The 144,179-nt window shown below is 42.8% G+C and overlaps 1 protein-coding gene and 1 pseudogene across 1 annotated transcript; one reads left to right on the top strand and one right to left on the bottom strand.

Moving 5' to 3' along the window:
* The first annotated feature begins 64,670 nt into the window (after positions 1–64,670).
* Positions 64,671–123,485, top strand: LOC126474619 (solute carrier family 22 member 7-like). The gene is made up of 3 exons (XM_050102096.1): positions 64,671–64,867; positions 87,491–87,648; positions 123,313–123,485. The coding sequence occupies exons 1-3, from the start codon at positions 64,671–64,673 to the stop codon at positions 123,483–123,485; spliced, it is 528 nt and encodes a 175-aa protein (XP_049958053.1).
* On the bottom strand, positions 92,534–92,651 carry LOC126476223 (5S ribosomal RNA; annotated as a pseudogene).
* Positions 123,486–144,179: the final 20,694 nt, after the last annotated feature.

Genomic DNA, 144,179 nt, shown 5'->3' with positions numbered 1-144,179 from the left:
AGGAGACGAGGTACTGGCAGAAGTAAAGCTGTGAGGAGCGGGCGTGAGTCCTGCTTGTGTAGCTCAGTTGGTAGAGCACTTGCCCGCGGAAGGCAAAGGTCCGAGTTCGAATCGCGGTGCAGCACATAGTTTTAATCTGCCAGGAAGTTTCATATCAGTGCACACTCCGCTGCAGAGTGAAAATCTCATACTGGAAACATTCTAAAGATGTTTGTAGTCTGGTGCGTTTCGGTATATCGAAAAAGTATTTACAAATTTCAATAGTTTTATAAGTAATGATTCCGAAGCATATGTAAATAACTCCACATTGAGGATTTCTTCCCCCAGGGGATTTTCTGTTTTAGATGTTTTTGGCACAACGTCTAGTTTTTCCATTGATGTAAGATCAACATACGCATCTCTAACTGCAATTTTCACATTTTGCTCATCATCTGTACATAGATTTTGGTGATATTCCAACCATTTTACTTCTGAAACAAGGTTAATTTGAACCATAATTTGAAAAATATAGACTTTATTATTTTCAGTATCCTATAAGCTTTTGCTTGTTTCCCAGATATATCTTGCTCCATTTCACTCAGAAAATGTTCCCAGTTTATTTGGTTTATTTTTCTTCTCACCCTTTTGACCATTACTGTGTGCTCTCTTATACTCTGCATAGTCTTCTTGTTACTTTGATTGGAGATATTTCAGTTAGGTATGTTTCTTACATTTTATGGTGTCTGCTACTTGTTGGTTCCAGATAGGGAGTTTCCTTTGGTATTTATACTTCATTCTTTTCCCTAAAATTTCACCAGCAGTTGTGTGTATTATTGTATTTCTTTCACTCTACATTAATGCTCGGTTTACCTTGCAAGTTTCATAGTGGTACGCACTACAGACGTATGGTTCTCTGGGAGTGGGAATACCGGTCAGAGTAAAGACTGAACAGTATTCATGTCAAGATTTTTACTACCACTCCTCAGGGAAACTAATTTTAGCAGTTAGGTCAACATTTCCTTGATATAGTGAGACAAAATTATACAATTACGTAAAATTATTTAAGAACAATTATTGATAATCGAGCAACAATGTAATTAAATATTTCAGTGATATCAAATACCAAAGGTTATAGTGCTAATTCAAATACTTGCTCTCAACTCTCCAAACGTTATTATTGGAATACGAGTATTAAGTATGAAAGTTTACTTTTACAACAAATGTTATTCTCTTACCAAAAATACACACATTTAGTGCGTCGGTAGTTACTATTGCTGAAACATTAACAGCAAATTTCAATAAGAAGAGCAAGATAATATTTCACACGAATTGAATTTAATTAAAAATCTCTTCAAAGGTTCTAAGAAAACAGTCTTCAAAACAGGCAGGTCACAGACATCTTTAGAATGTGTTTGAGTAAATACAACAAATAATTCAGGTTTATCTAAAACGGAGTTCATTAAAAGGAAACCAAAACAATTAACGCTGCTTCGTAAGAAACCACCACGCGTCGTCTGGCAATGTGGTCCAGACTGTCGGCTCCGAAATTACTTAGGGCCAGCCCGACACTTTGCTCACCGCACTCTTCCTATTCTAAGCTGCCCGTAGGGACACCACCAAAGGCACAAACAAACAATGATAGCCCGATTAACAGAGAGTAATTTGCAAGTAAAATGAGTAAAAACTTAAGTCATCAGGTTACACGCTGGAAGCGTAGACAAAACAGTTGGGAAAAGTCGCTAAAGATATTACGGTAATTGACCAAGGCAACCACTCCCACTCACACTTGACAGTAAAGAATTTCACTGGCCACACAACATTCAGTATCACGCCAAGAGGCGGAAACAGTAAATACTTAACTGTCGCGCGATACAGAAAACATACATGCATGGTGGTGGTTAGTGGAAGGATGACGCAAACGGTTGGCTCGTGAACCTCACCTACGCAAACGCAGGCTTGGCTTGGAAACATCACCCACCAATATACATGCAACAAGATTTCATCCGGTAAGGATTTGATCCGGTAAGATGCATACGCATGCGAGCTCCAGATAACTAAAGGAAGCGATTTGGCAGTTTAGCGCACAACGTACCAGGCAAAAAATCAGCGGAGGTCTTGACTAACGACACATTGAATATAAAAGAAATTTGCAAAACCCCGATGATTTAAAAAACACACAATTAAAACGAAACACTATGACAATCCTCAAATGGAAGCTACAAAGTTTTGATAAGAGCGACACGCTCCTCAGATTGCCTGACCAGACGTAGGAACATGGAACAACAACAATAGGAGGCTGGATCGAGTCCGCTATAGAAGCAGCAGTGCACAGAGAGAGGCAGACTGCGAACCAGTCACAATTACCACGCTCACAGCGGGAGAGAGATCTGTCTTTACTAATGCCGCGTGGTCTCGGCACCGAAGCCACGAACTAGAAGTATCTCACCGAGCATGCAAAGCCGCTGTGGTATGACAAACAGTGGAGAGACTTTGAGCCCCCAGGAGGCGTGTAGATGACGACGACACACCGCCCGCCTCCAGACCTGGGTGGCCAAAGGAACGATGTGACCAGCCCCGTTTGTGGTGCACGTCCCTCGTGTTCGGAAGATGCTCAGCCAGATCAGCTTGAAAGCCACACGGGCGACAGAACAAACAGCCGGCTACCGCCTGGCAGACCTGTGCTGTCTGTGCGGTTTCACTCCCTGTCTCTCCCGGAAAACGGCCTCGATTGCCAAAGATTGTGTTCCAGTAGACGTAGTGCGAGCTGTCGATCGCGTATCGGTTCACTTAGTACTTCATCTAAGCGTTTTCTGTACAACCATATAATGCTTGGATCTTGCAGCAAATATATCGTGTAGACTTCTTCTCGTCTCTTTTTTTTAATTGTGCTTTTATTGCTACAAAGTGCGATTCTTAGCTTTGATATCACTAGAAAATAATCAGTTCTAACATCATATCCTCCGTAGCCTCTGGTTCTTCTATTAATGGGATTGTTTTCTGACTTTCAATAACAAAATCTATTATATAGCTAGCACCCTTAGCACACCATGTAAACTTAAGGATTTTTTATGGGGTTATCCTTAAATGGTTGAAAGCAGAAAACTCTCTTAATTGATCTTCATTATAGTTTTTAGTATGTTCTCGATGTAACCTCACAGTTTCTTTAATGTTAGATTTACCTAACACTGCATTGAAATCTCCAGCAATTATCAAATATTCTGCTCTAGGTATTTCATTAATCGTCATCTGCATGCATTCGTAGCTTGCATGCGTTTCTTCACTCTTTCCCTCCTCATCAATTGTAATCGCCAGGTTCCCCAATCTTTTATACAATTGCATCCATTTTATATGGATACTTTGGATCATAACTGGAACGCCACGTCTTGCCCGTTCATTTCTACTTGCTTTACCGTATATCGTAATATAACCATTAATTTCTTTAGAGGCCTGTAGTTTCTTCTTTGTTTCTGATATTAGAGCTGTATAAATTTTTGGAGGTTCAGTTGTTCTTCTTTTTTGCTCGTTCCTCTAACATTCCTTGTGGCTATTTTCTACATTTTCCCACTACTTTCATTCTTAACCTTTTACCTCTCTTTGCTCATCATCAAAAGATCAGTCTGTTGTTCTACTTGACTTTTGCGAGTAATGTTGTATTCCTGTTGTTACGAGATATCGACCTGTGTGTAGCTAGATGGTGGGGAGTTTTTCTTTAGTGGTTACCTCCCTTTAGATGATTGCTTTCACTATGGCTATGGGTTCATCTCTACAAGCTCTGTAGGGTTTTTAATCAAGTTTATCTCCAGTTAGACAGTTAGTTAGATTAGATTAGATTAATTATTCATTCCATAGACCCATAAAAGATGGAATCCTCCTGGGAGTGGAACATGTCAGATAAACACATTACAAAAATGTAATTAGAAAAACTTGAGTTTCATTAATTTTAATGATCCTCAGTCAATAAACAGTAAAATTATGTACATGAATTAAATTTAAACTTCTAATATTTACAGGTATAATACTTACATCTCCTTTAATTAAATCCATCATTCAGACATTTGCTAGTTTCTTGGCTATTACAACCAAATATTGTCAAAAATTAAAGTAAATTATTCATTTCAGTGATCCTCAGTTAAGAACAGTCACATTATGTACAAGATTTGAAATTAAACTTCCACTATTTACAGACTTAAGACTTACATCTGATTTCCATACATCCATCATTCACACAGTAGATAGTTACTTGGCTGTTACAACCAAGTATTGTCAAAAATTAAAGTATAATAAATTTTCATTAAAATGGTCTACTGCATGTGTTGAGAAACTCGTGGATGGAATAGAAGGAGTTGGCCACCAAAAATTCTTTTAAATTATGTTTAAATTGTGCCTTGTCTGAAACTAAACTCAATGGTTGCTGGTAACTTATTGAAAATATGCATTGCTGAATACTGGACTCCTTTCTGGGCAAGGGTAAGTGATTTTAAATCTTTATGTATATAGTTCTTATTCCTAGTACTGATACTGTGTACTAAGCAGTTAGTTGGAAAAAGAGGTGTTTTATTTACAACAAACTTCATTAAGGAATAAATATACTGAGAAGCTGTGGTTAATATGCCCAATTCTTTGAATAGGTTTCGACATGATGTTCTTGGATTTACGCTACTCATTACTCTTATTATACACTTCTGTACTCTAAAAAGTTTTTCTCTATTTGTGGAGTTACCCCAAAATATGATACCATATGACATAATGGAGTGAAAATAAGCAAAATGTGCCAGTTTTTTTATATTTGTATCTCCTATGTTTGACATCATTCGCATTGCAAACACCGACTTGTTTAGGCCCTTTAACAGTTCGTTCGAATGTTGCTCCCAAATGAATTTATTATCAAGTTGTAATCCCAAGAATTTTACACTCTCAACTGCTCCTATTTCCATGTCATCATATTTTATACACACACCAGAAGGAAATCTCTTGGAAGTTCTGAACTGCATATAGTGGGTCTTTCTGAAGTTTAATGACAGTGAATTGGCTATGTACCACTTATTAATGCCAGTAAAAATTTGATTAGCTACCCTTTATAAATTTATATTTTTATACTATTTATTGCAATGTTTGTATCATCTGCAAATAAGACAAACTTGGTAATGTAACAGATGACAGGTCATTAATATACACAAGAAACAGTAGTGGACCTAGTATGCATCCCTGAGGAACACCACATGTAATTTCTTCCCAGTCAGATGATGTCTGATTGCCTACTGTTGAAGAGTTACGTAATGACACCCTTTGTTTTCTGTTAGTGAGATATGACTGAAACCACTTTGCAGCACTACCAGCAACGCCATAATATTTTAATTTACTGAAAAGAATGCTGTGATTCACACAGTCAAACGCCTTTGACAATTGCCTCTGTTTGTTGTCCAATGAATGAAGGACATTTTCGCTGTAAGTGTGAATAGCTTTCTCAATATCAGAACCCTCAAGAAACCCAAACTGTGACTTTGACAGTATGTTATTTTCACTAAGGTGCTTAAGTACACACTTGAACATAACCTTTTCAAAGATTTTTGAAAAAGCTGGCAAAAGTGAGATTGGTCAGCAATTTGACGGCATTTCTTTGTCCCCTTTCTTGTGGAGAGGTATAAATTCTGCCTATTTAAGCCAGTCTGGGAATGTTCCTGTGACAAGTGCTTGATTACACAAATAACTTAAGATATGACTAAGCTCACATGAACACTCTTTTATTATCTTTGTTGATATGTTATCATAACCACTAGAATGCTTTGATTTCAAGGACTTTATGATGGATTCTATTTCTTTGGGTGAACTAAGTGTCAATTCCATTTTACTGAGATTGCTTGTGTGCACTGGTCTCAGATATACTATGCATTATTTACTCAACCCGACAACCCCATGCAATCAGTAACAGAGACAAAATACTTGTTTAAACGGTTTGCAACACAACAAGCGTTTGTTCCCAGGGTTTCATTTATTTTTAGAGCTATTTGTTCCTCCTCATTTCTGGTCCTACCTGTCTCTAACTTAACTATATCCCATATTGTCTTTATTTTATTGCTGGATGTATTTATCTTCTTCTCATAAAGCAGGTGTTTAGATTTCTGGATAACTTCCTTCAATATTTTGCAGTAATTTTTGTAATGAGCTGTAATGCTAGTATCAAAGGTGTCCTTAGTATCGGATAGAGTTTCCTTTTTGGCTCACATGATACGTTTATCCCTTGTGTGATCCATGGGTTTTTATTAGACCTCTGCTCCACCCTTCCCCTAGGTTATGGACTGCTCTTCGTCTGACTCCTGCCCAAAAGACCTGTGTGGCCACGGTGGCCATCAAAGGAGCTTGCGCTGCCTCAAGCATTGCTCTCTGGGTCATAGCTGAGTGCATGTACCTCCTCGCCGCAGTAAGGCGGCATTCATTGAAGAGGTGGTTAAGCGACGCGAAACGATATTCGTTTATGATACCTGTGCTGGAAGACAAAATGAAATTCTTGATCGAAAACATGCCAAGGAACTGACGTGCCGCCATTAATGAGATCCTAAGGAATTTCTCACAAAATATTGGCGTATTTTAGGTACCGAATTTTTCGAGATCAGCAAAAGATGAAACCAAAACAGGCAGCTATACATGGCTTCAGATCCAGGAATAATAGTATTTCTGCCGAAACACCCAACTGGGAGCACAATATCCAAATGCCGTCCAGTTACATTACTTTGCGCAAACTACACGATAACAACAAAAATGCTTGCGATGAGAATTACTGGATCACGCCACACATGTGGCGTGCGTGGCACAAACACCCCCAAAGGAATCAATACCCTGCGGGACACCGTTTTACACGCCCACAGAAAACAACAACAATGTTTTGGCTCCCTCAGTATTGACTTCGACCGTGCACTGGACAAAGTGACCCATGAATTCTTGAGAGCAGTGGTGGTTCACGTTCGTTTTCCGGAATCAATAATTCACACAATCTTACCAGTACCCGCAAAAACATGATTTCGAGGGTACAAGTGAACCGGACACACAATGGAAGGACTTCCAGTGCACAGATGTGCAGACAAGGGTGCACGTTGTCCAAGGTTTTATTTGTAATATCCTTAGAGCCAATAATACGTTCACTACACAGCAATACATTAGAGTAAAGAGGTTGGAAATAGCAGCTTTACAGTCAATACCTATGCAGATGACTTCACGATAATAGTGAAATTTAACACTGAAGTAGTATTCATTAACCGTATTTTGAGCTCTTGAGATGTCATACGGAGCAGCTGTTAACGTCCTCTGATTAACGTAGCACATACAGCTTGGCACTCATCCATTTTAGAAATGTGAAGAAATAAAAATACTGGGCATTCGTTATAGGAAAAGAGTAGATGAGTTCCTTAAAGAGAACGCAAAAGAAAGTGTACAGAAAATAGGGAGAGCCTTGATACGATTTCATCAAAACCAACTGAAAATAAAATTACGTGTTCTCCAAGTCAAACGACATACTGAAACGCGGCAGGTAAAATTAAATGACTTTCCCATTAATTTTTCTGCGGGGCGACCGGAGAAATGGGCATGACTTCGTGGAACTGGGGCTGCCACGGCGTGCTAGGGGCACTAAACACTGTCCACTTTACAACTTCGGGCAGCCGAGTGGGTCAGCAGGGGGCAGAATGGGCGTCACGAGCTGCTGGCGACGGCTGCTTTCTCAGTGGTTTTCCAGACCAGCTTTACAGATACACATATCAGCTTTCGTAAATACGAGGTGCACAAAAAATGGGGCATGTCTCGCGAGCAGTATTCCCTAATTCTAGGGGCCCTCTGATACAGGCTAACTCCATGGCTTCGAAGACGCGAGATTGGAACGGTGAGCCGTCCTCACACGCTGATGGTACATCCGACATCACGAGAGACAGCGCTGTTGGCACACGGGACGAGTTAATTAATGTTATTTTCTCTCTCAGCACTCTCCAGTGACTGTAGTCGGCTTTCTTTGGCTCATAAACCACACATTTTTTCAGAACTCAGTTGGTAGAGCACTTGTCCGAAAGGCCAAGGTCCCGAGTTCGAGTCTCGGTCCGATACACAGCTTTAATCTGCCAGGAAGTTCATAACAGCGCACACTCAGCTGCAGAGTGGAAATTTCGTTCTGGAAACTTCCCCCAGGCTGTGGCTAAGCCATGTCTCCGCAATATTCTTTCTTTCAGGAGTGCTAGTCATGCAAGGTTCGCAGGAGAGCTTCTGTGAAGTTTGGAAAGTAGGAGACGAGGCACTGGCACTGTGGGGAGGGGTCGTGAGTCGTGCTTGTGTTGCTCAGATGGTAGAGCACTTGCCCGCGATGGGCAAAGGTTCGGGTTCGGGTCTCGGTCCAGCGCAACACTTTCAATCAGCCAGGAACCTTTTTTTTTCCAACATGGAAGCTCGTAATATGGCTGCTTTAACTCTGTTAGCGAATTGGCGAGGAAGAGCCGAGAAAATTGAAGAAGACGTTTCTGGACTCCTCGATAGATTGGACAGCGAACTGCTAGTAAGGAAACACTATACAATGCCGTACAATGATACATAATAGCAGAAGTTATTCATCAACATAACTGAACTTTTATCCTATTTTCTGTTATAAATTGAGTAAAGTTAAGGTACAGTGTCTAATGTCAAAAATGGTTCAAATTGCTCTTATCACTATGGGACTTAACATCTGAGGTCATCAGTCCCCTAGACTTAGAACTACTTACACCTAACTATCCTAAGGACATCACACACATCCATGCCCGAAGCCGGATTCGAACCTTGGACCGTAGCAGCAGAGCAGTTCCGGACTGAAGTGCCTAGAACCGCTCGGCCACGGCAGCCGGCGTCTAATGTCAGTTTGTGCATGCATATCATTGAAAAAGATATTTATTGGCCAGATACAAACATGAGCCAGTCCATAAACCCTGAGCCATGTACGTGTATTTTACACAAAGTTTTACGCTGACAAAAACTTCTCGTGTGTAACTTTTGTTTGCTTGCAGGTGTATACTAGGAGTGACATTAAGATTTCTGGGCACTCGGTAAACATTCCAGTCGAGTCGTTGGCTTTTGAAACAAGAATTGCAGAAATTGCGTTGTTTATAATAAATAATATCAACCCCAGATATCATTCTTCTATTAAATAAATAAGAAAGACCCAGAATCTTTTAGAAAACGAAAGGTGTAAAGCACATGGAAGAGTAGGGACTGAATCTGCTACCCTTCCCTTCATACGTGAATAGCTCACAACACTGTCAACTGCGCTATAGCTTCGACATACAAGCTTTTGATGACTCATCATTGTGCGGTACCATTGAAACCATATACTTTCGTAGAACACAAGTAATAGCACTAGAAACATCAACTACAGGAAGCCTTTACTTTCCGATATGAACTTTCTGTTTTCGAGAGATCCTCAATTTACTGATGATTTGAAGCAGCTTATGTTCATACCATGGGCTCTATGCGAAAGAAAAACCACCAGATACTATGTTTAACACATTTTCGAGAGATCATCAACTTGCTGATAATTTGAAACAGCTTAGAAAGGCCACCACATACTATGTTTAACGCCATTGAGTATCGCAGCTCCTCTGTTCTGCTTATGACTTCAAAAATGATGTCCCATCTCATTGGCCACTTTCCTCTCAACGAGGCAAAAACCTGACATGCCAGGTTCTTTATCTCACGCTCCGCAGTGTAAAGTAATTCCACGCTGTGTGACGTCACCAGCTCCTCATCCACGAGCGTTTTCATGTCGCATGACATTACGACTTCAGAGTGTGACGTCACGAGCACAGAGCTGGTGCGGACGTTTTTCGGCATGAGGGGAGACTTTTGCGATATCATTAGCATCTGAAGCTAACGTGCTGTTTTAGCGGGACACTCTATGTTGAACCTCACTACTGCGTCGCAGTGTTTTCTAATTTTGAGATTTGCAATGGAAGCGGTTCGGCGGAAACGAAGAGTGCAGAGCGTAAAGAAAAACCAAAATTTTAATTCACGGTTGGGGATTGGCTCCCTGACTTTGGTCGATGGCGATCTGTAGAGTTTCACTGGCGACATAAGGTCGTCGACGAGATTTTCTGGAGGATTTCGAAATGAAGAGGAGCGCTTCTTAGCAGGTAACCGGGGAACGACGGTCTTGCAGATATCGTGACGCGTGTTCATCTTCTCTGGAAACTCCCTTCAAGCCAACGGCAGTTATCTCGGAGTACGAGAATTTCACGGTTAGCATTAAAGGTGGCACCGCCCAGAGGGGTCCCCGTCCGGCTGACAGCGGGGACGCAGCGGGGGCGTGTGTCTCCCCCCCTCCCCAACCCCTCCTCCAATATTGCTTGAGTAGCGACTTCAATTTTTTGAGTCTTAGTTGGCAAAAAATGACGCTGTTAAACCAATATACCCAAGCTTAAGTAATTACACGTATTAAAAGCTCTTGCGCAGTAAAAATTAATAGTTTGCAGGATTTACTGAGATGCCAGTAAATCAAACACACTTATATTATTCATTAAAAAGATGATATTTCAGGTTTTAATGAACTGTGTTGGTGCGGCTACGAGTGATGAAGGAGCGGGATAGATAACCACGAATCTGCTTTAAGCTTGTAGGAGAGGTTGTCAGGAGGCTGACGACTAACAATCGAACTCAATGAAATAATCACTTACATACAGTGCTGGTAAATAATTAATTTTTAGTCTGCGCGTGAACCAAAAGGAACTGCTATGAAGATAGTTCAAGGCAATTCATCAGTGTTTTCTTTTTTTAAAAGGCAAAGGAATGAGGTTAAGTAAATACTTATTACAAAAAGAATTCCAGTTTTGACATTTAGGGTAAATGTATTTGGATCACTAGAACAGGAACTTGATAATATTATTTTATCTTATGCTCTTTACAACGAGTTTAACTATCGTTTCTGACTTACTTTGATCGTAATAGCGTGGGGACGTAACATGCTGCACAAGCGAGGAATAACCACAAAGTATTAAATGTCTAGAACCCTTTGACAGCCCTGGGTATGTTGTTCTAATCCCGTGAATGTTTCATATTAGAGACAGGAAAGGGGATGTGAAATTGCAAACAATACAGAGTGCATTTAATCCCAGTTACGAAGATCTATTTTTATTTAAAGGCTGTTCATCAATTAGACAGAAGTAGACTGAGACACCTGTGTTATGTAGTATTTGAATACTTTAAGAGACTTCGCAGATAACCTTCATTAGCAAATAACGAGTTTAACATTCTAGTCTCGTGATGCAGGACCGCCGGCCGGACCTCTACTGTCGCAGGTTCGAATCCTGCCTCGGGTATGGATGTCTGTGGTGTCCTTAGGCTAGCTAGGTTTAAGTAGTTCTAAGTTCTAGGGGACTGATGACCTCAGCAGTTGAGTCCCATAGTGCTCAGAGACATTTGAACCTTTTGATCCTTATCACAGGATAACACTTGTCTAATACGTAATACTAAATCTAACGAATGGCAATACGAGAAGGAGAGCATATCGCAGTGATAAAAAATTTCGACAGGTATAGGTATGAGGGAGGAATAAAGGTATCAGCAGTGAGAAGCATTAGAGAGTAGGTTTGAGCAGCCTAATGTTTTTCCTACCTGAGCCTCATTTTACTCAGATGAGGACCACATTCAGACAGTGTTGGCACTTCCCGAACGTTTGAAAACACGCTGCCATCGACCGTGCAGTTCTTCATCTGTGAGGATTAGTCAGTTATTTCGCTATTGTTCCAGGGGGTCCAGTTTCACCGAGAAATACGCTTAACGCCTTGCATGAAGTGTACTGTACTTGAATCTTTTGTCCTTGTGTGACTCATTTCTGCAGACCGGAAACAGGAACGTCTTTTTTGACATTGCGGAAATGTGTGTGATCAGCCCTCTCATATCTTTCTCGGGCTATAGTGAGAAAAGTCGTTACGATTCTCTCTGTCTTTGCGTGTCGGTTGACTGTGAGATATATGCCATTCTACAAATTTACCGTCTCTATTTGGTTAACAGAACATCGATAATGATGTTTTGATTGCATCGGAATAGTGAAATACCAGTTGAAGAGACATTTGCTGGTTCTGCACACATGAGATAAACATATGATTATGAGTGTTATAACCTAAGTTCCTTTGCGAACTATAAGGATGATCTGGAATCTGTTACATCATTGAGATCGGTATTCGTTAAAAACTACCACTGGAACTAAATTTCTCTTCTGTTTTAGAGATTTCATGTGAAAATTTTCACGGACGAGATATGTTTCTACTTACTTAGTGGTTTGCAGCAGTTCCTTTCAATGACCTCATTAAAAAATTGGCTCTTCAAATTCGTAATTTCCACTCTTTATCTTCAGAATTATACTGTGCAGGCGATCGGTAGAATACTCTTATGAGAGAACAGTCTCGTAAACGGTATCATATTCCGGCAAACCGCGTGAAAATAATTGAAATTCTGTAAATTTTCGCCGCGTGGGATTAGCCGAGCCGTCTAGGGCGCTGCAATCATGGACAGTGCGGCTGATCCCGGCGCAGGTTCGAGTCCTCCCTCGGGCATGGGTGTGTGTTTGTCCTTAGGGTAATTTAGGTTAAGTAGTGTGTAAGCTTAGTGTCTGATAACCTTAGTAGTTAAGTCCCATAAGATTTCACACACACTTGAACATTTTTTTTTTTTTTTTTTTTTTTTGTAAATTTTCATGTGCTGCTCGATGCTTGAGGGGATAAAAATGTCACAAATTTCCTCTTCTTATGTCATGTAGAATTGGATATTGCAGTTGACATCGCTTTCTGTAAATTAATGCACGATTGACGAAGTATTTCTAATCCACAGAGCTCAGAAAAGTAAGTATTCATGTAATTTCTGAGTGTGGAGATGGTCGCAGCTCGTTGGAGTAATCATAGCAGCAAACACGCTCAGCCGGAAAGTATAGCGTTAGCAGACATCTTTGTGCCAGAGGAACCAGTCCAGCTTTTGTACACCAGTTCGGAGAATGACCGCTGTCCGCGCAGAAATCACACATCAGACCTGTGCATGTGGCGAGCAGTTGCTTCGTGACCGTTGGCCACTATGGATGACCAACCGACCTCACCGGAGTATCTAGTACAGCGACTGTATATGCTGCATGTGCTTCTGTTTTTCGGATCTGCGTGTATTCGCAGTATACACACAGTATACGTAGGTGTGTCTGGCGGTCGACAGCTAAATACAGGATGTGAGGGTGATGATTTTGTATGGTGCAGGATATGAATTGTGCTCAGTACAGACACGTAGCGCTATGGCATGGTGGTACAATCGTTTATGGTGATATAGCCAGCTTGGAGATCGGTTTCATGGCATAAAATTCAGTCTGACCTCGACAATAGTAGAATAATGTAACTGACTAAGTGTATTTGGCAATAGTTCCCATATTTCACAATATATAGACCACTTTTGCATGGTTTTACTGTCAGTGCAATATAACTTGTGTGTGTGTGTGTGTGTGTGTGTGTGTGTGTGTGTGTGTGTGTGTGTGCACGCGCGTGTGTGTGTGATTTTGCGCTCGCGCGCGCGCGCGTGTGTGTGTGTGTGTGTGTGTGTGTGTGTGTGTGTTGTTCTTTATTCGATCTGCACAACAATAGTTCTCCGCTGACATTCTCGCGACTTTAATTTTCTCATCTGTAAAAAGTGGTGGACAGTGGTCTCACACCAGCATCAGCCTTATGGAGGGCAAATTGAGTAACAACCAATCAGGATGCTTAAGAACGAATCACGATGCTCTCTTCACAGGAAATTCTATGACGTCAGAGTGCCTCAGAACATCCTTTGTGGTTTCAAAATATCTCATGAAAATATAAACATCCCATTCAGTGTTTCATAAAGGTAATGAACACCACAATAGCTGTAGGTGTCTAAAAGTTTTTTTCGCTCTGACGGTGTCTCCGAACAAGCAGCTAATACTAGAAAATTGGGAGTCAAGGCATTTATGATAATTTTTATTTGTGTTTTAGATCACTGAAGAGTGTGATCCTCTCTGTGTACAAATTGATATCTGTTTGAGATGGGAACATGTTCTGAATGTCGGGAACGGTGGTTAGTCTGTATAAGATTTCGGAAAATGTTGCACCCAAAAAAATAAATTTTTATTTAGTTAAACGTTTAAACTGTAAATGTTTCAATGAAATACTGTCGTTCATTCTTGGTGACCTTTACGGTTGAACCCCATATTTCTAAGTTGGTCGTTGCCCTTGGAATTACTTGATAAAATAAAATTGTGAAGGACTGTACATGTTTATTTATGGATATGTGTGCTTGCTACATTCCACTACTGCACTTAGTGCATTCTCTTGAGATAATATTAATTGTTCTCTGTCATTCCATATCGACCACAAAAAACGTCACGTGAATCCACTGTAAGGCAATAAAGATGCTAACAACAGAAATAAACATAAACTAAAAAAAGAGCAGCCGTAATGAGCAAGCTTCTTGTTTTCTTAAGCACCTGGACATAAAAGTTTTTAAATATATTTGTCTCTGGTTGCTATGACATTAGTAGCTTTCCATTTTTGCAATCAATGATAGACAATTGCCTTAGCAAGTAGTAATTTGGTACAGAGTCTAACGATTTGAACATTCTTCCATTTCAATCAATTTTCCAATACGAATACTTTTATTTAATAAAATTATTTTATACCCAAAAAATGCCTATATTGTGGATTCAGAGGTTTCTGGAACTGTTTTTGATTTTAATGTAAACAAAGCAGTGGAACTGGTTCCTTTGAAAATGGTTTCTTCTGTGTCGGGAAACAGTTTTACCTCTTTTGATGTTTAGTTACCGTACCTGCGTGGAAGTTTTGATGCCAGCGATAGTTCGCGTGGCTCATTTGATACGTTAAATAATTTACATACTGTACTCCATGACAGGTTTTATTTTCCACGTTGATAAACCGTTCTGGCTCAAAGTGTGGAAAACACAACTATTGTGCACATGTACATCTTTCTTCAAAGGTATTTTCTCCTGCTATTTAGCAACTACGTCTTGCTCCAAACAGAAATATTAATCTTCCTTTAATGTGCTACGTAGCCTTGTAGTGCGATGTTTAAATTCCCTGAGGGTTCTTAGGAAAGACAAGTGTGTTGTCTCCTTTTTGTCATTGCTGTAATTGACTGTGCTTCATAATCTCCCTTATGTAGAAACTATTATACAAATCAATAAAAGCGATAGTTTCGTATTAATCAGATATCAAATTCAGTAGTGTTGCGTAGTGGGCAGTAGGCGCTCTACTGTCACTGTGCATAACTAAAAATTTGCAGGGCTGTATCCATCAGACTTTGGTACAACCCACACGGAAGATCGTGAAGCAGATGTTTTGGCAGCTTAAATAACAATTCTTTGCAAAAACAGAACGCAGTCCACGGGAAACCGTCTCGGGTAGATCTAGAATACCTGTATCTGAAGAAGACTGCGCGACCATTACGTTGTCACCACCATGTCTCCCGCGTAGGAATCGTCAGAATAAGGTAAGAGGGATTAGGTCACATTCACAACCATACAGACTCATTTTTCCGTCGCTGGATACGCAAATAAACTAGGGCAGAACGTCTATGGTAGCCCTAGGATGTATCCTTCACCCCGCCATGTAAAGTGGCTTGATGTGCACGCACGTGGATGTACGTTCTAAATATGTCTGTGACCTGCCTGTTTTGAAGACTGTTTTCTTAGAACCTTTGAAGAGATTTTTAATTAAATTCAATTCGTGTGAAATATTATCTTGCTCTTCTTATTGAAATTTGCTGTTAATGTTTCAGCAATAGTAACTAGCGACGCACTAAATGTGTGTATTTTTGGTAAGAGAATAACATTTGTTGTAAAAGTAAACTTTCATACTTAATACTCGTATTCCAATAATAACGTATGGAGAGCTGAGAGCAAGTATTTGAATTAGCACTATAACCTTTGGTATTTGATATCACTGAAATATTTGATTACATTGTTGCTCGATTATCAATAATTGTTCGTAAATAATTTTACGTAATTGTATAGTTTTGTCTCACTATATCAAGGAAATGTTGACCTAACTGCTAAAATTAGTTTCCCTGAGGAGTGGTAATAAAAATCTTGACATGAATACTGTTCAGTCCTTACTCTGACCGGTCTTCCCACTCCCAGAGAACCATACGTCTGTAGTGCGTACCACTATGAAACTTGCAAGGTAAACCGAGCATTAATGTAGAGTGAAAGAAATACAATAATACACACAACTGCTGGTGAAATTTTAGGGAAAAGAATGAAGTATAAAAACCAAAGGAAACTCCCTATCTGGAACCAACAAGTAGCAGACACCATAAAATGTAAGAAACATACCTAACTGAAATATCTCCAATCAAAGTAACAAGAAGACTATACCGAGTATAAGAGAGCACACAGTAATGGTCAAAAGGGTGAGAAGAAAAATAAACCAAATAAACATTTTATGAGTGAAATGGAGCAAGATATATCTGGGAAACAAGCAAAAGCTTATAGAATACTGAAAACAATAAAGTCTATATTTTTCAAATTATGGTTCAAATTAACCTCGTTTCAGAAGTAAAATTGTTGGAATATCTCCAAAATCTATGTACAGATGATGAGGAAAATGTGAAAATCATTAATGGAAAAACTAGACGTTGTGCCAAAAACATCTAAAACAGAAAATCCCCTGGGGGAAGACATCCTCAATGTGGAGTTATTTACATATGCTTCGGAATCATTACTTATAAAACTATTGAAATTTGTAAATACTTTTTCAAAATACAGAAACGCACCAGACTACAAACATCTTTAGAATGTTTCCAGTATGAGATTTTCACTCTGCAGCGGAGTGTGCACTGATATGAAACTTCCTGGCAGATTAAAACTGTGTGCTGGACCGCGACTCGGACCTTTGCCTTTCTCGGGGTTGTGCTCTACCAACTGAGCTACCCAAGCAGGACTCACGCCCGCTCCTCACAGCTTTACTTCTGCCAGTACCTCGTCTCCTACCTTCCAAACTTTACAGAAGCTCTCCTGCGAACCTTGCAGAACTAGCACTCCTGAAGGAAAGGATATTGCGGAGACATGGCTTAGCCACAGCCTAGGGGATGTTTCCAGAATGAGTTTCATATCAGCGCAAACTCCGCTCTAGAGTGAAAATCTCATTCTGGAAACATCCCCTAGGCTGTGGCTAAGCCATGTCTCCGCAATATCCTTTCTTTCAGGAGTGTTAGGAGAGCTTCTGTAAAGTTTGGAAGGTAGGAGACAAGGTACTGGCAGAAGTAAAGCTGTGAGGATGGGGCGTGAGTCGTGCTTGGGTAGCTCAGTGGGCAGAGCACTTGCTCGCGAAAGGCAAAGGTCCCGAGTTAGAGTCTCGCCCCGGCTCACAGTTTTAATCTGCTACGAACTTTCATCTTTAGGATGTGTTTCACTACATACCACAAATAATTAAGGTCTACCTAAAACGGAGTTCATTAAAAGGAGACCAAAACAATTATTGCTGTATCGTAGGGAACTACCACGCGTCGGGCAGTGTGGCCCGAATGATCGGCTCCGAAATTACAGCAGTTGTTGGCCCATTACTGAAAAAAAGGATATCGCGGAAAATGTTTCAGTTCATCTGAACTCTGGATACTAGACATAAGCAAAACTAGTAACAAGTGTACTAAAGGTCTTTTCGGGAACGTTTCTGACTGAAGAACAGAATGAGTTTCGGATCGGAAGATCTTGTTTGGATAGTGTTTTTCAGTTCGTCAAATTATTGAAAAACACAGAGAATAGAATCATCTCACTTACATAGCCTTTATCTACTATGAGAAAGCCTTTGATGAAGTTAACAGAGTTATTGCAGGGGAAATTTTAGAAAAGAATGGTATACTCCAACACCTAGTAAGTGTAATTCAAAAATATGTAAATATACTGGGTGATCAAAAAGTCAGTATAAATTTGAAACCTGAATAAATCACGGAATAATGTAAATAGAGAGATACAAATTGACACACATGCTTGGAATGACACGAGGTTTTATTAGAACCAAAAAATACAAACGTTCAAAAAATGTCCGACAGATGGCGCTTCATCTGATCAGAATAGCAATAATTAGCATAACAAAGTAAGACAAAGCAAAGATGATGTTCTTTAAAGAAAATACTCAATATGTCCAGCATCATTCCTCAATAATGGCTGTAGTCGAGGAATAATATTGTGAACAGCACTGTAAAGCATGTCCGGAGTTATGGTGAGGCATTGGCGTAGGATGTTGTCTTTCAGCATCCATAGAGACATCGGCCAATCACGATACACTTGCCACTTCAGGTAACCCCAAAGCCAATAATCGCACGGACTGAGGTCTGGGGACCTGGGAGGCCAAGCATGACGAAAGTGGCGGCTGAGCACACGATCATCACCAAACGACGCGCGCAAGAGATCTTTCACTCGTATCGCGATATGGGGTGGTTCTAAGAAAACCTCGTGTCATTCCAAGCATATGTGTCAATTTTTACCTCTCTATCTACATTATTCCGTGGTTTATTAAGTTTTCAAATTTATACTGACTTTTTGATCACCCGGTACAATAAAATCAAAGTACAAAAACGAAGTCCGTTTGGGAGAAACAATTGTCATGGAGTGAGAGAAGAGTGTCCTTTACCACCCACATGATTTAATATATACACAGACGTCGTCATAAAGAGATTTCAGCATAATAAGGTTAATACTGAAGTAATAAATACACTCCTCTTTGCAGATGATCAAATAAGCTTACCGAACTCAGAAGATAAAATACAGAGAGCCCTTTGGTCCTTGCACAAAGTAGTAAATGATTGTAATATGACAATTTCAATACGTAAAACTAAGATAATAGTATTCCATATTAGGGACCATTATGAGCAAAAATATTAATTGATGTTGAACCACTAGCACAATTTTAAATACCTGAGATGTGGTGTCTCATACTCACACACAATGATCAATAATATAAATTGTATAGATTCCACCAGTTGCTAGGTACTGTAAATCGCTCTCTCATCAAAAAAGCTAAAAATGAGATGGAATTGAAATTTTATAATGTGACGACAGTACCACATGCAGTACATGGGTCAGAACCCGGGGCTCTAAATGCTAGTCGAAGGAAGAGGACTGAGGCAGCTGAGATGAGACTCCTAAGAGCTGCAGCTGGTTCATACTCATTGATCGGATAAAAAAATAATGAAATAAGAAGTGAACTGGTGGTCAAAAGTGTCCTTCATAAAAGGATTACAGAAAGAAATGGCAAGACACATTCAAAGGATGTCAGAAGAACGAATACCAAACTTACACTACTGGTCATTAAAATTGCTGCACCACGAAGATGACATGCTACAGACGCGAAATTTAACCGACAGGAAGAAGATGCTGTGATATGCAAATCATTGGCTTTTCAGAGCATTCACACAAGGCTGGCGCCGGTGGCGACACCTACAACGCGCTGACATGAGGAAAGTTTCCAACCGATTTCTCATATACAAACACCAGCTGACCGGCGTTGCCTGGTGAAGCGTTGTTCTGATGCCTCGTGTAAGGAGGAGAATTTCGTGCCATCACGTTTCCGACTTGATAAAGGTAGGATTGTAGCCTATCGCGATTGCGATATGTCGTATCGCGACATTGCTGCTCGCGTTGGTCGAGATCCAATGACTGTTAGCGGAATATGGAATCGGTGGGTTCAGGAGGGTAATACGGAACGCCGTGCTGGATCCCAACGGCCTCGTATCACTAGCAGTCGAGATGACAGACATCTTATCCGCATGGTTGTAATGGATCGTGCAGCCGCGTCTCGATCCCTGAGTCAACAGATGGGGACGTTAGCAAGACAAAAACAATCTGCACGAACAGTTCGACGACGTTTCCAGCAGCATGGACTATCAGCTCGGAGACAATGGCAGCGGTTACCCTTGACGCTGCATCATGGACAGGAGCGCCTGCGATGGTGTACTCAACGATGTATCTGGGTGCACGAATGGCAAAACGTTATTTTTTCGGATGAATCCAGGTTCTGTTTACAGCATCATGATGGTCGCATTCCTGTTTGGCGACATCGCTGTGAACGCACATTGGAAGCGTGTATTCGTCATCGCCATACTGGCGTTTCACCCGGCGGGATGGTATGGGGTGCCACTGGTTACACGGGTCGGTCAGGTTTTGTTCGCATTGACGACACTTTCAACAGTGGACGTTACATTTCAGATGTGTTACGACCCGTACTCTACCCTTCATTCGATCCCTGCGAAACCCTACATTTCAGCAGGATAATGCACGACCGCATGTTGCAGCTCCTGTAGGGCCTTTCGATTGCTGCCCTGGCCAGCACATTCTCCAGATCTCTCACCAATTGAAAACGTCTGGTCAATGGCGGCCGAGCAACTGGCTCGTCATAATACGCCAGTCACTACTCCTGATGAATTGTGGTATCGTGTCGAAGCTGCATGGGCAGCTGTACCTGTACACGCCATCCAAGCTCTGTTTGAATTAATGCCCAGGCGTATAAAGGCCGTTATTACGGCAAGAGGTTGTTGTTCTGGGTACTGATTTCTCAGGATCTATGCACCCAAATTGGGTGAAAATGTAATCACATGTCAGTTCTAGTATAATATATTTGTCCAATGAATACCCGTTTATCATCTGCATTTCTTCTTGGTGTAGCAATTTTAATGGCCAGTAGTGTAATATACGAATATACACCTCAAAGGAAAAGGAATGTTGGTTGTTCCAAGTAGAGATGGGAAGATCAGCGGCATTCTGATTGAAATTGCAACCGGAAAGAACGCCTAATTCAAGATTGGATATGATGATGTCTCTTCAATAATGTTCACAACTGTTTAAGAATGTGGCGATTTTCGTATGGTATGTTTGGTAGTAACTGCAGGGGTGTTGAAATCTTTTCTTATTGCCAGAAGGTGTGGCGACTTGCGTGTCGTTGGTAGCCCTCTGTCTTTCATGTTTTCTATAATTCTACCCCTTATCTTCCTTAGTTATCTTCCTAAATGGCAGAGACTCCACTTTTCATCTGAGTGACATGCTGGTCTTTGGCTCAAACAATATACCCTTTCACTCTTTTGCCTGTAATTCGAATATTCTGTTTGAGCGACCTCAGTTCCCTATTTTATCATCGCCATCATTTACTTTTTTTACGTATGTTACTGTAATGAAATTCTATGGTACCTGGCCTTTCCCTTTATATTTGATATGAATCACTTTAAAAGAATCTGATAATACTTGGCTTAACTATCGTCTCCTCCCTTTCGCTGTGATTTCCATAAAACCATTTCTTTCTTTTCCAACTCGAGAATTCAACGCTGAAGTTTTCTTCAACACGGTTGTCATCAAGGACGCTAATGTTTAGTTTCCAGTGGCTGCTGGTATACGAGAGTCGTCTCGGGAATCCCTTTCCTTAAATTATAACTGTGTGCTGATCACTCATGGTCATATCCGTCTACGTCGATAATTTCCGAAACACAAACCGTGTCCATTCGGGACGCTATGTTTGAGCTTATATTGCACTGACAGCAGTTTTTGCATCACGTAGGGACTCACAGACTAGAGTGTTACTCCTGATATCCACGTATCGTAGTACAAAAAAGTCACCCCCAAGTCTATTATGGGAACTTCTTAAATTATAAGTGAGAGTTTCCCGAAAAAAATTCCATCGAACCTCCTTCTTGTTTGATACGCACGAAGCACACACTTTTGCAAGTTTAATATCAGCAATTTTACAACACGGCCCTCTGGATGAAATTCGCATTGACTCATTTCTAGACGCATCATTGTTAAGAGTGCTGGGCCACGTTCGTTTTCTTTCATATTCCGTATCCGTGCACGCCTCCCGGACCGGCTCAAACCTCTATACACAGTCACAGTGTTCACGTCCCATGCTCGCAAAACTTCCTGTCATTCCCGCAGCCAGAGAGACATTGTTGTTCTCTTCGTTTTCCCCTGCTGTGGTATGACATACAGGTTGGCAATCTCTGTATTGTTCAGTTTTTGTTTAGTCTAAAGCAGTGTTATTGAAGAATGCATTCATATCCGAAGGAACTGACACTGCTGGAGATTTATTGCAGTATTAAATTAAGGAAATGTATTCGCATTTGAGAAGACGATTGCACACCGGCTGTACTAATGGTTAGTGTCAAATGAAAATTTGTGCCGGACCGGGGCTCGAACACAGATTTCCCGCGTAATACGGAGCCTCAACCACCTTGGCCTCATTTCAGTCGTGAGGTCACTATTTTCTCGTGTGTTCCCAAATTTCTCCAGATACTAAATGATCTTCTCCAAAGTTATCTTCTACCAGTTTTCCACACTTCTGTAAATACTTCGTGTCAGTATTTTACAACGATGACCTATTAAATTGATTGTTCTGTAATATTATTAAATTCTTCTTGAAGTTTGTGGGTATTTAGCCAAACTACACTACATCTGCATCTACACACATATTGCGCAAGCCACCGTACGGGGCGTGGCGGAGGGTACCTTGTACCACTCCTAGTTACTTCCTTCCCTGCTCCACTCGGAAAAAGAGCTAATGAAAAACGACTATCTATATGCCTCCGTACGAACGCTGTTTCTCATATATTATGTTTTTGTTTCTTAAGTTAAATGTTCGTTGGCGGCAGCAGAATCATTCTGGTTCTCTAAATTTTCTCTACAGTGTTCCTTCTATAGATTCCCATTTGAGTTCCCAAAGCATCTCCGTAACACTAGCCTGTTGGTCGAACCTTCCGTAAGAAATTTACCAGTCTGCCTCTGACCTGCTTCGATGTCTTCTATTAAGTAGACCTGGTGGGAATCACAGACACTCGAGCAGTACTCACGAGTGGGTCGCACTAGTGTTCTATACGCAGTCTCATTTGCAAATGACCATTCCTAAAATTCTCCCAATAAACCGCAGTGGACCATTCGCCTTCCATGCTTACATGTCCATGCTATTTCACATCGCTTTGTAGTGTCCGCCTAGATATTTGATGGCTGTAGACGTGTCAACCAGTCATACACCAGCAATACATTAGTGTTCAGACAGGTACATAAAGGAGGTATATTGTGACATAAATTTTGGACGCGGAGCGTTCCATATTCTGTTGTTCATTTCCCGGATTCCTCAGTTGCCTTTCATGCATTCAATCACGATGTTGCGTCACCTCCTCTGCACTCGAAACACGACGTCGATAACTGCTGCAACTATGGGGTTGGTACTGTTGCTATAATGGTTTCAAACGGTTTGTAGGGCGGATCAAAGACGATATTTAATCTGATGTGGTCGTCGGTGCGAATAGCAGGGATTTCAAAATGGCAATCAGCTGGGCTGTCATAATGTGGAAATGGGTCCAGCTTGTATTGGGCTTGTTGTTTGCTTTGCGTATCCAATGACTAATACTAGAGTCTCCACTACACACATCTGTATAGGTCACGCACACATCATGGCAGTCAGCCAGGAATTCCAGTTCCATTACGTTAGTTGGGTATTGGTTTTGATACGTTAAACTTGACCTGGCATCAGTCTACACCGTCGACGTTTCGTATGGCCTGCTCTAGTGCTGCAGTTTTCCACGCCTGGTGCGGTAATGCCTGCATCTCCATATATTCAGCCGCGACGGCTGGAAGTTGCTTATTTATACAGTATCATCCGCGCACACATAACGATGTTGATTACCGGATTTTTTCGTCAAGGGGTTCATATTTGTCGAAATAGAGTCGCAGGAGAAATTTCTTGCAGAGAAATATTCGCCGCAACTTCAATGGTGGTTTATTCGCTTCAGCCAATAATGTGTAGGTTGGGATTGACATGAACGCCTCAGTAACTGAATACAAGGCTTTGTAATGCACAATGCCGAGTCTTTGGAGCGTGATGTCTGTGCGTATTCAACATCTCATTACCCGACGTGAGAAAGTCTGAAGTTCCATTAGAGCTAAGACTGGAATATGGTGAGACTCTGATCTTCCAGCGAAAACGTTTTTGCAATGGCGATGTTGTCCTGTTCCTATTCCGCCCCATCTTCCTTGCTCATTACGTCAGGTGCGGCTGTAGACAAGAACGATTCTAAGAGTTCGTGCAATGGTGGATGTGTCTGCACGTCCATTGCCACACGGTTTTTTTTATGTTCCTTATCATATTCCATACCCCAATTATTTGTGTGTATCTGGAATCTGTGAAGCAGAAATTGTGTCGCGATTTTCTGTATTTGTACATTAATAATTTTTTTTCTTTAGTTTATAATTTCTTTAGAGCAAGGAAGTTCTAATTATTATAGACATTTTTGTGTTTTCTCAGTGACTCGTTCGTGGTATTCTGAATCCCACCAACAGGTTGACGACCTATGAGCAGTCCGATCAGGTATTTAGACAACTTTTGCTTCACTCATGAGTGATACCGAGACCCCAATGTCTCCTTCTGGACCCATAGTTTCGATAATCGGTTTAAGTTTCTCTTCCACTAGTCTTTCATGTAAGTTCCATTTGGCTTTATTTGTTTTCTTTTTATTTCTGGCTAACTGTGTCTTCGAGAGTCTTCCTAGGTTGTGTGTTCATTATGACTTGGAGTGGCAAGTGATCCGAACCTAGAGTATCCGGTATCACTTCCCTTGTTGTTCCCGTAGACAGTGCAGGGGATGCTATGCTCAAGTCCGCTGCCGCCGGAACTTCATTTGGTTGGCTAATTCGTGTGGGTGAGCCGTCACTTAGTATTATGAGATTTTGCGATCTAATATTGCCTGCAAGTAGGCTGTTTAGGTTTTCATGTTGGTAACGCCAAGCAGCCCTCTGTATTAAAAATCACTGACTGCGCTGTGTACAGTCTGTGGCTGGTTGGACTGATTGTTGGAAGTTTTTCGTTGTGTAGGGTTGGGTAGTTGGATGTGAACAGTCTGTAGCGTTGGACAGTTGGAGGTGAGTCGCCAGCAGTGGTGGGTGTGGGAAGAGAGATGCCAGAGTTTTGAGATATTAATATGAGCGGACGATCTGGATGTGTGTCCGTCAGATAAAGAAATTTTTTAAACTGGATGTCACTTAGTATTATGAGGTTTTGCGATCTAATACAGCCTCTAAGTAGGCTGAACACTATTAAGGAAAATACATTGTTCTCTATCAAAATTTTCATTTGCTAACTATATGCCTATCAGTAGATAGTGCCTTCAGTAGTTAGTATCTTTTATTTAGCTTTCAGTATTGGCGCTCGCTGTATTGCAATAGTTCGAGTAACGACGATTTTTGTAAGGTAAGTGATTCATGAAGGGTATAGGTTATTGTTAGTCAGGGCTATTCTTTTGTAGGGATTTTTGAATGTCAGATTGCATTGATCTAAAATATCGTGTGTCTGTTTAGAAATATTGAGAATAAGTAAAGAGAAAACCGTCTCAGTACGTTCAGTTTCAGTCTGGAGTTTGAAAATCAAGTAACGTATTAGCTTTACCAGCACAGTCACTCTTTACATTCAAAGGCGAAGTTTCATATGTCAACCCTTAGCCGAGGATACCTCACAGGAATCTTCTGATTTTTTTCTGGTAGTTTGAATACTTCGTGTAGTAAATTTTTATGGCTAGCCCGTAATTGTAGAGAGAATTTCCTTTGTAGTTGTAGTTTTTCATTGTTGTACAGTAAAACAGTTGTGGCATAGATGTAGATTTGCACCAAATATTTCGCAAACATGCTTGCAATTAGATATTATTTTCGGTGGTATTTTAATGTGTTTTCTTATTTTTTCTTTTCAAATTGTGCTTTTCTGTGTTATCGTGTGAAGTACGTTAAATTATGGCGTATGAAAAACGTAACACTAGGCTCCAAAGTAAATTGAGAAATGATAGTGACGATGAGCGTAGGAACACCGTGTAATGAATTAACAGATATTCAAAGCAGTAAGTTGGTAACTGTGCATAGGGAAATGGACCAGGCAAGAAATAATGGTGTAGACAGTAAAATAATTAGTGAACAGGGAAGTACTGTCGATCGATGGGTAGGAAATAGCTCGCCTCAGGAATCCGAAATGACAGGACAAGATCTTGCAGATACTGTACATTCAGGTTTTGAGTCATTAACCTTTTCTCAATCAAGTCAAGATACATTTTCTGCTTCTCAAAATGCGGATGCTGTCAGTGCAAATGCACTGCCGAAAAGCACAAAGGAACTAGTTCCAGACACACACATTGTTATTGCAAATAATGCAACAGCTTCAAAAGTTAGACACAATGGAACAAAATAAGAGAAAAACACAGGAAAAGCTTCAAAACTTAGACATAATGGATCAAAATCAGAGACAAACACGGCAAAAGCTTCAAAAGTTAGGCTCAGTGGAACAAACGCTTGAACAAACACGTGAAGATTTAACTACTACGTTACATAACATCGAATCTAAATATCAGTAAGTCTGTAACGACGTAAAAATACAAATTTTTGAGCATTTTCTACCTATTTTTTCGCCTCATCAAAATGCATTACAGAATCACGAAGCAGCAATAAAAGAACTGCAAGTTACTGTTCAGGAAAATCACGACACCTTGCAGGCTAAAATTGACTCAGTTGCGTCTAACGATACGGTTACGCAACTTGTACAACCTCAGGAAAACTTAATGACACAGTAGATACTCTAAGACTTGGTTAAAAAAAAAAAAAACACGGAGGAAATCAGTTCATTATCGGAGAAAGCAGCCGAACTTTCGGATCAGATCATTAACTTATCTACAAAGGTATGATGATCTGAATGACACAAGACCGGTAAATTTCACTGACACAGAAGAGTATGAACAAATTAAGAAATTTGAACAAAATCAGAATCAAATTAATACACAGTACAAAAGAGAAATTCGGAAGGGACAAGATCAGTTGACACACGTAATGCAAGAATTACATATTTCAGAGGAGACTCGCGCTCCGACACGGGAAGAGGGACTCAGAAATACGGAAAAGTCACAGAGTAATAACACAGGGCATTTCGGAAATTTTGAAAGAAATTGGCAAGGTGTGCCGAATTTTGAGATGGAACCGCCGACACGACATAACAATGATCAACTTGCGACCCGCCGACACGTGGACTTTGACTATAAGCTCTTCATTACTACACATAAATTAAAAACATTTAAGAATTCTGGCAACGACATTCATCCACAAACGTGGCTTCATCAACTGTCTCACCGTTTTCCTCCCAACTAGTCATTAGAGCACAGATTAGAATTTATGTGTGGCTACTTAGAGAATGAACCAGTTGTAGGAATGCGATCGGTCATTCGCGAATGTCACAGTGAAGGAGAATTTTATCATTCCTTCTTCTCAGCATATTGGTCTAAAGCTACTCAAGATCGAGTAAAACATAGCATCATAATAATGAAACACTTTGAACAATCTGAATTTTCCAGTCTTGTCAAATATTTTGAAGACATGTTGCGTAAGAATCAGTATCTGTCAAAACCACAAAGCCCCTTAGAACTTACACGCATTTGTTTAATTAAGTTGGCGGAACATTTAACACATTTTATTTGGGCAGAACGTTGCAAAGACGACATCGGAGCTATTCAGGGACTGTTGCAAGAATTGGAAATAGACACTGACAGTCGCAGAGTGCGAAAACTGGAACACAACAAAAAAATGGTTCAAATGGCTCTGAGCACTATGGGACTCAACTGCTGAGGTCATTAGTCCCCTAGAACTTAGAACTAGTTAAACCTAACTAACCTAAGGACATCACAAACATCCATGCCCGAGGCAGGATTCGTACCTGCGACCGTAGCGATCTTGCGGTTCCAGACTGCAGCGCCTTTAACCGCACGGCCACTTCGGCCGGCTGGAACACAACAATTACAGGTCATATCCATCACAATTTCATGACAACAGAAATAATAACTGGACACGACGAGACTACTTTCATAACGCAAATCGTGATCAAAACAGACACCAGTCGTATGACAACCGTTGGCAGAATAATAATAATTACAGGTAAAGATCACCTCTCTGTGGTAATGACTACGACAGAGACAATCAGAGAAACAGACAATATGGGAACCAAACTAATTATTATCAAGGGAGACAGAGTAACTTCAGACGCAACGGTCCACTGCACAAATACGCTTCCGGGACAGATTCTCCACCAAGTGACCGACAAGAAAGAAACTATGGAAAGTATCGACAAGACGACATACCATATAATCTTAACAACAGAGCAGAATTTAACCAAAATTGGCGTGATTCAAATAGGGCAGGGCCCTATCGACAAGTTGAAATTGTAGAGCTTAGATCTCCAAATCCTAATAACGACGAGCGACAACAAAGAGACAGTAGACAATGACTCACACTGCTGCCAGCCACAAAACGTACTAATGAAGCTCACAAGATAGCTGCCGTGGCTATTAATTGCGTCAAAATGGAAGACATTAGGGACATCTTACTCCAGGAACACGACGTAAAACAGAACAACATTGCATATCCTGTAATTCATATTACAGTAAATGTAAAATTTACGGCAATACTTGACTCTGGCAGTCCCATTTCAGTAACTAGTGAAACAGCTTTTAGCAAATGCAACAAATCGAACGATTGCCCCACACTTCCCTTACGTATGATGACATTACAAGTTGCAATTTTTGGAAAAGGAGTAGATGTTCATCAACAAACTAACTTAGAATTCTTTTGTCAAAGCCACAGATACACTATGAACTCTGTTATTGTTCAGTTATTGTCGACGGGAATTGTATTGGATGTAGACTTTTTGAATGCATATAAAGCAGTTTTAAATTTTCACGACGTTGTAAATAAGTTTAGAGAAATAAGGTAAGTCAATAGCTTTGAAATTTAAAGATTGGCTCTCAAACCATGACGAGGAAATTAATCGGCTTCACCTCTTGTTAGACAACAGTTCGGAACTTTCTACGGAACTTGACACTAATGATCACTTTGCAAGTATTGACAGGGATGATTACGACGACGTATTTGATACTAATGACCTAATTCAGAACAAACTTCAAACTATTGAGAACTGTAATGATACTGATAGATAGGACCTTTTTGACAATTTACAAGCACATTCCACAGTTTTTACTCACAAAACAGGAACAATCAAAGGATTTCAATACCAGTTTCGTGTTCGTGAGCATACTAAATTTTGTGTCAGACCATATGTAATTCCGTCGCATTATAGGGACCGTGTCAGAACAGAAATACGATCTATGCTTGACGAGGGCATTATTGAACATACTGTAAGCTCATACAACAATCCTTTACATGCTGTTGAGAAGAAAAATGGATTGATCAGACTTGTGTTAGATTCGAGACAAACAAATACTATCGTCAGAGAGGCCGCCAACGCTGGAAGAACTTCTTCAAAATTTTAATGGTGTAAAAGTATTGTCTTCGGTTGATCTGAGATCCAGCTCTCATCACATCGAATTTCATCCAGAATGTAGGCCGGCCGCGGTGGTCTAGCGGTTCAGGCGCTCAGTCCGGAACCGCGCGACTACTACGGTCGCAGGTTCGAATCCTGCCTCGGGCGTGGATGTGTGTGAAGTCCTTAGGTTAGTTAGGTTTAAGTAGTTCTAAGTTCTAGGGGACTGATGACCACAGATGTTAAGTCCCGTAGTGCTCAGAGCCATTTGAACCATTTTTTGAACCAGAATGTAGAAAATACACAGCTTTTCTTTGTTTCGGCGTTTGGTCTCAATTTCGGAAACTTCCTTTTGGTTTGAACATTTCTTCGGCAGCATTCATTTGTGGGCTAAATTACATATTACCTGAGGTCTTAAAACATCATATCACCTTATATATGGACGATATGCTATCAGCAGAAGCCTCATGGAACAACATAATCGCATCCTCAACAGTGTGTTACGTATTTTTGCAGAATCTGGAGTCACAGTTAACTTGGAAAAGTCTGAATTCGGCAGGACAAAGGTGAAGTTTTTGGGACACATTATTTCTTCTGAAGGCCTTCAGCCGGATCCTGAAAAGTTAGAAGCAATCAGAGTCATTCGAGTTCCATCCTCAAAAAAAAAAAAAAAAAAAAAAATCCGCTGTTTTCTAGGTCTCGTGAACTTTTACCATCGTTTTCTGAATATGCAAATTCTAGTAACACCAAAACTTCGTTCTCTTACTGGAAACAATACAATTTGGAACTGGGACGAACAGGCACAGTTGGAATTCAATTCTTTGAAAGAAGCGTTATTTAACGCGCCAATTTTAGTTCACCCAGATCTGTCGCAAGATTTCTACCTCAGCACGCATTCTTATAAAGTCGGTCTTGGTGCCCATTTATTTCAAGAAGCGTTAGAAAATGACACTACTGTTCAGAAAACCATGGCCTTTGCTAGCCCCGTGCTAACAAATTCCGAAAAAAATTATTCCGTTACTCAATTAGAAGCTTTAGCTGTCGTTTGGACATTTAACAAATTCCGTTTCTTTCTTTCTGATACACACGTAAAAGTATACAGTGATCATCGTGCATTACAATTTCTGATGTCTAAAAAATTAAATCATGACAGGTGAAAACGTTGGGCATGGTTTCTGCAAGAATTCCACTTCACAATAGTCTACATTCCCGGCAAGGAAAACATTATTGAGGTTGCACTGTCACTTGCACCGGCTGGGCTTGAGAAAAGTAACACAGAAGCTAACCTCGAGAAAAATCTCAGTATTCTTTACATTCAGAAAGTCGCCTTTGAAAACTTCATCACCACATCTTTAAAAGACATTGCTCATGAACAAGATAAAGATCCGATTTGGAAAGACATCAAAAGTAAATGGCATGAAAAGACACATACGCAGATTCGGCATTATTATCTGGTTAGAAACAACATACTCTTCAAACGTTGCACTGTTGGTGACAAGCTATGGGCACTTTGCATTCCTGTTCATTTTGTTAATAAGCTTATCTGGTACATTCATTTCAGCTACGCACACTTAGGTCCACGAAAATGTTATCATATTCTTCGAACGACTTGTTACTTTAACAATATGGAAAAGAGAATTCGGAGAGTCTTGTCTGTTTGTAAACTTTGTCAAAAAGCAAAACCATCTACCATTTCACATCGTGCTCTGTTGTTTCTTATAATTCCTACTAAATTAAAAGAATTTGCTGCTGTTGATCTCTTGGGACCCCTTGTCAGAACATCGAATGGATTTTCATACGTTCTAGTCACTGTTCAACTTACGTCAAAATTTCTTTCACACCGTTACGTAAAGCCACTGGATGGTCTGTACCCAACGCCGTCGTTAAAAATTTCTTATCTGAAGTTGGACACGTTGCGTTCAGATAACAGACCACATTTCAGATCTGTTGTTTGGATACGCATGCTTCTGAATCGTAAAATCAAACCTGTTTTTGTTTCATTGTACTCACTACATTGTAACCCGCCTGAATGGATTTTGAAAGAAATCAATAAGCTTTGCAGGCTTTATTGTCACAGAATGCATCAGTATTGGGACAGATATTTACACTTATTTCAAAACGTGCTGAATGAAATGCCTCATGACTCCACTGCTTTACCACCTATTCTTGTACTGAAGAATGAAGAACCACCGAACAGAATCAGATAGCTTGTACCTTTTCCGAATACACGTAAACTTCGACACGAAGACATAATTGATTTGGCTGTTAAAAATATTAATTCTGCTGCAGACAAAAGGAGAAAACTAGACGGTAAAGCAAATGCAAAGAAACTATATATTCGTCAGAAAGTTCTCATTAAAGCTCATTCATTGTCACATAAGAAGAAACACTTGAGTCACAAATTCTTTCTGATTTACAATGGACCTTACAGGATCTGACGTATACCACGTGATAATTGCGTTGAAGTTGAAACTGCGTACTAGGAAAAGTAAAGGTCAACACCACATTTGACATGTAAAACCATTTATTGAGAGATAATTTGCTTTATGACTTAGCCATTGCTATACGATTTCTACTTTATGTTATTAGTACACTTTGTCACTCTTAGAAACTGTTAAAAAGTAACAATACTTTGAAGTTAACTATCCAGTCTAGAACTTAGGGAACTTATTTAGGCAGTAATTACGACTGCATTGTTATAGTGAGCAGACAACACAGTGTTATTGGGTGTACAGCTTGCTTGTTCGTTGCACGATTACGAAACGACTATAAGGCTTACATATTGTTACAAATGGTTCACTGTATCAATGTAATTCAAGAATCTTTCTAAAAATGTTCCAAGAACAAAATTTAGTCACTCAAATGCGTCCTGTAGTCCTGTGATACTAAACTGTGCGTTTTGCTGTAAGATAATTTCTGTCATTACTTAACGACAAAAATGTGCCCAATGTCGTAGTTATCGTCGTCCATAAGCAAAGTTCTGTAGAAGTGAATGTATTTACCTTATCATTTACGAAAGTAAAGTGCTACGCAGATAGATGTTGTAGTTATTACGGTCATTACCGTAACCAAGAAAATACTGTACTGTAATGTATTGTTGTGTTACGGAAAAGGCTATCTCATAGTAACTATACCACAAAAGTTACCGCTAAAACAAGTTTTAATTTTCAGAAGAACGCAGAAACCTGTGCAGACATAAACAGATACAGCGCAAAAGCAATAATGATGAGTGTGCCACTCATTAGTAGCGTCGTAATATAATCGTGTAGCTGTCAAATAAACCAAATACTATGTCCTCTGTAATCTCTCAGAAAGTACTTTAAATACAAAATGTATATTTAAGTAAACCAAGATGTTGCATTAAAATCTCATAGCAATATATGTTCCAAGTATGTAAGCATTATAGTCGTTACATAATCGTGCAACCAACAAACAAAATGTATACACACTGAGACAGTGTCGACTGTTCCTTATAAAAATGTATGTACTATTCTACATACAAGTAATTTTTTTCATCTGATTTTACGATAAACTTGTGTAATTGATGTTCTGATTTCATTTCCTTTTGTTTCATGCCATTATGTTAAGAAAACTGTAAATAAGTTTCAATGTGAATATTAATGTTTATGTCAAATGTCAAGTAATATTGTAATAGAATTTTAATGTAACAAATGTTGAATCTGTTGTAAGATGTTTAAAATTATAACTGTGTGTCTGGTCCATACGTAGGCAATGTGTTAGGATACGTAGAATGCAAAACCTCGGGTGAATACCCAGTCTGCCAGGGAGCAGTAAAAGGTGGATGGCAGGCAAGCACGGGAAAATGCGCGCGGGCACTGCACGGCACAACGGGCACAGTAGTAGTTGGAGTTTGGCACTGGTTTCAGCAACACCTTCTGGAGAGAGGAGGCTCTCCTGGAAGACATAGCTTCACTGAGCCTCGGGTATGCCGTTCCAACACCCACACAGCATGGCAAAATTCCATAGGCACTAAATGGAAAAGTATTGCGACGCTAAGAAGAATTAAAGTGCCGATACGTCGAGAGCCATAGCTGTGGTTGTATGTGCGCTCTGTGCCTCGCCACCTTGCCGCCCGCCAAACGCCGCATCGATACTAGCAGGTTGAAACTTTTAGTACTGTATTCGTATAGATCAGAGAGTGAACTGTGTTTGTTTGGTGAAATAATAATCTAAAATTTACCAGGACTTTTCCATCATTTAATTATCCTCACAACTAACCTAGACAGGGTCCTTTCCAAACGTTGTGCAATCCGAGTGTCCCAAAATGAAAATTGAAAATTGTCTTAATAATAATTATTTGCAGAACTAGCTATATTAGAATGGTGTTTAAAGAAATCTTCTGTTAATGAACCAGTAAATGAATAGCGAAAGTCTAACAAACTTAAAAGATAACTTTAGTATTGATATAGTAATGAAGTTTATTATATAGAGACAGATTTAAAGGCATTTAAATAAGCAGTAAATAAGATGAAAAGAGTAGTAAGTTATATACTGGAAATCTTGAATGAATAATAAATTCAGAAATCATTTTTTTTGAAATAAAGCAATCATAAAAGTTTCAGTGTCCCTCCTTCATTCATTTCAATTCTGAAGTGTTCTAAATTGGTTTGACCAGCAAAAGTTAAAGTCAAGATAAAAGTCAAAATTTATCAGTATTTTATCTTTATCAAAATTGGAATTTTGTGTATGGCATGAAAGTAAAATTTCTAGGGTAACCTATGACCGATTTTAATCAGACTAATAGACAGTATAAAGTTTTTTAGTAAACATTATAGTGTAGTGGTATGTATTCATGATTTTCCATATCAGTACAGAATGTGAAACTATCAGTTCAATAGATTTTCTGATTCTAAAATTCTACTATATTATGCAGTGTTACAACTTGTTTTGTATGAATAAATATCAACTTGTACAGTGAAGAAACTCAGTTAACGCCTAATTAGGCTGCCGACTGTATTATTGTCACATTAGTAGTATCTTCTGGTTTGCTTTTGGTCCATCCTGACGTGTGATTGCATTTCGAAATTTCTTGACGGATCATTGTTATTACAGAGTGGATGTAAGTCTTATTTGCCACCATTCAGGTACACGTGGTCGATATCTATGTGAAAATCCTTTCTCATAAGGTGAATCCCGCTCACTTACCATGGTACAGGCTTTAACGAGTGCTGTCTCAGGGATTACAGATTCTAGTGACATTTTTCACCATCTGAGGGCATAATTGCATTAACCCTCAGGGGAGTATACTTACTTTGTGTACTAAGCGTGTGGCAAGTGCTAGGAGCCCTAGCTAATATGGTATTGGCCTATCCAATTTTACACATCCATACCATATTTCGATAACACAGAATTACACAGTTATCTGATCATTTAACTGATAGAGACAAACATTTTTTTTACTATATCAGTCACACACGTTTACATAATTACACAGTTGGATAACTTCACACTTATTAAATCGTAGTTTTGTCTGCATTTTGTGAATTGTTCATATTTACTTGAGAAACCACTGTGATACTATGAGAGCATTTTTTCGGAGACTTTGAAATTATTGGAAAAAGCTATAACGTGTTTGAGATTTGACTAAGGTGTTATGATGTTATTATTGTAATGACGACGTGTTTTGTGACATCGAGATGTGGTTGTGATCATTATGAAAGGTGAATGTGTGTGTGAATGTGATTACCACAATGCCGCTGGAAAATTTTTTTGGACGCTGTTAGTTATGAGATTTTGTTTCTATACATTTCTAACATAAATTTTCAACCTGTGAATTTTTTTTTATTTATATGAGACTGTCACCGTAGAGTTGACTGCTCTCGTAAATGTTTCAGTAAGGAAAGTAGGTGACCTTGACTTGTTGCACTCTGAGCGCCCAGCTGCACGACAGCTGCGCGGAAAAAAAAGCATTAGTGTGTGCCTTTCAGAGGCACAGGTGTAGAAAAAAGAGGCCATTAACCTCGCTATTGATATTTCTTTGTAGAAAGCATCGCAAACATGACACACTCATACTTGAAAACATATGATTACACTTTGGAGCTCATACTTTCTACTATTTACTGAAATGCATATGAAATGTTGAGAAATATTTTACGTGTACACACCTGATTATGACTACCGTCTTACTAGTTGAGATATTTTTTGCTGCCTTATGAAATGCCATATGGCTAGTGAATGAGGTTTCATGCCTCGCTTTGTATATATATTTGCCTATTTTGTATGATATCTAATCTCTATCTGTGCTGCAGCATTGGTTAAAATAAAATTTAATAGATGTACTAATGTAAATATTTTCTGTCTACAGATCCATTAAATAATAATTTTATGATCTACTTTCTTTAAAAAAAGGAGTTCTAGGAAACAAAAGAAGTACAGGAAGGAGAACTGATATAGACATTAGGATGTAAATAGACATTTCCCTTCACAGGAATTGCAAACATAATTTTTTTCAATGACTTGGTAACTTGTTTGGTAGAGTAAGTTACTGTGATGCATTACTCTAGTGTTAAGATGTGACATAGGTATTAAGGTGTAAATAGACATTTCCATTATCTGTATTGCTGTCTTTACTCTAATATTTTTTCTGCTTGATCTTTATTATGTTTAGGTATAGTTTATTGCTTTTGCTGCTGCTGTTTGTCAGGTATTGGCCTATTGAATTTCACTTTGTATTACTCTGCTAAGCCAGTTTTACAACTGATTTATTTTTCTTGTTGTTGCACATTGGCTCATATTAGTTGTAATGTTGTATTTGCTTTGCTAATTTATATTGTCGCAGATGAAGCCGAGTAGTGCAGTCATAATAGTGTTGTGGTTAGGATACTAGATTGTTGCATAGTGGGTTGTGAGTTCAAAACTCATCTGAACTGAAAAATTTTAATTTCTATATTCGGTTTGAGTACATTATAGAAGCATCCACAAATGGCAAGGGTCATGTACTGGAATGTTCTGTAGGTATATATATAACGTATGTGTTCTGTCTGGAGGTGCTGTTGTATGTGCAAGTGCTGAATAAACCTTCGTTAAGTGAAGATAGTTTTCATCATTCATCTACTTACACCTTCCTCTACATGACAATATTTATTGCTACTTGCTTTGACAATTTGGATTTTTTTCTCATTCTTGTTTGTGCTGCAGCATTGCCTCATCTCTTAGTTTCTGTATCTGAGCTCAGTAGATTTAAGTTAGCTTAAGAGGGGAGAGGCTATATAAGAAACTAACTATAAGGAATATGGAAAAAAATGCATTGAGAAGTTATATGATTTGAGTCAATATGAGTATTGTACAATGAGGAATAATTATTTTGAAAGAGGAAATAAACAGATAAGTAGGGTTTAGGGACAACAGGGTTAGGTAGGATTTTCTTGAAAACAAATAAGGAGGTAAAGAATATGTGAAAATAGTAATACAGAAAGCATGCATACATATGACTTCTTCAGAATAATGATGAACTAACGGAGATCTACGAGAAGTAAGGAAAGTTTTGTTGTACTGCAGTACCAAATGTTATGCTGAAAACAAACCCTGTCCTTACTTTTTCTGTGATTCTGCTATGTGTTTATGTGTACCCTTGTGTGTCAATGTTCTTCCTGTCTTTATGTGTTTATCTGATAAGAGTTATGTTGTAGAATTTTTCTAATACTTAGCCGTATTTAATATGATGAGGAGTGCTGTTATAGTCAAATAAAATCTGTTATTTACTTTGGAAAAATGTTTAGATATTACTTATTCTGCTATGTTTCCTTTTTTGTGCTCATGTATCAATTTGATGTTCTAATTAATATTCTCAGTTTTTTCAACTCCTATAATACTCATGTATATGCTTATATATATATATATATATATATATATATATATATATATATATATATATAAACATTTGAACACTATTAAGGTAAATACAATGTTTGTTCTCTATCAAAATCTTTCATTTGTTAACTATATACCTATCAGTAGTTAGAATCTTTTATTTAACTGGCAGTATTGGCGCTCGATGTATTGCAGTAGTGGTTCAAAATGGTTCAAATGGCTCTGAGCACTATGGGACTTAACTTCTGAGGTCATCAGTCTCCTAGAACTTAGAACTACTTAAACCTAACTAACCGAAGGACATCACACACATCCATGCCCGAGGCAGGATTCGAACCTGCGACCGTAGCGATCGCGCGGATCCAGACTGTAGCGCCTAGAACCGCTCGGTCACCCATGCCGGCTATTGCAGTAGTTCGAGTAACGAAGGTTTTTGCGAGGTAAGTGATTCATGAAGGGTATGGGTTATTGTGTGTTAGGGCTATTCTTTTGTAGGGATTATTGAAAGTCAGATTGCGTTGCGCTAAAATATTGTGTGTCAGTTTAGAAATGTTGAAAATAAGTAAAGAGAAAATAGTCTCTGTACGTTCAGTCTCACTCTGGAGTTTGAAAATCTGGTAACGTAGAAATTTTTACCAGCACAGTCATTCTTTACGTTCAAAGGGGAAGTTTCAAGCCACCAGCATTTTCCTCATTGCGCTGGCACTTCTGCAGACCCACAGTGAAGGTTGCCTTTAACGTCATCTAGTAGCAGAAGGGGTTCCCGCTTGGAACCAATGATTGTTGATAACTGTCTTTCAGAAAATCTGTCATTAGGTGCTTTGTATGCCGAGAAGAAATTCAGATGGAGATCCTTGGTCCTCAAGTGGATACCTACCATTTTTAATGTATGATGCTGAGTACCAGTATTGAGAACGAAATGGAGGGTATCTTGTTTTATCAACAATGATGCACCGACGTAGCCATCACCTCTTTTCGGTGACGACAGAAATGTCTACATTTGCTTCGAGCACAAAATGTCTAAGCTGTCTTTGTTTGCCTTGAGCGATCGTACGTTCCATTGGATGATTTTATAGGTCATTTTGGGGTGTAATTTGTGGACTAAAAATATTTTGGGTTGACATTCGTATCGAATCTGTTTGTAAAAAACCACTCAAAACCGAAGGTCGCATAAAAAATTTCTTTATTCAAGACGACCTGTTTCAACAATCATTGGTGTCATCTTCAGATCTTTAACATCTTTTTGTTGTAAAACATGTTAATTTTGCGCTGAACCTTATACACAACGTAAAATGGACATGTTTTCCAACAGACAGATGTTAAAGACCTGAAGATGACAGCTATGATTAATGAAACTGGTCGTCTTAAGTAAAGAAATATTTTATGCGACCTTGGCTTTTGAATGGTTTTTAACAGTTAAAACAGATCGTCCATCAGTATTCTGAAAATGAGAAAATTCAGTCGAATCTTTTTGTAATACTGGAATGGGTCCATTAGTAGCCTGCTGGTATGATATAGGCTTATCTTTTATCATAGCCGTAATTATGCTTAAAATGTTGTTAACGTGATAGATGATAGCGTCACTCTATAGGATGAATCTGTGAAATTGTGGTGGGTACGGGTTGGGACCCAATGGAGCGAGAGGGATGCTGAGTTCTGCTTGGTACAATTGGTCTTGGGGAATAATGTTTTGATGAGGTCCTCTGTGATCCATAGAAGTTATTTGTTGCGGATGGTGTAGTTAGGCATGGCTGTACCCTGACTCGTAATGTTTGGTAGTGTGGTAGCTGCACTCGCATAAAGCTTGTATTCAAACAAAGCTGCTGCTTCACAGGAGGCAATATTATTGGCAGACATAATTTTATTAATTTCCTTGTGGCTGGTTCCTGATAGGACACTGTGCCCACCGTTACAGTGAATACAGGTGGTTGATCGGCCGTCCCACAGGCATCCCTGCTGTGTGGGCCTGTGCACGACTCACGTATTGTGTTACTTCTACACTCTTTGCTGCACTGTCCAAATCGCAAACAATTATAGCATTGTAAGACGGAGGGCTGCAGGTCTCTCTCTGCAGTTGCTTCGACAAGTGCAACACGTCGGTGCGCATCTTCCTGGTGCAACAACGTGATTGCGTAGCAAATCACTTCACTACTGCATGTATGAAGCACATTAGTATCCATTGTAACACTGTGCCGCAGTTTTTGCAAAGTTTGTGTTGCAGGTGGCTTGTCACTGCCATTATCCATGGTGGCGATCGCAGCGCAACAAATGTTTTAACGATTCCGCGGTATTTATCGAATACCGGAACGAATTATCACTGTTTACACTTCACACTACCAGAGCGTATCGATGTCAACACTTCTTTGTACCGAAGCGAAATGAGGTAGCACGTTACTAATACTGTACTCGAACATTGAGTGGTAGATTTTCCTACTCATCTGCATTTACTTACACTTTTCTACATTTGGAGCTGGCTGCCATTCATTACATCTACTAGAAATTTTGCCTATGATGTATTGTATACTTTTACAGTCACTGAACGACGACACATTCGCGTACAACACAGCATTATCAGCAAACCGCTTCCTAACCTGTCGGTCAGGTCATTGAACCATATAGGGAATAAAAGCGGTCCAGTCACACTTACCTGGGGCATTTCTGAAGATGTTCTTGTTGCTTGAGAAGTCTTCGAGCGACTCGCGAATCTGGAAATCTACTCCGTATACCTCGACCATCGTCAACAGTTCACAGTGCGATACCTTATCAAAAGGTTTTCAGAAATCTAGGAATATGGTATCTACCTTCTGCCGTTCATCAATAGTTCACAGAATGCAATGAAAAAAGGGCATGCTCATTCGAGCACGAGTGACGCTTTCTAAATCCATGCTGATTGTGGACAAAAGCTTTTCTGTCTGAAGGAAATTTGTTATATTACCACTGGAAACATGTTCAAGATCTCTGCAGCAAACTGACGTTAAGAAACTTGGTCTGCCATATTGTAGGTCCGTTCTTTTACCCTTATATTCACTCATGCTTAAAAATTAAGGACAATGCTGATACATGGCGAAACAACGCTCTGGTGGGCGGTTTGCGGGTTTAAATCACCTCGGGGTATGACGATGCGTTGCATTTGACCTGCGGTCGTCGCACAGTGGCGCTGGCAGCAGTCCACATACGCAGAGGTGTGTTGGTGCATGTCAGAGTATGGTGAAGCGAGTAAGTGTGCAGATGTTTTCAGACGTTCTAATTGTACCTTTGTGTTTAAAATGGCTCAAAGAACACATATTGATGACGTTGTGAGGGGTAGAATACTAGGGCAACTGGAGGCTGGTCAAATACGGCTTGTGGTAGCACGGCCCTTCCGTGTGCCACAAAGTGTGATCTCAAGATTATGGCAACGATTCCAGCAGACAGGAAACGTGTCCAGGCGCTACAGTACCGGACGTCCACAGTGTAAAACACCACCCGAAATCCGATATATCACCATCAGTGCCCGCAGGCGGCCACGTAGTACTGCAGGCAGCCTTGCTCGGGACCTTACCGCAGCCACTGGAACAGTTGTCTCCAGACACACAGCCTACAGACGACTGAGCAGACATGGTTTATTGGCCTGGAGACCTGCAAGGTGCATTTCACTGACCCCTGGTCACAGAAGAGTCCGTAAACCCTGATGTCAAGAACACAGTACATAGTCACTGGAACAGTGGTCCCAGGTTATGTTCAAGCACGAGTCCAGGTGTAGTCTGAACAGTTATTCTCGCCGGATTTTGATCTGGCGTGAACCAAGAGCCAGATACCAACCCCTTAATGTCTCTGAAAGGGACCTGTATGGAGGTCATGGTTTGATGGTGTGGGGTGGGATTATGATTGGTGCACGTATACACCTACATGTCATTGACAGAGGAACTCTAACAGGTCAGGTGTGTAGGGACGTCATTCTTCACCAGTATGCCCGGCTTTTCAAAGGTGCAGTGGGTCCCACCTTCCTCCTGATGGATGATAACGCATGGCCCCACCGAGCTGCCATCGTGGAGGAGTACCTTGATACAGAAGATATCAGCCGAATGGAGTGGCCTGCCTGTTCTCCAGACATAAACCCCATCGAGCACGTCTGGGATGCTCTTGGTCGACGTATCGTTGCACGTCTTCAACCCCTATGACACTTCAGGAGCTCCGACAGGCACTGGTGGAAGAATGGGAGGCTGTACCCCAGCAGCTGCTCGACCACCTGATCCAGAGTAGCACATGTGTTTCGGGACGGTTTTCTCAACTTTTCACCAATACCGTGGACTTACAGATCTGTGTCGTGTGTGTTCCCTATGTGTCTATGCTATTAGCGCCAGTTTTGTGTAGTGCCACGTTGTGTGGCACCACATTCTGCAACTATCCTTAATTTATGAGCATGAGTGTACATGAGTCACCTCAACTTGTTTGCATTCGTTTGGGACTATTCTCTGGACGACAGATTCGCGATAAATACAAGCTACGTAAGGGTTCAAATGGTTCGAATGGCTCTGAGCAGTATGGGACTAAACTTCTGAGTTCATCAGCCCCTAGAACCTAGAACTACTTAAACATAACTAACCTAAGGACATCACATACATCCATGCCCGAGGCAGGATTCGAACCTGCGACCGTGGCGGTCACGTGGTTCCAGACCTAAGTAAGGTACCTGTGCAGTAAACTACTCTTTGTAAATCCGAATTGGGATTCCATACGGATATAGCGACTTACTTGTTGTCAACTGTTTCAGCTGCGTCTCTATGCCAGGGGCATCTATTACTATGAGTATGTCTTCTGTTTGGGAGTCTGTGTGATGTTCAAACGACCGTTTGTTTGTACGATCCCCCAGCGTGAATGGTTTCTTAAACATGAAATTTAGTACTTCAACTTTCCTTTTGCTATCTTCTGTTGTCACGCGTCACTGATAAGAGAGTCGCACTTGCTAAAGTCATTGCGGGAAGTGGAAACAAAACAATTGTTCAGGTTTGTGTGTAGAATGTATGAGACTGGCGATGTACCACCAGACTTTAGGAGAAACATCATCCATACAATTCCGAAGACTGCAAGAGCTGAGAAGTGCGAGAATCATCGCAACAGTCGGAGTAACAGCTCATGCGTCCAAGATTAGGATCAGTTTGACGTTAGGAACGGCAAAGGCACCAAAGAGGCAGTTCCTTGATGGAAACAAAACTGACGAAAAATCAAGACACGTGCACAGGATTCGTCGACCTGGAAAAAGCATTCGACAATGGAAGATGGTACAAGATGTTCAAAATCCTGACAAAAATAGGGGTAAGCTATAGGGAAAGACGGATGATACAGAATACGTAGAATAACCAATAGGAAAAAATAAGAGTGGAAGAACAAAAAGAAATTCTCGGATTAAAAAGATTGTAAGACAGGGACGTAGTCTTTTGCTCCTCCTGTTCAGTCTATACAACAAAGAAGCAATGACGAAAACAAAAGAAAGGTTCAAGAGTGGGATTAAAGTGCAAGGTGAACAGATACCAAAGTTAAGATTCGCTGATGAATTTGATATCCTGAGTGAAAGTGAAAAAGAATTACAGGATGAGTTGAATGGAATAGTCTAATGGGTTGAGAATAAATCGGAAAAGGACAAACGTCACGAGACGAAGCAAAAATGAGAATAGCGAGAAACTAGACATTAAAACTGGTGATCACGAAATGAACAAAGTCAGGGAATTCTGTTACCTTTCAGTCAAAATAACCCATGATGGACGAAGCAAGGAGAACATATAAAACAGGCTAGCACAGCTAAATAGAGCTTTCGTGACGAAGGGGAGTCTACTGGTGGGAAACATAGCTGCAAATTTCTAGAAGAAATTTCTGTGATGCAAGGTGTAACTGCAGTCGTCACTATCTTTATCTTAAGGAAAACGCATATCTAACTCGTCGATGTACGTTTTTGCGTAATTATGCTGCGCTCTTTTCAGTGCACGCGGCGCAATTGCTAAGCACGCTGAGCAGTTAACAGCGATCAGCAAGGTGTACAAACCGTAGGGCCGTGCGGAAGTCATACAGTCGTCCTGTGTACAAGACGCTGGGGGCAAAACACCACAAAAAATAACGCGCTATGGCAGACTGCAAGGTAATCAGGCATTGTGGTTCCGTGTTGTGATGATCTAACTGTCGTCAGTGCCGGCATCCGATACAGACTATAACGTTCTTCATATTATAAACAGAGGTGTAAGATAGAGAAGGGGAACTCAGTTTACTGTCATTACCTGTACTGCTACTATGTTTCCTTTGGTTTTTTCCTCTGCGAAAACAACTGTGAGTTACATCTTGAAGGTAGTTTTTCAGATAATGCTCCGCTCTTGTTATATAAATATCAAAATCTGTTATACTAAGACGAACTGATTCAAACAAATGTTTGTCTTAGCCAGAGTTGTATTTCTAAGCGACTCTTTCCTGCGAAGATCTGGAACAGGTACCTCATGCAAAATTTACAAGTACCAACGTCAATCCAATTCTCCTAACAATTTTTAAATCAATATTACAACGGAGCGAGAAACAGCAGTACTAAAATTCTATGCTTCTGAATATGTTTAGTTTCAGGATGGAGTTAAACACAACTTGATTAACCAAAATATTAAATTTGAAGATATAATAGAAGAACTTGGAAGTTTTGGAAAGTTCCAAATACGAATGAACATCATCTTCAATGGCATCGCAGTAATATTTTCAACAATGTCTTCATACGCCAGGATAATTGCTCTGACGGTACCTGAACACTGGTGCCATGTCCCAGGAAGGGAAGGTACAAATTTAACTGCGGAAATGTGGAAGAATGTTACAATACCAAGGCAAGTAAATAACCTGTTATATTTAGCTAAACGTTTGTATCTAGTATATAGCAAAACGACGGCTGAATAGTACAATATTTTACGATGTTTTATAATTTTTGGGGGTAAATGAAGTATTCAGGGACACAATAACACATTAAAATAGCAGAGCAGTAGGCAAAGGTTTGTTGAGTGGGATGAGAAAAAGAGGGTCTCGAATTTACAAGCACATAAGCGTCACTGAACACAGTAAAATGAACAATGAGATTCATAGTCAGCGAAAGTTGTGCCAAGACCGACAAATCCAAGCATGCAAAGGAAAAGAAACGCTGTATTCATTTTTGTTTGAAATACCTTATAAAGTGTATATGTTGTTGAACAAGATTTCGTTCATGCCATGGATTCAGTAAACATCCAGCGAATTGTACTGGAGAGGGGAAGGCACAACGCAAACTAAATTCAATGTTTAGATGGCTTTCTGAAATATTCGTACTATAAGGCACTGCCAAAAATACAATGTACGCACATGAATACCTTGTAGGCTTCACTCTGAACCTATGTCTAAAAATCGTAGTCAATGAAACCATAAAGCATTCTGATCTTCTATTATGTTTTCATCTACAAACGTTAGTTTACGGCTTACGCTACGAACTCTTCAGGAGGATCTGAATAGAGCAATTGGCTCCCGGTTCCCAACTTCTTTCGGAGGCATCAGTGGCTTGACTTGTACGTCGGTCATTACGTCACATTCTGGAAGAATGCGTCTTGTTTACTTGTGAGAGAACAGTCAAGGCTTTTTCGCTGAGACTTAAGATGTGTGCGTGTGGCCGAAGTTACAGTCCCTCTAAGTCTTTGCTGTAATTACCTACTAACTCTTGGACTCTACAACACGCTGCTTTTAACATTTAGTTAGTGAGGTAGATAGTTCCTTTATTATTCCATGGAACATTTGCACGATTAATCATAATGATGTGGAACCAATCATTTTACATTTATGTTACCAGTTCACGTGAAACGATATTTACGACGTAACCAGTTACTGGTGTTTGTTTTAATACAGATGGGAATTATTTAATCCTACACACCAACATTTGCATACAGCATCTATGGTATAGAAGGCATTTTCAAGGAGAAACCTTTCCAGTTTGTTTTCATATTTAACTTTTCTGTATGTAAACTACTGTGTATCGTTTGGCAAGTGACCAAAAGTCTGTTGGCAGCATTCTTCAGCAATTTTTTTCAGCTAAAGATTAATGTGGAATAGCGAATGTCATTCCTCTTCTGATTTTTTCATGATGCCCTTCATTGTTCCTTTTGAATAGTAGTGGGCTACTTACAAGAAACTTCATAAAGGAATAGATACACTGCGGATCACAAATAAAAACATATTTATTATTCACAAAAAATATATTTGAGCAATAAAAATTTTCTTCCATGAAGATGGGTTTCCCCAGAGTATTATTTCGTACGACATTATTCAGTGAAAATACGCAGATCATATTACTTAATGTATTCTCTCTCCCCAAGATTTATAATGATTCAAAGTGCAAATGTGAGTGAACTGAGATTTTTAGGAGCTAAAAACTGTTTTCCTCCAGTTTAAATCCTCACCAAACTGCAAACCTAAAAGTTTTGAAGTATCCATTCCAGTTACACTGTCCTCAGTGTGTGTTACCTTCATCATTGGTGAAGTACCTGCATATGTAGAGAGTTCAATTAATTGTGGCTTCTAAATTTAGAGTGAGAGAATTTGTAGAAAAGCACTCTTTACTATAAGAACATTACTCATCTTTTCTTATGTTGTTGTATGTATGTCAGTATTGATTACAATACCGGTATTATCAACAAAAGAATTAACTATGTTTATCGTGTATTACTAGAAAGGTCGTGTACATATATGATTGCCGGCCGGAGTGGCCGTGCGGTTCTAGGCGCCACAGTCTGGAGCCGAGCGACCGCTACGGTCGCAGGTTTGAATGCTGCCTCGAGCATGGATGTGTGTAATGTCCTTAGGTTGGTTAGGTTTAATTAGTTCTAAGTTATAGGCGACTGATGACCCCAGAAGTTAAGTCGCATAGTGCTCAGAGTCATTTGAACCATTTGAACATATATGAGTAACAACAGAGGACCTACAATAGAGCCTTATGAAACCCAATAAGTTATTTCCCCTATTCAGAAGAGTCTCCCATCCTTACAAAGGAAGAATTAGTAAGTATAACAATATGCTTTAGGTTTGTTAGATATATCATCCATTGGTTGGCAGTACCACCAATTCTATAAAACCTCCTAATTCATACAGTCAGATTTCTTAGATAATCAACAGAAAATGTTAGTCGCTGTTCCATTATCGTTTTATGGTAGTAAATTTTGGTGAGCGGTCGTGCGAATAGCATTCTCAGTTGTGCAACTCCTCTGATGTGCACATTTGTGATTTACTAAGGAAATTGTTGTTGATCAGTTAAGATCTGGAGTTCAGCACAATCGCAAATATTTTGGAAAATGATGTCAGTAGTGAAATGGGTCGGTTCTTATTGAAATTTCTCCTATCACCTTTCATATGGTGGGGTGACATATTTCGCAGTAGACGGCACTTATTTCATGAGGTTCGTCTTTAGTACTCTGTTGACAACACTGTGGATTCTAGATGAACTTTTATTTTTGAAAGAACATGTAATTTTCTTACTTTTAGGAGGGGAATGTGTGAAACATCCCTATCATTGAAATTGACTTGAGCTGCATTTTCAGCATTATGCGATTCTTCTCACTAACTGCTTGTTGATATATTTCTTAGTACATTTAGGAAATGATTATTAAACATATCTATTACCTGCGACTGACAATTTACAGATCTTCTACTTAAATCAATAGTGATGTAATGATGGTATGTGAGCATTTGTCCTCTCAATCACTATATTACATATATCTGTTGTCAGATTTACTAATTTCTCACAAAACGTGGATGTTATTAATATCTTTTCTTAGTAATTTGAATAGTGATTCACTTTCAATTATGTGCCAGTTTAATGGCCTTTCTGATTAGTTTGTGAGAAAAGCTGGGTAGAAATAATGATATGAGCATATCACACAACCTATTAAACTTCACATGAGCATTTGTTTCACTATAAATTTTATCCCATGTCATCTCTTCTGATTTTCAAAAATGCCAGTCCTTTTGTCATTAATTATTATGGCTGATTTACATTCAGAAGACTCCATTTCATGGCGTACTCTCTTATTTATCCTAACTTGTAAACATAAGCAGTGAGACCATTTTTTACTGGGTCTACAATTATTTTCTTGCTTTGAACGTAATAAAAGGAAACATTATTAGTCACATTACGACTGTCTTTACCCGCCCGCGTTTGAAAAATTACTGAGATCTACTTATACGATACAAATAAGGTTACCAGATCATATTTTTTCTGTCAGAATCCTTTCAAAAAATCTAATCTGATACCGCCACCGAGTATTAACTGTTCATTTTCTGACATATCTCATTGTAAAGAATCCTTATACCACATGAAAAGTCCAGTGTTCCCCAGTACGAATTTACATAGAAGTCAACGATTTTCACAGTTAATTCATAAGCAAAAACTTCTATGGGCTGGTCTCTACAATAATCACTAGTTTCAATGTATTCGCATTTTTGTAACATCTTTATGTATCTTACGAGACTATATCTAACAAGCCCTTCTTTTCACATATTCATTGTATATGAGTAATATTTTTGAATCTTTCACATATTCCACTCTGAAACTCTCTTTGAACTATTGCAGGGTTTGGGGTATCTTCACTTAGTGGCTCGTACTTAATGTTTCTTGTAGCTCTTTCTTGAACTCGTTACCAAGCAGCAGCTGCCGCTGCACTGATAACAACAACAATGAAGCATTGTGTCAAAACTAAGTCATTCTACCGTCTAAGGGCGTAACTGTCTGCACACTCGATTGTTTTGGATCTTGTATGAACACGTAGCACCCAGTCATTATTTCTTATCAATATGTATAGATACCAGTTGGTGAGTGTTTTTGCGGTGTATCTAGAATGTGTAAGTTCAGCGGCTACGTAGCAGTTCTTGTGAATGAACGCAAATTTACTGGATTACGGTGACGTTCTTTCTTGTTTAATAACATTGTAAACAACAAAGCACTAACTTCACTCCTAAGACGAGCTGCGCAAATATGTCCCAGTCGCGATAACGTCCAGCGGCGCTTTCACGACGGTCTCGTTAATCTCAGTCGCGGAACTCGTTTGAACTTGCCATGACGTCTACCGATAGAGGCTTAAAACTATGGCACTTTAGATAACAAAAAGCGTGAAAACAAAGCATTTAGTTATTTTTAAACGTCTGAGCATGATCACAGACTCACAGGTAATTTCGTGAAGCTCTTATTTCGGGTTTGAAAGGAACTGGGTTTGGGCAGCTTGGGCCCAAAAGTCTCCGACTGTAGTGGCAAGCCAATAGAAGAAACTGCTATTTCAACAAAGACAATCCACAGAAGATAAGTAAATATTCCAGAATTCGAATCAAGAACAAATGCCAATATGAGTAACTTTGACACAGATATCCTCCATGTAGCGAAGCTGTTTAATTCACTTAATAAAGATAAGACTCCGGTCCATATTGGATACCGTTTATATTCCCTTCAGAGTATACTGTTATTATAGCTCCATATTTAGCAGTGATATACAATGCAACAGCTCGGCCGTCGATAGGTGCGTGCCTAAGGGCTGGAAAGTTTCACAGTTCACCCCAGTACTCAAGAATGGAGGTGGGAGTAATTGGCTGTGTTACTGACCCATGTCCCTAACATCGATTTGCAGTAGGATTTTTGAACTTATACTATGTTCGAACGCTATGATTTACCTCGAAGAAAACGATTTAGTGAGAAATAGCTACAAGGATTAGAAAACATCGTTTTTGTGAAACACAACTAGCTTATTATTCTCACGAGTTAATGAGTGCTATCGACATGGAATGTCAGTTCATTCCACACTTTAACACACATACGAAAAAAAATTTTCCAGCACCTCGGTTCCTAGAGGTCGGGAAACTGTACAGAAAATTGGAATAGAGATCAACACAAACATCACTTCCACCCTGTTTACTGCTCATGAAAACCGCACATTGCATGTTTTACCATCATACAGCGAGACTTTCAGAGGTACCCCTAATATCTAACAGCACGTTCTCTTGCATTGAGGGCGCTGATGACCCCGCTGTTTAGCGCCCGTAAACCTCAAACACACACACTCTTGCACTGATGCATGTCTGTATTCGTCGTGGCATACTATCCACAAGTTCATCAAGGCACTGGTGGTCCACATTCTCCCACTCCTCAACGGCGATTCGGCGTAGGTCCAGAGTGATTGGTTGGTCACTTCGTCCATAAACAGCCCTTTTCAATCAATCCCAAGCATGTTCGATTAGGTTAATGTCTGGAGAATATGCTGACCACTCTAGACGAGCGAAGTCGTTATCCTGAAGAAAATCATTCACAAGATGTGCACGATGGGGAAGCGAATTGTCGTCCATGAATGCCTCGCGAATATGCTGTTAATATGGTTGCACTGTCGGTTGGAGGACGACATTCACGTATCGTACAGCCGTTACGATGCCTTCTATGACACCAGCGGCGCACTTATGCTCCACATAATGGCACCCCAAAACAGCAGGGTACCTCCACCTTGTTGCACTCGCTGGACAGTGTGTCTAAGGCGTTCAGCCTGACCGGGTTGCCTCCAAGTACGACTCCGACGATTGTCTAGTCGAAGGCATATGCGACTCTCATCGCTGAAAAGAACATGATGCCTTTCCCGAGCAGTCTATTCAGCATGTTGTACTACGCTGCATGGTGTCATGGTTGCAAAGGTGAACCTCGGCATGGATGTAGGGAGTGAAGTTGTGCATCATGGAGCCTATTGAAAACAGTTTGAGTTGTAAGACGACGTCCCGTGGCTGCACAAAAAGCATTATTCAACATGGTGGCGTTGCTGTCAGGGTTCCTCCAAGCCATAATCCGTAGGTAGCGTTCATCCACCACAGCAGTTCACTTGGGCGGCCTGAGCGAGGCATGTCATCGACAGTTCCTGTCTCTCTGTATCTCCTCCATGTCTGAACAACATTTCTTTGATTCACTCTCAGCTGCTGGACACATCCCTTACTGAGAGCTCTTCCTGGCACAAAGTAACAATGCGAACGAAATCGAACAGTGGTATTGACGGTCTAGGCATGGTTGAACTAAGACAACATGAGCCATGAGTAATGGACCAAAGGCCTTTGTGGTGCAATTTGTTAGTGCAGGTTGCCTACATCATGGGCAGGTATGCACTCAGGGGAAGCCTATTATTCTCCTTTGATTGATAGGTAATTCACCTATTGTTTTCCATTGATTGACAGATAATTAACCTATTGTACTCCTTTGACTGGTAGGTACTTAAGCTATTGAGCTGCTAAAAGGACTCTTCCTTTTGATTGACAAGTACTTAACCTATTGTTCAGCTAAAATAATCCTTCCTTTTGACTGACAGGTCCTTAACTATTATTCCTCTGCCCCCTCCCCCTCCATTAACCCCCCTCCCGCCTCTCAGAAACCTCCCCCCTAGCTGCTACAGGTATACTTTCAGGTCTGAGTTATTGGAATAGCCCCTCTCACGCTTATCAATTTGATTGACTAGTTCTTTATGTTGGTCAATTAATAAATCTCTCCTCCTCTGGTAAACTCCCTCCCACCCTCCCTCCCGAAAACTGGCTGAGCTGTCGTGCAGGGAAAGGATCTCATGACAAGAAATTCGACGGAATATTGTTTGTTTATAAAAATTGAGTTTGTGTGGGTTGGATTTCTATTGCTCATCATTCTCTGCTGTTTGGAGAGATGTAGATCTTGTAAGAAGTAATTACATTGATCGCTTGTCTTTTTTTATTCTGGTCACACAAGGAATACCATCATGAAGCTCCTATCACACGTAATTACACTGGCATATTTTTTGATCACAAAGCACACACTCTCTGTCACCCCATGTCCACTGGACCACACAGAACGCCACTGGACACGCTCCCAGGAATCGGGATGCACAGGCGGCCCCTGCAGAGTGACGATGCGGCTGTCAGCTGCCAAACGATGCACAGGTGTCCATTTCTTATCCCACCCCTCCCGGCGCTCTCAGCGGTAGGGTCACTTGCTGGTGGTGCTGCAGCTATTGCACTAACGGTCAAGAACGCGCAAAACTCGCAAGCGCAGTTAGAAGAGACAAGAAGATATAACCACATGATGGAAGCCGCAGCCATAGGAACAGGACTATACTTGAAACCGTACAGAAAAGGGCTTGGTCTATCTATAAATTAGCGGTCCTACCAGATCGACCACTCACAAATACTGACCTTCTTAACTTTGTTAGAAAAAAATTCAACGTTCCAAGATTCCGTGGTGTGTTTAAGCGGCATACATTACCAAAGACTATGTGGAAAACTGGTGAATGTGATATTGTGAATTCAGATGTTTCTGGAGGCCCCATCACCCACTGGGTGTCATGTTACGAAAAATGCGGATGCTGCACACTATTTCGACTCATTTGGTGACCTGCAACCGCCATGAGAATTACAACGATACTTCACCCACAGAAGACATGTGTTCTACAATTATCAGAGCTTTAAGGACTTTAATACATACCTCTGCCGACATCTATGTTCCATGTTTCTCTTGACGTTTACAAAGAAGAACACGCAAGATATATAAAGAGCAGCTTTAAACATTCCTTCATCAGTTGAGGTTCGGTTGCAATATCTTACGCTTTGGCGTTAAAAGAACGATCATTTGTATTGCATGCAAATTACTTCCCACCAATTGATTTGAGCATTGGTGAATGGAGTATTGCACTGATTGGACTGGAGACGTTCAGCAGCATCCCGAATATCATCGAGACTAACAACAAACTGCATCTGCATATTAATGCTGAAAAAGATATTGTGGAAACAGAACCGGATACATACGATATCGATGGTTGAAACGAAGTCTTAAAAAAGACTGGAAAAAGTATTGAGCTACGTGCAAACCTCAATAGACTTAAATCTGAAATAAGAACTAAATGCAACGATTTACTTTAACCAGAAAGGTTCAAGAAAGCGCCTACTTGGTTTCACGAAAGGGCTGGTTTTGAAGAAGGATCACAGTAAATTTTACAAGTCAGATCAAACTGCGGACACACTGTCCGTCAGCAAAATCCGAGTTGAGTGTAACATTGCAACGAACTCCTATCTCAACGACAGCCTAATTCATACTACGTATTTACGGATTCTTCCCCTTAGTTGCAACGTGGTATAAGATTGTTAGACTCCTGCCATTGCAATATACCTTCCGGTGACAGCTCAAACATTGGATTATTTGGAGCTGCGTATTGTGGACCAGAATAATCAACGCGTAAACTTTCGTGGTGAGGAATTCATTGTACGATTACATCTAAGGCAAGATGGACGTACGGTATAAAACCAGTGTAGGCAATCCACAGCATGTCACTTCACTACAAACTGCAAAGTGGTAATATGTGCAAACTACAAGTTTCTTAAATCAGTTGGCTTGAAACCTAGCAATGATAATCATCACTCAATACAACCAGTCCAGTGGAGTATGATGAGAGAATTATATGTCAGGAATACTTCTCTCATAAACCTTACGCTTCAACCACATTTAACAAGAACAGTGACATTAGGATTGTCATCCAGCGCCAAGGCGGACTGGTGCTTTCATGCAAGAGTTTCATATATCTAGAGGGCTCATTCAAGAAAATCGATGGCAGCGATACAGTGAGATCTAAGCTTACACGTAACACTTTAGCATTCCTGTTCCAAGATATACTCTATGAAATCAGTGGGCCTGAGATCGGCCATACATGCAATGTCGGCATAACATCAAACCTTGAAACATACATCTCAGCATCACCCACAGATTTGCATGGTTACGAAAATGCGGTATGGCCCATAGACCATCCATAGTATAGAACAGTTGCAGAGTACAAGCCATTTACTGCATGCATACCTCTAGTAATACTTAAGGGGTACTTCGAGGACATTAGGCATATTATTATGAATGCTAAACAGGATCTAATTCTGGTGCGGAGTGCGACGGACAATAACTCATACATCCAAGGAGCTCAAGAGGAGAATATGATTACAATCAGCAAAATAATATGGAAATGAGGAGCATTCGAAGCTTTAAAAAGTCCTGAATTCCAGTACATTTCTGTCAGTGACATTTCACTCGTTGGATGTTTTCGAGTACCCAATGTTACCGACTGTGAGCATACAGACATAGGTTATTAAAACCTCTTCGCAGCTGGAGACAACTAGATTCATCATACTTGCGTTTCAGACTGATAGAAGAGGGAATATAGCAAATGATTCCAATGTGTTCGACAACTGCGAGTTCACTAATGCCAAAGCCTACCTGAAATCAGAATTCTACCCTTATGACAGTTTAAACCTGCAGTGAAATGAAAATGTGTACAGTCTAGCATATGACATGTATGCAAGAATTCGTGCTTCTTACTTTGAAAGTGTTGAAGAAGAAGGAGGATGGTGTCTACTCAGTCCAGCGAAGTACAAGGAGTTATCACTAGTCATCGAAATAGACTGCTCAAAACAGAATGAGATAATTAAGTCTGGACGTACAGATGTGCGAATTGAATTTGAATCTTCGACAGATTTCCCAGAACACACCGCCATGCATGCTCCAGTTCTACATGACCCTGTTATCAACTACTGCCCACTCACCAGAGTTGTGCAATGAGCTGTATAAATGAACATGTGCTGCACTATACCTAGAGCATTTCACAATGGCGTCTCAAGGTGAGAAAGTCATTGCAGATGCTCAGGGTTTCTATGATGGTGAGTGTAGAAACTTCATATTTAAAGATTTTGTTTCTGTAGCGTACACAGAAAATACAAGTGTAATAGAGACATTCTCAACAAACGTTGCATCACCTAGGTCTTTCAAGTATGTGAAGTGTGCTAAGACACGAAAGGGTGCAAAGTGGTTAACGCATTTCTACCATGGAATTCACTGCGATGATCCTGGCATACTGACATACCCTATAAATATATGGTGACGTCGCTTCAATTATTCGACCACATGGACACCATCATCAACCTGAAAGGGAAGGAGAAGATCTCATGGATGCATCGAATCTTTAAGTTTGCTGCTTTTCAAGACCTGGAGTTCTACAGGTGTCCTTGTCTCCACCGACTCAAGAAGAAGAAGATGTGTGAAGATAGTGTTGTTGTGTCCACTTATGAAAAAGTAAAATTACTTTAAGTTGGATGAGATATAAATGAATTTCTATCTCGTAACCTCTGTGTTCTTGTTTTCGACCCTGTTCCTACTTTCACAGATTAGAGTCTTAACCACATCCTATGTCAGTGGTTTTCTTCAAGCACAGGAGATATAATTTTAGACATGTCTGCTATGTTTCCAGAATGAGATCTTCACTCTGCAGCGGAGTGTGCGCTGATATGAAACTTCCTGGCAGATTAAAACTGTGTGCCCGACGGAGACTCGAACTCGGGACTTTTGCCTTTCGCGGGCAAGTGCTCTACCATCTGAGCTACCGAAGCACGACTCACGGCCGGTACTCACAGCTTTACTTCTGCCAGTATCTCGTCTCCTACGTTCTAAACTTTACAGAAGCTCTCCTGTGCAGGAGACACGTTTATGGCGGCAATTTCCTCCAATGGTGCTGCATAGCAGCACGGTGAGTACGTTGGAAGCATTTGATGACTTTTGTGGGGTTTAACTGTCAGTGCAATATGGCGATCTGTACAAAACAATTTTGTCAATGAAAGACTCGTCTGCAGAAAACAATGGCAGATGGCGGTTGCACGCCGGCAGCAACAGCAGTTAGATGGGTATATTCAGTGACGGATGCGCTGTCCTGTTAGAATCGCGAGGAAGAATGCAATCGGTGTTATCCTTGCGCTATTTTCGTGATCACGCCTTGTTAGGATCAGAATTTCCATGCTGACAAGCTGAGACATCACTAAGGCTCTGACAAAAGCGACTGTTAATTAATTCTGTAGCAGTTTACTATTTCCGAGATGTGCACTTGGCTCTTATTTACATAGACATGTGATGGCAGTATAACATTGAGTAGCTGTGCATGTGAGGGTGAGCCGTTATGCAGACACCTCACTGGATACAAAAGCTTTGTGTCATCACACTAGCAATGGTGCCTAGGTGAACAAATATTTCGACAGGTATTTCTCAGGTGTCATGTATGAAAGGGATGCAATTGCCTCATGCTCGTGGGACCACATCTGACACCTGTGCATGGTTTGGCAGCTGACAGCTGCATCGTCACTTCGTGGGGGCCACATGTGCATCCCGATTCCTGGGAGCGTGTACAATGGCGTTCTGTGTGGTCCAGTGGACATGGGGTGGCAGGCAGTGCGTGCTTTGTGATCAATAGATGTGACAGTGTAATTACGTGTGATAGGTGTTTTATGATGGTATTCCTTGTGTGACCGGGATAAAAAGAAACACGCAATCGATGTAATTACTTCTTACAAGACCTACATCTTTCCAAACAGCAGAGAATGATGAGCAACAGAAATCCAACCCACACAAACTCAATTTTTATAAATGAACAATATTACCTCGAATTTCCTGTCATGAGATCCTTCCTCTGCACCACAGAGCAGCCAATTTTCGGGAGGGAGGACGGGAAGGTGTTTACCAGAGGGGGGAGAGGTTAATTAATTGATCAATTTAAAGAAGTAGTCAATGAACGTGATAAGCGTGAGAGGGGCTATTCCAATAACTCAGACCTGAAAGTGTACCTGTAGCAGCTAGGGGTGAGGTTACCTGAGAAGTGGGAGGGGGGTGAAGGGGAGGGGAGGGGGTAGAGAAACAATAGTTAAGGACCTGTCAGTCAAAAGGAAGGATTCTTTTAGCTGAACAACAGGTTAAGTACTTGTCAGTCTAAAGGAAGGATTCCTTTAGCAGAACAATAGGTTTAGTACGTGTCAATCAAAGGAGAAAAATAAGTTATGTACCAGTCAATCAAAGAAGAACAATAAGTTTGTCCCTGAATGCATACCTGCCCCTGATTTGGACAACCTGGACGAACAAAATGTGTCACATAATTCTGTAGGAGTTGTTTGCTGACCTGTTCCACGGTTCACTTATCGTTTCTTCACATCCCACACGTGCTCAATTGGAGACAAATTCAGAGATCATGCTGACCAGGGAAGTTATTGCACATCTTGCAGATGACGTTGGTTTCATGAGCAGTGTGTGGACGAGCATTATCCTATTGTAACAATACATCATCTTCCTGTTGCAAGAATGTCAAAGAACGGCTCTAAGAACGTTCTACAGGCACGAAACGCCGGATAGTGCCCCTTAGAGAAATACCAAGGATGAACAACAGTTGTAACTTGTCCGTCAGGTGCTGGAAGGTTTCTTAGCGAATGGCAGCCCATTCTTGACGAAGTACTGCACTGAGGAAGGGTATCGATGTCGGTCGATGAGGCCTGATACGAAGTCGGCGTTGCAAAACATCCCAAAGGTATTCTTCGGGATTCATGTCAGGTCTCTGTGCAGGCCAGTCCATTACAAGGATGTTATTGTCGTGTAACCACTTCGTCACAGGCCGTACATTATGAACACGTGCTCGATTGTGTTGAAAGAGGCAATCACAATCTCCGAATTGCTCTTCAACAGTGGGAAGCAAGAAGATGCTTAAGACATCGATGTACACCTGTGCTGTGATAGTGTCACGCAAACAATAAGGGGTGCAAGCCTCCTCCATGAAAACACGTCCACACCATAACACAACCGCCTCCAAATTTTACTGTTGGCACTACACAGATTGGCAGGTGACGGTCACCGGGCATTCCCCATACCCACACCCTGCCATCGGATCACCACATTGTGTACCGTGATTCTTCACGCCACACAAATTCTTTCCACTGTTCAATCGTTCCATGTTTACGCTCCTTACACCAAGCGAGGCGTCATTTGGCATTTACCGGCATGATGTGTGACTTATGAGCAGCCGCTCGACCGTGATATCCAAGTCTTCTCACTTCCTGCCTGTCATTGTACTTGCAGTGGATCCTGATGCAGTTTGGAATTGCTGAGTGATGGCCTGGATAGATGTGCGTAGCGGCCATTCTGCTCTCTCACGATGGCTAATGACTACTGAGGTCGCCGATATAGATTACATGGCAGTAGGTGGCAACACAATGCACCTAATATGAAAAACGTATGTTTTTGGGGGTGTCCGGATACTTTTGATCAGATGGTGTACTTCGTACGCGCAGTCGACCATCACTTGCGTGCAGGCAGAATCTGCTTTATCGCTGAAGACCACGGCGCGCCATTCCATCTTCCAAGTGACCTTCTGACGGCGGCAGTCGAGCCGTCCACGTCGATGCTGTGGCGCGAGTGGAAGATGGGCCAGAGGTGTGCGTGTCCGTAGTCCCACTGTTTATAACCGGCTTGCAACACTTCGGGTTCAGACGTTTGGACTCACAAGCCCTCTTACCTGCGCTGTGGTAGCTGTGCGATGTGCCACTGGTGCCCTTACAATACGACGATATCGAGCGAGGTGGCGCAGTGGTTAGCACACTGGACTCGCATTCGGGAGGACGACGGTTCAATCCCGTCTCCGGCCATCCTGATTTAGGTTCTCCCTGATTTCCCTAAATCGCTTCAGGCAAATGCCGGGATGGTTCCTTTGAAAGGGCACGGCCGATTTCCTTCCCTATCCTTTCCTCACCCGAGCTTGCGCTCCGTCTCTAATGACCTCGTTGTCGACGGGACGTTAAACACTAATCTCCTCCTCCAATACGACGATCCAGCCGTGAGTCTGTGCCCTTCTTCGGCTGCGAGAATATTCAAGTGATCACTGATACCTGTAACTGACGCAGCCCGTTCAACTTGGTGATAATTTTCCGAATGAATCATCCCGCCACTCGAAAGGCTTTCAGACTCGTTCACTTGGTTGTGGAAAGCACAAGTGCGTTTCTATGGCAAGGTTTCAGACGTTTGCACCACACGGAGCCTTCTGGCTGTGAGCATTCCCTATTAACGGATACACACAGCTGGCACTCTGGCAGGTGTGCCCCTACGCTCTCTGTTGGCGGACGACGTTGAAACCATAATCAGTACATCTTCTATCCCCCAGGTAGCATAGGCCGCCATCGAACCAAAATCGACGTCTTCTTTCCAGATGTACTGAGTTTTTCCAGTAGTGTATACGTAAAGCGTTCAATTAAATTTCCCATTTTAAGCTTTCCTGCCCGAAAGGGGCTGTTAACAATTTCAGTTCATGGTAGCAGAGGTAGTAATATTAGTTTCCGCTCTTGCAGCATACAGCATATGAAACATTGAGGTGTATAATTATCCATTACGATTGCAGTTTTCCCAAAATACAAACAAATAAATCACTGTGACGGTTTGAAGGGAAAGGATATTTCAATAGAATGAAAAGTAATTGGAATACAGTGTTGTCTCACCCTACTACGAGAATGCATAAGTACGTTCTTGGAGAGAGAAGCGAGAATAAACGCAAACAAATACTTATTCATTTAAGGATTCAGAAGACAAGAACCTGAAAATTACGTTCATTATCACAGACACTAAACTGCATATTTGGGCAATGTGCTAATCTGCCTCTTCATATGTTATTCACCATGAGATCCATACTTTTAAGGCCTGTCGATTGCTTTGGTAATGTTTCCTTCTCGTTTGCTAAATGATGAAAAAAATCCAATTCCATGGTGCTGACGTTTCTTTCGAATCTTTGCAGCGACGTTCTTTGTACGTTGTTGCTTGTTATTCGTAAAGCAGGCTACCATTCCTGCTCCCACTGGATCGAGGTTTCCAGAAGGATTTACGAATTGTGTTCGAAATCGAAGTTAATAAGTGAGACACACTCTAGATCACCCAGAATTTCCATGTTAATTTATGTAGATACATAAATATCCATTAGCGTAACTCATTCGAACAGCAGCAGAACAAAATTATCAATATAATCAGATTTAAATCCTCTCATGCGAAAATTATATTGAATTTCTTTCAGTGATGTATTCGTTATTTCTCTGTCGTTACAAATTTTTCCACAAAGTTTCGTTCTCCTATGGTCACTCTTTTTTTCTTTGGGCTCATTCAAGTAGCGAAATTTTAATTATGACCAGCCTGTACTACAGAAAGGAACTAATAAGATACAGCATTTTCAGTAAAATTGGAACTGATTACGAAATCAGCTACCGTTTTAGAAAGAGGGCATTTTACAACTATGTAGACATGGCGTTGATTCAGGAAACTTTCCGTCATTGACATAGTCGTGGCTGAGATAGACAACTCAGAACGTAAAAGATGAAAGAAGAGGTAGCTTAAGCATGAGACGACCTGCTTGGAATGTTACAGAGCCTTAGTTAAGGCAACGGCAAGAAAAAAGCGTTTTTTTTTCTGTAATCCTTCATGGCAAATGGTTCACATGGCTCTGAGCACTATGGGACTTAACATCTGAGGTCATCAGTCCCCTAGAACTTAGAAATACTTAAACCTAACTCTCCTAAGGACATCACACACATCCATGGCCGAGACAGGATTCTAACCTGCAACCGCAGCGGTCGCGCGGTTCCACTCTGAAGCGCCTAGAACCGCTCGGCCACACCGGCCAGCCAATCCTTCATGATGGGACCAGTTCGTCGAGTGTAGCGCAAGACACTGTTCTCTCCAAATTTCAGGTCGGCAGTGGGGCCAGCTATCTAAAAAGAATAGAAAACAGAACGATAGCCCAACATATGTTATTCTCATTTCTGTGACTCTAATCCTGAGTAATGCTAAACTAGAGATAATGTGTATGTTTACTTTCAACAACGTACACCATTAAATAATAGCAGGAATGCTGACAATTATTTTTCGAAAAGACTTCCTAACTTTAAAATTCATCATTGATGTTGGCATTTTTATCTCTCGAGAAAAGCTGTTCTTGCTACTGTCAATCTAGGTTTTACATCCATTTTTCATTTGCCACCGTAAAATTGTTTTGCTGTCTAGAGAGCAATATTCCCTCTGCATCACCGGACTTAATTTGAATAACGTCACTGCCCGTCTATTTGTATCGATACATCAAAGGAACGCTTATTTAGGAAGCTTTGTCACTAAATGAGAACAGAGTCTGCTGAATGAGCTTTTCAATTTTCAGTACACTTAAGACAAAAAGAAACGCAATAGTAATAAGAGCGAAAGTATTACCAGACTAAGCCTGGGCAGGTTTGCTGTAGTGCCCTAAAATTAGGTACAGTTTTTAACCAATTTACCACCAGATTGCTCCTAAAGAAGTGGTTAGTGGAACAATATTGACATATTCATATGACAACTACCGTTGTTGTTATTGCGGTCTTCAGTCCAGAGATTGGTTTGTGCAGCTCTCCATGCTACTCTATCCCGTGCAAGCTTCTCCATCTCCAGGTATATACTGCAACCTATATCTTTCTGAATTTGTTTAGCGTATTCATGCCTTCGTCTCCCTCTACAATTTTTATCCTCTGCACTTCCCTCTAATACTAAATTAATGAACCTTGATGCCTCAGAAGGTGTCCTACCAACCGATCCCTTCTTCTAATAAAGTTGTGCCACAAACTCCTCTTCTCCCCAATTCTATTCAGTACCTCGCATTAGTTACGTGATCTGCCCATCTAGTCTTCAGCATTCTTCTGTAGCACCACATTTCCAAAGATTCTTGTCTAAACTACTTATCGTCCATGTTTCACTTCCATACATGGCTACAATCCATACAAATATTTTCAGAAAAAACTTCCTGACACTCAAATCTGTACTCGATGTTAACAAATTTCTCTTCTTCAGAAACGCTTTCATTGCCATTGCCAATCTTCATTTCATAGCCTCTCTACTTCGACCATCATCAGTTATTTTGCTCTTCCTAATCTAATTCCCTCAGCATCACCCGATTTAATTCGACTACATTCCATTATCCTCGTTTCGCTTTTGTTGATGTTCATCTTATATGCTCCTTTGAAGGCACTGTCTATTCCGTTCAACTGCTTTTCCAGGTCCTTTGATGTCTCTGACAGAATTGTGATGTCGTTAGCAAACCTTAAAACTTTAATTTCTTCTCCATGGATTTTAATTCCTACTCCAAATTTTTCTTCTGTTTCCTTTACTGCTTGCGTAACATATAGATTGAATAACATCTGAGACAGGTTACAACTCTGTCTCACTCCCTTCCCAACCACTGCTTCCCTTTCATGCCCCTCGACTCTTACAACTGCCATCTGGCTTCTGTACAAATTGTAAATAGCCCTTAGTTCCCTGTATTTGAGCCCTGCCACCTTCAGAATTTGAAAGAGAGTATTCCAGTCAACGTTGTCAAAAGCTTTCTCTAAGTCTTCAAATGGCAGAAACATAGGTTTATCTTTTCTTAATTTATCTTCTAAGATAAGTCGTAGGGTCAATATTGCCTCACGTGTTCCAACCTTTCTACGAAATCCAAACTAATCTTCCCCGAGGTCAGCTTCTACCAATTTTTCCATTCGTCTGTAAAGAATCCGCGTTAGTATTTTGCAGCAGTGACTTATTAAACTGATAGTTAGGTAATTTTCACATATGTCAACGCCTGCTTTCTTTGGGATTGGAATTATTATATTCTTCGTGAGGTCTGAGGGTGTTTCGCCTGTCTCATACATTTTGCTCACCAGATGGTTGAGTTTTGTCAGGACTGGCTCTCCCAAGGCCGTCAATAGCTCTAATGGAATGTTGTCTACTCTGGGGGCTTTGTTTCGACCCAGGTCTTTCAGTGCTCTGTCAAAGTCTTCACGCAGTATCGTATCTCCCATTTCATTTTCGTCTACATCCTCTTCCCTTTCTATAACATTGCCCTCAAGTACATCGCCCTTCTAACTCTTTGCTTTCCCTTCTTTCCTTAGAACTGGGATTCCATCTGAGCTCTTGATATTCATACAAGTGGTTCTCTTCTCTCCAAAACTCTCTTTAATTTTCCTGAGGCAGTATCTATCTTACCCCTAGGGATATATGCCCCTACATCCTTACCTTTGTCCTGTAGCCATCCCTGCTTAGACATTTTGCACTTCGTGTCGATCGCATTTTTCAGATGTTTGTATCCCTTTTTGCATGCTTCATTTACTGCATTTTTATATTTTCTTCTTTCAACAAGTAAATTCAGTATCTCTAATGATACCCAAGGATTTCTACTATCCCTCGTCTTTTTACCTATGGGCTTCGTGTCTATCTTTGCTACAATAATGGGTTCACTATGCTATTCGTAGTAGCTTGGCCGCGCTCCTATTTTTTTATTCATTATTGAACATACTCCACCATTACCCCTATCTGATTTTGTATTTATAACCCTGTCACCGAACTTCACGAATTCCCATTATATCTAGCTGTAACTTAAATTTTTCCCTTTTTAAATTTTCTAACCTACCTGCCAGAGTAACGGATCTGACATTCCTCGCTCCGAACCGTAGGACGCCATATTTGTTTCTCCTGACAACGACGTCCTCCTGAGGTGTCCTCGCCCGGAGATCCGAAGGGGGACTGTTTTACCTCTGTATTATTGTACCCCAGGACGCCATCATCATTTAACCATACAGTAAAGCTGCATGCCCTCGGGAAAACTTACGGCTGTAGTTTCCCCTTGCTTTCAGCGTTCGCAGTACCAGCACAGCAAGGCCGTTTTGGTTAATGTTACAAGGCCAGATCAGTCAATCATGCAGACTGTTTCCCCTGCTACTACTGAAAGGGCTGCTGCCCCTCTTCAGGAACCACACGTTTGTCTGGCCTCTCAACAGATACCCCTCCGTTGTGGTTGCACCTGCGGTACGGCTATCTGTATCGCTGAGGCACGCAACCCTCCCCACCAACGGCAAGGTCCTTGGTTCATAGGAACTACTATCGAGGTGTAATAGTGAAAATAATATACTTCTTCAAGTGGCATTCAGTGGTATCCCTTTTCTTGATGGCTTGCTGTATGGATTCCGAACTTCTTTCACTGTTTCCTGCCTCACTGATTTTGTAAAGCGTTCCTTCGTGTGGCAGTCAGACATTACTGCAGACACGTAGAAGCTTTTCATTGCTGTATAGAATCAAATAGTTTCAGCTACAAGATGCTCCGTACGGACATTCGAAAATAAAGACTATGAGAAATTTGGAGGACACAGAGTGTCGTGCTAGAATGAACGTCCGGAACAGACAAGTCTTTCTACCAACTACGAAAACGCATTCTTCTTGCCGCTAGCGTAGTCAAGTCTTGGAAACTTCTAGGTATTGTTTGAGGACTCAGTTGTGATAAGAATGGTTTGCGAGAGTGAGACTGGTTTACCTTGGTAAATTCGCTTGAATGTCCCTAGTCATCTTAATGGAATAGTCTAAAGCAGTAAGGTAAATTTTTTGATTACAAGAAAGTCGTTTCATGCATAGGCTAGCCTTACTTCCACGTTCCACGTTGCAAGCTGTCTACCTCAGCTACGATTGTCCCAGGGAGAAAGTGTTTACTGCACCAATGCGCTTTGTCTGCATAGTTGTAAAGCATTCACTTTCTATAACTGTAGCTGCTCTCGAAATCAGTTCCAGTTTTTCTACAAAAGCAGTATCTTATCACTTCCTTTCGCTAGGATTTTAATTGAGGTTTTACATATGACAAGTAAATGACGAATCTTAACCCTCCTTGTCAAATGTCTGTTGGCAACCTCGGAGGAGTAGCCATAGTCATCTGCTCCATGAATCTCGGGTTACATCACCGGCAGAGCAAGTGAAAGTCTCTAAACAGAGTCGGCAACTGTCAGTTACACGAATTTGTATTTTGTTCGTTGTCTCAGTATCAAACTAAGAACGAAAAAATTATGGATGCGATGAACAAACTTGTTAATATACATTACTTATGGTAGATCTGGAGATTAAAAATATATGGAAGTGCACAACTGCATATATTCTAATTTCTTCTGTTTCGCTCCTGCTTCAATAGTTATACAATCAATTTTTTCTTTTGAATCCACAAAGTGATTTATTACTCCTCGGCGTCGATGTATTAGTCTATTATCCATTATATCTCCATACTTTTGTAGTATTCCTCATATTCTAGATGTGTATCACACCAGATGTAGATAAAGTCCGTTTGCGGTCAACAGTGTGTAGTACGAATCACTTACACGACGGGACACTAAGGGCGAGATTTTGGTCTTTCTCGGGTTAGAGCTATGAATTATGCTAACTCTATAAGTATATCGCTTTTCATGAGGTTAATTAAAGCAATTCATTCATTTAACTGTAGCTTCACTTTATTACGTAGAGATATTTTATGGGACACAGTGCTGCCGTTCTTAGTAACTTAAAAATATTTTCGAGAAGTAAGTAATAAGAGAATTGACATTTCATGTCTGAAACTGCATTCATCATTTTGTATTTTCCCTGAGATCGGTATAAAAACTGATATACTTTTATTTGTTACACATTGAGAAGAACTATTTTTGGACAGTTTTATTTCTTTGATCTGTTATCAGTCTGTTTTTTTCATAGTCTGGAGTCTTTTCTGGCATTGTAAATAGAAGAATGGTTGATCGTTTTGAGTCGGTTGCCACACTGGACAATAGGCTACTCAACATGTGTTATCAACAAATAAGCACACCCTCATATCAGAGGTCCTTTTAAAATCTATTGACTTCCACAGACAAGACGGAGGGTACAGTAGATGCCTGATGAAGACCCAAGGGGAAGAGAACGGAACTACACCCTGCTTGTATGGCTGGGACTACGACACCACGTGGCTGTCCCTTACTGCCGCTTCGCAGGAGGACTGGGTGTGCGATAAGGAACTGTACCCAAATACCGTGTATTCCGTGAGCCTCTTCGTTTCCACCGCCATTGGAGTTATTCTCTTTTACATTGGTGACAGGTGAGTACCTCATAGTAAGATTAAAATTTGCTAACAAATTTCAATAATAATGATAACTGTTCTCCGTTTATGGAAGATGAGACAGTCAAGTCGTTGTAAGTCTGCAGACTTTGGTGGTCGTCGTCACTGAAGGTAAAAACTTCTGGGTTGTTAGGTTCCATCGTATATCTTCTACACAGTCGACGTTTCGACCTCTCTGATTCAGGATCTAGTGGTATTCGCGATTGATTGAAGACTGTCAGTGACCAGTGTCGCGATCTCTTACACAGCAGAAGTTTTCCCTCGCTCATGCCGGAAAAGTGGGATTAAAATACCTGTTGCTCTCGTTGGTGGGCCATCTTCATTGGCTAGTAAGCGAAGTATTCAAGAGCTAATACTGAAGAAGTAGGGTTACTGCTTGAAATTATTGTGACTTATTTTGGTGTACGATTGTCATTGGATATAAATGGATTTTTCCCACACTTATGCCAGAGGAGAATTACTGGTTAAAATTCTTATTGCTGCTACTGGGGAGCCACCGTTATCGGATAGAAGTGAAACGGACAGAGCAAGAGAGGGGTACTGTTTACCAAACAATATTATTGCCTCAGAGATGGCTTCCTGGACGTTGTTTTTATTTCTCGCACACCGCAGCGGCGTATTCAGTTTCTTGATGATGGGGATCCACGGAGCCTGCAACCTATAGCTCTCCTATCTATTGAAGTTACATTAGTTCTTAGAAATTTAGCCGACTGCTATGACCGAGCGGTTCTAGGCGCTTGAGTCCGGAACCGGGCTGCTGCTACGGTCGCAGGTTCAAATCCTGCCTCGGTCAAGGATGTGTGTGATGCCCTTAGGTTAGTTAGGTTTAAGTAGTTCTAAGTCTAGGGCAGGCTCGTCCAAACTGTGCCCCTGGGGCGCCAGCGCCCGCGATCGCCCGCGGCCAGCGCCCCGGGCGAATTCGTATGTTGCTGCAGTGAGCGAGCCTTGTCGCTTAGCTGACTGTGCGGACCTCCCGCCCAGCCTCGCCATGCCGCTGTACGTGCGCTTCGTACGAACGACAGACCGCTGCACCAGCAGCCGTTCAAAGTGACACAGAGTCGTTAGTCAAGAGATGCAAGGCTACAGTGGATCGAGATGAATGGTCAACAGCAGCAGACAAAAAGAAAAAGGAGCGGCGCGTCCGCATTATTTAAACCCGAGGGGGAAATTAATTTACAAGAACAGTTTGCAAACAGATTTTTGGAGATAAGTGAGCATCAACAGGCCTTAGATATATTTGTTCGCCCAATTTCCCTTCGGGCAGACGACGTCTCACAAGTGCTTCAACTAGAGCTGATTGAGCTACAGTGCCATATACGCCTGAAGGACCGCTTTCTTATGTGTAAAACTTTGGATGACTTTTACAGCTATCTTCCACGAGAGAAATATCCTCTTTTGCACTAGCACGCTGCCGAAGTTCTCTCAATGTTTGGTTCCAAATATATCTGTGAGCACTTTTTCTCTTTTTTAAAACTTGCTAAAACTAAGAACCGTTCATTACTTGGCGATAAAAATTTGACTAATTCTTTGAGGTTATCAGTCTCACGGAATATTGTACCAAACATAGACAAAATCGTGTCCTCGAAAAAGAAAAAAGTGTAAAATGTTAGTGGTCTTCCTTAACAATGTTAACTGTAAGAATTAAAGAGCTTCATAACCTTAATTTTATTTTTTAATAAGTTTTCAAACTAGGTCGGCTAGAATTATTACGTACAAAACAGCAAACTAAGGATGCGATTTCTAAACTCTGAAAAGGGATACAAAAAGATGTAGCCCGAAGTATAACAAAAAATATTTACTTGTAACTGCTAACAGTAAGAATGAGACTCTACATCCTTCACATACATTTTTTTCCAAACGAGAATATTTATGACTCCAGTTCATTTAAGAAACTGATATACTTTTCAGAAGACACCTATTGTACATATGACGAGTGTGCATGTGCAGTACTAATAGAATGAATCTGTGGGTCAGAAAACAACTAAGATGTTCTTCGATTCTTGTTTTGCATATTGTTTTCTAAAGCTTTGCATAGTAATTCCGCCACGGGATCACTGGTTGTTATCTAAACGGTAAATGGTTTGCTTGTTTTACCGCTCATCGGCCTCTTTTACAGAGGTGCGCTTCCTCTGTTATTTACGTTGGATCTGAACGCGGGACAGTCCAGGGCAGAGCAGTGCTGTGCGGTCTCACTCGCTCTGCAGCTCTCTCTCTCTCTCTCTCTCTCTCTCTCTCTCTCTCGCTCCTATGGCGACACTAGCCACACACGGTCGCGGACGGGGCGCTGAACTACACTGCCTGGCGCCCGCGGGGCGCAGTTCTTGGATGAGCCTGGTCTAGGGGACTGATGACCTTAGATGTTAAGTCCCATAGTACTTAGAGCCATCTGAAGCATGTAGAAATTTAATACGTTTTCTCGGTATTTTCCTCTATAACCTTCGGTTTCCTCCGCCACCACATGTACGTTATTAAAATCGGTGTCAAGGCCACAGGTCTCGTGATTTCCGCTGCTGCATATTTCACATTTATTACAGCAGCGTATGACTTTCGTGTTCCTTAACATATTCTTTAACAGTCCTTTCCCTTCCGCCTGTACACAACTTGCAGCAGCCACACATAATTTTATAGACGCCCGCAATGTGAAGGTAATCTGGTGCATCAGTTTAATGACCGGAAAAAAGCCTTCTGTTTTGTTTTTACTGAAGAAAGAGGTCTCTATAAGAATCCTGCTTATGCGATCAGTGACCCGAGAAACAAACTGTAACTTAACACATTAAGAACTCTTTCTGATTAGCATGATGGACTGCCGAAAAACATTTAGTGCACCCATGTAGAGGTTTCCAATTCACTCAAACTTTATTGTTTCAATAGTGAAATGGAGTACATGATATGATTGCATTTAGATATCAGTATCTCAAACGGGTCAGAGGTATCAGATATCAAGCCATGCTGAAGTACCCATACTAGTACACCGTGTAGCCTTCACGAGCGGCAATGCAGGTACTGAGTCTGGCATCCGCTCGATCCTACAGAGGGCGAATACTGTCCTGGGATACTTTACGCCACGCCTGCTCAACCTTCTAACATTCTGCGTGGTGTTTGTTCTAAGTCGTGTCTCCCTACCACCTGCTCGCAACGACGCTCTGAGCGTGTTTTTTTAGGGAACTGACTAGTTTGAACCTGGGAACTGTTGCTGGTAAGGACACGCCAGACCACACATGACATGTAGAGTTCAGAAGAGTTCAGTGAGACTAGCGATGATGTAATCAAGTACTTAATGATTTCAGCATCAACTCTACTGCACTCCCTGTAAAAGAATCTTAATACTAAATAAATTTAGTGAGAGGGGTTCAAGGCTTTCCTATTTTTAGTTAGCTGGTAAAATAACGTCGAAAAAGCAGTTAAGTTTACCATTGGAATTTTTATGCTACTCACAAAACATTGCTTATAAATTGTACTATTGATAAAAGGAAATTATTACAGGATGATAAAAACCAACTGCGTTCAACAAAAACGTGAACGAATATTCCCTGAATGGGTTTCCAAGTTCTGTAATGGATAGAAGGATGACCTATGCCATATCACATCTATAATATTGGTTTAAATTAAGTTTCATAAAAGAGAAAACTATTAAAAATGGTCTACAGTGACCCTCAGTTATCTTTAATCACTTATTTAACTTGTCATAAATAACAGTGGCTGATGTGGCTTCTCAGTAAGAAAAATCATCGCGTTTCGGATTTTAACTTCAAGTAGCAAATGTGAATACCACGAAGTTTAATTGACGATCGACACTAGTATTACATAAAAAGGGGATGTAACAGATGAGACGTCTGCATTTCTGAGTGATTTCACACAGGATGGGGCCCCTCCACGCCCACACCAACGTGGTGACCAAACCAAAAGTTCTACTGTCACCTCCGTAAACATGTTAGTTTTTGAATCAGGCGTCACAGGATGCGGGCTGTGATGTTGTCCATGCGTCTGGGTAAGATTACTCATTAACATGGTCCATCAGGAGATAGAAGTGGTGGAAAACGATTGAAAGGTAGCGGTTGTAAGGGCAGAGGAAAAGAAGTGCCAAGGCAAGAGCCAAGGGAAAAAAACCTCTGCGACAGTAGGACGGGTAGTAAGGGCAGTAGCGGCTTGCTATCTGCGACAGTGCATGCAAGGTGTGGTTGTGTTAGTTCGAGGTATCGTGCATCGTTACCTTTGTCGTTGTTGGAGCTTGTTGCGGCGTGTGCTGCAGTTGCTGCTTCCCTGCAACAGTTCAAGGTCATTGTAGATTAGTGGGCGATCGGTCATAGATCGGCTCACAGACGGTGTAGGGGGTATGTGTGGCTGGTTTGCGTGCAGTGTACAGTATGGTTCCCCTGCGGTTGCCTGTTTTTCGGCTAGTCGCACATCTGGGTTTCCAGTAATAACTGTGTTGCAGGGGCTCGCCAGTACTGTCGTGTTAGCGTTCTATGGACCATAGATGTTCAGTTCCTAGCCAGTAATGTCTTTGGTCTATTATGCTTCCATCTATGGTTGTGGTCGTAGCTACCCAGGGAAAGCATAAAAGGGTTGCGCGAGAGTCTCGTGTTATTGTACAGTCGTGTGGAGAGTTTTTGGAATACCTGCAAGATAGTATCTAGCCGGTATTCCCGGTGAAGGTCCGCGATGCGTGTGTAGCGCGAAGCGTTGCTTATGATTTTGAGTGCTTCGTTCTGTATGAGCTGCAGACGGCGCAGGCGAGTTGGCGCAGCGTATCCCCAGACAGGGGCTGCGTACGTCATCAGGGGTCTAATAAGTGTCATGTACATGGACCTAGACACCCTCCTGTTCAGTGTGCTACGCCTGTTAAGCATAGGGTAGAGTTGTTTGAGCCTCGCCGGCCGAAGTGGCCGTGCGGTTAAAGGCGCTGCAGTCTGGAACCGCAAGACCCCTACGGTCGCAGGTTCGAATCCTGCCTCGGGCATGGATGTTTGTGATGTCCTTAGGTTAGTTCGGTTTAACTAGTTCTAAGTTCTAGGGGACTAATGACCTCAGCAGTTGAGTCCCATAGTGCTCAGAGCCATTTGAACCATTTTTGTTTGAGCCTCGCGTTAGCTTTTTTGGTCACGTGTTGAATGTGGTCCCCCCAGAGTAGTTTCCTGTCCAGCCAGACACCGAGGTATTTGACCTTCTCACGGAAACGTATTGGGCGTGTGTGTAGTGTTATTGGGTTGCAGTGCTGATGTTTGCGCAGTTGCTTCGGTCTTCTAGTGCACAGAACGGCCTCGCACTTGTCGACGTTTACTCTAACACGCCATTTCACCAGCCAAGGCTCCGCCGTTCTGAGTGCAGTCTGTAGTCGTGAGTTAATGTTAGACGGCTTCCAATCTTGCGCAAGGATGGCAGTGTCATCCGCGTAGATTGCTACCGTCGTGTTATGTGTAGCTGGGAGGTCGTTAATGTAGAGGTTAAACAGTAAGGGCCCTAGGATACTTCCTTGGGGTACTCCTGCCTGTATACCATGTCGTGTCGATTGTTTGCCCTGCACGTCGGTGTTGAAACTCCTGTCCGTGAGATATGAGTGTATGAGACGTACGAGCCCGTCGGGGAACCCTGCGTCGCTAAGTTTGCGTATTAGGCCGTTGTGCCATAGACGATCGAAAGCCTTTTCTATGTCCAGGAACACCGCCCCGGTTGCCTTGTTTGTGTTGTATCCGTGTGTTATGTATTCAACGACGCGGAGGAGTTGTTGTGTTGTTGAGTGGTGATTCCTGAAACCGAATTGCTCTGGTCTCAGGGTGTCGTTTGTGATGCAGTGCCTGGTGAGTCGTTTTAATATTACCTTCTCAACGATCTTGCTGAGCGCGCTCAGCAGACTTATGGGTCGGTAATTTTGTGGGAGGGAGTGGTCTTTCCCCGGCTTCCTGAACATCAGGACCTTGGCCGTCTTCCAAAAGGCGGGAAAGTGTTGGTGCTTGAGTATGACATTCGTGATGTGTGTCAGGTAGTCTACAGCTTTGTCCGTGAACTCCTGGAAGACACGGTTTTGAATGCTATCGTGACCAGGGGCCTTCCTAGCGGTGGTATGCATGATGGCCCATTTCACTTCTGCTGTACTAGTTTGTCGGATGTTGTTGCGCGCTGGTTGGGCCATGATGCGTCCTGGTCCGTATCAAGTGTGAACGCTGGGTCTGAGGGATCCAGGTTCGGTGTAAATGACGCTGCGAGTGTGAGGGCCATCAGTTCCGCTTTTTCATCCGCAGAATATGCCGGTCCGTCGGGCCCTTGTAACGTGGGGGTGTACAGTTTCTCCCTGGTGAAGTGTCGGGCTAGCTGCCACACGCCAGGTCGCGTGGTGTCCAGCCCTTCGAGTTTCTGGTCCCACTGTTGTGTTTTAAATGTTTGTATTTTTTCCCGGATTATACCCTGGAGCCTGTTAATGTGCTGTTTGAAGTGCTGGCGCCTGGTACGCTGCCAATGTCTCCTGAGGCGGTTCCTCATTGAGATTAGGCCCAGGATTTCCTGGGGCAGGGCAGCACTGTGTTGTTGTGGCGTGCGGATTGGTATGGTGTCGGCTATTGCGTCCTGGACGGCGACGGTGAGGGTTTCGACTGCCTCGTCAATTTGGGCTGTCTCGTTAATCGCGTGGGTGGGTGGGATGCGACTGTCAAGCGTTTCCTTGAACTGGGTCCACTTCGCGCGCCTGTAGTCTAACATCCTGTGTTGTTCCATGTGCTGCAGTGTTTCTTCAATGTACAGTACAACGGGTTGGTGATTTGAGGGCAGATCTTTTTCAACGGCAACGTTGAGTGTCGTTGTTATGCCCTTGATGAGGGCCATGTCTAACACGTCTGTCCTGTGTCCCCTCCGGTAGGGAATGTGCGTCGGTTCGGTCGGCGCTAGTGTGATGTAGTTTCGTCCTAGTGCGTGTTCGTATAGTTTCTTGCCGTTGGAGTTTCGTATTCGTGAGTTCCAGTCCGGGTGTTTTGCGTTGAGATCTCCAGCGGCTATTACGCGCGGTGATATGTTGAGTATTGTGCCAATGTCGCGTGTTTTAATGTTTCTAGGGCTGTTCTATACTGACACCAGTGTAGTGTAGGCTCCGTTGAACATGACCCTGACGGCGGTTGCCTCTAGTTTTTCAAGTTCAGGGAGCACTATGTTTGTGTGTTCTATGTCTTTGTGTATGATGATGGCTGTTCCGCCGTTACCGGAGCCGTCCGGTCGGTCGGTACGATAGACGCAGTAGCCGGTGAAGTTTAGTTGGTTGCGTGGTTTGAGCTTAGTTTCGCTCAATAGTGCGATAAGGATACCCTTACGCTCCATGAGCGCGGCAAATTCCGCCCTTTTGTTGTTGATCCCGTCTGCATTCCAGAACAGGATCTGTGTCAGTGTCTGGTTGTTTGCGATGGGGACGGGGTGTGGCGTGTTATCCATGTATGGGTGTAATCAGTGTGGTGAGCGCTGTTTGTATGGATGCCCAGTACTGCCCGGGTTGAGCAGTCATGAGCTGTGTGCAAAGTGTGGCGACGATCGCCAAGATCTTGTTAAAGATCTGAGCGGTCGTGTGACGGGGGAATATCGCTTCCAATAGACCCTCAAATGTTGTGTTGGTGTTGTGTGTGTCGGCCTGTGGCTCGGTTGTGGTGTTGGCGGCCGCTGGTGCGGGTGTTGGCGTTATGTGTGGGCTGGCGCTTGTGATGTTGTTATGTGGAACATTTTCAGGTGCCTGTGTGTCAGACGTGGTGGGGGTTGGGGTAGTGTGTGTGCTGGTGCCGCTGACTTGCTGACTGTGTGTCTGTGTGTCAGTGTTTTGTTGTCGCTGGGTACCTTGTTGTGGTGCACGTTTGTTCCCGATCCTGTTTCCGTGTGTTCGCCTACGCCTTCTCTGGGTTTTTGGTTCTGGGGTTCCTTGTGTGAGTATGTTTTCCTGTGTGTCGTGTGTAGGTTCGCAGGTTGTGGCTTCAGGGGGCAGGGTCGTGTAGTTTTTGGGGGCTGGTGTTGGTGCCGGTGTGGTTGCGGTGTCGTGTGTTGGCTGAGACGACTGTGTTGTTGTCGCAGCGGTTGTGTTAGGTGCGTGTGCTGGGCGCAGAGGTTCCGCGGCCTGCTCCGCTCCTCCAGGGCGTGTAGCCATGGCGAACGACACTCCGCTCCTGACAGGGTTTGGTGCGGGCCTTGGACGTGTTTTGACGTTGGGTGGCTTCGACTGTTGATTTTTGCGCCTCTGCGCCTCTTTGTACACGCAGCAGCCCCTGTAGTTGGCCGCATGGCCTTGGCCACAGTTGGCGCAACGCCGTATGTTTTCGTGTATTAGTGTACATGCGTTGGATGCGTGTTTGCCAGCGCATCCGCGGCAACGGGGTGCCAGGCCGCAGCGGAGGGCCGAATGACCGGACCGCTGACAGTTGTTACATTGTTGTGGGACCTGTGGCGTTTCGTATATCTCAACCCTTACGTCCATCCGCAGAAGGCTTTTCATCTGCAGAAGGCCGCAGGAGGCGGCCGTGTCGGCCATCTCGACCAGGTAGTGTGGTAGTCGGTGGTGGGAGCGGAAGCCTGTCATCCTGGAAGCACTTTTGCAGTCGAATCCAAGGAAGTTGAGCGCCGCTTGTACTGTGCTGTTTGGGGTACTGGGGTCCACTCCCTTTACCACGTACTGCTGTGTCCGTTCTTCGGCGGTCCTGTGCGTGTAATGTTCGATCCCCTTTTCTTTGAGGAAGATAAAGATATCTTTATGTTCATTGTTAGTTGATACGTACAGTGAGGCCCTATCCCCAGAGTACTTTGTGTGTAGCGTGCAAGGTGAGTGCCTTTCCGCGAATGTTTTGTTGAGGACGCTGAGGTCCCCGTAGTTCTGTATAACGACTGGGGGAAAACCAGTCTTCTGTTGTGCGGGCGTAGCTGTGGTTGGTACTTGTGTGGTGTTGCTGACTGCAGGTCGGGTCGTGTTTGTTGTATTTGTGTTCCTAACCGGAAGTGCGGGTTTTGGTGTAGGTAGCAGCGCCTTTCGGCTACCTTGCGAGTGTGGTTGCTCGCTTGTTTGCGTGGTGTTTCTCTGTTTGCGTCGTGGGCCCTCCACCTGCCAGGGCCCAGTGTAGTGTTTTTTTTTCTGTGTCCGCATCTGCAGCTGCTGGTTCCGCCGTTGGAGTCAGCTGCCGCAGTGGGACAGTGGTGCATGAGTCTCCAGTTGCAGGTGAATGTAGTGTTATGTGGAGTGTGCTTGTTCGCGAGGGGGACTCACTTGGGCCGCAGAGGTCGGTTATCAATCGACGCTGGCTCAGCAGTTCTTGCGCTTGCGCAACGATCTGCCGGTCCTTGTCGGCCAACACCTCCTCAACGGCGGCAAGTGGGACGCTGACGTCGACGGGAACAGCCGACTCTCGCGCCTCTTTAGCTGCAGCCTTGCTGCGGGTTAGGGCGTGGGAAACACCGGCGGAATCTGCCATCTTAGTGTTTACAGGAGCTTTATTTGGTGTGGGTAGGCGCGACAATTATGCTTTTTCTGAAAAGAAAAGGCTAACAAGTAGGTCCTACAGAAGAGGGGGAATGCCCTATGGCCTAGCGCGCGCCGTTGGTGCAGTGGCGCGGCACCTAAAGGAGGTGCGGGGGAAGAGAAGTGGCCTACAGTACACGGGGTGGTCCGACGTGAACGGGCCCCTGGCACTGATCAACCCTAACACAGAACGAGAGAGTCTTGCTAGGTTTGTAACTGAAGTTATGGGTTACTGTGAGTCAGTGACTCTTACGACAATTGAGCTTCTCCGCGAGCTACGCGGCTTTTCGACGAAAGGGAGCAAGCTCAACCTTCCGCCGATCCACCGAGCGCTACTGGCGCTTCGAGAGGGAACTCTCTGTAGAGCAGAGCGGTCAGCGAGGCCTAAACCCCAATAGCTACCGTTGCACCGGCCATCACCAGCTGAGAGCTCCTTCTGCTGCGACGGCAGGAGCGCGTCTTTCTGAGTGAAGCCTTATGCACTATTACGCGGCATCGTGTGTGTTCATTACCTTGTCGGTGGTTAGGCAGCGTCAGGGGCGGTGGGCGGCGCAGCTCCACACACCTCGCTGTCTTGGTAGCAACTCTCATGAACTTATCCTTACTACTGTTTACCGAAGTTGGTTTAAGAAAAAGGTAACTGCCTGTGTTTTCAACTGGCCAATGAGCGTCTCAATGTTAACCTTAAGCTCCTCCTGCAAAAATTCTGTCTATCCAATGAGAAACGTTATACTTTTCGTGGTGGGGCAATGTTTTTAACGTTTGCAACGTAACAGAGACGCGAAAAAGTCTCGCGCTAAAACTTGCAGCTGGTGTGGCCCTTTTAGTGTTATCGTAAGATCTATACTGTTCTTCTGGAGGGCTCTATCTTTTAACATGGGCTGGGGGATGGACCTCCTGGCAGTCGGCCGGCGATGTGGGTGTCCCATTGTCCCGCTCTTATCGTAGGTACTTCTAGCTTACACGGCTCTGCTCTCGGTTTATGTTCTGGTTTCTCCCCTCGGAACTGCATCTGTTTCACGGTGGGAAGGTATGACATGAATTTAGGCGTTCTTGTGTAAGTCTGTGGTTTTCCATTTGACACTCATTGATCGTATTGATTTGGTTAATATAATGTCAGGATTTATTCGGAGCTATGTGACATATTGCCGGATTTGCTATCATGTCAGGGTTTTCATGGAAGGTGTTGGATTTGCCTGACACCTTACAACCTTTTCACGTAGTTCTGTAAAAGTTGTTAACTGACGAATCGCACGAGTCACCTCCAGTGCCATCACATCCTACACGTGCTCGATTGAAGACAACTCCAGAGATGGTACTGGCCAGGGAAGTTTGTGCACGTCATGCAGAGTACATTGACTTTCACAGGAAGTGTGTGGGCAGGCATTATTCTGCTGGAACAACACATAACTACCCTGTTGCAAGAACGGCAAAAGAACAGGTCTAACAGCATTCTGCACGCACCAAGAGCTGGTTCGTGTCCCCTCCAGTAACACCATTGGTGAACGAATGTTCTAGCTTATAGCATCCCAGACCATAAGGCCTGCGGTGGGGACAGTGTGTCTTGGATGAACGCATTCCACTAGACAGCGTTCCTCTGGTCTACATCGTACACGCAAACACCATCACAGGCGAGTAGGCAAAATCTGCTTTCTTCGCTGAAGACCAAAGTGTGCCACTCTGTCTTACAAGTGGTCCTCTAATGGCAGCAGTCGAACCATAAACATCGACGCTGTTGCGTAAGTGGTAGACGGGCTAGAGGTTTGCGTGACCGTATTCCCACTGTTAATAACCGGTTTACACAGCTCGTGTTGACACGTCTAGACTCACAAGCCCTCTTATCTGTGCTGTGGTAGCTGTACAATCTGCCACTGCTGCCCTTGCAATACGACGTTCCCGGCGGGCGTTTGTGCTATGCGGTCATCCAGAACCTCGTCTACAGGTGTGAGAATGTTCACGTGACCACTGATACCAGCATCGTTACGCAACTGACGCAGAACGTCCAAACTGTGTGGCAGTTCTCCGAAAGACCCATCCCGCCAGTCTGAAGGCCACAGTTTGACCCCTTTCAAACTCGTTCAGCTGGCTGTAGGAAGCACAAGTGTGTCTCCGTGGCGTGGTTTTCTGCTTGCTTCACTAGTCTAGAACACACGGAGCCTTCTGGCTGTGAGTATTCCACGTTAAAGTTTAGACACAGATGGCGCTCTTGTGGGTATGCCTCTACACTATCTGTTATCGGATGACGTGGAAATCATTATCAGTACATCTACTATCTCAAGATGGCATAGGCCATCATCGGATCGAAATCTATGTCGTCTTTCCAAGGGTACTAAATTGTTTTCCGGCAGCCTATTACACTTTTTTTTGGTCATCAGTGTACTGACTGGTTTGATGCGGCCCGCCACGAATTCCTTTCCTGTGCTAACATCTCAGAGTAGCACTTGCAACCTACGTCCTCAATTATTTGCTTGACGTATTCCAATCTCTGTCTTCCTCTACAGTTTTGGCCCTCTACAGCTCCCTCTAGTACCATGGAAGACATTCCCTCGTGTCTTAACAGATGTCCTATCATCCTGTCCCTTCTCCTTATCAGTGTTTTCCACATATTTCTTTCCTCTCCGATTCTGCGTAGAACCTCCTCATTCCTTACCTTATCAGTCCACCTAATTTTCAAAATTCGTCTATAGCACCACAACTCAAATGCTTCGATTCTCTTCTGTTCCGGTTTTCCCACAGTCCATGTTTCACTACCATACAATGCTGTACTCCAGACGTAGATCCTCAGAACTTTCTTCCTCAAATTAAGGCCGTTATTTGATATTAGTAGACTTCTCTTGGCCAGAAATGCCTTTTTTACCATAGCGAGTCTGCTTTTGATGTCCTCCTTGCTCCGTCCGTCATTGGTTATTTTACTGCCTAGGTAGCAGTATTCCTTAACTTCATTGACCTCGTGACCATCAATCCTGATGTTAAGTTTCTCGCTGTTCTCATTTCTACTACTTCTCATTACCTTCGTCTTTCTCCTATTTACTCTCAAACCATACTGTGTTCTCGTTAGACTGTTCATTCCGTTCAGCAGATCATTTAATTCTTCTTCACTTTCACTCAGGACGGACAGCAATGTCATCAGCGAATCGTATCATTGATATCCTTTCACCTTGTATTTTAATTCCACTCCTGAACCTTTCTTTTATTTCCATCATTGCTTCCTCGATGTACAGATTGAAGAGTAGGGGCGAAAGGCTACAGGCTTGTCTTACACCCTTCTTAATACGAGCACTTCGTTCTTGATCGTCCACTCATATTATTCCCTCTTGGTTGTTGTACATATTGTATATGACCCGTCTCTCCCTATAGCTTACCCCAACTTTTTTCAGAATCTCGAACAGCTTGCACCATTTTATATTGTCGAACGCTTTTTCCAGGTCGACAAATCCTATGAAAGTCTTGATTTTTCTTTAGCCTTGCTTCCATTACTAGCCGTAACGTCAGAATTGCCTCTCTCGTCCCCTTACTTTTCCTAAAGCCAAACTGATCGTCACCTAGCGCATTCTCAATCTTCTTTTCCATTCTTCTGTATATTATTCTTGTAAGCAGCTTCATTGCATGAGCTGTTAAGCTGATTATGCGATAATTTTCGCACTTGTCAGCTCTTGCCGTCTTTAGAATAGTGTGGATGATGCTTTTCCAAAAGTCAGATGGTATGTCGCCAGACTCATATATTCTACACACCAACGTGAATAGTCGTTTTGTTGCCACTTCCCCCAATGATTTTAGAAATTCTGATGGAATGTTATCTATCCCTTCTGCCTTATTTGACCGTAAGTCCTCCAAAGCTCTTTTAAATTCCGATTCTAATACTGGATCCCCTATCTCTTCTAAATCGACTCCTGTTTCTTCTTCTATCACATCAGACAAATCTTCACCCTCATAGAGACTTTCAATGTATTCTTTCCACCTATCTGCTCTCTCCTCTGCATTTAACAGTGGAATTCCCGTTGCACTCTTAATGGTATCACCGTTGCTTTTATTGTCACCAAAGTTTGTTTTGACTTTCCTGTATGCTGAGTCTGCCCTTCCGACAATAATATCTTTTTCGTTGTCTTCACATTTTTCCTGCAGCCATTTCGTCTTAGCTTCCCTGAACTTCCTATTTATTTCATTCCTCAGCGACTTGTATTTCTGTATTCCTGATTTTCCCGGAACATGTTTGTACTTCCTCCTTTCATCAATCAACTGAAGTATTTCTTCTGTTACCCATGGTTTCTTCGCAGCTATCTTCATTGTACCTATATTTTCCTTTCCAACTTCTGTAATGGCCCTTTTTAGAGATGTCCATTCCTCTTCAACTGTACTGCCTACTGCGCTATTTCTTACTGCTGTATCCATAGCGTTAGAGAAATTCAAATGTATCTGGTCCTTCCTTAGTACTTCCGTATCCCACTTCTCTGCATATTGATTCTTCCTGACTAATGTCCGTATCTCCCGGCCTTTTCCAAGTATACCTCCTCCTCTTATGATTCTTGAACAGGGTATTCGCTATTACTAGCTGAAACTTGTTACAGAACTCAATTAGTCTTTCTCCTCTTTCATTCCTTGTCCCAAGCCCATATTCTCCTGTAACCTTTTCTTCTACTCCTTCCCCTACAACTGCATTCCAGTCGCCCATGACTATTAGATTTTCGTCCCCCTTTACATACTGCATTACCCTTTCAATATCCTCATGCACTTTCTCATTCTGTTCATCTTCAGCTTGCGACGTCGGCATGTATACCTGAAATATCGTTGTCGGTGTTGGTCTGCTGTCGATTCTGATTAGAACAACCCGCTCACTGAACTGTTCATAGTAACACACCCTCTGCCCTACCTTCCTATTCATAAAGAATCCTACACCTGTTATACCGTTTTCTGCTGCTGTTGATATTACCCGATACTCATCTGACCAGAAATCCTTGTCTTCCTACCACTTCACTTCACTGCCCCCTACTATATCTAGATTGAGCCTTTGCATTTCCCTTTTCAGATTTTCTAGTTTCCCTACCACGTTCAAGCTTCTGACATTCCACGCCCCGACTCGTAGAACGTTATCCTTTCGTTGAGTATTCAATCTTTTTTTCATGGTAACCTCCCCCTTGGCAGTCCCCTCCCGGAGATCCGAATGGGGAACTATTCCGGAATCTTTTGCCAATGGAGAGATCATCATGACACTTCTTCAATTACAGGCCACATGTCCTGTGCATACAAGTTATGTGTCTTTAATGCAGTGGTATCCATTGCCTTCTGCATCCTCATGTCGTTGATCATTGCTGATTCTTCCGCCTTTAGGGGCAATTTCCCACCCCTAGGACAAGAGAGTCCCCTGAACTTCTATCCGCTCCTCCGCCCTCTTTGACAAGTCCGTTGGCAGAATGAGGCTGACTTCTTATGCCGGAAGTCTTCGTCCGCCAATGCTGATTATTTATCAAAATTTGGGCAGTGGCGTTTGATTATGAATCAAAGACGCTACCCCTAGACCACGGGTTCCTATTACACTACTGGCCATTAAAATTGCTACACCACGAAGATGACGTGCTACAGACGCGAAATGTAACCGACAGGAAGAAGATGCTGTGATATGCAAATGATTAGCTTTTCAGAGCATTCACACAAGGTTGGCGCCGGTGGCGACAACTAGAACGTGCAGACATGAGGAAAGTTTCCAACCAATTTCTCATACACAAACAGCAGTTGACCGGCGTTGCCTGGTGAAACGTTGTTGTGATGCCTCGTGGAAGGAGGAGAAACGCGTGTCAAAACGTTTCCGACTTTGATAAAGGTCGGATTGTAGCCTATCGCGATTGCGGTTTATCGTATCGCGACATTGCTGCTCGCGTTGGTCGAGATCCAATGACTGTTTGCAGAATATGGAATCGGTGGCTTCAGGAGGGTAATACGGAACGCCGTGCTGGATCCCAACGGCCTCGTATCACTAGCAGTCGAGGTGACAGGCACTTTATCCGCATGGCTGTAACGGATCGTGCAGCCACGTCTCGATCCATGAGTCAAGAGATGGAGTCGTTCGCAAGACAACAACCATCTGCACGAACAGTTCGACGTCGTTTGCAGTAGCACTGACAATCAGCTCGGAGACCATGGCTGCTGTTACCCTTGACGCTACATCACAGACAAGAGCGCCTGCGATGGTGTACTCAACGACCAACCTGGGTGCACGAATGGCAAAACGTCATTTTTTCGGATGAATGCAGGTTCTGTTTACAGCATCATGATGGTCGCATCCGTGTTTGGCGACATCGCGGTAAACACACATTGGAAGCGTGTATTCGTCATCGCCATACTGGCGTATGACCCGGCGTGATGGTATGGGGTGCCATTGGTTACACGTGTCGGTCAGGTCTTGTTCGCATTGTCGGCACTTTGAACAGTGGACGTTACATCTCAGATGTCTTACGACCCGTGGCTCTACCCTTCATTCGATCCCCGCGAAACCCTACATTTCAGCAGGATAATGCACGACCGCATGTTGCAGGTCCTGTATGGGCCTTTCTGGATAAAGAAAATGTTCGACTGCTGCCCTGGCCAGCACATTCTCTAGATTTCTCACCAATTGAAAACGTCTGGTCAATGGTGGCTGAGCAACTGGCTCGTCACAATACACCAGTCAGTACTCTTGATGAACTGTGGTATCACGTTGAAGCTGCATGGGCAGCTGTACAGGTACACGCCATCCAAGCTCTGTCTGACTCAATGCACAGGCGTATCAAGGCCGTTATTACGGCCAGAGGTGGTTGTTCTGGGTCCTGATTTCTCAGGATCTATGCACCCAAATTGCGTGAAAATGTAATCACATGTCAGTTCTAGTATAATATATTTGTGCAACGAATACCCGTTTATGATCAGCATTTCTTCTTGGTGTAGCAATTTTAATGGCTAGTAGTGTAATATTTCAAAGCCCAGTTTACGGACAGCCCATCATAGCCATTGGCCTGAACTGCCTTCTTTGACATCCAACTCCTATCCCAGTCTGTTGTCGTGGTTGATACTGGATGCACGAGAAGACAAATTGTTCAGCACTCCTTGCTTCTGGGTTGGGTGATGGTGCGAAGTGGCATCTAAATACCTATTTGTGTTAGTAGCTTTTCTGTTTGCTCTGTATCCTAGAGTATTGTTAGGTACACCTACAGATTTAGTGACAGGTGGCCGACCTCGCTCTCAACCTACAAGATAAAGTTGATAAAGGAGAGAAACTCAGTTACGAAACTGAATAATCCTTCAAGGTCTTCTTTGGTGTGAATTGTATAACGAACGTGTCATCTGCGACGTGGAGCAAACAGGAAGATTTTAAAGGAGCATTACTTAATGCCTGTTAATCGAAATATTTCATGAAATTGTCAGCTACTACCGGCGACAAGTGTGAGCTCATAGGAACACCGTCAGATTGTTCGCAAAACTTTTCTCTATTTTAAAAATAGCTCTATCGAATGCTAAATTTAATCATTTCATAACCATGTGGTGCAACTTTCGAGCTTATTGTCTCCATTATATCTAATTCTGAAGTGTTAGTACGTAAAGATTTCACATCGAAGCTTACAAGAATGATACTTGCGGATATCTTCACTATTCGTACAACTTATAAAAAAAAGTTTAGAAGTATTTTTTCCCTGTTAGAGGTGTTAGTTTTCCAGATAAATGACTTGCTAAAAAGTAAGTTGGCTAGTTGGACTCATTCACTATAAGTCTCAAAGGACACGATTTGTCATTTATCATGGTTAGGCCATACATAATTTGCCTATATAGAGGGCTGTTGAACGAAAATTAATTATGCTAATAGGAATGACGAGGAACCGTCTTCTTATTCAGTTTAGCTACCGTTTGTTTCTCGTGTCACTGACCGCATGAGCAGAATTATATGGAAGAATGATATACACACCCCTATCTTCAGGAATTACGAAGTAGAAGACCATTTCCAACACAAAACGGTTGCAACTGATTTCTTCCGCACTGCTGGCGTCTACGAAATGGCGTGTGGCTTCTTCAAAGTGTATACAAACGAAACAGGAAGGACTGAAGAACGTATTAAGGAAAACGGACATCACACGAGGCAGAAAATATGTGTGATATCTGCTGTTGCGGAACATCACGAGAACTGTGCCCTTGACATTGATTTCAATAACGTGGCTAAAGAAACATTTATAAACGAAAATTAAGAGAAGCAATTCAAGATTCTAAGGACGAATGTAACTTCAATAGAGAGGACGGCTATAGTCTTTTGGCTTCGTGATTCCCCGAGATCAAGGAAGTGAATACGTGGTCGCATTATGTGAGGAATGTGATCACCGTTCAGGAAGCCACCTCCGTGGACAATAATATTGTCGATTAACATTCTGCCTCGTTTACTCCTCGCGTTTCGCTTCTGTCCGCTGAGGGTGATTCACCAATAGCAAAAGAAAGAATTCTTAGCAGTAACCCTTCTAGAGCATAATTGTTGGAAAGATCCTTCCCTAAAATATGACAGTGGCCCAGCAATGCTAGCCATAAGAATTTCAGCAAATAAATCCACTTCTTTCGCATTAGCGTGGGAAACTTCACTTACTGTGCAAAGAAGAAGGCCTACCAATGATTTCACCCAGTAATCCCAATGCTCAAGCTTAAACACGGGGAAGCCCCGCTCTATAACAGGACGCGACTCTGGTCTTTGACAGTGTTCAGGCGACCACGGATACCACAAGATCCTAAAGAAGACCGCAAAGGAAGGGTCGAATCGTCGATTGTATGGAAGTAGTACGACACGGTCCAAGAACCCTGAAGATTTTACCATCACTATAGTCACTGCAACCAGTAAATCATCAATGACCTTAGCCGGCCGCGGGGGCCGAGCGGTTCTAGGCGCTTAGTCCAGTACGGCGCGACTGCTGAGGTCGCAGGTTCGAAACTGCCTCGGGCATGGATGTGTGTGATGTCCTTAGGTTGGTTAGGTTTAAGTACTTCTAAGTTCTAGGGGACTGATGACCTCAGATGTTAAGTCCCATAGTGCTCAGAGCCATTTGAACCATTTTGAGCCATCAATGACCTTATATATAAGTCCGAAATGTTTTTCAAGTAACCTGCAGTCAGTTACTTAGTTTTGTTTTTTCTATTGCTCTATTGATGACAGACAAATGACAAACCCTCCAAAGAAAATAAATGAAGGGCAGAATGATTCCTACCAGGTGTTACTCGTCGCGGTTTTCGTCTGATGTCCTGCAAGCTCATGTTCAAAGAAATGGCTCTGAGCACTATGGGACTCAACTGCTGAGGTCATTAGTCCCCTAGAACTTAGAACTAGTTAAACCTAACTAACCTAAGGACATCACAAACATCCATGCCCGAGGCAGAATTCGAACCTGCGACCGTAGCGGTCTTGCGGTTCCAGACTGCAGCGCCTTTAACCGCACGGCCACTTCGGCCGGCAAGCTCAGGTATCCTGTAATTAATTTAGATATATAGCGGACAACTAGAAGAGCGCAGTCAGTATCATGTTTTCATATCTTTATTTCATAGTACCCTAACCAATTCTCACATATATCTAACAATATACACATAGGAATCCAAGCAAGATTAAATTCTTGGTTGCTCAAATCAGTTCAGTGTCTTTTAGGAAACAATGAAAATTTTTCAGTGATTCGTCGATTGTTATTTTCGGGTCGAAAATGATATCATTTGGAGTTATTTTAAATGAGTGTAATGTGTCTAACATATTTCCTTAGTAGGTATTGTAACTGTAGTGCCAATTTTGAGGGAAAATAGAGTACCCAACTACAATTGCCAGATTCTCTTCACTTTATTCAAAACGATTTCCCCTACATGGTTGTTGAAATGTGGGAGTAGGCGAAAGTCACATCCCGTGAGCAGGGTGGAAGTTCCCTAGAATATGGAATTCTAATGTTTCTGTTTTCTCACTCTCATACTACGTTGATACGGTATCTGATTATTTTTTTTCCTTTCTATCCATCCTTACGCTTCGAATTTCGGTTTCACCTGCCCTAGAAAACTCACTTTGAATTTGCCAGTCATTTTTGTGTTTTGCTGAAAATATTTATTCATGACAGAAAAATATTGGCCGCAATTCCACAATTTTAAACCCCCCTTGTCATATTCTTCAGACGGTTTTGCTAGCGTAATGTTAGAATCATCAGTATCTTCGGCAGTTATTACCTGGTAAATGGGGAGTAGGAGTGGTTCAAAAAATGGTTCAAGTGGCTCTGAGCACTATGGGACTCAACGTCTGCGGTCATTAGTCCCCTAGAACTTAGAACTAGCTAAACCTAACTAACCTGAGGACATCACACACACTCATGCCCGAGGCAGGATTCGAACCTGCGACCGTAGCGGTCTCGCGGTTCCAGACTGCAGCGCCTAGAACCGCACGGCCACTTCTGCCGGCCGGAGTAGGAGTGGGTATAGTTTATTGTCAGATAACGACATTTCTACAAGGCTACATTTACTATTCCGTGTCTTAAATACTTGAAGTCCAATATTTGGTCACCAGACCTTTGTCTAACAATGGAGTAATGAAGCTGCGATTTGATCATGTCTGTCAAACATTTTGTATTTAACAGTGGCTGTATACTGTTATGCTATGTTCCTTCGGACAGGAATGCTTGTCAGAAGGAACGGACACTGCCGACGGTGGTTGGCGTCTTAAATCATGAAATGCATTGGTAAGCTGCGAATACGATTGTAAAACGGTTGTGTGATTTACTAGTAACATATGATAAGTTGTGCCAGACAGACTCTACCCGGGATTTCCCGCTTTGCGCGAACTGTCTACTTAGCCACCCCGGCCAGCCAAGCACACTTCCAGTACCGATCCAAACTTTCATTTGTCCTATCGTCTGCGTCCCACAGTGCTCTCATTCAAATGGTGTGATTCCCTTGCAGGGAGAGACTTTGTTTTCCTAGTCAGATTGACTTGCACTGGCATGAAATACAGTAGGGCAGTATTTTGCAATACGATTCGTACATGCATGTTCAAAGGAATATTTCATCGAACTATACACACACAGTAAAATGTAGCAATGCCTTACAGTATTTCATACCAAATCAAGGCATTATGACGAGCAAAACAATATTCATCCCTGTGCTGGAATCATACGAGTTTTTATGCGAACACTATGGGACGTAGACACTACGAATTATGGAAATTCGGGTGGGGCCTGGAAGCGTGATGGGATGGCCGAGGTGGGTAATGCGACCACCTGCGTAAAGCGGTCCGGTACAAACTTTCATATGTTATCAGTGAACCGTATAGCCCTTGTACAGTCGTATTCGCAGTTTGTGAATGCATTTCATAAGACCCTTTTTTCTTATGATTTTTAAGAAAGCGGACCAGCTGAGATACCGCCTAACACGAAAGCTTAGCGATAAAACTGTATGTCACAAGATGTTTGTATGTTTATATATATTTAATCACTTCATCGACCGGCTCATTTTTTCTCCCAGCTGTACTAATAACTCATGGCCAGGGGTTGTGAACTTGTACAATTTCAGTTGACGCTGGCATCATTCAACACCTGAGAATAACTACATCAGTATGTTGTCAGAAATAGAGTACTTTCTCATTCGCTCTTCTATTTGTAACAATATCTGCACTTGTTATACACCATACGCTGCTGCTGTTATTATTGCCGTATCTGCCCTTTAGTCATACCAGTGAGGTTGAGCCAGTTTGCATGGCAGGTCACCTAACGATCCGACTACTCGTATTGGAGGTGGAGGACACTGATAACAATTTCTTCATTTGAGAAACCTTGTTCAAATGGTTCAAATGGCTCTGAGCACTATGGGACTTAACATCTATGGTCATCAGTCCCCTAGAACTTAGAACTACTTAAATCTAACTAACCTAAGGACATCACATAACACCCAGTCATCACGAGGCAGAGAAAATCCCTGACCCCGCCGGGAATCGAACCCGGGAACCCGGGCGTGGGAAGCGAGAACGCTACCGCACGACCACGAGCTGCGGACAGAAACCTTGTTAAGTAGGTATCTGTGCATCCTGCAACTTGAAATTTCAGTTCGTTACAAGGAAACACACATTTCCTTTATATCAGTCTCCTCTTTATGGAAAGGACATGCTATTGAGCAAGGTAACTTTGAATTTCCACATTAAAAAATAAACAGCTTAAAAATTTTACAAAACGAAATAACGTATATGTGCCATATCGTACAGAAAAATCTTAATGTTGTTGATGTGGGCAGTTCTAAATTTCTACCTTCGAACTGCGTTCCTTTGGCTCATGACATTTTCCAGACAAAACGGCATTGGTAGAGAATGAAACTGTAATGTGAAAATAGGTGACTGGTAACGTGAGTTCAAATTTTAGTCTTAAGCTAGAGACACGTTTCTTTCTGTATTTTTGCATGCTGTAGTCAGTGAGAATAAACGGTTACCTGCAGGTATCTCAGCCTACCGATGAACCACAATATTACTATTTCCTATTAAACGATACGTTTTATTGAATACAACGTTTGACAATCACCAGACACTGCGTCACAGAAGAAGCCGTCATCAGCCATCAATAATGACGATCATCTTTCTTGCTGGAAACTTCTCCGCAGAAAACTCATTTTACATGAGTAGGAGGCCAACACTCTAGACGATACAGTAATGATAAATTTACGAGACAGAGATCTGAACCTTGAAAAGGTATACTAAAAACTATCAGAAAACTATAATTTTATTTAATCAGCCAATGAAATTATTATTCCACACATAAAGTGAAAAGGATTACAAATGATTAAAGTAAAAAAAATAATTAATAATAAAATATCGTGGTTTCATGGTGCTGTAATTAGTACATATCATCATATCAAATGTCATGGTCAATGAACTGATAAGAAATTTCTTTATCAAGATGATCAGAGCGGGTTCGAGAACATTTTTCCACAGAACCGATTCATCATTTGATACCCTTCCCCCTCCTCTATTCCCCTCGGGCACTTCCACTAATCACTAACAGCGATATCCTCTGCATACAAATCATGCACTTCGGCGCCGTCTTCAGCTGGGAGCCGCAAGCTGTTCCTTGTTTCGTTTTTGCTTTATACCGACCCTGTTCTCTGCTTTCTTCAAATCTCTTTTTCTGTTTCAGATTTGGACGAAGGATACAGTACCTGGTAGGCCTGATTGCTACGTCGCTGTCCCAGATACTGCTCCCCTTATCAGCTTCTGTGTTTCCGCTCTACATTGTACTTTCCGCAGTCTCTGAGGGTGCACACTTGCCTATGGGGGAAGCAATTATGGCGACCGGTGAGTTAAGCTGGATTCGTAATAGAAAAACAGAAATGTATCCTACACATGTGTTTCAGTTTAGCGACTCTTATGTTCCATTCTAATTCACTATGCTCAGTTCGCCTGTAGCAAGACTTTAGTTCGTTTGTGCTCACTTGGAGAAGACTGTCGCTCTAAAATAATTGGGGAAGTGCCAGAAGAGCTGAGTAGCTTGTTGCAGCAAGGAGCAGAGCGTGGTAATAACAGTTCTACCATGGCGAAGATAGGTGTACGAGTTGGCCACGGTACGGTATAGGTGACCCACTTTCTGTATTTATTGTGAGACGAGTCGGTCGGGAAGTGATTGATGAATACCAGCAGCACCTCGTTGACTACGCCCTGTGGGTTGAACTGTGTGATGTCAACGTTGCTGTACTTCAGTCGCCGCGCGGGATTAGCCGAGCGGTCTTGGGTGCTGCAACCACGGACTGTGCGGCTGGTCCCGGCGGAGGTTCGAGTCTTCCCTCAGGCATGGGTATGTGTGTTTGTCCTTAGGATAATTTAGGTTAAGTAGTGTGTAAGCTTAGGGACTGATGACCTTAGCAGTTAAGTCTCATGAGATTTCACACACATTTGAACATTTTTTGTACTTCAGTCGATATGAGAACAAATACAACTTCTTTGACGGGCAACAACGTGCAGTTAAGCAACTCTGGGCTCAAAAATGAGTGCTGCCGTTGTTTGTTTTGTTTCTAATGGGACAATTGTTGAAGTGGTTTACAGACGTGGTAGGGATGGGCAGTTATGTCTAAGAACAGATTAACTGGCCTTTCCGCTTATTTAAGTGAACCTAAGCATCACATCGATAAGTTGTATCATACTCTGTCCGAATAGGCCTTGGAAGACCTAACGGCACCGACCGGCCGCCGTGTCATCCTCAGTCCACTGGCATCACTGGATGCGGATTTGCAGGGGCATGTGATCAACACACCGCTCTTCCTGCCGTAGGTCAGTTTGCGAGACCAGAGCCGCTCCTTCTCAATCAAGTAGCTCCTCAGTTTGCCTCACAAGGGCTGAGTGCACCACGCTTGCAAACAGCGCTCGGCAGACCAGATGATCACCTATCCAAGTGCTAGCCCAGCCCGAACTTCGGTGATCTGACGGGAACCGTTGTTACCACTGTGGCAAGGCTGTTGGGTAATTGTATCACAGTAATCGATTATTCCATTAATTGTTGTTTCAAGACTTCGTTTTTAGATCTATAAAATATTCCCTCTTCCTTGAGGCACTGCCTTATCGTAGCACCGACTATGAGTGCAGCAGAGTTTGAGTGTTCTGGAGAAGCTGAGATCGGTAATGTAGCTACTGGCAGGTCTGAGCTAGCTAGACAGGTCTCAGCAGAGCCAGACAAAGTGTGCCTCAGAACGATCCATCTTCCTTTACTTTCCTCTCCCTTCCTATTCCTTATCACCTCCTGATTTCCCTTCCACCGCATGCTTCAGCGGCATAGGCGGCGGTCAACGCCGCTGGACAAAGGCTAACGGCTTCTCTATCGATGGGTCAGGGCAGGGCTAGAGCTAGTCCGAAACACGTTCGAGGAAGCATTAGGATAAATGACTCAATGATTAGTGTTGAGGGGTATACTGACGTCGAACAGATATATCCACTGAAAAGTATCCACTTCACTCTAGTAAAGTTTTAGGCAGACTTGATATGTGAGTGTCAAGGCAGTGAATCCTGTCCCTTGCTAGGAAGGTTGAGGGCGAGCGGCTGGCACCTTAAAACTGATCCTTTCGGCTAGGTTATGACAACACCAACAGAAGCACCCCTTGCCCTCCAGGTTTGTGGCTTGCCGTTGACCTAAAAACCCTAAACCAGGAAAGTTTAATCAAGTTAATCAGTCTCGGATACCAGATAGATTAATTGAATACAAACGTAGCAAAGAAGAAGAAAATCTACTTGGAACGTCCAACGCTCCAACCGTACAGGGCCCTCTTCGGTAGTAGCACAAGAGAATGCTTTATAAGATTGACGTAGCAGCATTACAGAAAATCGGATGAGTAGGCAAACAGGTATGCGAAGCAGGAACACTACAATTTTTTATGGAGGAGGATCCAAAAGACAAATTGTGATGCGTTTTGTATAAGTAAGTACATGGTAAATTAAGTAAAGCAGTTAAAAACTGTGAGCAAGCGTTTGTCATACAGTTAATCAGAAAAGCTATGACGCAACCTTCACAAACGTTAATGCCCCTACTGAAGGCACACGACGAAAAAACATATGAAGGGATAGATCGTGTTTACGAAGAAATCTCTAAAAGAGACACATACGTACTTCTAGGTGATTTCATCGGCAAAGTAGACAATGAAAATATCAGTTCTCCGACCGCAGGAAAGTACAGCTTGCACGGAGAAACCAATGATAACGGCTTCAGGATGGTAACATTTGCCGCTAAAAGGAACATGGTTATCAGCTCGACAACATTCCGAACAGGAAATTCATCTAGAAACAAGGTGCTCAACTGATGGAAAAACCGCCAGTCAGACAGATCAATTAATGACAGACATGCAGCAGAGGGAAATAGTGAAATATGATCCAGCACGTCACGGTGGGACTGACCATTTCATGATTCGGAAAAGTTCCGGTTGGGTGCGCAAACAAAAAATGGAAACCCAGGATCTGACGTGCCAAAACGAAAAAGTGAGGAAAAACGCAAAGATTTTGCGTTAAAAATAAATAACCAATTCGATGTACCAAAAAATTCAGAAAATGAAGAGTACGTGGAGAAGGAATGTCACGCTGTGAAGGCACAAGCGTAAATAACGAGCTGTGCAGAAAGAAGAAACAGCAATAAAGTAGATCGTTTAATGAGGAATGGGTTGGTTTGGGATGTTTGGGGAAGGAGACCAGACAGCGAGGTCATCGGTCTCATCGGATTAGGGAAGGATGGGGAAGGAAGTCGGCCGTGCCTTTTCAAAGGAACCATCCCGGCATTTGCCTGGAGGATTCAGGGAAATCACGGAAAACCTAACTAAGGATGGCCGGACGCGGGATTGAAGTCCCGAATGCGAGTCCAGTGTCTATCCATTGCGCCACCTCGCTCGGTAATGAGGAATACGAAGATTTAGTTAAGAGAAGGAAGAAAGCACTTGAGTTATGGTTATAGGATACAGATAACGGAACACTGAAGCAAACATATCCAGAAGCGCGCAGAACGACCTCAAGAGTACTGAGAAATGAAGAGAGAAAATACCTAAGAGAAATTCTTGAAAATTTAGAAGTGAATAGCCGAAATCCGGACAGTAAGAGATTCTTTGAACATGTAAAAACGGCAGGAAAAGGATTCAAAACAAGAAGTCAGTACATCAGTGACAAAAATGGAAAATGATCGTGGATGATGAATCAGTCTTAGATCGATGGAGAGAACATTGCAGTGAGCTACTTTACTGCCCTAAACGAGAGCTATGTTTCAGTGAAAACCAAAAAGAAACAAATAACACAAACTGATATCACGGTGGAGGACATAGTGAACGCCATATGGAAGTTGAAGAGCAATAAAGCGCCATGAGATGACATGGTCCACGCCGAAGTGTTAAAATATAGAAGACGTGTGCTACAGACCGAGCTGTGCACACACATTCAGGTCATCTGGAAGAATGAGGCGTTACCCGACAGCTGTAAGACAGCAGTACTTTGTCCATTATACAAGAGAGGATCAAGATGGATTGCTCTAGCCACTGATGAATTAGTTTATTTAACTTGGCGTATCAGGTACTTTGCAATAACTAAGAACACGGTAAACATGGTAAAGGAATTAAAAGCTGCTGAACAAATAAAATCTTCTCAACAAGCCGCGTCACTTCCAAGTGATGCGGTCTGTTGAGAAAATTTTATTCGTACATAACTACCACTTTTTAGTTTTGGTATAAATGTATTCCTATTTAGCATTTATTAGTAAAGTTAATTAACGTCGTTCGTTTTATCACAAATACAATAGGAAATGTACTTACAAGCACCAACATTTTTTGGGTTCGTGCCTCTCCTTCCGATCAGCAGCTATAGTAACAATTACGACAGAAACAACGAGATCTGGTGAAAGCATCTCATAGAGACTTTCCCTTCCAAACACGATTGTTGCAGCAGTTATTTATGAAATGAAATACCCTACACAAGACTCCGCCACGCAACTTAATTTCCGCTCCATTTACAACGATCTGTTTGTGCAGTTTTGATCTATTGTTCGCCCGCCGTTTGTCGGTCTAGGAATGAGCTTTCAAAGGCTACCGTGTCACAGAGAATGTTTTGCAGGAGCACTTGATGGTGTGCCGTTTCACAAAAATGTCTGTAAAAAAGCCAAAAGTGTAACAAATGCTTACAGGAGTACCAGCATGTTTACAAAATTCGATCATTGTGGCGGCAATGTCTTAATTCGCCTGAAAAGTGTAAGCATCCCCAGCCAACGCCTACGGTTTTGTGGACTTCCTGTCATGCAGTAGGGTAAAGTAACTAGTTCTGGATCTACCAAAATATCGACTCATATTTCTCGAATGGAAGTAAAGGGGCGTAATAAGCTTTGTGTACAACGTATTAATTAGTTGATTCACCGTAATCAAGGAAAATATAAATTTATATTAACGGGGTCTGAGTACAGGTTTTTCTTAAAAAAAACTTACGTACTCGCATTGGTCCGTAATTAACCTAAAATAAACTGAACTTTGTCAGAACAGGCCTTGAAAGGCCCAACGGTACCGACCGGCTGCCGTGTCGTCCTCTCAGCTCAGGGGCGTCAGTGGATGTGGATACGGAGGGGCACGTGGTCAGCACACCGTTCTCCCAGCCGTTGTCAGTTTTCGTGACCGGAGCCGCTACTTCTCAGTCAAAGTAGCTCCTCAGTTTGCCTCACAAGGGCTGAGTGTACCCCGCTTGCCAACAGCGCTCGGCAGACCGGACGGTCACCCATCCAAGTGCTAGACCAGCCCGACGGCGCTTAACTTCGGTGATCCGACGGGAACCGGTGTCATCACTGCGGCAAGGCCGTTGGCAATGGTCCATAGTTAGACCAGTTACTGAAAATCGTTCCCTTTCTTTACGCTAGTAAAATATGTCATAAGACGTAAGTCAGTGGACGGCGTATATGGCTAAAATATTCTCTGGAGAAACTGTCCGGTGTGATCCACATCTAGTGCTCGGCACTAATTGAGGATAAAAACTACGAATATGAATGAAAATGAAACTCGATAGACAAAGGATGCAGAAAAGAAAATTACAATGCGCAAACAATATTATAGATGCAATAGTGCTCAATCTTATGAAGTTGCCTTTTGTAAGTTAGACCTACACCTATTTGCAGTTTTCACATGTGAAGTATTTTGATCAAACATTGTTTGCTGAATTCTGACATGTTTGGTGAGACCACACTTTGCACTTATTGCGCAGGATCCAGCTTCCTCCATTGCAGTCATCTCTGTATGTCCCACCACATCACCACATATTTCACAGGCAGTGTGATCGTCCATCGCTCTCTGAACTTTCAGATGACGTTTCATGTCTCCTCTTTCTAGATGTTCCTTCTCTTTTCTTCTTCTCTATTTTTTTTTTCCTTTTCTTCGAACTCCTTTAGGAACTCAAGTGACGTCACACCTGAGGATAGACTCGAAGCGTGGCCGTCTAGAAGCACAGGTATTGGTCATTTGGGAGGTACTTTCACAGTGAATTTCAGGAACGATCTGTAAAATTTTTGGAATCTGTGTATCCATTTGGTGAAGTGGCAAAAATGACATCTTCCGGAGCTCCGTTCAAGAGGTCCTCGTTTAACCTGCATCCTGTGTAAATGACCAGTGGTGTTAGAACTACAGTTCCTGTAGCATATGTAGCGACCACAAGCGTTATGTTTTCACTTCTTCCACCACTTTCTCTTATCACGACTCTTTTGCAGCCTTTTCGAGCAACAATTTTCCCACTTCGCAGCCTGTTACACGGAGTTCCTGAATTGTACCCGTCAGCTTTTCTAAGATCTCCTCATTAGCATTTTCTGTTTCCATGCCGGAGCAGGCGGCAGAAAGATTTTCTGATTGCCGAAGTGTTAAATTCTTCCGCATCATGAAACTCTTGTACCATCGTTTGGACAGGAAGTCATTTTTCAAAACTTTTACCGCTCCCTTAGCATCCACTTCTCCTGCAGTTTTGAGCATTTATGCTCAAACTATGCCCCATTTTTTGCAGTTCTACGACAGTTTCGGAAATTTGTTGCTCAAATTCTTCCCCGAGGAGAGGTTTTTGTCCAGGTCTCTTGTTTCCTAAATGAACAGCTCTATTCACTCTCCTCCGAATAGTATCAAATGGCACTGATTCCATATGTCCGCTCAACCGGTCTTATCGATAGCCCTCCGTTCTTTACAGCAGTACCTACCCTCTCCAAATCTTCTTCAGTATAATTTCTCTGATTCTGCAAGTAAAAAATAAATGAATAAATAAATAAAAAATTAAATTAAATTAAAATAAAAGAAAACAAGACTCAGAATGAGATTAATAATTTATTATTATAATACAAGTCTCATAGCTTAGTTTTAAAATTTCTTTGACGTTTGCAACTGTTAACTTAGCTTGATTATTTAAAAAAGTGAATATTTTGAATATAATTGTTATAAATAACAATGGTTTTAAACATTGTATTAATAATTAGTATATCTTCCCACATGATATTCAAAACATTTGACGACATTTTATACACTCTGAATGGGCAATTTATACGTAGGAAGACAATTACACTGAAATGCATTTAGATTTTGCGCGCTCTCCAGGCGACGAATAGTACTGCTGCATGGTTGTCAACAACATTCACGCAAACACAATAGGAAGCATCGATACATGTCTTGAATTTCTTTTTTTGTTTGAACATAAAGATATTTACCTTTATCTTGAATGAATTTTAGTAATGTAGATGAAATAAAGAGAAAATAGCGCCATTGTAAACTTCCTTACCTCAATTTTACTCTCAAAATTCTGTTGAAACTGTGAGAAACAATTTCTGTGTACAGTGCGTTGGCTTCTCCAACTCATTAATACCTGCAAGGCCAAGCTGTAGCGCTTAGAAAGCCTACCGACGTAGCCGTCGTTCATGTGGAAAACTACCGGTCCAGTAATCTTGATCCCCAGCTAGTTCCTGATCCTAGTTCCTTATCCTAAGTCAGCGCCCTCACAGAGACCATTTGCGAATTAACAAATCTCTCCATTAATTTGGGCTGAGACACGTCACCACTCTCTAGGAGAGGTACGAGACCCGACTGTGACTGGCGGAGTACCGTTTGGAGGCAGGGTGTGATGTTTCAGGAAATAGGCTCACCACCACTGACGGAACATTTGCTGTTACTTGCAGGTTATCTTAAGCTCCGGGAAAAAACGGGACACCCTCAACGACAAAGCCATTTTATTGATAATGTGACAGGCGGCTCATGACTGTGTGACTATATGGTAACAAATTCAGAGCAAATGAATCATAAATTAATTGGTGTCTAAGCAGTCACATCAGTACACATTGTATCCCCGCCCCCTCCCCCCCCCCCCCCACCACCACACACACACACACACACACACACACACACACACACACACACACACATTTTGGCGACAGTTCTCGAAGAAAACTATCGTGAAGATCCCGAAACGAAACGTATTCAGCGATAGACTGTCTCAAGCATCTAGCACCTTTTGTTACAATTCGGCAGAGGTTCTAGCAGGCTCTTGAGAAGAGTAAATTCCCGCTTCATCATACCCAATACATGTTAAATTTTCGGAGATCCAGTGATCTTTCTGACCAGCGCAGTCGTACACCTCGAAGAGCACGTTGCTTCGCATCAGCCTCAAGAGGTCGTGCTTTGTCCTGCTGAAGAATCACGTCGCCTGACGAAGTATTCTTAGAAACATGGGGATAACAATCTGTGCAGTTTAGCGGGCACTGGTTACTTTATCATGGTGAAGCAACTAATGTGATTGCGAGTTGTAACTAATAGACGCCCATCCCTTGAATCCAGGATGGGAGCTGTTTGCCCTGGACGAATGCACTCTGGAATAGGCAGCTCACAAGGTCTATGCTGGATACGTCCATCTCTCACGTACAGACAAAATCTATTTATTCCAATCATTGAAGAGTACAGAGTGGCTTTCTACTCATCAGTCGACTCTTTCACGGCTCCAGCTAACCGTGCTTGAGGTGTCGTGGTGCCTGAGGTTGCCTGGCTAGACACACATTACCTTAGTCTTGCTGCAAGAGACAGTTCCAAATGGCTCTTCGTGGCACGCCAAGTGCATCACGTGCCCGAATTTCTTCCCTTGAAGATATTCGGTCGGCCGCTGCTGCTCTCACAATGAGTCGATTTCTAATCGCAACACAGTTACGGTCTGCCATCCAGAACCTGGTCTGTGGGTGCGAGAATGTTCCATTAACAGCTCTTGAAATCGGCGTCACGCCACCGATACATTATGCCCAACATGTGCAGCAACCCGTCGATATGTCCAGCCAGATTCCTGCAGACCAACAATGCTACTCTGTTCATATGGTTGACGTTGTTCAACGAGAGTTTGTACTCGTCGACGGGGACGGATCTCCCTTACAATGACTGTTGCACACACTGCTCTCGTCTAATCTCAGCACAGTTACTGTGAAACGTCCCCTTGGCAAAATTTATGAATTACTGTGCTGATAAACCTCTACGTTATTTGATTTTCAAACAGCTGAGAAAAACTGAACGTACCCAGACATTACTCTCTTTACTTACTCTGATCAACACTAAACTGACGCACAATATTTTTAGCGCAACGCAATCGATCTTTCAAAAATTCCTACAAAAGAATGGCCCTGACTAACAATAACCTATAACTTTCATGAATCACTTACCTCACAAAAATCTTCCTTACTCGAACTGCTGCAATACAGCGAGCGCCAATACTGCCAGCTAAATAAAAGATTCTAACTACTGAAGGCACTAACTACTGATAGGCATAGTCAGCAAATGAAAGATTTTGATAGAGAACAAACAATGTATTTACCTTAATAATGTTCCAAAGTCATCATATATATATATATATATATATATATATATATATATATATATATATATATATATATATATATATATATATATATTACAGATTTACTCTTTCTGATGGACACACGTCCAGACCATCCGCTCTCCAAATTCTGCCATTTCTCTCCCCACACCCACCACAGCTGGTGGCTCACCTCCAACTGCGCAACGCTACGCGCTGTTCACATCCAACTGCCCAACACTATAATGGCGAATATTCCAACGATGCAAAGCAGCCAAACACTGCAAACAGCACAGTCAGTGATTTTCATACAGAGCGCTACGTGGCGTTACCAACATAAAAACCTAAACAGCCTACTTACAACTGTCTGCAGAGCTAAAACGGCGCACAGACTGGCATCCAGAGACCGTCCGATTGCCTAAGACCGTGACAAATAAATCGATATCGTTACAACCCGTCACTATCAACATGCTATACCATGGTGTCACTGAACCCAGTTTTGAGGGTGTTGCATGTTTCTTTGACAGTGTTTATGTTCTCCTTCTCATTCAGGATACTTCCAGTCAGCATTTGGTGTTGGAAAATCTTTCAGAACTCGTATATTGTTTTTCAGCTGACGTTTGATACTACGGTCGAGAACAATTCTCAAACTTTTCCACTACTAATTATTAAACAAATAAAATATTTACAATACTAAAAAAATAATTTTCATACTAAACTGAAAAAATACTGATTAAATTTACATATTTTAAGAAAATGTGTTGACACAATTTCGGCTGCCCATTGAGGCCGTAGATAAGCGAATTGTTTTCAGTTGCACTTGAAATGTGCCATAGCATTTCGTTGAATGCATTTGTACATTCAGTGGTGATTTTTGACTTGAGACAGTGTGTTTGTCATTGTTGCACTGTTAGCTGCCCCACGTATCACATCAGCGCAGACACATTGTAGCATATGGATTTGCGCAGATGTGAGATGTGCGCAAACCAGGAGGTTGAAGTTGGAGGTTTAAGCAAAACTGCTCATATCTGTGAACGTAAATGACATCTGCTCAGAGAAATCGTAGCCTGTGGAGAGGAGATCGCCGATGACTGAAGCACGGTACGTGTTTGAGTCAGTTATTTGTTCAGTCTAGTATTTCTGGTCATTTCCAACTGAGTGAATTCCATAATGGTTGAAAGGCGTCAATGCTTCGGCGAATTCATTGCTGAATTTATTGACATGCATGCGTGTGCTGCCGGCCAGAGTGGCCGAGCGGTTCTAGGCGCTACAGTCTGGAACCGCGCGACCGCTACGGTCGCAGGTTCGAATCCTGCCTCGGGCATGGATGTGTGTGATGTCCTTAGGTTAGTTAGGTTTAAGTAGTTCTAAGTTCTAGGGGAGTGATGACCAGAGTAGTTAAGTCCCATAGTGTTCAGAGCCATTTGAACCATTTGACGGTGTGCTGATAAGTAACGCCTCCGAATTTTTTTTATGTGAAAACTCTCAAAGTTTCTTAAATGAAGCAAACTTTATTAACTTTCTACACCTTTATTCTTCACGTCTGTGTATTTAATTCTGAATATAGTCATCTTGGTGACGAACACATTACTCCCAACTAAAGACCAGTTTGTTGATACCTTCACAGTAGAATGTTTGATGTTGTTGATGGAGCGACAGCCTCACATCTGCTTGCACCGCTTCATCACTAACAAATTGGTCCTCGAAAGTGTTTTTCACATTTTGGAAACAGGTAGAAACCGAATGAGGCCAAGTCGGAACCGTAAGGAGGATTATCGAGGAAGGTGTCAGACTGTTGCAGATGACGCAGCGCTCATGTGTGGCCTCGCATTATCATGCTGAAGAAGCGGGTTCTCCACATGTGGGAGAACTCTTCGCATTCGTGCTTTCCGTGGGCCTCGCAATATCTTACACAATTCACGGTGATGGCTTTAGGTATGAATTTCAAATGCATCTTACTTTGAACACCCCAGAACGATGTGGGAATGAATTTGTCTGCCAATGGCATGGTTTCAGCGTTTTGGCGTCGGTGATCCTTTATGGCGGAACTCCAATCACTCTCTCTTGCGTTCTGTGTCATAATGGTTAACCTAGCTGTAACCACCTGTCACAGTGTTGTTAAGGAGGCATCACCATCGCTCTCAAAACATAAAAGCAATTACAATGAAATGAACACCCTTAGCTGCTTACAGGCGTTGACATACGTCAACCGGGACAGATGAAAATGTGTGCCCCCGACCGGGACTCGAACCCGGAATCTCCTGCTTACATGGCAGACGCTCTATCCTTTTTTTTTTTTTTTTTTTTTTTATCTGCTCGGGGCGGACAGCCATTTAAGTTCGTCGTTGATCGGTCAACTCAGTTTTTTTTATTACAGAGGGCAGCTAACCCTCTGACCGAACACGCTGAGCTAACGTGCCGGCGCCCATCTGAGCCACCGAGGACACAGAGGATAGCGCGACTGCAGGGATTTATCCCTGGCAAGCCTCCCGCGAAACCCACATTCGTAGTGCCCCCGCCCATTATACATATTACTCGCGGCGCGTTGCCGATTCCCGTAAGAGTTCGGGCACTGTTTGTGCATTGGCACAGATGAAGAAGATGGTCAAGTGGCCGGTGAGCCTTAAGTATATACACTCCTGGAAATGGAAAAAAGAACACATTGACACCGGTGTGTCAGACTCACCATACTTGCTCCGGACACTGCGAGAGGGCTGTACAAGTAATGATCACACGCACGGCACAGCGGACACACCAGGAACCGCGGTGTTGGCCGTCGAATGGCGCTAGCTGCGCAGCATTTGTGCACCGCCGCCGTCAGTGTCAGCCAGTTTGCCGTGGCATACGGAGCTCCATCGCAGTCTTTAACACTGGTAGCATGCCGCGACAGCGTGGACGTGAACCGTATGTGCAGTTGACGGACTTTGAGCGAGGGCGTATAGTGTGCATGTGGGAGGCCGGGTGGACGTACCGCCGAATTGCTCAACACGTGGGGCGTGAGGTCTCCACAGTACATCGATGTTGTCGCCAGTGGTCGGCGGAAGGTGCACGTGCCCGTCGACCTGGGACCGGACCGCAGCGACGCACGGATGCACGCCAAGACCGTAGGATCCTACGCAGTGCCGTAGGGGACCGCACTGCCACTTCCCAGCAAATTAGGGACACTGTTGCTCCTGGGGTATCGGCGAGGACCATTCGCAACCGTCTCCATGAAGCTGGGCTACGGTCCCGCACACCGTTAGGCCGTCTTCTGCTCACGCCCCAACATCGTGCAGCCCGCCTCCAGTGGTGTCGCGACAGGCGTGAATGGAGGGACGAATGGAGACGTGTCGTCTTCAGCGATGAGAGTCGCTTCTGCCTTGGTGCCAATGATGGTCGTATGCGTGTTTGGCGCCGTGCAGGTGAGCGCCACAATCAGGACTGCATACGACCGAGGCACACAGGGCCAACACCCGGCATCATGGTGTGGGGAGCGATCTCCTACACTGGCCGTACACCACTGGTGATCGTCTAGGGGACACTGAATAGTGCACGGTACATCCAAACCGTCATCGAACCCATCGTTCTACCATTCCTAGACCGGCAAGGGAACTTGCTGTTCCAACAGGACAATGCACGTCCGCATGTATCCCGTGCCACCCAACGTGCTCTAGAAGGTGTAAGTCAACTACCCTGGCCAGCAAGATCTCCGGATCTGTCCCCCATTGAGCATGTTTGGGACTGGATGAAGCGTCGTCTCACGCGGTCTGCACGTCCAGCACGAACGCTGGTCCAACTGAGGCGCCAGGTGGAAATGGCATGGCAAGCCGTTCCACAGGACTACATCCAGCATCTCTACGATCGTCTCCATAGGAGAATAGCAGCCTGCATTGCTGCGAAAGGTGGATATACACTGTACTAGTGCCGACATTGTGCATGCTCTGTTGCCTGTGTCTATGTGCCTGTGGTTCTGTCAGTGTGATCATGTGATGTATCTGACCCCAGGAATGTGTCAATAAACTTTCCCCTTCCTGGGACAATGAATTCACGCTGTTCTTATTTCAATTTCCAGGAGTGTATATACTAAGATGGTATCAGTTGTTTCGGACATGTCCAAAAGAACAGATACCATCTTAGTATATATATAAAAGCAATTGTTAGATGTCGGGTCTCCTCTATTGCATTCCAGGTGTGAGCATCTGAGGCAGCTGCAGTGCATACTTTTCTGTATCGCTTTACTGCAATGATGGCTTGTACACGTTCCCGTGTTGTGGCACACTCACATGAGGGGAAAAAAATTGGAAATTTGTGGTATGGTCTTATGGGCCCAAACGGTTGAGGTCATCAGTCCTTAAGCTTGCGCACTACTTAACCTTCCTTAAACTAACTTACGCTGAGGACAACACACACACCCGTACCCGAGGGAGGACTCGAACCTCCGACGGGGGCAGCCGTGGGGGCCGTGAAAAGGCGCCCGAGACCGCAGGGCTACCCCGCGCGGCCACTCACATGAGAGCTATGTCTGTGTTACCCGACGATTTTCTCTGATGAATGCAGCATCCCAATTCCGACGAGTCTTCTCGGTTGTCATAGGCGGCCGTCTATCCAGAGTTCTATCACACACGTTGACGATAGCACCACCGCTTCCTTCACTACGAGCACGAACAACACAAAGTCTCAAGTTACTAATGTCGATACGATCATCATTCTATGCAGCTTCCGTTCTTCTCTGATTTTCAATTGGAGGTACATATTCTGCGGTTAGAAACTCGATTACAGCACGCTGTTTCTCATTGTCCTAAAAAAAATTGGTTCAAATGGCTCTGAGCACTATGGGACTTAACTTCTGAGGTCATCAGTCCCCTAAAACTTAGAACTAATTAAACGTAACTAACCTAAGGACATCACACACATCCATGCCCGAGGCAGGATTCGAATCTACGACTGTAGCAGTCGCGCGGTTCCAGACTGTAGCGCCTAGAACCGCTCGCTCCACCGGTCGGCTCTCATTGTCCTACATACAGCAGTTATATTACAGGTCGCCATGTCACTTGCAACAATTGGGCAGATGGTTACAACTAGCTTCAGCGAGTCGACCGAGTAATATGCATGACATGTAGTGTCTCAATCAATATTGAAAACAGAATAAAAATTTTGGAGGCATTGCTTTTCAGCACGCTCTTGTTTATAAAAATCGCACATGTCTTCAGGAGGTCCAATAATTGTATAGATTGAAATAAGAAACCGGATGCTTATAATTCGGTAACAGAGAAGATGAGAACAATTATCCCATGGCAAACAGTAGTAAAAGAAACGCTTGAGAACTTAACAAAATTAAACTGACGGAAAGAAAGTCGCAACACTAATAAATGATTAAAACAGAGTAGTGAAGTTCCGGTAATACATTTGCCTAGGTAACATATTTAAGTGATTAACATAGCAGTTTCTTGTGTTTATTTTAACGTCCCGTCGACAACGAGGTCATTAGAGACGGAGCACAAGCTCGGGTTAGTGAAGGATGGGGTAGGAAATCGGCCGTGCCCTTTCAAAGGAACCATCCCGGTATTTGCCTGAAACGATTTAGGAAAACCTAAATCAGGATGGCTGGAGACGGGATTGAACCGTCGTCCTCCCGAATGTGAGGGTTAACATTGCAGGATGACAGGTTAATGTAAGCGTGAGAGAAACCATTGAAAATTTGAAATGCTGGGAAATTAATAACCGGTGTAATCGCCAAATGTTGAATGCATTGTGTTGTACAGGTGTTGGTGTCAGCCTGTGGGACGCAGAGCGTGTTGAACTTGGTTGGTCAATACGGGGGCAGTTAATGTTCGTCATATTTTCTCTTTTCCGTAGTTCCTTAGTTGCTTCAAAATTCAGGGAAGTATGTTCCGTCAATGCAACTAACTGAAGGCCTTCAATTAGTCCCATGTGTGCTTGATTGGAGACAGACATGGTGATCGTTATGGCCAAAGAAACATGTCGACACTTTGTAGAGCTGTTGTGCTACAAAAGCGGTATGTGAGTGTGAGTTATCCTGTGGGAAAACACCCTCTGGAATACTGTTTATGAATGGCAGCACAAAAAGCCGAACACAAATAGGTCGAACCAGTCGATTGACGAACAAATTTGCCGTCAGGGTGTGTGGGGTAACCACGAGAGTGCTCCTCAAATTGCTACTGCAGAGGCAGAACGATGCGCCAGATCCATACGCCGAACACGATGGCCTTCCCTCTCTGGCCACCTGGAGTCCGGTTTTCTTCCACCCGTACATTTTCATGACCACCGCTGCCAGCAGTCATGTTCGGTGACTACATTTCTGCAAAGTCTTCCTGTGTTATTGGAGAAAGAACTTCCAGCTTTTCGCAGCACTATTACAAGACCCCATTTAAACTCCGTGAGATGCTGATAACGGCGTCTTTGTTGCCTTAAGGGGGGTAGGACGTCAAACGGGCCATCTTGGAGCGGAAGAGACACCACAGGTCATTTTAATTTGCACTGTCTATACTTTTACGAATAAATTCATAAAACTTTGTCAGCATGACCAGGAAGGATTCAGGATTCACAATCATAGCAGTGGAAGTTCAAAAAAATAACGAAATGTTTTTTTTTTACATGTGGAAGTTCATCATTTTTTCACTTCCGTTGGCTGCGTTTGTTGCTATAGGTACACGTTTCTTCATAAGTAAGAGAGATTCTTCGATGAATTTTGCACAGCATACAAACCATACTTACAGGTGTATGAAACTCTAGATTATTTTATTATTTATTTCTCGTTCAGCTACAGGCAAAGCGTGATACACTTACAAACATCAACATAAAAATTTAAATTAACATTAACAATGATTTACAATAAAATTTTCAGGGTTTCCAGCCACAAAAGTGCTTGGTCACTTATCACATGTATGTCCATCAGATTTCCTCCCTTAAGTCCGTGTACGTCGCACTCAACTATATGCTGCATGGTTTGACTCTCTCCGCACTCACAATTGGGGTCCTGGGAGAAACCCCACTTTTTCAGCAAATATCCGCACCGACCAACACCTGTCCGCAGACGATTTAGGGTTACCCACACTCTACGTTGGAGTTGGAAGCCTGGAACTCGTTGAGATGGGTCCTCAATAAGGAAACTGTTATTCGCTTTGCTTTCCTGCCATTGCTGTTTCCACAGGTTATCGATATCAATCTGTTGTTTGAGTTCTTTCCAGAAGGGATTTCTTGACATCAATCTGTCAGGGGGAGGAGGTAGGTCCCTGAACTTTTCTTTGTACCTCTGTATTGCTCTTTCACGTCTAATCGAGGGTGGTTCGATATTGGCAAGGACGGGCAGCCAAGGTTTCGGGGTGGGTCTTACTGTTCCTGTTATGAGCCTCATTGTCTCGTTAAGTTGCACATCAATATATCTGACATGCCTACTGCGGGCCCAGACGGGTGCGCAATATTCCGCTACACTATACAGAAGTGCCAGTGCTGATGTGCGTAGAGTTTCAGTGGAACATCCCCAGGTTGTTACTGCCAGTTTCATTATGATGTTGTTTCTTGTTTTCATTTTTTGGGCGACTTCGTACAGGTGGCTCTTATATGTGAGAGTGCGATCTAGCTTAACACCCAGATATTTTGGCGTTCTATCGTTTTTCAACAATTTACCTTTTATTTGCACTTTTAGCTCACGATTTGCATCTTTGTTACACAAGTGCATTATTGATGCCACGGATTTAGTCGGATTTACTTTGAGGTGCCAGTTGTCATAATATTGTTGTAGTCGTTCCAGATCCCTGTTTAAAATTTCTTCCAGTTCTTCGAAAGTGTTGGCGTGAGCCGCGATAGCGATGTCATCTGCATACATAAAAGAACGAGATTCCAGGTTTGGGATGTCCGCTATGTATAAATTGAAAAGGCATGGAGCCAGCACAGACCCTTGGGGGAGACCATTTTGTAGTGTCCTGTAGCTGCTTGTTTTCCCATTCAGAGATACCTTGAATCTCCTGTTTATCAACATATTTCTGACTAGTTCTATGATCTTCTTGCATTTCACGACTTTTGACAGTTTATACAGTATCCCTTTTGTCCATACGGTGTCGTATGCTGAGGTGAGATCTAATAATACCATGCCCGTTTTTTTTTTTTTTGTTTTGGAAACCTCTTTCAATGAAAGTGGTTAGGGCGAGAACTTGGTCGCAACAATCTCTTCCTTTTCGAAAACCGCCTTGCTCTGGGGGAAGAGCAGCTTCTATTTTACTTTCTATTCTACCTAGGATGACTCGTTCAAACAGCTTGTAAGTGGTGCACAATAAAGATATCGGTCTATAATCTTTAGCATTCTCTCCTGTTTTCCCTGGTTTCTGGATGGCTATGACTTGTGCGTTTTTCCATTGCTTTGGTAACCGGCTGGTATCTATGATATTAGAGAAAAGAGAAGACAGCCATGCTCTTCCCTTTGGCCCGAGGTTCTTCAAGAATTCTGGAAGAAGGCCGTCACAGCCAGCTGCTTTACCAGGTGACATTTTCTTTAGTGCTATATTTATCTCTTCTTGTGTTACCCAGTTCGCTAAACCTGCTTCCTCCTCGCTTGCATCTAGCTCTTCGTTCATCAGTTGGTGCAGTTCTTTTTTCTTCGAGGCGGAGGCATGGATTCTGGATGTTTGTAGTATAGAAGAGCATATCTTGTTAGGGGTCATTTTATTATTGATGTTCCGTCCCTTGAATTGTGCTCCGCCAAGTTTCCTCAGTAGACTCCAGCTCTTCTGTGAGGAGTGCGTAAAGTCCATTTGTTCCATCCGCTTTTGCCATCTCTGTTTGCGTTCCTCGTCCATAGCTCTTATGAGCTGTTCTCCTAGTTCTGGATTCTCTGTTTTGTTATATTCATCGAGTAGTTGTTCGCACTCCTTTGTCCAGCATGGGATGTATTCTTTCCGCGCTCCTCTTGGTATTGAGTTATGTGCCGCTTTAATAATTAACTTCGTAAATCTGTCGTAATTTTCTGGAATTGGGGGAATTCTGTTTACATTATTTTCAATGGTATCTTTAAACTTAACCCAGTTAGCCTTCCTGAGGTTCCAGCGGGCTATAGGGGGGCTCTTTATTACTGGTATTTGGATCCCAAGGTCTATAATAACTGGTCTGTGTTGGCTCCGAGGAATACGGCTCAGTACAGTTCTCTTGGACGGAAGTGCTATTCCAGTTTCTCCAGATGAGACAAAACAAAGATCGGGCGTTGATGTTGTGCCCCACGCTCCTGAACAGAAGGTGGGGGTATCTTTTGCATCGTATATTAATGTATAATTATTTATATCTGCCCAGTCTGCCAGCATGAGTCCTTCTTTGTCGCAAGACTGATAGCCCCATCTGGGGTGGTGGGAGTTAAAATCGCCAATTATGACTGCAGGGTGTTGTGGGTTAGGTAAAACAGGTTGTTCCATTTTTCTGAAGGTGGCTTGTACACGTTATACACAGTCATATCGTTTAGTTTGATTCCCACGGCAAATTCGTGGTGCATAGTTTCCTCAATATTATCAACCAGTTCTTTCTTGATCAGTGTTACAATACCGTGTTTATTATGGGCTTTATAGCCCACAATTTCATAGCCCGGTATTAGAAGTCTCGAGATATTTTCTTCTGATAGATGTGTTTCCTGCAAGGTCAGCACATCAATTTTTTCTTCTGTTAGTAGCTTTGTGAGGATGTCTCCTTTTGTCCTCGTGTATCCTTCTATGTTAACTTGGCATATACGTATTCGTCCACGCACTTGGCTCCGTGGGGGAAACTGAGGCATTTGTCTCGCTCTCTTGCGTAACTTCGCCTGTGAGGGCCGGGAGGTATTACTACGTCCGGCCGCCGTTTGGTGGTGACATTTGCTTCTCGTGTCGCAGCTCGTTCTGAGCATTTCGATTTTCTTCTCGCAATGCGATCGTTGTGCGGCACGATACTGGGGGGGTAGGCCACATCGAGGCTGTCACCATCTAGAAATTATTTAATTTATGAAAAAATGAATGTGCTGTTACATTTTAAACTTCATGTTTAGAAAAAAACTCAAATATTATAGTTAATTATCTCAGATTTTACCACAGTTCTTAATAGATTTGGAAAATTCTACCGTTTCATACACCTGTAAGTATGGTTTTTATGCTGTGCAAAATTCATTGAAGAATATCCCTTACTTATGAAGAAAAGTGTATCTATAGCAACAAATGAAGTCAATGGTAAGTGAAAAAAAGGTGAAATACAAATGTAAAGCCGGCCGGTGTGGCCGAGTGGTTCTAGGCGCTACAGTCTGGTACCGCGCAACCGCTACGGTCGCAGGTTCGAATCCTGCCTCGGGCATGGATGTGTGTGATGTTCTTAGGTTAGTTAGGTTTAAGTAGTTCTAAGTTCTAGGGGACTTATGACCTCAGAAGTTAAGTCCCATAGTGCTCAGAGCCATTTGAACCATTTTTAAACAAATGTAAAAAAAAAATTATTTTCTTATATTTTTGTACTTCCACCGCTATAAGTGTAAATCCTGTATCCTTTCTGGTCATTCTGATATAGTTTTATGAAGTTATTTTTACGCTACGAAATCTCTCTCATTACATTTATCTCCATATGGAATTGCTAGCATACTTCAACTCATTAATGTTCTACGCCACAATCTTTTGTGTATTTAGAGTGAAGTCAGAGTGTTGTGTGAATGTGAAACAGAAACTTCTTCCATCACCACCTTCAGAGTCATGGGCTATCTTACAAATTTATGTCGGTATGCAGGATGTATCATAATTAATGGCTTGAACGGAAAGCGCACATTAGTAGAAGTAAAAATTTCCCAGCAGATATATTAGCAAGTGAAATGTTTACGAGATAATGGCGACATTTTGGTTACTAGTCACTGCTGACCTATTTCTGTGTGAACTTCGCATGGTCTTTGTTTACGGTTTAGACCAATGGCGCTGTAAACAAAACGAATGCGACATTGTAGTACACAGTCAGGGTGCAACTCCTGTCAGTTTTTTGTGGAGCGTCAACTGTGTTGCACGAGTGTTGGTCGTAAGATGAAACATTACAGTACCGACGAATATGTGGATATGCATTTCATGTATGGTGCAGCTAACGGCAATGTACTGGAGGCTGCACGCTTGTATCAAGAAGTATACCCTGCGAGAAGGAACCCCGAGAGTCGGATGCATCAACGCCACCGATAAACTGGCAGCTTTGCCCATAGTGTGAGAGCGAGTAAGGCTGCATGAATTACACTTGTGCTTGAAGATGCAGTGCTGGGAACAGTCAAACATTCTCCAGGAATCTCGACTTGCCACACAAATTCCTAGAATGAGTCACAGAAGCATTTGGAGCATAATACACCAAAATGCAGCGTACCCTCACCACCTCCATTGACTCTTTGTGACGCGGACGTTGGTCCTCGACTAACGTTCTGTCAGCGGATGCAGCGACAAGCTATGGGCAAGCCTATGTTTGACAATAACATTTTATTTACAGATGAAGCTGGGTTCACTCTTGATATTGTCTTTAATTATCACAGTCCTCACCTTTGAAGTCATCTAGATCCTAACGCACATGCTGAGCATGAATCTTCACATCAGCAGCATTTGTCATTGAATTTGTGTTTAGGGGCACTACGCAATTTTCTCACTGTTACCAGATAAACTCAATGGACGGAATTACCTTCACTTTCTGCGATATCATCTTGCGGGATTGCCTGAGCTAAGCCGGCCGGTGTGGCCGAGTGGTTCTAGGCGCTACAGTCTGGAACCGAGCGACCGCTACGGTCGCAGGTTCGAATCCTGCCTCGGGCATGGATGTGTGTGATGTCCTTAGGTTAGTTAGGTTTAATTAGTTCTAAGTTCTAGGTGACTGATGACCTCAGAAGTTAAGTCGCATAGTGCTCAGAGCCATTTGATTGCCTGTGGTTATTGCCTTAGAACAACAGCAGAGGATGTGGTTCATGCGTGATGGAGCACCGGCACAGTACGGTTCTATGGTGACACGACATCTAGCACGCGGATATAGCGCGCCGATATGGTCAAAGATGGATTTGGTGAGTAGGACCCGTATCGTGGCCTCCAGCTCTCCTCATTTGAACTCTATGACAGTCTATGACTGGGTGTTTGTGCTGTCCTCATCATTTCATCATCATTCATGAAAGTGGCGAGACTGGACTGAGCAAAGGTTGGGAATTTGTACGAGCGCTGATAACGGCGCAGTTGAGCGCCCCACAAACCAAACATCATCATCATCATCATCATCACCATCCATGACAGTCTGTGTTTTGGGGCTAACCTAAAGGCATAGCATACGCTACTCTGTTTAACATGGTTGAAGAATTGGAACAGAAACTTAGTGCTTGTCAAGAATTTCAAAATGATGCAGGCAGGATTCGAAACTTGGTTGAATTGCGGCGACGGACACAGGCCTGCATCCGGGTACAAAGATGACACTTTGATTCTCTCCTTTAACTATGAGCAGACACGTCGCTGTTATTGTGTCCAAAGCACCTGCACTTCTACCAAAGTACCTGTAACAACTTTTTAAAATATTGTACAGTATTGTTACCTTTTCGTAACTGGGATGACGTTTACACAGAATCAAGTTGATGCTGGATGAAATCACAAAGTCGCCGTTATCTCGCAAACGGTTCGTCTGTGGACCTCAGTTTACTGATACTTTGTGGCATCTGGTACAGTGTACTTTCAGCTGAGTGAGTGTTCGCCATTAATTCTGGTACAGCCTGTGTGTACTGCCTAAAGGAATAAGTAGTCCACAACAAGAGTGAGTACAGGCGTAAACTATTCACGTCATTACCACAATATTAAAACTTTTCATGAACACTGGAGTTCGGCATGGAGTTCTATATTCCGGTGCAAAAGTTTATAAAAGTTCTGGTTCGCCTCAAGAACGGAAATGTAAATCCCCATATTCTCAGAAATGAAGTAAAAGAGACCTCACTGACCCCACCTATAATTTATTAGGCTGTATGAAGGTCAAAACATACTGAAAACTAAGAAAATATTGTCTGTAACTTGCACAATTAATGCGTTACACAGCTGAGATTCTTCATTTGTTTTCATGATATTCTTCATCAGGATAACTTAAAACAATTCGCATGTGTCAGGAAATATTTTGCTCAGTGCTTGTTTAGACATTGATGTCGAAATTTCTAAATCTTCATAACGTATTCCTGTTGTCAGACATCGCAATGTCCCTATTAGCATTCGTATGGGTCGTGGGACAAGGCGGGTTCAATGGCAAAGTTCCAGTGTCCTTCTAACGTAAATAAATCGGCCATTGCCTTAGTGTACGTAGCTCAACTAAGCGCTCACTTGGGCCTTCGTTTTGTACATTTAGGCCGTTGGTAACGGGCTGTAACTGTCTTTATAGTTTCATTGACGGTCCATAAAAAAAGAAAGAAAAAAATAAGAAAAAGAAAAGGTCGAGATGGCCGGCCGGTGTAGCCGTGCGGTTCTAGACACTTCAGTTTGGAACCGCGTGACCGCTACGGTCGCAGGTTGGAATCCTGCCTCGGGCATGGATGTGTGTGATGTCCTTAGGTTAGTTAGGTTTAAGTAGTTCTAAGTTCTAGGTGACTGATGACCTCAGATGTTAAGTCCCATAGTGCTCAGAGCCATTTGAACCAAAAGGTCGAGATGGTGGCCGAGTAACACAAGCTCATGTTGACTCAGGTATTACTTAATGGTCAAATGCTTGTAGCCTAAAGTGAAAACCGTCGTCATAAAGAAGATTATTTCTGACCCAAAATGGCGTCTTCTGTATCCTAGTGATGCAGTACACTCGTGTACGCCACCCGCTCCTAACTACCGCCCCCCTCAAAGTCCTCAGCATCCTGAGAGGGGACTTGGAATTCGTAGTCTGTATCTCGATCGAGCAACAGCAGCAGCAGCATAAGTAAATTCACGTAATATTCGCATATGTTCAACATAGTATTGCACCCAATGGTGTCGGCTTCTTTTACGCAATTTCTGGGAGGGTATTGCGTCCGAAGTTATTTTCTGCAACATATGATGCTGTTTACAGTGTCGTTGTTATTTTACCGATTTTTTAAAGAATACATACACAAATACGGGTGTCACTGCTATACTACAGATTTTTCGCCACTTTTTAAGAAGATACACGTGAACTGGGTTTTGGTGACATTTTCCGATTATTTTTAAGAAGACGCGCGTAAATACGGTCTTGGTGGAGATTTTACAGATTTTTCAACAGTACACACATAAATACTGGACTGTGAACATTTAAAATTTTCGCAATGCATTATTTAGTAACAAGTAAATTCCTGCTATTTACCATTTGTAAGCACACCATTGCTATTTACGATTTTACCGATTTTTTCCGAGTACTTCACATATAGCCACTTATTTTGAGGACACACAAGTAAAAATATGGATCAGTTACATTGATCTTCATCACTAAACAGTTTCTTATTTAAGAACAAATACACGCCAGCTCTACGTATCACATAAACGTGCTTTGGTTCAAATGGCTCTAAACACTATGTGACTTAACTTCTGAGGTCATCAGTCCCCTAGAACTTAGAACTACTTAAACCTAACTAACCTAAGGACATCACACACATCTATGCCCGAGACAGGATTCGAACCTGCGACCGTTGCAGTGGCGCGGTTCCAGACTGTAGCGCCTAGAACCGCTTGGCCACTCAGGCCGGCCTAAACGTGCTTATTCCTCCACACTAATAGTGTGTGTGTCATCGCTATCAAGTCCATTAACACTATAAGAACGTTCTGGGCTTGCAAAAATAACGAGGGAACGCTTCTACTGAGAAGAGTGTATACATCACCAATATATCACACTTGCGAAGCCTATCACATAGCTCACACTTCCAGCACACCACGGCCGCAGACGCCGCTGAGTTCCTCATAATGCTCAACATTTTGGGGTAGCATTTTGCCGCCACTGTTGGGATAGTACATGAATAATTGCAACATCCATTTTTAAACAAACATTTCACCCTGTAGAATCCTTCTTCCTCCCCCCCCCCCCCTTCTGGAGCACCAAAGAGTATCACATCGCCTATCACACCGTGCCGCCAAAATGCACATCTGATTGGACCTACATTGCTAATCATCTACTTGTGCCACTTGTGCACTCACCAAAGATACCACGAACACTGAGATAAGAATAGGCACGTTATGCATTTAAAAGCAAACAGAAAATGCAGCTTTCAAATGATAGAGCACAAAAATGAGTCGTCCTTTTCTTGCATGTTTTTATTCGGCAAATCTAGATTTCAGCTAGTAGCCAGGTATTATCAATGCACCATTTCATAGTATCAACGCATGTTCTAGTACACATCACAGTCGATGAGTGCACCCACGTTCCTAAGGGAAGGTAACCTGAAGAAAATATAGCTTTCGTACCATGTGCAGTGTATTCCTGTTGTACAGCAGAACACTAGTGTAACAGCAGTCGCGCCTCTCTCTGCTGAACCGGTCGCTCTGTAGCGCTTCTGTGTTTGATACTGCCACAGCTGCCTCTTCGCTTTTGAGTACGATGGAGTCTGTACCGAATGCAGCCAACAGCAGTTCCACATGAAACAACATAAGCAATACCCTCCCACCTCCCTGCACACACAGCGTACAGATAGAGAGAGGGTCAGTTACTGCCCCGCAGCAACCTGCCACCGCCGAAGACGTAGGCAGGTGCTGCGTGACGGACGACCCACTCCAACACTCAAGAGAGAATGGGGTTTGGGTTGTTTGGGGGAGGAGACCAGACAGCGAGGTCATCGGTCTCATCGGATTAGGGAAGGACGGGGAAGGAACTCGGCCGTGCCCTTTCGTAGGAACCATCCAGCATTTGCCTAGAGCGATTTAGGGAAATCACGGAGAACCTAAATCAGGATGGTCGGACTGGGATTGAACCGTCGTCCTCCCGAATGCGAGACCTGAGAGAATGCTTAGCAAAATTTACTCGGCACGTTCCTCCCATTTTACCTACGTGCAACCTGATCTAAAATTTCTTGACACCTACCAGTGGACATTAATACGATAATACGATATCCGTCTACTGGTGAAATCGAATGCCGCATTCGAAACGAGGAAAAAAGTCATGACGGACAAGTTATAGATGTGTGCGGGATTGGCTATGCACTTTAAGCGTTTCAGATTTTTTTCTTTCTTTCTTTTTTTCGGGGTATTATCGCGTAATACCCTCTATCAATCAACATCGATATGGTTTAACGTCTTTATTCTTCTAAATACAGAGAAACGGAGATCAATAATTCCGTTACAGCAAACCTATTTACACCTCCTCTCGAAGGGTATAGCTTTTGTAAATTATTCTTTTTTAATGCTGAGAATATATGGAGAGATCAGTGACACAACAGGTTTTGCTGCTACATCAATATCGTAATAGAAAAGTTACGGTTCTCTTCATTTCTATCCAGTAAGTGACATTATGTTCAGATTCAACTACCAGTCCCTTCACATTTTTGCGATGATGTGGAAGATATCTCGTCCTATTTAGGCGCAATACTTACATTTATTTACGTTGAGGTCTACTACTAGTCCCTACAGTGATCAGTCACAGGTCTTCCAACAGTTCACCACTTCCTTATTTAAAATAAAAAAAATAAAAATAAAAAATAAAAATGTTGAGATGTGTGCGAAATCTTATGGGACTTAACCGCTAAGGTCATCAGTCCCTAAGCTTACACACTACTTAACCTAAATTATCCTAAGGACTCGAACCTCCGCCGGGACCAGCCGCACAGTCCACGACTGCAGCGCCTTAGACCTCTCGGCTAATCCGGCGCGGCCCCTTTTTAAAAAAAATGCATCATCCTACATCTATTACGAAACAAATACCCTGTAAGCTACCGTATAGTGCATGGCAGATGGTGAAACAAGGCGGTAGCGTCACGTTTCTTTTCTGTCTGACTCTAACCTATGGAAAGAGTAAAAACCAAAAATATGTATTGACATACTACTCCATACTGTACAGTGCTATGTGCACAACTTTGATCGCAAACCTGAAAAACACAAAACTCCTGTACAGTAAAGACATAGATACTGCGACGCCGCCGGTCGTAGTGGCCGTGCGGTTCTAGGCGCTACAGTCTGGAATCGCGTGACCGCTACGGTCGCAGGTTCGAATCCTGCCTTGGGCACGGATGTGTGTGATGCCCTTAGGTTCGTTAGGTTTAAGTAGTTCTAAGTTCTAGGGAACTGATGACCTCCGAAGTTAAGTCCCATAGTGCTCAGAGCCATTTGAACCATTTGAACTGTGACGCCCATTGGCAAGGTCATGGGGTTCTGAGAGAGGCGTTTGCTGGATTTGTCCTCATTGATGAATCACATGTTTTCCTACCCCTCCCCAAATGTGTGAAAAAGAGATTATTTTGATGTGGAAGAAAACATCTGTATTAGTTTGACTTACTAATTGCAGTCATCATGAGACGTATGTGGTAGGAAGTAACGTATCACTGACAACAGAAGAAGAATTAGATCCTACACCAATCATCAATCATGTGCAAGTCTTCCTGTAAATCGCTGTGGCATACTGGTGCCGCAGCCCTCCTATGTAGATGAGAGCCCACACGTAAATACACACTCCAAAATCCGATGTACAGTGCTTGATGCATCTACGTGATAGCAATATTAAAAATAGGTATTGAACGAATTGTAGGTGGGATGTGAACTGCATTTTACTCGTATACACATTGTTCACCCGAGAGTTGTTAGGAAATAAATGTAATGAATTCCTGCGATGGCTTTTTATGTTTCTGCATTTGGAATACCTTTGTATGCATTTTAAGTACTTCCTGATATTCCCGCTGATTTCAGCCACGAACAACATTACCATTCCATTAAACACAAAGCTATCACGACTACCATGCTGTCACTGGCTATGTAAGATTGATATCACAGGTATATTGTTTGTAATATGGCGTGTTACGCAACTGCCAGATCAATATAGCTTCATCACCAAAGACGGAACTACTTCTGGTACCAACCTTTCATGATCCGTTTGTGAATGGCGGGTATAAATAATGTCTTCTCGTTGCAATCATTTAATGAGGCATGTGAGGGACGCGAGATAAGTTGAAAATGTGTTTTGTAATTCACACCTTCATGGATGATTCTGCTTTTCATCATATTCTCAACGTTAACAATTGATCCATTAAAACTTTAGTCGTAGATGTTTGTATTTACATCTCCAATACCTTTCTTCTTGATTCAGTCTTAAAAAATGACTAGGCGCTCAGTCCGGAACCGCGCGACTGCTACGGTCGCAGGTTCGAATCCTGCCTCGGGCATGGATGTGTGTGATGTCCTTAGGTTAGTTAGGTTTAAGTAGTTCTAAGTTCTGGGGGACTGATGATCACAAATGTTAAGTCCCATAGTGCTCAGAGCCATTTTAAAAAATGAACGGAGCGCGAATTTACGATGTATAACGTATATTTCGCATACTCTATCTGCTCTAACGCATCCGGACTTCTAATAATACGAGGGTCGGTCAAAAAGTAATGCCTCCCATTTTTTTTCTACTTAAAGAAATTAAGTTAAGTGAAAAATTTGAATTTGGCGCCATTCCTCAAACCTTCTTCTGCAATCCACTGCAGTAGTAACTTTCTGTGTCAACAGGTGGCAGCACAGCAGAAGTTTGTAAGATGGCCGACATCGATGTTCGTTTGAGACAGCGTTGTGTGATTGAATTCTTGAATGCAGAAGGTGAAACGCCCATACGCATTCATGAAAGACTGAAGAAGGTGTATGGTGTTGTGACAGTGGATGTCAGCACTGTTAGACGATGGGTTCGTCGTTGTAAGGAAGCTGAAGGGCAAACACCGTTGACTGACGAAAAGCGGAGCGGCAGGCCGGTGAGTGCAGTGACTCCACACAACATTCAGCAAGTTGATGACATCATTCGTGGTGACCGTCGGGTGACTGCAGATGAAGTGTGTCGCATTATTTCTCTTAGTAAAGGCAGTGTGATCACGATTATTAAACAATTGGGGTACTCAAAAGTTTGTGCACGGTGGGTTCCAAGAATGTTAACCGATCAGAATAAAGAGGCAAGGAAAACAATAGCCTCCCAACACTTGCAGCGCTTCCGTTTGGAGGGAGATGAGTTTCTGAAAAAAATTGTGACCGGGGACGAAACATGGGTGCATTTTTTTGAACCCGAATCAAAGAGGCAGTCAATGGAGTGGCATCACACAAGCTCGTCGAGGAAGAAAAAATTCAAAACTGTGCGATCGGCAGGGAAAGTTATGGCAACAGTTTTCTGGGATACAGAGGGTGTGATTCTGGTTGATTTTTTGGAGCAGGGATGCACAATAAATTCTGTTCAATACGTCACAACCCTCAACAAACTTAAAGCACGTCTTCAGCGAGTTCGCCCAACAAAATCAATGGCAGATGTTCTTCTTTTGCATGACAATGCAAGACCACACACCAGTCGTCACACCTCTGACGAGATTGTCAAAATTGGATGGGAAGTTTTGCCTCATCCCCCATACAGTCCTGACCTGGCACCATCAGACTTCCATCTGTTCGGGCCACTAAAAGAAGCTCATCGTGGGATTCATTTTGAAGATGAGGAGGCCGTCAAAACATCCGTGCGTCAATGGCTTAGGAAGCAGAGCTGTGATTTTTACCGTGCTGGGATACATGCCCTTGTTCAAAGATGGACCAAAACTGTAGAGATGGGCGGAGATTACATTGAAAAATGACAAAATGATCCTCAATGTTGTGGTTTTCAACCTATGTAATTGCATTTAAATTTCCGGACAATTAAACGCAGAAAAAAAAATAGGAGGCATTACTTTTTGACTGACCCTCGTAATATTATTAGTACTAATAACAGTAATAGTAATAATAACACACTAAAATAAAAAAGTAGTTACGGAAATGGGTCACACATTGATTTTCGTTCAAGTATCGATGGAAAATGCAGAACTGTAAACTTTGGCGGTCGCTGGATGAATGTGTGTCACTGCCATTTCTCCATATAGCTGGAAATTACAGTAATCAGGGGCAAAAAGTCTTTGCAAATTTCGTTCCGTGTACTCAACTGGACAGTAACTATACCTCACAGACTGACGCTTGAACAGTGAAGGCGGATGTAAGCATTTGACATTTGAGAGAGGACGGATCATTGGGCTCAAAGAAGCTGGCTGGAGTAATCGGCGTGTTGCTCTACATTTGAACAGGAGTGATGCCACTGCACAATGATTTTCACAGGAACTGGTGAACCAAGGCCGAACACGTAGTCATGAAGGAAGCGACCGACATAGAGAGGCAACAGAACTTGAGGACCGAGCAACCGACAGAGAGGCACTCAGAGCCCCTGATTAATCGTTATCATCGATATAAAAAGCAACTGGTGAAACTGCAATAGAATATTCTCCATTGATGAGTTCCGCTTTGAGCTGAGCCCCGATCACTTGCGAAGATGGTGGTTAGCACACTGGAGTCGCATTCGGGAGGACGTCGGTTCAATCCCACGTCCGGCCATCCTGATTTAGGTTTTCCGTGATTTCCCTAAATCACTTCAGGCAAATTCCAGGATGGTTCCTTTAACAGGATAAGGCCGACTTCCTTCCCAATCCTTCCTTAATCCGATGAGACCGATGACCTTGCTGTTTGGTCTCTTCCCCCAAATACACCCACCACACACACTTGTGAAGATGTGTTTGGAGAGAACCTGCACAGTTTTAGGATACTAACCTGACTGTCGCCTATCGTACGATGAGTGATGGTCTGTGGTGCAATTTCATTTCCTAACAGAACCCCTTCGGTTTCACCAGCCGCAATGTTACAGGACTTTTTTTTTCTTTATTGGATTTCGATACCCCTCACAGGTGGGGTGGGCTGGCAGCAGCACAATACGCCGATCTGCAGCCTACAGAAAAGTTAAAAAACAGAATCAGGAGATATGAAAAACAAACTAAAGCAGGCGATTAAAAGGTGACTGTTAAAAACTGAAACATGGAAAAAACATACGAAGAAAATATAAAAACAAAACGGTCGGCGATGCTGATTAAAACACATAGTAAATGGACATGAACAATTTAAAAAACACAGCGACAGTCTGGTTTCTGTTCACATGAGATTAAAAAAAACACAACTAGAGACAGTATGGTGGCTGTTCGCAACACTGACAGGGGACGCACAACACTGAACACTCACTTAAAACAGCGCTATACAGGCGATGTGGCGACAGATTGGGGGGAGGAGGGGGGGATAGGACGCGGACCAATGAGGGGGAAAAAGGGGGGAAGGAAAGGAAAGGAAAAAAGGGGGGACCCGACACAGGGAGGGGACATAGAAAAGGGGGGGGGGCGCGGACGCGAGAAGGAGTGGGAAAGGCAGTGGAGGGGAGAGCAAAAAGGACTTGGGGGAGAGAAGGGAAGTAGAGAGTGGGTAGGCAAGGAAAAAAACAGGATGGAAGGGGGGGGGGGGGGGAAGGAAGCCCAGGAAGAGAACAGAGGAAGGGAGGGGGAGGTGAGGATCAGAGTTGATAGGAGGGCTAAATGGAGGGAGAGAGGACATCATCCAAGAAGGGGAGTCGAGGGAAGCCACCATTGGATAGGAGAAGAAGGGTGTGAAGGTGGAGGGCAGGGGGGACACAACGGTGAAGGTGCAGCAGAGGGCTGGGGTGGAAAGGAGAGGAGCAACCAGGGGATGAGGAGAATCAAAGCTGCGGGAGGTGTTGAGGATGTGGATATGTTAAAGGAAAAGGAGCAGATGAGGGAAAGGAATGAGGTAGTAGAGGATTTGCGTGGGGGACAGGAGGCGTATAGGGAAGGCGAGGTGGAGTGCATGGCGCTTGAGGATCTGCACGGGCTTCTAGAATTTGAGGTGGGGGGGGGGGGGGCGGCAGATATCCAGGGAGGACTGTCATACGCTATAGTACAGTGGCACATCGACGATATTCTACGCCCTGTTTTGTTGCGTTTGGAGCATTGCATTGTGTGATGGTGAATTATGGAAAACCAGAAAAGAAGTGAATCAAATATTTTGAGATTTGGTGCTTCCTTCATGAGGAAAGAAACTTATGGATAACACTAGAAGTCTGCATTTAATGTTTATGCTCGCTCGAATTCTCTGTGTAGGTAGTACCGCATAAGTCCAGCAGATGTCGACACAGCCACTTTGGATTGGGGAAGTAGGTGCACTCGACACACTTGAAGCTCGTTTGAGTTAGTTGAATACTTAGTGTCTGTTCCTTCGTAAGGACAGGTATGATGCAGACCCTACAGCTGTGAAAACTGTATGAAGTATCACTGCTATCAGCTGCAGCGGGATATTAATCGGAATTAGCGGCGACGAACGAAAATGTGTACCGGACCGGGAATTCGCTTAATGTCTCGTTCGAGTTGCCCAAGCGCCGCTCAGTCCCCCATTCTACGATCACGGCCCGTGAGATGAGGAACGGTACGACAGCGAAACTTGAATCGAAAAAATAAATCCTGAGTGCCAAATACGATGATCGTAACAATGTTTCGGAGAGATTTTCGTTAGCAACTGATCTGAATGTTCGCTACATATACTGGGGCAAGCGCTCTGTTCTCCTTACACATCCAAAGACACATGTCCGCATGACACATCAAAGTGTAAATTCTGAAGCATTACCAGTTTCTTTGAAAGCTAAGGTAATTAAAAAGGCAGATATTTCTGCCAGATATATTCGTCCATTTAGATTAATATTGGCTGTAGCATGCACTTTATGTTAGGAGCTTGTAAATGTCAGTTCAGAATTAGTACAGTAGACATACCAATACTTTGCTTCATTTTACTACAGAACAGTGAAAGACGACCAGATGATATAGTTATGGCAGCGTATGATGCCCAGCGTTATCCATGACATACCCGTCCATGTACGAGGGCTATCTAGAGAGTGAGTTCCGATCGGTCGCGAAATGGGAACCACTGCAAAAATCCGATGAATCTTTGCACCGATGTGTTGGGCAGTGTCTGTAGAACGCCCGACGATCGCGTCACATCGCTCTTTTCAGTTCTGAGCGCACAAGGAGCACGTAAATGTACCTAGAAAATAGTGTCTCCCACCAAGTACGAGGGCCTGCTAAGAAATTTCGCCTGAAGCTATGCAGCCCACGTAACACAACTGCCACGCCGTTCCTTCTTCATGACAATTCTCAGCTGCACTCTGCATGGGCAACGAAGATCCTCCTACAGCATTTTCAGTGGGAAGTGTTTGATCACCCACAATGCAGACCGCAATTGACCCCCAGAGTTTCATCTTTGCTTGCACGAACCGCTGACTATGAAGACATCATTTTGGCACGGATAACGAGCTGTAGACCTGCGTAGAGAATTAACGGAAAGCACTGGCGGCTGCCTTCTATGACAAGGGTATTGAAAATTGGTACAACGCCACGACAAATGTCGAAGTCGGAGCGGTGATTATTTAGATACTTAGCTGGGAGTTGTGTATAGCTGTTGCACATAACACATTTTTTATTTTTACAGTAGTGCCCATTTCGCGGACGATCGGAACTTACTTTCTGGATAGCCCTCGTGTATGAATGTACAACGGATATATGACCGATACATATAGGAGAATGTATAACATATTTACTGCCACACAGTTTGTTTATCAAGATTAGGCACTGAAAAATATGATATTGGTTACAACTCTCTTTTCCGAGAAGAGAAAACTCCAGGAAATTTAGTGAGGTCTACGTTGATGAAACATTATCCAAACTGTTACGAGTAAATCCCCAGCATTTTAATAAGACTTCACTTTTCACTGACCGAGGCGGTGATATATACAAGGCACTGAAGCCTTTCAGCATTATGCATGGACTACACGTGTTTTGAACACACTCCTGAACCACATTTTCGATGACGATTATTTAATATATGTGGTTGCAATGATTTATTTCACGACTTATGCTGCCAAAGAGGACTGTCCGTATCATTAAGAAAACTGGAGACGTAAATTCAGTACAGACAAGTTTTAAGCAAGAAACGAAGGTAAAACAGCTTGTTTGATATGCTGCAGTCTGTAGTTAGACAGCAGAATTAAAGTGTGGAAATGCTTCTGGAGATAGGCGTCTAAGAAGAACTTACTGGTCGCGACAACAACACTGTAAAAGAACTCGCGCCTTTTTAGAACCATTCCAAGATGTAGTAGGAATGCTGGAAGGCGAGACGAGACATATCCAACAGTTCAGTTATTTTTTTATGTGTGCACAAACTGAAAACTCATTATAATACAGGGCCCGAAGATACAGAGGAACGTACAATTTCTGTAGAGCTAGTTTTCTTATTTAATACACTCTGCTTGTCCAGCAAATGAAAATGGTACTTAACTGCAAACAAATGGTTCAAATGGCTCTGAGCACTATGGGACTCAACTGCTGAGGTCATAAGTCCCCTAGAACTTAGAACTACTTAAACCTAACTAACCTAAGGACAACACACACATCCATGCCCGAGGCAGGATTCGAACCTGCGACCGTAGCGGTCGCGCGGTTCCAGACTGTAGCGCCAGAACCGCTCGGCCACCAGCGGCCAGCACTTAACTGCAAATCGTCAGTGTAGATACTACGGGCGCAGCAGGAGCACTGTCTCTGTCTCATCGAGGAGAAAGTCGAAATTCGGACGTTCCACAGAACAGTTACACTACTGGCCATTAAAATTGCTACACCACGAAGATGACGTGCTACAGACGCGAAATCTAACCGACAGGAAAAAGATGCTGTGATATGCAAATGATTAGCTGTTCAGAGCATTCACACAAGCGACACCTACAGCGTGCTGACTTGAGGAAAGTTTCCAACCGATTTCTCATACACAAACACCAGTTGACCGGCGCTACCTGGTGAAATGTTGTTGTGATGCCTCGTGTAAGGAGGAGAAATGTGTACCATCACGTTTCCGACTTTGATCCAATAACTGTTAGCAGAATATGGATTCGGTGGGTTCAGGAGGGTAATACGGAACGCCGTGCTGGATCCCAACGGCCTCGTATCACGAGCAGTCGAGATGACAGGCATCTTATCCGCATGGCTGGAACGGATAGTGCAGCCACGTCTCGATCCCTAAGTCAACAGATGGGGATGTTTGCAAGACAACAACCATCTGCACGAACAGTTAGACGACGTTTGCAGCAGCATGGACTATCAGCTCGGAGACCGTGGCTGCGGTTACCCTTGACGCTGCATCACAGACAGGAGCGCCTGCGATGGTGTACTCAACGACCAACCTGGGTGCGCGAATGGCAAAACGTCATTTTTTCGGATGAATCCAGGTTCTGTTTACAGCATCATGATGGTCGCATCTGTGTTTGGCGACAACGCGATGAACCCCCATTTGAAGCGTGTATTCGTCATCTCTATACTGGCGTATCACCCAGCGTGATGGTATGGCGTGCCATTGGTTACACGTCTCGGTCGCCTCTTGTTCGCATTGACGGCACTTTGAACAGTGGACGTTACATTTCAGATGTGTTACGACCCGTGGCACTGCCTTTCATTAGATCCCTGCGAAACCTTACATTTCAGCAGTATAATGCACGACTGCATGTTGCAGGTCCTGTACGGGCCTTTCTGGATACAGAAAATGTTCGACTGCTGCCCTGGCCAGCACATTCTCCAGATCTCTCACCAATTGAAAACGTCTGGTCAATGGTGCCGAGCAACTGGCTCGTCACAATACGCCAGTCAGTACTCTTGATGAACTGTGGTATCGTGTTGAAGCTGCATGGGCAGCTGTACCTGTACACGCTATCCAATCTCTGTCTGACTCAATGGCCAGGTGTATCAAGGCCGTCATTACGGCCAGAGGTGGTTGTTCTGGGTACTGATTTGTCAGGATCTATACACCCAAATTGCGTGAAAATGTAATCACGTGTCAGTTGTAGTATAATATATTTGTCCAATGAATACCCGTTTATCATCTGCATTTCTTCTTGGTGTAGCAGTTTTAATACCCAGTAGTGTACATTTCTGCAGCTGCTCTTTCGATTACTGAAAATTCTGTATCTGACAGAGATGAGACGTTAAATACGCAAGTCAGATTTGTGATGAAATTTCAGTTTCTGATGAGCTAGAATAATATTGTAATACGGCACTAAAATCTTAGTTTTTGTGATATCTGTAGACATTTATTTAGGGTCGTCGAAAGAGTGACAGCAGCACAGGTCGCTAGCCGACAGCCTGTCCGCTTGTAGGAAGCTGTAGAGTGTGACGTTTATACTGCAAAACAGAAACTGAAATATAACCAAAAATAGCTTACTTGGCGTGTAAGTGGCACTCAGATGAAGTTGGACACAAGAAGAATTCGTGGCGACCAGCTGAAGAAAACTGAAAAAAGAAACACTTGCTCTATCACAGCATTAAGCTGAAAAACACATTTTAAATACAAACTTATAAAAACAACGCAAGCTTATAATAGCTTCATAATTGTCTTCTTTTCTGATCTGTAGTCTGTTTGTGTTTATGACGCAAGAGAAAATGCAGCCATCAAAAATAGTTTAATGGTAATCTGAGAGTGAGGTTATGAGAAAAAATTCTACAATAAGGTAACATTACTTCCAGGAATTTTATTTTACTTCATATGTCATCTGCGTTTCGTGTAATAATGTTTTTCGCATGATGAATGGAAGAACTAGACATGGGACGTAGCAAATATACAAATATATTACGCGTAAAATATCAAACAATTATTTTATTTCCAGGAGTGGAATTGGCCAGTATCAAACACCGTTCATCTGTCAACTTTTTGGGCTTCTTTTCTTACTGCCTTGGTGTAATTGCCATGGCTTTGGTAGCTTGGTTTGTCAGAAACTGGGTGTATTTTACACTGATTGCCGCTGTACCATGTTTCATTCCACTATTGCTTCAAAAGTAAGTACATCATATATCCAAACAGTTGAGTGTACATATAGTGATTAACAAAAAACACACCTTCAGATACTGTTTCACTGAATGTTCACCAGAAAAGTATAAATGAAAAATTGGTTTCAGTAATAAATTGTTTCCAGATAGATTTGTTGTTATGAATGAGGTAGAATTTAATCTGAAAACTGTACCTTATCTTCTAGTTACCGTAAAAAAATATACTTAGTCGTTTAACAACCAAATATATTGTTTTGTTTCAGTTTTCGATAATCGAGAAATAAATGTCCACAGGGACACCAGTAATTTTCATCTTTCGTAACATTCTCATCTTATTTAAAAGTCTGTTCAAGTTAGCTATTGATACTTCACTATGTTTTCGTAGGTATCAAACCAATAGAGTCCATACTCTTGTTTTCAGAATCTGGAATGTAATAGCACATAATTCTCAATATATCCGTTCAAATAAAACGTTGATATCCAGCTGTATTTTAGATAAAGAGGTCTGTAATTACCTGGCATTTCAGAAGGAGAGCGATCTCTGTATAAAAGCAAAATAATTGTTTTATTGCAGTTGGCACATTTCCTGATTACTAGCTGCTGCAAAGTTATACTGCCATCTTCAGATCTTTAAGTGTTTTAAATATGTTACAGGTTTTGTGATTGTCATACGTATTTTAGAGTAAACGTTAACTCAGTTTTACATATCATCGGATACGTGAATTATAAAGCTCCTACTTGTGGCACAGTGCCATACGGCCGTTGAAAACATGGACGTAAACTGTGAAAATAAAAATATTACTTAAATATAAGCGCTAAAAACGTTTAAGAAGACTCCGTCGTCTTAGGCTACAGTAACGTATACCTCACAGAAAAGACACTCCCGTGTAACACTAAGTATACTGAAATAAAAGCCGTAGTTTCATCAGCAAGGCACAGAGGTGTCAAATACATCAGACAGACCACATTCACTGCTGTCAGGTGTGTGCATGGTGTTAACCGGCTCGGCACTGCTGGAAAGTTGTCAAAAGAACTGCGCAACACTACAGTGTACTAACAGGTGGCAGCAGTCCTACGCAATAACATACAATGTGGAACAACGTCAAGCTATATGCTTAGTAAATCTTTCTGTTTTCACCTACTATAAGTTCACAACATTGTTCCAAAATTATAGAGTATGCATTAATTTACTTCCGATCGTACTGATAGAAAAACGTTTATTGAAAATAAAATAAGTGTATACGTGTATATTGCTATCGTAGTATTTTAACTTCAAATTGTACTATCCTTTTATGATGCCACAGCTTTCCGACCATAACGAAAATGTAAATTATGTGTTTACCATAATGGCATTTCCATTGAGTCTTATTATGTAGAAACTTGTGACAAAGCGCATACAGTGTGTAGAAAAGAGTAATTTCTGCATCACTTAAGTATCGTTCGATAGAGAGTAACATGAACAGGGTAACCAGGGAACCCACTGCACCTCTTCAGTCTAAGTTTCTAGGCTGAATTAATAAAGACCAGAAATAAGATGGTGGTTTTAATGCTTCAGGTTTCTACATAGTCTCTCCTCGTTTGAATATAACCTACAGAACGTCTATACAACCATGTGAAACTCCTTCTCTGGAATACTGTACAAGTCTAGCATCACGTTGGCTTGAATGTCGATCATGACATCAAAGGCTGGGCCGTTCGTGTGAGTTTCCGTACATATTTCATATTGTGGTAGATTATTACTGATGATACCAAGACTAGTCACCGGTGATATTTCTCTTCCAGAAAAGAACTGTCCACGTTTTGCATTTAAATTAAGTCTTGGCAAGAGTCCACGGCACACTTTTTTTGTTCAGGTGTCAAGGAGTGCGGGACAAACGATTCAGACATGTTGCTCCATCGCGATTTGGGACACAACAACTCTGACACTACTGCCGCACACCCACTACTTACCATTGTCTCCTCAGAACTGACTGGTCGAATGCACATCTGTTGTTTGCAGTTGTTAGTTCAAGCAGCCCATGTGTGCCGACGTGGCTTGTACGCCAGGAATAAATTTAGTCACAGAACTCTTATGGCGAACGGTGCTTCTGTCCGATAAACCACTCTTGGTCTGTATGTTTACAATTGCTGGCATCTTCTCGTCTGTCAGAGATGTATCTAGCTATACGATTATGTTTCCAGAATGATGTTGTTGTTGTTGTTGTTGTTCTCATCAGTCCTGAGACTGATGTAGCTCTCCATGCTACTCTATCCTGTGCAAGCTTCTTCATCCCCCAGTACTTACTGCAACCTACATCCCTCTGAATCTGCTAGTGTATTCATCTCTTGGTCTCCCTCTACGATTTTTACGCTCCACGCTGCCCTCCAATGCTAAATTCGTGATCCCTTGATGCCTCAGAACATGTCCTACCAACCGGTCCCTTCTTCTTGTCAAGTTGTACCACAAACTCCTCTTCTCCCCAATTCTATTCAATACCTTCTCATTAGTTACGTGATCTATCCATCTAATCTTCAGCATTCTTCTGTAGCACCACATTTCGAAAGCTTCTATTCTCTTCTTGTCCAAACTATTTATCGTCCATGTTTCACTTCCATACATCGCTACACTTCATACGAATACTTTCAGAAACGACTTCCTGACACTTAAATCTATACTCGATGTTAACAAATTTCTCTTCTTCAGAAACGCTTTCCTTCCCATTGCCAGTCTACATTTTATATCCTCTCTCGACCATCATAAGTTATTTTGCTCCCTAAATAGAAAAACTCCTTTACTACTTTAAGTGTCTCATTTCCCAATCTAAATCCCTCAGCATCACCCGATTTAATTCGACTACATTCCATTATCCTCGTTTTGCTTTTATTGATGTTCATCTTATATCCTCCTTTCAAGACACTGTCCATTCCGTTCAACTGCTCTTCCAAGTCCTTTGCTGTCTCTGACAGAATTACAATGTGATCGGCGAACCTCAACGTTTTTATTTCTTCTCCATGGACTTTAATACCTACTCCGAATTTTTCTTTCGTTTCCTTTACTGCTTGCTCAATAGGCAGATTGAATAACATCGGGGACAGGCTACAACCCTGTCTCACTCCCTTCCCAACCGCTGCTTCCCTTTCATGCCCCTCGACTCTTATAACTGCCATCTGGTTTCTGTACAAATTGTAAATAGCCTTTCGCTCCCTGTATTTTACCCCTGCCACCTTTAGAATTTGAAAGAGAGTATTCCAGTCAACATTGTCAAAAGCTTTCTCTAAGTCTACAAATGTAGGTTTGCCTTTCCTTAATCTATTTTCTAAGATAAGTCGTAGGGTCAGTATTGCCTCACGTGTTCCAACATTTCTGCGAAATCCAAACTGATCTTCGCCGAGGTCGGCTTCTACCAGTTTTTCCATTCGTCTGTAAAGAATTCGCGTTAGTATTTTGCAGCTGTGACTTATTAAACTGATAGTTCGGTAATTTTCACAACTGTCAAAACCTGCTTTCTTTAGGATTGGAATTATTATATTCTTCTTGAAGTCTGAGGGTATTTTACCTGTCTCATACATCTTGCTCACCAGATGGTAGAGTTTTGTCAGGACTGGCTCTCCCAAGGCCGTCAGTAGTTCGAATGGAATGTTGTCTACTCCCGGGGCCTTGTTTCGACTCAGGCCTTTCAGTGCTCTGTCAAACTCTTCACGCAGTATCGTATCTCCCATTTCATCTTCATTACATACTCTTCCATTTCCATAATATTGTCCTCAAGTACATCGCCCTTGTATAGACCCTCTATATACTCCTTCCACCTTTCTGCTTTCCCTTCTTTGCTTAGAACTGGGATTCCATCTCAGCTCTTGATATTCGTACAAGTGGTCCTCTTTTCTCCAAAGGTCTCTTTAATTTTCCTGTAAGCAGCATCTATCTTACCCCTAGTGAGATAAGCCTCTACATCCTTACATTTGTCCTCTAGCCATCCCTGCTTAGCCATTTTGCAATTCCTGTCGATCTCATTTTTGAGACGTTTGTATTCCTTTTTACCTGCTTCATTTACTGTATTTTTATATTTTCTCCTTTCATCAATTAAATTCAATATTTCTTCTGTCACCTAAGGATTTCTACTAGCCCTCGTCTTTTTACCTACTTAATCCTCTGCTGCCTTCACTACTTCATCCCTCAGAGCTACCCATTATTCTTCTACTGTATTTCTTTCCCCCATTCCTGTCAATTGTTCCCTTATGCTCTCCCTGAAACTCTGTACAACCTCTGGTTTAGTCAGTTTATCCAGGTCCCATCTCCTTAAATTCCCACCTTTTTGCAGATTCTTCAGTTTTAATCTACAGTTCATAACCAATAGATTGTGATCAGAGTCCACATCTGCCCCTGGAAATGTCTTACAATTTAAAACCTGGCTACTAAATCTCTGTCTTACCATTATATAATCTATCTGATACCTTCTAGTATCTCCAGGATTCTTCCATGTGTACAAACTTCTTTTATGATTCTTGAACCAAGTCTTAGCTATGATTAAGTTATGCACTGTGCAAAATTCTACCAGACGGCTTCCTCTTTCATTTCTCTCCCCCAATCCATATTCACCCACTATAGTGCCTTCTCTCCCTTTTCCTACTCTCGAATTGCAGTCACCCAAAACTATTACATTTTCGTCTCCCTTCACTACCTGAACAATTTCTTTTATCTCATCATACATTTCATCAATTTCTTCATCATCTGCAGAGCTAGTTGGCATATAAACTTGTACTACTGTAGTAGGCATGGGCTGCGTGTCTGTCTTGGCCACAATAATCCGTTCACTATGCTGTTGGTAGTAGCTTACCCGCACTCCTATTTTTTATTCATTATTAAACCTACTTCTGCATTATCCAGAATAATACAATTATTTTATTAAAACGACGTAAAGCGTTATTAGGGGTAAAAATTTAACTTAAAGAACTATATCCAGTATTTGTCACTGACTGCCTCTCATAATAACGCTTATCCGACCAATCGTTTCCGACAAATGTTACCTTCGTTCGACGTCCCGAATCCTAATGTGACCTTAATGTTAACATTTTCTTCTGCAAAACATATTTGTTATTGCTAGCTGCTACATTCATATCTTACCGAACTTCAATTTTATGTTATTTCTTCGTAACAAAAACGTATAATATGTAGCCTAAATGTGCAACCACGTTAACACAGACCCTGAGAGGCATGTGAGTAATCCAGATTTTACCATGTGTATTTCTCATCATACTCACGATGTACCTAATACCAAACACTACGGACAGTAAGCATAAGCATTGACACTAATTAGTGTTTTTAAGACACTTCAAGGAACACAGATTCCTGCTCCGCCTGCTTCTACATCTGTATCTACACCTACGTGGGAATTCCAAATGACTGTGTGACAAGGCTTTCCCGAATGACCTCGCACAAAACATCGTTGTGACTGGGTTGAATTGCAAGTCCTTCATTACGTATTTCGTCATTATTTATGGGTAGGTTGTTGCCAGCTATTACAAAATTAAATGTAAAGTGACAACATTAAGATTGTAAGCAGAATTTCGCTGTTAAATGCAGATGAGAAAGCAGGTAGGCGAAAACAATGTGTTGATTGCTTTTAGGAGAGGGAAGAACTATCTGACGGTGTGACAGAAGAAGAAGTTGCAGTCGACGTGAACTACATAGGCGATACAATAAAATAATCAATGTTTAATAGTGGAGCTTTGGAAAACTTGCGATCAAATGAGACAGGAGGGACAGATAATACTCCTTCGGAGTTTCTAACGTCGTTGGCTGTAGAGTCTACGAGACTGGAGGCATACCAACCATTACACCATCACAAAACTCATATCTAAATAATCCCGAAGACAGCAAAGGCAGATATTTGCAATAACTATCCCACAATGAACAGCACACACATCCAAGTTGCTGACAGGAATAACATACAGACAACAGGAAAAGAAAATTGAATATCTGTTTGACGATGTGACGATTAACATCGCTTTAGCAAAGCTGAAGGCATCAGAGAAGCATTTCTGACATCGCAGTTGATACAGGAGGCAAGAAAAGAAAACTTCATACGATTCAGAATGAGATTTTCACTCTGAAGCGGAGTGTGCGCCGATGTGAAACTTCCTGGCAGATTAAAACCGTGTGCCGAACCGAGACTCGAACTCGGTACCTTTGCTTTTCGTGGGCAAGTGTTCTGCCAACTGAACTACCCAAGCACGATTCAGGACCCATCCTCACAGTAGAGCACTTGTCCGCGAAAGGCAAAGGTTCCGAGTTCGAGTCTCAGTCCGGCACACAGTTTTAATCTGCCAGGAAGTTTCATATCGGCGCACATTCCGCTGAATAGTGAAAATCTCATTCTGGAAATGACCCCCAGGCTGTGGCTAAGCCATGTCTCCGTAATATCCTTTCATCCAGGTGTGCTAGTTCTGCAGGTTCGCAGTAGAGCTTCTGTCAAGCTTGGAAAGTAGGAGATGAGATACTGGCAGAACTGAAGCTGTGAGGACGTGTCGTGAGTCGTGCTTGGGTAGCTCAGTTGGTAGAGCACTTGCTCGCGGAAGGCAAAGGTCCCGAGTTCGAGTCTCGGTCCGGCACAGAGTTTTAATCTGCCAGGAAGGTTCATAGGATTTGTCGACCTACAAAAACGTGTTCGACAATGTAAAATAGCGCAAAATGTTCGCAATTCTTACGGAAGTAAATATAAGCTATAGCAAAAGACGTGTAATATACAGTATGTACAAGAAATAAAGAGAAAAATTCGAATATAAGACCAAGAACGAAAGGGTAGGATCAGAAGCTGTATCAGACAGGGATGCAGCCTTTGATATCTACTGTGCAATCCGTTCATCGGAAAAGCTATGACGGAAATAAGACGAGGGTGGAGGAACGTGATGAAAATTCAGAGTGAAGAGATATGATCGATCAGATTTGATGATTACATTGCTGCCTTCAGTGCAAGTGATTGCAGGACTTGTTCGCTAGAATGTATAGTTTAATTAGCTCATATCCCTACGGACTGAGGTTAAACCAAAGAAGGATGAAAGCTGTGAGGAATAGCAACATTAAGATTAACAATAAACTTAACACTGAAATGGACACAGCACTGAACTTATCGAATAGTTACCGTAGAGGAAGGCAACTATATGTGATTTACAAGTAATGTTAAGAAACGTAGGAAGATATTTTTGCTTAGGTATGCAAACTCTATCTGCTTCAGCATAAAAATATTCAGTGCTGAGGACGATGAAACTTTTGCAGTTTCTTCAGTTTTAATCTCCAGTTCATAACCAATTGATTGTGGTCAGAGTCCACATCTGCTCCCTGGAAATGTCTTGCAGTTTAAAACCTGGTTCCTAAATCCATGTCTTACAATTATATAATCTATCGGAAACTTGTCAGTATCTCCAGGCTTCTTCCATTTATACAACCTTCTTTTATGATTCTTTAACCAAAGGTTAGCTATGATTAACTTGTGCTCTGTGCAAAATTCTACCAGGTGGCTTCCTCTTTCATTTCTTACCCCCAATCCATATTCACCTACTACGTTTCCTTCTCTTCCTTTTCCTACTGTCGAATTCCAGTCACCCATGACTATTAAATTTTCGTATCCCTTCACTTTCTTTTATCTCATCATGCATTTCTTCAATTTCTTCGTCATCTGCAGAGCTAGTTTGCATATAGACTTGTACTACTGTCGTAAGCATGGGCTTCGTGTCTATCTTGACCACAATAATGCGTTCCCTATGTTGTTTGTAGTAGCTTACCCGAACTCCTACTTTTGTATTCATTATTAAACCTACTCCTGCATTACCCCTATTTGATTTTGTATCTATAACCCTGTATTCACCTGACCAAAAGTCTTGTTCCTCCTGCCACCGAACTCCACTAATTCCCACTATATCTAACTTTAACCTATCCATTTCCCTTCTTAAATTTTCTAACCTACCTGCCCGATTAAGGGATCTGACATTCCACGCTCCGATCCGTAGGACGCCAGTTTTCTTTCTCCTGATAACGACGTCCTCTTGAGTAGTCCCCGCCCGGAGATCCGACTAGGGGACTATTTTACCTGCGGAATATTTTACCCATGAGGACGCCATCGTCATTTATCCATACAGTAAAGCTGCATGCCCTTGGGAAAAATTACGGCTGTAGTTTCCCCTTGCTTTCAGCCGTTCGCAGTACCAGCGCAGCAAGGCCGTGACATAAGGAAAAATAATTACCGACTATCGGACCAGATTTGCGACTGGATTCAAGAGTTCCTTGCAGATAGAACTGAACAAGTCAGCCTTAACTAAATAAAATGGACAAATGTAAACTTTATTTCCGGAATACCTCAAGCAAATTTGATAGGACCGTTAATGTTTACATCTAAATTGTTTACATAACAAAATCTAGTAGAAAGCGCCGGAAGCTTTTTGAGACTTCCGAGATGATTCGGTTGTCTATAAGAAAATAGCAACTCCACAAGACAAGATCGATTTGCAGAACGACCTGTGCTGGACTGATGAATGGTGGAGGCTCTGGCAGTTGACACTGAACGTAAATGAATGCAACATACAACGCATACATAGGAAAGGAAATCTACTACTGCACTACTACAATATTGATGACAAATTGCTGGAAACAGCATCTGCCGCAAGATATCTAGGAGCAGTTATTCAGAGTGCCCTTAAGTAGAATGGCCACATAGAGCTAATAACAGGGAAAGCAGATGCCAGACTGAGATTCATGGGAAGAGCCTTAAGGACATACAGCTCATCCACGAATGCAGAGGCACACAAGGCGCTTTTTCAACCGATTCTTGAGTATGGTTCATCTATCTGGGATCCTTCCGAGGAAGAACTGGTAAAACAGATACAGAAGATCCAACGAAGAGCGGCGCTTTTCGTCGGAGCAAGAACGTTACCGAGCTTCTCAACAAACTCCAGCGGCAGACGTTATAAGGAAGGCGTTGTGCACCTTGGAGAGGTTTATTATTGTAATTTCGCGAGAGCACTTTCCGATAAGATTCAGACTACATATTACTTCCTTCCACATACATTTTGTCAAAGTACCACGACGAGAAAATTCGAGTAATCAAAGTTAATACAGAGCCTTGCCAACAATCATTCCTCTCACACACCAGTCACGAGTGGAACAGAGAAGGCGGCATCAGTTAGTGATACCAGAAGTACTCTACGCCACACACCTTTAGGTGGCTTGCAGAGTATTATGTACACTTGTACTAATTTGTACTAGCCAATAAGAAAAGACCTTTGTAAGCACATGCGCAGTCGTTACGCCCCACTGTTAAATTATTTACGTTGATCAGTGATAGCTGGTTCTACCTTTTCTTAAACATTCGGTGTGGAGGCACGTACCCGAGGTGTCGGTGTCCCACGAATCTTTCTGTTCCCCTCTCCACTTTCAAAGATGTTATCCTACCAACCCTCGTTTTTCGGCGAAATTTGACTGCGTGCTATTTCTCTCTACAAATGCAGTTCTTCCAGGACTCTCCCATTAAGAATTAAGCGGCATGCATCCCACGGCCACACAGCTCGTGAAAGACAGACTCTGTTGTCCAGATCGTTCTGGAGGTATGATCTGCACTGTCTGACTTCAGACGCTCGACGCAAGTGTGGGTTTCTGCCTAAGTCTCGTTCCACGGAAAACAGCCCAGCCTAACATTATAACTTCATGGCAGATTTGTGCCCCCTCCAGCGCTCTCGTTCTCCGTGGAGCCCAGCCTGCTTTCACAGTGGCTTCTCATTTAGCAACGCTTGCAGCTAAACTCACGAATTCACATCATTATCCAGTGGAGATTAGTCTGATTTGATATGATCCTTTCTTAAGGTATTTTACGTAAATTATGGGACAATTTGGAGAAAATGGTAGCGTAACAATTAAGTATTGACCTAAAGTTCCTGCAATATTTTCCAATTACTTTCTTATTCTGAAAGTTGCATGTTAGTAGATGCGATAGTTTACTTCCATAACATTTCACTCATGTGATCGTACCTGTCATTCTCACCCCACTTAGATGTTAATAAAACTTCAGAGTTTTACGTTTACCTTATGATAGGACGCGTTTCAGCATTAATATACGCCACCGCAGTATATCTCTACTGAAGGGGGCTCTTCGGATTCCTGGTGAAGATATATACAGGGTGTTACAAAAAGGTACGGCCAAACTTTCAGGAAACATTACTCACACACAAAGAAAGAAAATATGTTATGTGGACATGTGTCCGGAAACGCTTACTTTCCATGTTAGAGCTCATTTTATTACTTCTCTTCAAATCACATTAGCCATGGAATGGAAACACACAGCAACAGAACGTACCAGCGTGACTTCAAACACTTTGTTAAAGGAAATGTTCAAAATGTCCTCGGTTAGGATACATGCATCCACCCTCCGTCGCATGGAATCCCTGATGCGCTGATGCAGCCCTGGAGAATGGCGTATTGTATCACAGCCGTCCACAATACGAGCACGAAGAGTCTCTACATTTGGTACCGGGGTTGCGTAGACAAGAGCTTTCAAATGCCCCCATAAATGAAAGTCAAGAGGGTTGAGGTCAGGAGAGCGTGGAGGCCATGGAATTGGTCCGCCACTACCAATCCATCGGTCACCGAATCTGTTGTTGAGAAGCGTACGAACACTTCGACTGAAATGTGCAGGAGCTCCATCGTGCATGAACCACATGTTGTGTCGTACTTGTAAAGGTACATGTTCTAGCTGCACAGGTAGAGTATCCCGTATGAAATCATGATAACGTGCTCCATTGAGCGTAGGTGGAAAAACATGGGGCCCAATCAAGACATCAGCAACAATGCCTGCACAAACGTTCACAGAAAATCTGTGTTGATGACGTGTTTGCACAACTGCGTGCGGATTCTCGTCAGCCCACACATGTTGATTGTGAAAATTTACAATTTGATCACGTTGGAATGAAGCTTCATCCGTAAAGATAACATTTGAACTGAAATGAGGATTGACTCATTGTTGGATGAACCATTCGCAGAAGTGTACCCGTGGAGACCAATCAGCTGCTGATAGTGCCTGCACACGCTGTACATGGTACGGAAACAACTGGTTCTCCCGTAGCACTCTCCATACAGTGACGTGGTCAACGTTACCTTGTACAGCACCAACTTCTCTGACGCTGACATTAGGGTTATCGTCAACTGCACGAAGAATTGCCTCGTCCATTGTAGGTGTCCTCATCGTTCTAGGTCTTCCCCAGTCGAGAGTCACAGGCTGGAATGTTCCGTGCTCCCTAAGACGCCGATCAATTGCTTCGAACCTCGGGACACCTTCGTTCTGCAACTCTCTCTCGAACATACGTACCGCGCCACGGCTATTGCCCCGTGCTAATCCATACATCAAATGGGCATCTGCCAACTCCGCATTTGTAAACATTGCACTGACGGCAAAACCACGTTCGTGATGAACACTAATCTGTTGATGCTACATACTGATGTGCTTAATGCTAGTACTGTTGAGCAATGAGTCGCATGTCAACACAAGCACCGAAGTCAACATTACCTTCCTTCAATTGGGCCAACTGGCGGTGAAATTAGGATACATACTGACGAAACTAAAATGAACTCTAACATGGAAATTAAGCGTTTCCGGACACATGTCTACATAACATCTTTTCTTTATTTGTGTGGGAGAAATGTTTCCTGAACGTTTGGCCGTACCTTTTTGTAACACCCTGTATATCATCAATCATGGCGTAGACTTTCTGGCCATGAGGCTTTGAACCAATAATGTGGTATAGTCTCCTAGCTTACGCGTGGTATCTCGTTTAGTGAGTGTTTGTTATGTTTGTAGTAGGTTGTGTGTCGGATAAGCACCTTAAACATGCCAGCTTATTTTTTCGAGTTTGTCAGACACAGAATGTTTGGACCACCAAATTGATATTTGGCATCTCCGAATTTGCTTTCGAACCTACCTTTCATTTCAAGTATGACCCGCAACAACAGAAACAGCGGGACGTTTTGGCCGAGCGGTTCTAGGTGCTTCAGTCTGGAACCGCGCGACCGCTACGGTCGCAGGTTCGAATCCTGCCTCGGGCATCGATGTGTGTGATGTCCTTAGGTTAGTTAAGTTTAAGTAGTTCTAAGTTCTAGGGGACTGATGACCTCAGATGATAAGTCCCTTAGTGCTCAGAACCATTTGAACCATTTGAACAACAGAAACTCAGCGGTACTCTTCCCTGTGCCCGGTACAGTCTTTATACACTGAAGCGCCAATCGTACAGGCATGCGTATGCAAATAGAGAGATACGTAAACAGGCAGAATATGGAGCTGCTGTCGGCAACGCCTGTACAAGACAAGTGCTTGGCACAGTTGTTAGATCGGTTACTGCTGCTACAGAGGCAGTGAGTTTCAAAGTGGTGTTACAGTCGGCGTACGAGCGATGGGGCACAACATCTCATAGGTAGCGAAAAAATGGAGATTTTCCCCTACGACCATTTCACGGGTGTATCGTGAATATCAGGAATCCCGTGAAACATCAAATCTCCGGACATCGATGGTGCCGGGAAAAGATCCTGCAAGAACAGCACCAACGACGAGTGAAGAGAATCGTTCATCGTGTCAGAAGTGCAACCCTTCCGCAGATGCTGCAGATTTCAACACTGGTCCATCAGCAAGTGTGAACGTGCGAACCATTCAACGAAACATCATGGATATGGGCTTCCAGAGCCGAAGGTCCACTCACGTACGCTTGATGACTGCGCGACACAAAACTGTACACCTCGCCTGGGCCCGTCAACACCGACATTGGACTGTTGATGACTGGAAACATGTTGCCTGATCGGACGAGTCTCCTTTCAAATTGTATCGAGCCCAGACATGAACATTATTGAGCATATCTGGGATACCTTGCAACATCCTATTCAGTAGAGATCTCTTGCCCCTCGCACTCTTACGGATTTATGGAGAGCCCTGCAGGATTCATGATTTCCGTTTCCTCCAGCACTACTTCAGAGATTAATCGAGTCCATGTCACGTTGTACTGCGGCACATACGCGAGCTCGCGTGGGCCCTACACGATATTAGGCAGATGTACCAGTTCCTTTGGCTCTTCGTTGTATGTCATAGAAGTACACTTGACTCGCCACCTTAATAATTTTAAGAGAAATTCTACGTCATGTTCTACGAACATTCGCGAAAATGTATCCCCACGACATAATTGCTAGGCTGTGATTCATAAATAATTGCGTTTTCCGCTTTACTTGACTATTTTTCTCCTCATTTATCAGTGTCATATTATTTTTACTTTTAAACGTTTGTGTTATCCCACTTCTCGATGTCGTTCCACTTCTCGAATCAATACTGCTTGCAGGAACTACGTCTAAAGTAGGGTTTTTAATGGCAGGTAAAAATGTAATAGTACGTAGGAAATATTCTACTGGATTTGATGTAGGGAACCTGGAGTGGGAGAAGCCAGCTTAAGGAGATATGGAAGTAAACTTGTCTATCACTTGATCTAGCATTTCTGTTTTCCAGCTTAGTTATAACTAACATGTGTACAAGTTTACACGTACTGTGCTATCTACTTACATGTACGTTCTTTACTTCCTGCAAGAAAACATGAAGGACGAGCCTGATTACCAGGAAGTCATGAAGCAGGTTTTGTTTACTTTACTTGTCCTTAAGGTTGCTCCGTTGTATCGTATTTCCATTGTCCCATGACAGAACGTGCTATGAATCAACGACAGACGTATTCATTACTCAGTGTTATTCAAAGACTTACAGTGCAATACGATGGATTAGTAACGGCACAGTATTTCCTGGTTGCTAGATAGGAAGGGGGGATCCTATTCCATGGCCTGCGAGGTCACCTGGTATTAACCCCCTTGATCATTTCCTATAGGTATATCTGAAGTTATTTGTGTGTGAGACGCCAGTGGATATGGAGTTGAAATTAGTTGTGGGTAATGTAGCTGGTTCTGATATGATTCGAAACACACCAGGGATATTAGTCAGGGTGGGTCAGAATCTTGTTCGCCGATGTCACGCTTGCATTGAGGTTGATGGCCGTTAGTTTCAGCATTTTTTAAGATATGGTACAAATTTTACTTTCATTGTGACAGCGGTGGTATTTGCTGCCATGTAATGTAAATAAAAGAATTCACAGTAATGTGATTTTATTCCTATTATCTCTTTAAGCTGGCTTCTCCAACCCCAGATTCCGTAACTCAAATTGTTCAGTGGAGCATCCTCTATGTCCTGTTAAATTTTTCCGCGCTGTTACGGAAACACCCTATAAACTAATAAGCCAAAGGTACATATATATGTTTTGATAGTTCATATCTTTGGAACAAACTGGAGTAGCGTTGCAATTTTGTGCGGTAGGGAGTCCATTAATTTTTAGACAACATAGTTGTGTGGAGGTAACAGCGATTGATTTACTTATAATCAATTATTCAAAATGACAGCCACCATCGCATTATTTATTTTGCCGCCAACCTGTTTCAACCCGCGACATAATCATCTTCAGGGCAATTTACACACTTGCCCTGAAGATGACCCCATCGCGGGTTGAAACCGGTTGGCGACAAAATAAATAAGGCGATTGTGACTGTCATTTTGAATAATTGATTATAGGTAGTTGTTATAACCAGGAATAACACAATAACCTCTTCAGTCTGGTTTATTAAATCACAAATCACTTTTTAACGATTATGTTAGCCAAGCGACTACCCAGGCTCACACTCAGAAGTAATGCATAATTAAAATTTGGTTATACCAATGTCCAAATGTGCATGGTGGGGTGCACATCCCGTAATTATTCCGAAGTCCAGTGAAGTTCAGTCTCTCCAAGTGAAGTTGCTAGATTTCCGCCGAGCAGCCAGGTAACCTCGAGTGGTGCGGCGAGTCATCCACAAGCAGCTGGAACACGACGTACTGCACTTCCCGATGAGAACTGTCGTTTGGTTTTTTTTTTTCCTTTATTGAGTTTCGATTCCCCCTAAAGGGGGCGGGCTGGCAGCAGCTTATTACGCCGCTCTTCAGCCTACAGGATTTGTTGTAAAAAGATGAAGATAATAAAAAAATAATAACAGTTGGCGATAAAATCGGTGACTTAAAGGTAAAATGGCAGAAAATTCCGGAGCTTAAAACATAAAACACAGGCTGGATGATGCTAATAAAATACACAGGAAGCAAAAAAATAATAGACAGACAATTAAAAAACACGGCGACAGTCTGGGTTCTGTTCGCAAGAGATATAAAAAGCACACCCAGCGACAGCATGATTTCTGTTCGCAACACTGTGGAAAGACGCACAACACTGAACACTCACTTAAACACTGCACGAAAAAATTGGCACAAATATGACATACCACACCCGAGAGCAGGTGGGGGGAAACTGGTCAGATGACGGGAAAAAATGGGGGGGGGGGAAGGAGTGGAAAAGTGAAGGGGGAGGGGGGAAAGGAGCCAATGGAAGATGAGGATACATAAGAGGGGGGGTGCTCAGCAGACATGCCAGGGAGTGGTGAAGGCAGACGAGGGGAGGACAAAAGGACTCGGGGGAGGGGAGAGAAAGGAGATAGGGAGAGGGTAGGCGGGGAGAAAACACAGGATGGAAGGGGAGAGGAAGAGGGAGCCCAGGGGAAGGACGGAGGAAAGGAGGGGGGTGAGGATCATAGTTGATAGGAAGGATAAATGGAGGGAGAGAGGGCATCATCTGGGAGGGGGAGTTGATGGAAGCCACCATGGGAAAGGAGATGTAGGGTGTAGAGATGGAGAGTAGGGGGAACACAATGGGGAAGACGTGGCGGTGGGGGGGGGATGGGAGAGGAGAGGAGCAACCAGGGGGTGAGGGGGTTCAAGACGGCAGGAGGTGTAGAGGATGCGGATATGTTTGAGGAAAAGGAGCAGATGGGGGAAAGGAATGAGATCATAGAGTATCCGCGTGGGGGACGGGAGGCGTATACGGAAGGCGAGGCGGAGTGCATGACGCTCAAGGATTTGGAGGGACTTATAGAATTTGGGGGGGGGGCAGATATCCAGGCAGGACAGGCATAACAGTGGATGGGATGGATTAAGGATTTGTAGGTGTGGACGATGGTAGAGGGGTGCAACCCCCATGTCCGGCCAGAGAGGAGTTTAAGGAGTTGGAGGCGGTTGTGGGCTTTGGATTGGATGGAGCGGAGATGAGGGATCCAGGTGAGGTGATGGTCAATGGGGAGGCCAAGGTAGGTGAGGATGGGGGTGAGGCGGATAGGACGGGCGCAGACAGTAAGGGAGAAATCCAGGAGCCGGTAGGAGCGAGTGGTACGACCTGCGATGATGGCCTGGGTCTTGGAAGGGTTGAGTTTCAGGAGCCACTGGTTTCACCATGCAGCAAAAAGGTCAAGGTGATTCTGGAGAAGGCGTTGGGACCGGTGGAGGGTAGGAGCGAGGGTGAGGAATGCGGTGTCATCAGCATATTGCAAGAGGTGTACTGGAGGGTGGGGGTTGCGGCATATCTGCCGTGTACAGGAGGTAGAGGAGAGGGGAGAGGACAGAGCCCTGGGGCACACCTGCAGAGGGGTAGAAGGTGTGGGAATTGGCATTATGGATGGTAACATAGGAGGGGCGGTGGGAGAGGAAGGAGGCCACCAGACAAATTGTCGTTTGCGGCGGCGGCCTGGTTTATATAAAGCTTGCTAGTTAATGGAGCCGTCGGCTGGGCTCGCTCTTTTCCAGGGAAAACCAATCGCAATGTTTCCTGGCGTAGCCAATTGCTGTGTGCTGACAAATGCATGCGCGCGAAGGCGGCCAGCGATGGTAGCCGCGAGCCGCCCAGAGAAGTGCGGCCAGCGATGTATATCTCGGTCACGTAAGGGAGCGTGCATGTGAAGACAGCCAGCGAAGGAAGCAGCGGGCCGCCCAGAGAAGTGCGGCCAGCGATGTATTTGGCAGCCGCGTACTGGAGCGCGTTGTTCGGTGTTTGTTAGAAGTAGTGTATACCACACCCGTTCCCCCGTGGGGAAGAGTGGAAACATTGACTGGAATGAACGCCACGTCCATGGCGTCCGCCTCCTCCAAAACCTCGGCGTCGGCGGTGAGACTGGGCACAGGAGCATACAGGCGAAAACGCCCCGGCCAGGGGCGAAGGTTATAGCGTGCGGACCGCAGCAGCAGAGGAGGCATCCAGAGAGACCTGGGGGTGGCGATCGGGGGAGACCTCGGAGTCCCCGGCTGGCTGTGGGTGGGTCTGGTCCACATCCAGGGAAAGAAGCTCTGGCTGGGAGGCGTCATCTGTGAGCCGACCGGGGGCCAACTGCGAGGACCACCCTGGCGTGTCCTCCTCTGGTTGGTGTGGGGAATCAGGGGAAGCAGGGGACGGGAGGAGAATATGCGGAGGGAGGGAGGAGAAAAAGATTGGGAAGGCAGGCGAGGGCGAAGCTGATTGGCATGTCAAAGAACCTCCCGGTTGGGAAGTTGAACCCGGAAGACTTTCCTGCCCCTGCCCTGGAAGATGTTGGCCGGAATCCAGGATGGTTGTTGGCCGAATCCCTTCGCCCACACCAGAGTGCCTGGGCGGAAACGAGAAGCAGACAACGACGGAGCCAACCGAGGCGTCGGCAGAAGCAGATTCAAGAGGGTCCGGGGCTGCCGTCCGTGAAGAAGTTCCGCTGGGCTTTTATCTCCGATGGGCGTGGACCTGTAACTGCTGAAGAGAAAAGTAAGAGATGCGTCGGGGGAGTGATCCTGGAGGTATTTCTTCATCTGCGTTTTGAAGGTGTGGACCATCCTCTCTGCCTCGCCATCAGATTGAGGATGGAAGGGGGGCGTCGGAATGTGGCGAATGCCATGCCAGGCACAGAAAACCCGAAAATCCTCACCGCGGAACTGCAGACCATTATCCGAGACGAGAACCTCCGGCAGACCTTCAATGGCAAATATTTTTTCTAAGGCTGCGATAGTGGTGGAGGTGGAAACGGAGTTACAGCGGACAATATATAGAAACCTGGAATATGCGACGACGACAATAAAAAAACATAGCATTAAACACCGACCCAGCAAAATCGACGTGCACCTGTTCCCAAGGGCGAGCACATGGTGGCCAACAAGCAAAGGAATGTCGTGGAGCTGCCTGCTGGCGTTGGCAGGAGGGACACGTCTGCGTGAGGCATTCAATCTCCCTAGTCATAGCAGGCCAGTAGGTGAACCAGCGAGCCAAAAGCTTCATCTGGGATATCCCCCAATGACCTTGGTGTAACAGGTGCAGAACGTGCTGATGTAAAGACTGCGGAATGACGACCCGTGGATGTCCATCGTCCGAAAGAAGTAGAAGGACCCCGTCAACCAACTGAAGCTGATGGCAGACAGTAAAGAACTGACGAAACGCCGCAGAAGCCGTGGGAGGCGGTCGTTCGGGCCATCCATTATGCACGTGACGACTGACTTGTCGGAGCACCTCGTCGTTACTGGTTGCGTCCGCTACCTGAGAGCCGGTAATGGGAAACGCCTCTACTGCGGCCTGTGCTTTTTCGTCTACGTGAAAACACAGAATTTGCTCTTTGTCGAAATCCAAATCCGGTCCCCATGGAAGGCGGGAGAGGGCATCAGCGTTAGCATGCTCGGTTGTGTTGCAAAAGTGGATTTCATACTGGGATCGTGCCAAAACAAAGCCCAGTGCTGAAGACGGTGAGCCGTCCGGTCAGGGATCTTTGCTGCAGGATTGAATAATGATATGAGGGGTTTATGATCCATAATGAGGTGAAACTTTGTACCATACACAAAAACATGGAACTTCTTTAAGGCGAAGATGATGGCCAGTGCCTCTTTTTCAATTTGGGAATACCGGCGTTGCGTATCGGTTAATGTTTTCGATGCATAGGCCACAGGGTGCTCCCACCCATCTGCCTCCCTGTGAGCTAGGACCGTCCATATGCCTGTATCTGAGGCATCCGTTGCAATGACGATTTGCTTAGTAGGGTCAAAACGTGCGAGGCACGGGGCCTGCAGTAATTGGGATTTCAACCTGTGGAAGGCGCGGTCGCATGCCGGCGTCCACTCGAAAGGAACCCCTTTTTTGTATAACTGAGACAAGGGGGCAGTTGCCGTCGCAGCCGCAGGTAAGAATTTTCGGTAATATGAAATCTTCCCCAGAAAGTAAAGAACTTGTGTCAGCGTTGTAGGTCGTGGCAACTTGATGATGGCTTCTATATGTTTCTCTAACGGACCAACACCCGAACAGGAAATTATGTGGCCCAGGTACTCAATTTCAGGTTGGAAAAAACAACATTTTTCTTTTCTACATTTTAGGCCAGCCTCCCGTAAGACATGGAATAAAGATTGCGGGTTGTGAAGGTGTTCCTCCGTCGTACGACCCGTCACCACGATGTCGTCCAAATAGTTAATGCATCCATACACTTTAACGACTAATTGTTCCAAAAACCGCTGGAAAATAGCAGGAGCACTGGCTATCCCAAACATAAGGCGTTTCAGGCAATATAACCCGTGCGGTGTGTTGAGGGTCAGGAACTGCTGAGATGCGGCATCAAGTGGGAGTTGTAGGTATGCTTCAGCGAGGTCTATTTTCGAGAAGAATTCTCCACACTTCAATTTGTACGGCAAGTCCTCCGGCTTTGGAATAGGATATGTCTCGATCTCTGATTGGGCGTTAACTGTTACTTTAAAGTCGCTGCAGAGACGGAGCTTGTAACGCAGGAAATGCATATCCTCCTATTTCCATCTATTGTACTATTATTTTTTTTCCTTCTTTTGTTACCTCAAGATATGACATTTCTGTCTCTTTATATATTGTAATTGTTTTACTGTTTGTATATATATATTTATGCACTTATGTCGATGTATAATTGGTTTGTTTCGTAAATATTATTTGTATTTTTACGCTGGGTCTTGCCTAGGGAAAACTGCTATCGAACGATTACATCGATAGGTCGTGTGAAGAATCAAAGTGTGTAGGATCTTTGGTAGTGAACTCTGCCGCGTGGAGCGCGGGCAGAGCAAGAGGGAGTCTGGCGGGAGTAGCGAGTGGAGCAGGTGTGTTGTGTGACGCTCCCGCGAGTTGCCGCGCTTTCGGGGTTTGGCAGCATGTAACTGGGCTCGACTTGCGATAATAGTTTCTGACATGGTGTCGCGGACGGGAAGCATTAGCTGGCGCACATCAAGAGCCCGTTTTCGTCTGGTGACCGTGTCGAGAAGAAGGCGCGCCAACATCCAGCTTCTGCAACAGCGACGGCCGACAATGAGTGACTGTCGCCACCTCCTCGATCGACGACTTCAAACCTTCAATCAACCAACAAGAAAGACTGGAAGCACGTAAAGTTTTAGAACTGTATGGCAGACCTCAGCTTTTCAAATTGTTCCATTTGCCTCGCAAAATTACAGCAACTTAGCATGAACCTTTGTTGCTCATTGTCCCAATTGCATTACCAAGCAGGATCCCTTCCTTTTCCGAAATGAACCCGAGTGTCGTTGAAATTCAAACGCCAGCATAATTCCATTTCACTGCTTTAATTTCAAAGTTCAGTTTAAGTATTCATAGCTGGCTACAATATTTAGATTACGCAAGCACAAATTAAGAGTGCGAGTTTTGTTACCCTATTTTAGCTTACATGTGACTGCAGCTCAGCTTGGTACGTACTAAATTTTACTATTGTTTATTGTACAGAATCATTAAATTCAAGTTCAAAGTTGAATCTCTTATTTCTAAATTGCGTAGATTCAAGTAGCTTTTGAAATGATTGTTG

The sequence above is a fragment of the Schistocerca serialis genome, chromosome 4, assembly GCF_023864345.2.
Source record: "Schistocerca serialis cubense isolate TAMUIC-IGC-003099 chromosome 4, iqSchSeri2.2, whole genome shotgun sequence".
In the NCBI taxonomy this organism is placed as follows: Eukaryota; Metazoa; Arthropoda; class Insecta; order Orthoptera; family Acrididae; genus Schistocerca; species Schistocerca serialis.
The sequence above is the reverse complement of the archived record's forward strand: the minus strand, read 5'-3'. Positions and strand labels throughout refer to the sequence as shown.

Excerpts from the sequence above, each read along its gene's own strand:
- LOC126474619 (XM_050102096.1), top strand. The coding sequence starts at position 64,671 with ATGAAGACCCAAGGGGAAGAGAACGGAACTACACCCTGCTTGTATGGC. Across the intron at positions 64,868-87,490 it reads CTCTTTTACATTGGTGACAG|ATTTGGACGAAGGATACAGT; the intron begins GTGAGTACCTCA and ends TTTCTGTTTCAG. Across the intron at positions 87,649-123,312 it reads GGAAGCAATTATGGCGACCG|GAGTGGAATTGGCCAGTATC; the intron begins GTGAGTTAAGCT and ends TTTTATTTCCAG.